The following is a 144,179-nucleotide window of genomic DNA, read 5'->3' on the forward strand; positions in this document are numbered from 1 at the left end:
TGCAGTGGATAGACCATGGGCTGCAGTTGTGAGTTCGCGTGCGCTACAAGAGAGATACACAAAGGTAGCGACAAAGCTGTCCCGGGTAGCCTACACAGGGGCAAGTGGGGCGGGGGGAGGGGGGTGACCCTGCCATACTTGGACATCTGTGGGTCTCTGTGTGAGTGAGTCTATGGGTCTCTGTGTGAGTGAATCTATGGATGTCTGTGTGAGTGAATCTACGGGTCTCTATGCGAGTGAGTCTATGGGTCTCTGCGTGAGTGAGTCTATGGGTCTCTGTGTGAGTGAGTCTATGTGTCTCTGTGTGAGTGAGTCTATGGGTCTCTGTGTGAGTGAGTCTATGGGTGTCTGTGTGAGTGAGTTTATGGGTCTCTGTGTGAGTGAGTCTATGGGTGTCTGTGTGAGTGAGTCTATGGGTCTCTGTGTGAGTGAGTTTATGGGTCTCTGTGTGAGTGAGTCTATGGGTCTCTGTGTGAGTGAGTCTATGGGTCTCTGTGTGAGTGAGTCTATGAGTCTCTGTGTGGGTGAATCTATGGGTCTCTGTGTGGGTGAATCTATGGGTCTCTGTGGAGTCTCTGGGTCTGTGTGAGTGAGTCGATAGTTCTCTGTGTGAGTGAGTCTATGGGTCTCTATGTGAGTCAGTCTATGTGTCTCTGTGTGAGTGAGTCTATGTGTCTCTGTGTGAGTGAGTCTATGTGTCTCTGTGTGAGTGAGTTTATGGGTCTCTGTGTGTGAGTCTATGGGTGTCTGTGTGAGTGAGTCTATGGGTCTCTGTGTGAGTGAGTCTATGGGTTTCTGTGTGAGTTGGTCTATGAGTCTCTGTGTGAGTGAGTCTATGAGTCTCTGTGTGAGTGAGTCTATGTGTCTCTGTGTGAGTGAGTCTATGGGTCTCTGTGTGAGTGAGTCTATGGGTCTCTGTGTGAGTGAGTCTATGAGTCTCTGTGTGGGTGAATCTATGGGTCTCTGTGGAGTCTCTGGGTCTGTGTGAGTGAGTCGATAGTTCTCTGTGTGAGTGAGTCTATGGGTCTCTGTGTGAGTGAGTCTATGAGTCTCTGTGTGAGTGAGTCTATGTGTCTCTGTGCGAGTGAGTCTATGGGTCTCTGTGTGAGTGAGTCTATGGGTCTCTATGTGAGTCAGTCTATGGATCTCTGTGTGAGTGAGTTTATTAATCTCTGTGGAATGAGTCTATGGGTCTCTGTGTAATGAGTCTATGAGTCTCTGTGTGAGTGAGTCTATGTGTCTCTGTGTGAGTGAGTCTATGGGTCTCTGTGTGAGTGAGTCTATGGGTCTCTGTGTGAGTGAGTCTATGAGTCTCTGTGTGGGTGAATCTATGGGTCTCTGTGGAGTCTCTGGGTCTGTGTGAGTGAGTCGATAGTTCTCTGTGTGAGTGAGTCTATGGGTCTCTGTGTGAGTGAGTCTATGAGTCTCTGTGTGAGTGAGTCTATGTGTCTCTGTGTGAGTGAGTCTATGGGTCTCTGTGTGAGTGAGTCTATGGGTCTCTATGTGAGTCAGTCTATGGATCTCTGTGTGAGTGAGTTTATTAATCTCTGTGGAATGAGTCTATGGGTCTCCATGTAAGTGAGTCTGTGGGTCTCGGTGTGAGTGAGTCTATGGGGGTGTGTGAGTGAGTGTATGGGTCTGTGTGAGTGAGTCTATGGGTTTCTGTGTGAGTGACTCGATGGGTCTGTGTGAGTGAGTCTATGGGCCTCTGTGGAGTGAGTCTGTGGGTCTCTATGTGAGTGAGTCTATGGGTCTGTGTGAGTGAGTCTCTGGGTCTGTGTGGTTGAGTCTATTGGTATCGGTATAAGTAAGTCTATGGGTCTCTGTGTCAGTGAGTCTATGATTCTCTGTGTGAGTGGGTCTCTGGTTCTGTGTGAGTGAGTCTATGGGTCTCTGTGTGAGTCTGTGGGTCTCTGTGTGAGTGAGTCTATGGGTCTCTGTGTGAGTGAGTCTATGGGTCTCTGTGTGAGTGAGTCTATGGGTCTCTGTGTGAGTGAGTCTATGTGTCTCTGTGTGAGTGAGTCTATGGGTCTCTGTGTGAGTGAGTCTATTGGTCTCTGTGTGAGTGAGTCTGTGGATCTCTGTGGAGTGAGTCTATGGGTCTCTGTGTGAGTAACTATGTGGGAATCTGTGTGAGTGAGTCTACGGGTCTGTATGAGTGAGTCTATGGGTATGTGTGTGAGTGAGTCTGTGGGTCTCTGTGTGAGGGAGTCTATGGGGGTGTGTGAGTGAGTCTATGGGTCTGTGTGAGTGAGTCTATGGGTTTCTGTGTGAGTGAGTCTATGGGGGTGTGTGAGTGAGTCTATGGGTCTCGGTGTGAGTGAGTCTATGGGTCTCTGTGTGAGTGAGTATATGGGTCTCGGTGTGAGTGAGTGTATGGGTATCTGTGTGAGTGAGTATATGGGTCTCTGTGTGAGTGAGTCTATGGCTCTCTGTGTGAGTCTATGGGTCTCTGTGTGAGTGAGTCTATGGGTTTCTGTGTGAGTGAGTATATGGGTCTCTGTGTGAGTGAGTCTATGGCTCTCTGTGTGAGTGAGTCTATGGTTCTCTGTGTGAGTGAGTCTATGGGTCTCTGTGTGAGTGAGTCTATGGGTCTCGGTGTGAGTGAGTATATGGGTCTCAGTGTGAGTGAGTATATGGGTCTCGGTGTGAGTGAGTATATGGGTCTCTGTGTGAGTGAGTATATGGGTCTCTGTGTGAGTGAGTCTATGGGTCTCTTTGTGAGTGAGTCGATGGGTCTCTGTGTGAGTGAGTCTGTGGGTCTCTTTGTGAGTGAGTCGATGGGTCTCTGTGTGAGTGAGTCGATGGGTCTCTGTGTGAGTGAGTATATGGGTCTCTGTGTGGTGAGTCTATGGGTCTCTGTGTGAGTGAGTCTATGGCTCTCTGCGTGAGTCTATGGGTCTCTGTGTGAGTGAGTCTATGGGTCTCTGTGTGAGTGAGTCTATGGGTCTCTGTGTGAGTGAGTCTATGGCTCTCTGTGTGAGTGAGTCTATGGTTCTCTGTGTGAGTGAGTCTATGGGTCTCTGTGTGAGTGAGTCTATGGGTCTCGGTGTGAGTGAGTATATGGGTCTCTGTGTTTGAGTATATGGGTCTCGGTGTGAGTAAGTATATGGGTCTTCTGTGTGAGTGAGTATATGGGTCTCTGTGTGAGTGAGTCTATGGGTCTCTTTGTGAGTGAGTTGATGGGTCTCTGTGTGAGTGAGTCTGTGGGTCTCTTTTTAAGTGAGTATATGGGTCTCTGTGTGGTGAGTCTATGGGTCTCTGTGTGAGTGAGTCGATGGGTCTCTGTGTGAGTGAGTCGATGGGTCTCGGTGTGAGTGAGTCTATGGGTCTCTGTGTGGTGAGTATATGGGTCTCTGTGTGAGTGAGTCTATGGGTCTCTTTGTGAGTGAGTATATGGGTCTCGGTGTGAGTGAGTGTATGGGTATCTGTGTGAGTGAGTATATGGGTCTCTGTGTGAGTGAGTCTATGGCTCTCTGCGTGAGTCTATGGGTCTCTGTGTGAGTGAGTCTATGGGTTTCTGTGTGAGTGAGTATATGGGTCTCTGTGTGAGTGAGTCTATGGCTCTCTGTGTGAGTGAGTCTATGGTTCTCTGTGTGAGTGAGTCTATGGGTCTCGGTGTGAGTGAGTATATGGGTCTCGGTGTGAGTGGGTATATGGGTCTCTGTGTGAGTGAGTATATGGGTCTCTGTGTGAGTGAGTCTATGGGTCTCTTTGTGAGTGAGTCGATGGGTCTCTGTGTGAGTGAGTCGATGGGTCTCTGTGTGAGTGAGTATATGGGTGTCTGTGTGGTGAGTCTATGGGTCTCTGTGTGAGTGAGTCTATGGCTCTCTGCGTGAGTCTATGGGTCTCTGTGTGAGTGAGTCTATGGGTCTCTGTGTGAGTGAGTATATGGGTCTCTGTGTGAGTGAGTCTATGGCTCTCTGTGTGAGTGAGTTTATGGTTCTCTGTGTGAGTGAGTCTATGGGTCTCTGTGTGAGTGAGTCTATGGGTCTCGGTGTGAGTGAGTCTATGGGTCTCTTTGTGAGTGAGTTGAAGGGTTTCTGTGTGAGTGAGTCTGTGGGTCTCTTTGTGAGTGAGTCGATGGGTCTCTGTGTGAGTGAGTCTGTGGGTCTCTTTGTAAGTGAGTATATGGGTCTCTGTGTGGTGAGTCTATGGGTCTCTGTGTGAGTGAGTCTATGGGTCTCTTTGTGAGTGAGTCGATGGGTCTCGGTGTGAGTGACTCTATGGGTCTCTGTGTGAGTGAGTCTATGGGTCTCTGTGTGAGTGAGTATATGGGTCTCTGTGTGAGTGAGTATATGGGTCTCTGTGTGATTGAGTATATGGGTCTCGGTGTGAGTAAGTATATGGGTCTCTGTGTGAGTGAGTATATGGGTCTCGGTGTGAGTGAGTCTATGGGTCTCTTTGTGAGTGAGTCGATGGGTCTCTGTGTGAGTGAGTCTATGGGTCTCTGTGTGAGTGAGTCTATGGCTCTCTGTGTGAATGAGTCTATGGGTCTCTGTGTGGTGAGTCTATGGGTCTCTGTGTGATGAGTCTATGGGTCTCTGTGTGATGAGTCTATGGGTCTCTGTGTGAGTGAGTCTATGGGGCGCGTCAGTTGAAACAAGAGACGTATGTGTGTGTACACGGGACGTGTGTGTGTGTACACGGGACGTGTGTGTGTGTGTGTGCCTGTCCGTGTGGGAGTGAGTACCGGATGTGCGAGTGTGGTGCTCGTAGGAAGCTGTGGGCGCCGCTGATAGGGCCCGCTGGAGTCGACACCGAGCTGCAACCCCAACCGCACTCACGTACACGTGTACACACACACGCGCGTGTGTGTGTGTACATGTGTGTGTGTACACGTGTGTGTGTGTGTACACGTGTACACACACACGCGCGTGTGTGTGTGTGTGTACATGTGTGTGTGTGTGTACACGCGCGCGTGTGTGTGTGTACATGTGTGTGTGTGTGTACACGCGCGTGTGTGTGTACACGTGTGTGTGTGTGTACACGCGAGTGTGTGTGTGTACATGTGTGTGTGTACACGTGTGTGTGTGTGTGTACATGTGTGTGTGTACACGTGTGTGTGTGTGTGTGTACATGTGTGTGTGTGTGTACACGCGCGTGTGTGTGTACACGTGTGTGTGTGTGTACACGCGAGTGTGTGTGTGTACATGTGTGTGTGTACACGTGTGTGTGTGTACATGTGTGTGTGTACACGCGCGTGTGTGTGTGTGTACATGTGTGTGTGTGTGTACACGCGCGTGTGTGTACACGTGTGTGTGTTTGTGTGTACACGCGCGCGTGTGTGCGTACACACGCGGGTTATACTTCGTGCTTTCGGAGTCCCTGACCCTCTGCTCACGATCATTAAGGACCTTCATGATGGTGAGCGGGCCCGGGTAAAACTACGTGGCCGGGAGTCGGAGCCATCCCCTGTTCACATTGGGGTGCGACAGGGATGCCCTCTGGCTCCCACATTATTTAACAAATTTTCGACCACGTAGTCCGTGAAGCCTTTGATGGCTGTACCAGAGGAATTTCCATCTGGTACAGATACAACGGGAGGCTGATCGATGCCCAGATGCGGTCAAGGGATGGCTCCCTATCGGTCAACTACGTTATGTATGCCGATGATCTGGTGATTGCTGCTCACACAGAGGAGGAGTTGGAGGCGCTGCTGCTGAAACTGGATCGTGCCACTAAGAGGTGGGGCCTTACCATCAGCCTCACCAAAACTAAGCACCTGCCTGGGTATTTTGTACCATCGGGCACCCCCACAACTCCCAATCGGTGATGGGGCAGTTGTGGAGAGAGTGGAGAGTTTCCCATACCTGGGCAGTGTGCTCATGACCGGCTCCGGTTTGACAGCAGCACTCAGAATCAGTCGAGCGGCATTATATTTTCATCGGTTGCGTAACGCTGTGTGGAAGCTACCTGGTCTGTCGCTCCGCACGAAGCTTCAAGTCTTCTCGGCCACGGTCATTCCCTCCCTTCTCTACGCTTGCGAAACGTGGACCCCCCTAATGGAGCATCTTCGCCGATTGGAAACATTTAGGCTGGCCTGCCTACGATCAATCCTGGGTTTAACCAGGCTGGATTGTGTGAGGAGCTCACAAATCCTTGAAAGATCTGGGCAAAGTCCCATCGGTGAGCCCTCCGACAGGCAAAGCTGCGTTGTCTGGGCTATGTAGTCCGCATGCCCAAACCACCTTTGTTCGGCCGGATCGAGGGGGCTAAGCGGGCGCGGCACGGGCTAGAGAAGAGATGGAGTGATGTGGTACAGGAGGAGTGGAGCTGAGTGGACTTGCCGATGACTGGTACCAGCGGTGTCAAGATCGGCCTCTGTGGAGGAGGCTCGTGAAGGACGCTACTGGGCAGTTGGAGGCAGTCGCCCTCCAGCAACAACGGAGGGTGGAAGAGCGACGCTCACAACAACGAGCGGAGCGCCGGGTGGCCCCGTGGCACCTGCTGGGTCTGTCCCGTGACCTCCTGCCAGCGGGCGTTCGACACTTCACGTGATCGCCTCAAGGTGCACATAGCCTGGCACAGGCGCCGTGGTGACATCACCGCCACTTAGTGGCGAATGGCGGTTGTTGTGTGTGTGCGCGTGTGTGTAGCAGGTGCTCGATTCCAGCACTTGTCCCAACAGTCTCTGAAGGCTATTTTAAACGGGACCTTTGTGTGCAACAGAGTAGGGGCACTGTGTGTGCAAGAGAGAACCTCATACAATTGAGGAACACACGCAACACACAAATACAAAGATCCCCCGTGTAGCCTTAATCAACTGTTGGGGCAAGTGCTGTTAGTAGCGAGTATCAGCACCTATGAAGGCTACCGGCACTGTGGCACACGAGGGAGTGGGTGGCCAGCACCACGCCCGGCCGCCTTTGTCTCCCTAGTGACGATGTTTACTACACACCGCTACTCCAGGTACTAATTTGAGGCTGAGTCGACCTAGGCGAGGCGCATGTCCGGTTCAGATAATCGTCACCGGTGTTGGCCTTGAGCAGGAATCGAACCCGGTCGTCAGGTTCGTAGCGCAGCCCGCTAACCGCTGCGCCACCGCTCCCCACTCACACGCACACACAAAGACAAAGATCCCCTGTATAGCCTCAACAGATTGTTGGAGCAAGTGCTGTTAGCGAGCACCTGTTACACCCACACACGCGTGTACACACACGTGTACAAACACGCACAGACACACACACGCGTGTACGCACACACGCGTGTACGCACACACACACGCGTTTACAAACACGCACAGACACACACACACACGCGTACACACATGCATTTATGCTCACACACGTGTGCGCACACACACACGTGTGCACGCACATGCGCGAACACGTGCACACGAATTACACAACGTGAATGTTGCCGACACAGCACAAATGCGTGACCAATTTCCTTGTCGAAAGGGGATGTATGTGTGTCTCTGTGTGTACGTAGTGTGTGAGTGTGTCTGCCTCGAAGTAGTCCGTGTGTGTCTTTGTCTTTTGTGTCTGGGTATGTGCACGTGGGTCTGTGCGTGTACGTGTGTGTGTCTGTCTTTAAGTGTCTGTGTGTGTCTTTGTCCTTCGTGAATGGGTCTGTGTACGCGCGTGTGTGTGTACGTGTGTCTGGTGGTGAGTGTGGGTGTCTGTGCGTGTGTCTGTAGTTATGGGAGTGGTAGTGTCGCGATTAGCGCTACGCTGCGCTACGAACCTGGCTACCCGGGCTCGATTCTCGCTCACGGCCATTACCAGTGACGATTATCTGAACCGGTCCTAGACCTTCCTTAGGTCGGCTCAGCCTCAAATGAGTACCTAGTGCGGTGTGTAAACATCGCCACTGGGGAGACAAAGGTGGCCGGGCGTGATGCTGGCCACCTACCCCCTCGTGTGCCGTGCCGGCCTTCATAGGTGCTCGCTAACAGCACTTGCCCCTACAGTCTGTTAAGATATACAGGGGATCTTTGTCTGTCTGTGTGTAGGTGTACGTGTTTGTGTTTGTGCAAATACAGGGTGATTACATTTTTTAAAACACTTATATAGGACTATCGCTTTAAATGGGAAAAGAACGGATAATACACTCTAACATGATAACAAATGTAGGTTAATAGCTTCAAAAAGTCAAAGAGTCTCCACTTGTTTGCCATCGTTGTCAACACACGCCTGGAATCTTTTCCAGGTGGTCTCCAGAGCCCGGAGGCACATTTCTTGTGGGATTGGTGCAAATTCTCAGAAGTGTTAACATTGTTTTGCAGCACCCTGTAACAGTACCCTGTGAGCGGGTGTAGTACCAGCCCTAGCGGGGCTTGGTGAGCGCTGGGATAGCGCGGGCACCACGCACAGCGTGTAGTGCGAGGCTTCCACACGGGGGAGTAGGAGAGTGTCAGCCCAGTGGCAGGGTTGCCCAGGGCCATGGCACTCTGGTTGACCACGTAGACACGTGATCCGGAGTGTCCACAGAGAGGCCCCCAGGCGGGGGGACTAGGGGGTGATCACGTGTCCGGGGAGAGCTCCTCGAGAGGGACCGAGGGCTAGAAGGCTCCAGAAGGTGGGCGGGGCCGAGGGCGGAGCAGCCCCGACCCGTGGGGGGATATAAGGTGGGTCCCTGAGAGGGACCGGGGTCGCTGCACTCTCCAAGCTGAAGCTCCACGTCTACAAGCTGGAAGCTCTACAGGCATCAACACGTGGCCGGGACCCGAGTGAGGGTCTGACCCTTCGTAGCTGTAACTCCTACGTATAGAGTAGTTAGCTGGGTGGTCACCGCCCTAGGCTGTGTCTGGTGAAGGGGCAGTTGCCCCTTTGTGTTAACGGGTTGATGTTACAATAAACGTGTTGCCTCTAAAGAACAACGTCTGTGACTCAGTTGGACTCACTACACATATGTAGGGGTGTTAGAGAGAGAGCCGTTATGCATGGCAGCCTATGGCAAACAAACACAGTGGGCGGGGCTACGTAAGTGCACGGGGAGGTGTCCTCTACTACGTCCGAGCCAGGCACCCTGGGGGGGGCTGGTTCGAACGTTATGATCCCCCGGGGCCCCACCCCTCAGCGAGGGGTTGGGTATAAAAGGGGATGTATCAAAGGGCTCGGCAGTTATGTTAAAAGCTACCAGAGAAGACTGAAGACGTCTTAGATAGAGCCCTGGACTCCCCTGGTTCGCTGTCCTTATCAGGGCCGAACAGGACAGAGCCAGCTGCGTGGTCCCGAAAGCCAGAGCCGGTGCTCTTGTAAGAGCTGGTCTGGGACTCCGGGTACCGGGCCCGACTTACCAGTGTCGGGCCAGATAGCCTCCCCTAGCCCATTAGTGGAGGACTAAGAGGCAGGCTAGGAGTAGCTAGGACGTGTATCCTCAGCTAGTCAGGTGAGGGGGCCGATACCCCCTCCAGTGCTGTATGCCACGAACGTGCTGTGTCAAATAAACCCGTGTGCCTCCAACTCCGGTGTCCAAGAGTCGTGAGCGCTACTACACATGTATGGATCTCTATACAAGTGTAGTGATGCCAACACACGTTGTAATTATCATGGGAGCCTTTCTTTCAGACACAGCACTGTCTATGCCCAGACTTGTTCTTGTGGCTTGGACTCCGTCTCCTCTAGAACGTCCCATCCCCTTGTGCTCTACCCCTTTATACCCTCGCGAGCTGCCCTCTGGAAGCGTCACTCGCCCCACTGCTCTCAGGCAATCCTCTCTCTCGCCCCTCAACGGTTGTCAACCGTCGCCTCAACCCCTCAACCTGCTCCCCGCCTTTTCTGGTTCCAAAATCTCTCCTCAAATCTCTTTGAACCTTTCCTCCCGACCAATCACTAGGGAGGCCTCTCTCCACCAATAGGAGGCCTTGTCCTACTTCCTAGTAGTCTGCTTGACTGTACGTTTGTTTCGGGTGAGTGGTCTATAATTACGGTCATTACATCACTCCTGCCTCCCTTTAAAAATACGAGCCGTCCCGGCTAATACCAGGGAGGAATGACCGACCTAACAAACCACAGGGAGCCAATAATAATTAATGTATAACACGCGCAAATTTGCGGACTGTAACGGCCGCAACTCAGAGGCGGAGCCAAGCTCAGAGTCACTCGAAAGCGCGTGGTTGTAGAGGTGAGTTTTAAGTGTCTCTTGAAGAAGACAAATGAGGTGATGCTGCGAATGTGCAGTGGGATTGCGTTCCAGACTGTTGGGGTGGCCACCGAGAAGTGGCGCATACACGTGACCGTCCTGGATCTTGGTATCAAGAGAAGGTCGTGAGTCGCACTTCGAAGGCATCTGCCGTGTGCTGTGCTGCAAGTCATCAATAATGAAGAGAGCTATGGGGGGCAGGCAGATGATGTGAAGGCATGGTGGCAGAGGCAGGCGATCTTGTATGTGACCCTGCTGGCAATGGGTAGCCAGTGAAGGGCACGGAGAGAGGCAAGTGAGTCGGAACGGGGATGAGTGCGGCCAATGACGACGCGTGCCAGGTCGTTTTGTAGTCTTTGAAGTTTTTTAGGTTGCCAGAGGAGTCGCAATAGTTGAGGCGAGACCCAACTATGCAACGTGCCAATGTGTTGGCAGTTTCAGTGGTGATGAGAGGACTGATGATATGATTGGTTTGACGGTCGAAAGGATAAAGTTGAATCTAGGATGACACCAAGGTAGCTGAAGTGATCGGTGAACCTGATGCTGTGGCCAAAGATGTGTCTGTGTGTTGGGAGCGCGGAAGAGTTGAGACGTTGCCTGGTACCTACCATGATGGACACTGACTTTGACAGATTAAGGGCTAGGTTGTGTGTGGAGAACCACTGTTGCAGTGCGGTGGTGCATTCCGATAGCATCTCAAATCCAGATGCATTGGTAGAATTGATGGCGGTGAACAGAATAGTGTCGTCCGCATATGAGTGGTGCTTGACACTGAAGCTTGCGATGAGACGGTCGATCGGGGAAGTCTCGGCTGTGAATAGCAAGGGGACCGAGGACGGAGCCCTGGGGGACGCCACATAACGCTTAACGAGATGTGTACGAGCCCACCCTGACTGAGGATTGCTGATCAGAAAGGTACGACAGTATCCATTTGAGTGCTGAGCCACATATACCGAAGTCGGATTTCAGGAGGGAAGTAAGGAGCAAGTGGTTGACGATGTCAAAGGCCGATGAAATGTCCAGACTTACAAGAGCAATGATGGAGCTGGAGTCAATAATCATTAAAAATCATCGAGCACTCTGGCGAGTGCTGTTTCTGTGGAGTAGTTTTGACTGTGAGCTGACTGGAAGGAGCAGTAGTTTGGGGAGGAGGTGATGTGGGATTTTAGCTGGGCGAGGACGAGTCTTTCGAGGAGTTTAGAGAGGCTTGAGAGATTAGTGATGAGCCAAGGGGAATTTCACACACCAGGACGCGGTGACACCATTTCCAAAAAAATTCCCGTGTCTAACCATGTGGAAATAAACAATATATGTGTAGGGGTGTCAGGGGAAGGATTCCCACCAATAGGTGGGTTAGTGGGAGGGGTGATCGAGGAGATATAAGGAGAGAACGGGCGGGAAGAGGGGGCCTTTGGCGGGAACGAGTTTGGGACGGCTGGGGACAGGTGAGGATGGGAGAAAAGGATTAAAAGGCGAAACCCCTGCCACCTTGTGTCGGCTCTCCTTTACATCTGGTGGCAGCGGTGGGATTTACAATGGCTACAAAGAAGAATCCCCGCGGAAAAGAGCCAAGAGAAGAGGAAGCAGGGGCCGGGGATCCTTCCCATCCCGGGCAACAAGGGGGCCTGCTACCAGAAGCAGCAGCAGGGGGCCTGGATCGCCTGGAGGACCCCATGGAGGACCGCATGGCCCGCGTGGAGAGGGCACTCCAGGAGCTACTGCAGAGGCTCCCTATGGGGGGCCCGCCAGCACCGGGACCCCCACCCCCACGCGTACTATGGGAGGAGAGGCCACGGGACCCGGAGGCCGACCAGCCGGCCGGGCAGGAGCCGCAACCAACCTCGTCACGCCAGCCGCTGCCGCTCCCGCCAAAACCCCCAGGGCTAAACACCCAACATGGAGAGCAGGTGGCAGGACGGCCGCGTCGGCTGGGGCCCGTAATCAAGTTCGTGGCCGAGGAAGAAGATTGGGAGGGGTTTGTCCGCCGATTCGAGGCTGCCTTCCACGCTCTCGAGTGGACAGACGAAGAGGCACTACGAGCGCTGCCATCCGTTCTGGGCGAAGAGGCACTCTCCTCTTACACCTCCCTTCCCTCGCACAGCAAGACCACGCTACAGGCGGCCTACGAGACTTTGGGGGAGATCTATTGCCCGGCGGAAGGAGCCTTTAAATGGTTCCAGGATCGCCAGCGAGGGGCTAGAGAATCGCCTTTAGCCTACAGGGGTGCGCTGCTCGTGTTGGCGAGGAGGGCTTTCCCTCGCCTGGCTGAAGAAGCGCTCGAGGACCTCGTCGCCGAGCACCTCATCGCCTACGCTTGCCGCGCTGGCGTTGTAATGCCCGTGGTGACGCCGGGGGAGCGCACCTCGCTGTGGGCTGCCCGGACCATCCAAGCCCACGAGCAGGTCATGGGCCGGGAGCCACCCGTGGGCCGGGGGGGAACAGCCGAGCCATTGCCGTGGCGCTACTGGGTCCAGCGACACCAACCGCCGAACCTGCACCGTCGCCACAGGCTGCCTGTGGGGCAGCTGGGAACGGACCCCCGACGTCTGAGACGGAGCCATCGCTGCGGGAGGTGTACGCGGCGATCCGGGGACTGGCGGAGCAGAGGGACCAGGGGCGCGACCAGCCGCCGCGTCGCTGGCAGCCGCCTCTACAACATCGCGCCGAGCCCCCCCAACGGAACACCCCGTGGGTCTGCCACCGTTGTGGTCGAGAGGGGCATGTGGCGAGGGGGTGCCGCACGGAGCCGGAGGCCGCCAACGTCACCTGGAACCCGCCGGAGCCGAACGCCGACAGGATCCAGGCGAGTGACGCCGTCCCGCCCGGCCTCTCGGTCGGGCCGAGCAATTACAATTTCGACGCCGCGAACTTACTGGGAGTCTCCTCGGGGTGGGCGCCGTCGGTGTCGTTCCCTGGTCCCCACTGTCCGGGTCGGGGGAAGGGGATCGCGCCGGGGATAGCGCCGGGGCCGGTGATCGCGTCGCGACCAGAAGTGGCGTCGCGACCAGAGGTGGCGTCGCGAACGGACGTGACGTTGCGTCCGGAGGTGACGTCGCGGCCGAGGGTGGTGTCGCGGATCGCGCCGGGAATTGCGCCGGGGCCAGGGACCGCGTCGGGGATTGCGTCGAGGCCGGGGACCGCGTCGGGGATCGCGCCGAGGCTGGGGACCGCGCTCTATCCTGGGCACTAAAAAGGTCCGAACATCTCCGTATCATCCCCAGACCGATGGGATGGTAGAGCGGCTTAACCGCACCATAGCGGCCATGCTGTCCCAAGTGGTGGACGAAAACCATTCCGACTGGGACCTCCACATTCCATCGGTCTTAGCGGCGTACAGGGTGGCCCCGCACGCGGCGACGGGGTTCTCGCCGTTTTTCCTGATGTACGGACGGGATCCCGTTCCGCCTATTGAGGTGCAGCTGATGGACATTCCCGCAAGAGCTGACGCATGGCCGAAGGCACTAAAGACCTCCCTCATTTATTTGAGAGAGGCCCGCCAAGCAGCCGAGGCCGCATCGGCCACGAGCCAAGAGAGTAATGTACAGATACAGGAGAGGACAGTGACAGCCAAGCCCTTTAAAGTCGGGGACCAGGCATGGCTACACTGTCCTCAGGTGCCAGTTGGCCTCTCACCAAAGCTGCACCGACCCTGGAAAGGGCCGGTCAAGGTCATTAAAGCACTCCGACCGCAGTGCGTCCAGGTCCAACTGGGTAAGCGACGATGGTTTGTACACCCCACCCGCCTTAAGCCATACATCTCTCCACTGTCATCTTCACCAACATCACCACCAACATCACTGCCAACATCATCATCATCCCTACCCAGGCCAAGGTCGCCGACCACCACACGCCGACCGGCAGGGGGTTCGGTGCCCTGTGTTCCCTTGTCACCTACAGCACCCCATGTGAGGCCTGACGGAGCGGCGGCACGAGCGGGGGCCGGAGAGACAGCGGCGCCAGGCAAGGCGACACCGGCATCACCGAACCAGGGACCGCGACGAGAGGGCCTTCGAAGGAGGGGGCCGCCACGGTCATCTGCTGCCTGTGGATGTCCGGGCTGTTACGGGACGCTGGCTGGAGACCTGGGCAGGCCGTGCAATTGATATTGTTGTGTTATATTGCATTGTATGGTTGTGGGGGGGTTAAGGGCTGTCGTCATTGTATTTTTTCTCCGGGGGGGGGGGGGGGGGGGTGATGTAGGGGTGTCAGGGGAAGGATTCCCACCAATAGGTGGGTTAGTGGGAGGGGTAATCGAGGAGATATAAGGAGAGAACGGGCGGGAAGACGGGGCCTTTGGTGGGAACGAGATTGGGACGGCTGGGGACAGGTGTGGATGGGAGAAAAGGATTAAAAGGCGAAACCCCTGCAACCTTGTGTCGGCTCTCCTTTACATATGAAACGAACGATGTGTGGTGTGAATGATTTTGCGGCGCAGATTTTGCACCTCCCACAATTAGCAACAACAACAGGAGGATTGTGGAAACAGTGAGGTGCAATAGTCTACTGCTTCGTCCAGGACAGTATCAGCACCATCATGCACATCATGCGTGGGTCCTCATTGCCGGACGGCATTCTCTGCAGGGTCCTGCGATGAGGCGTCCTGAATCACATTCGGTTCTGTGGGTGGCACAGGGTCATGTACGGGTGATCTGGGTGCAGCTGGTGGCTGCAGCTGCTTGTCGGACACCCCAGACTCCGGTAGAACAGGACATGGAGTTGAGTTCCATGGGTAATTCTAGATTTGAAGCTTTCGTGACTGCAAGGACTCATACTCTTAGGTTTTTTCGGTAAAGTCACGTAGGTAAAAAATAAAAATAAATAAAAATAATAGTAGAAATAAAATAATAAATCACGACGTTTCGGAGGCAACACAAGTCTCCGTCATCAGGTGGGACCGTCACAGCCAAATTTACTGTATCAAGTGAGGAAAAATCCAAGAGACAAGCTCTTAAATATAAGTTAAGGGGGAGGGGGGGGGGGCTTATTTGAATGTGGTAGCCAGGGAATGGGACGGTGGGGGGGGGGGGGCTAAAAGGGAACAATTGGTTCACCTCAACTCGGGGTTGCGGCTGGTGTTAGCTGACAAATCCAAATACAAAATAGCAGTACTGTTAAACGCTGGGGATGTCAACACTCGGTAAAGTAGACTAGTACCTGTCAAATAAGATGGTACAAATATGTGTAGTTATTTTTTACATGGTTAATAACATCTTTCCAATGATTACTCCGTTTTTACCCATCATCACGTTTGAAGTTATGTCTGTGTTTGTATATCTGCATGGCTTCGTGTACAAACCTTTGATGGTAGCCAGAAGGTTTGCAGAGCACCTTGGTCTCGGAAAAGACAATATCATGAGAGCCCACAGCGTTGTAGAAATGATCAGCAACGGCGGAAGACTCAATTTTTCCGTGTTTCAGATCTGACTTGTGCTCGCGGACACGATCGGAGACATGATGGGAAACGAAACGTGTGCAGTCTAATATACCCGTTTCTATGTTAAGGGTCTAGGAGCTTGTGTAGCCGAACCCCAAATATAAATTCTGTACTGTACTCAACACTGCCCATCGATTCAACATTGCCCAATGTTAAAAGCTCCAATAGACTTCAATGTTAAAGGCTCTCATAGACTTCAATGTAAAGGCTCCCATAGACGTTTATGTTAAAAGCTCCCATATAATTCAATTTTAAAGGCTCCAATAAATGTAATGACCCACCCCCAGTGGACATATGTCAAAAAGAGCTGGACCGCGAGGTGGCAACACTGAGGCACAGCAGCGGTATCGCGTCGTGACCACATGGTGGCGTTGCAGCTGTGGTAATTTAGCTGGCGTCCATGTTGGTGAGGTTATTTAGCTGGCGTCCATGTTGGTGAGGTTATTTAGCGAGTGTCCATGTTGGTGAGGTTATTTAGCTGGCGTCCATGTTGGTGAGGTTATTTAGTGAGTTTCCATGTTGGTGACATTAATTAGTGAGTGTCCATGTTGTTGAGGTTATTTAGTGGGCGTTCATGTTGGTGAGGTTATTTAGTGAGTGTCCATGTTGGTGAAGTTATTTAGTCAGTATCCATGTTGGTGAGGTCATTTAGTGAGTGTCCATGTTGGTGAAGTTATTTAGTCAGTACCCATGTTGGTGAGGTCATTTAGTGGGCGTTCATGTTGGTGAGGTTATTTAGTGAGTATCCATGTTGGTGAGGTCATTTAGTGGGCGTTCATGTTGGTGAAGTTATTTAGTCAGTGTTCATGTTGGTGAGGTCATTAGTGAGTGTCCATGTTGGTGAGGTCATTAGTGAGTGTCCATGTTGGTGAGGTCATTAGTGTCCATGTTGGTAAGGTTATTTAGTGAGTGTCCATGTTGGTGAGGTCATTAGTGAGTGTCCATGTTGGTGAGGTCATTAGTGAGTGTCCATGTTGGTGAGGTCATTTAGTGAGTGTTCATGTTGGTGAGGTTATTTAGCTGGCATCCATGTTGGTGAGGTTATTTAGCGAGTGTCCATGTTGGTGAGGTTAGTGAGTGTCCATATTGGTAAGGTTATTTAGTGAGTGTCTATGTTGGTGAGGTCATTAGTGAGTGTCCATGTTGGTGAGGTCATTAGTGAGTGTCCATGTTGGTGAGGTTATTTAGTCAGTGTCCATGTTGGTCAGGTTATTTAGTGAGCGTTCATGTTGGTGAGGTTATTTAGTGAGTGTCCATGTTGGTGACGTTATTTAGTGAGTGGTCATGTTGGTCAGGTTATTTAGTGAGTGTTCATCTTGATGAGGTTATTTAGTGAGTGTCCATGTTGGTGAGGTTATTTAGCTGGCGTTCATGTTGGTTAGGTTATTTAGCTGGCGTCCATGTTGGTGAGGTTATTTAGTGAGTGTCTATGTTGGTCACATTATTTAGTCAGTGTCCATGTTGGTCAGGTTATTTAGCGGGCGTCCATGTTGGTGAGGTTATTTAGTGAGTGTCTATGTTGGTCACATTATTTAGTCAGTGTCCATGTTGGTCAGGTTATTTAGCGGGCGTCCATGTTGGTGAGGTTATTTATCGGGAGTCGCGAGATCGCGACTCAAGTTTACTGCTGAGAGGGGTGGAATGTGACGCAAGGCGCCTCTCCACCCTCTCAGTCTGTGCTGTCGGTAGTCTCAGAGCTTGACGCAGGTCTGCGGGAGGTCGAGAGAAGTGCGCACAGGAGAAGTGGCCGGACGCTACGTGGAAGCCAGACCTCGTCTGGAAAAAAGCCATCTGCTGCTGCGCTGCAGGGGACATATTCCAGGTCTGCACGATTCTGCTGAGCCCGGAGTCGCCGATAAGTGATTGTCGGGAGTGTAGTAATTAGTAGTCTTACATAGGAGGGAATCACGTGGTCAGATATTGTGCAGACAGAGAAAGAAACAAAGACACAGGAGCTGTTGTTTACATATTGTGATAAATATGAAAAAATATAATATATTGAAACAATGTGAAAATGTATGTCACAATAGTAGCGCAAGTAGGCGGTATTAGATGACCTAGACGCTCGGACGCTCTCATCAATAACAATATTCACTCATCGTGACACTACAGGTGCAGTCCTTGTCGCCACAAGCGACTCAACGCCAACGACAAGGAAACAAAAAAACCCAAGAGAAACCTTCCAACAACACTTGAGTCTGCCTTTAGCAGAAGCTCAACACGATTGCCAGTCACGTGGGCAAGTCCCGGAGCCTGCCAGCGCAGAACTGGTTTGTGCGGTTCTGCGTGCTGTTTATATATTAATAATGTTTAGCTTATCCAATTACTCCCCACGACCCTTGAGAGCCAAGATTTTCTCTCACGTTTAGCCCCATTATTTTCCTCCTGTCATTCTTAGTTGACCTTAGGTCTGGCTCCCACGGGCCTCCTGGTGCCAGGTCCCACGACTTGGGTGGACACAGATGTCTTGGTTGCCCTTGGTGTGGCCTTTTGACTCATAAGAGCTGACCCCCCGGGTGTGGTGTGTGTGTGAGTCCGTGGCCCCGTGTTTATTGTGAACACGTTCCTTCGGAGTGGGCAGGTAGGAACTTGGTTGGACAGCGCATTCGTGCACGACAGACAGACAAATAATCCCTGGTGGGCAGTGTGGAACCTGTTGTTCCTACCTGTATGTATAAAATATAACTTGACTTTAGGTAGCCAGGCAGACAGCCCCCTTAACTATCGCCCCCCCCCCTCCCTTAGGCCCCTCCCCTGACGCCCTTTCCCTTAGGCCCCTCCCCTGACCACCCCCATATCCTCAGGCCCCTCCCCTGACCCCCCTTCCCTTAGGCCCCTCCCCTGAGCACCCCCCCCCCCCATATCCTTAGGACCCTCCCCTGACCCCCCCTCCCTCAGGCCCCTCCGCTGATCCCCCCCCCTCAGGCCCCTCCCCTGAACCCCCCCCCCCCTCAGGCCCCTCTCCTGACTCCCCCCTTCCTTAGGCCCCTCCCCTTACCCTCTTCCCTTAGGCACCTCCCCTCTCCGTACCCGGCAGTAGGTCTCCACCAATCAAAGAGCTGTTTGTATTATATATTTATTTATGCACGACAGACAGACAGACAGTCAGACAGACAGACAGCTAAATAATCCCTGGTGGGCAGTGTGGAACATTGTTCCTCCCTGTAAATAGCTTTCCCTTGTGCTGGCTTTCACAAGGGAGTTTTCGCTGGGAACACGGGATGTTTAACATTTAACTTGTAGGTCATGGCCAAAAAGGACCATTGCGTATCGCAGTATAATCAACTAATCTATCCTGTTAAGGGGGAATATTTCAACACAAGGCAATACACAACCCAAAAGGTACTCTGACATCCACAGCAATCCGTCAATGTCTGTGTGTGTGATTGAATGACACGTCCGTCCCGGCGACGCTGCTCTGCGTTTTCTTGGATGACTCTGTCGGCCTCCCCCATCTTGTTGATCTTCATTGTGGTCGTTCCTGAGCAGAGGGGAAGAGAGTGCGGGAGCAGTATTTTCCAGAGGAGGATGCCTTTGTCCCTGGCTTTCGTCACGACACCCCTGGACCCGGCCTTTCTGCACCTGAATGACCCCTTGTGTCGGTGGTTCCTTATATGGTTTTAAACGGACCACCCATCACCGGCATCCCATCTGAATACGTACACTTTGCGGGCAGAGAACTTGGACAATGTCTATAAGACCCTGCCAGGGACGGTGCAGCTTAGCTGACGTGCCCATCCGGACCTGGGGACAGTGTAACCAGGCTCGATCTCCCTGCTCGAACGCACAAGTGTTTCTGTCTTTTCTTGCATGCGTTTGTTCGCTGATTGTGATCTGCCAGACTCAGCTATTGTGGCTTCGCGAGCTTCTCGCAGCCTTTATAGTGGCAGCCTGAGGGAGGCCGGCCATGAAACCGATTTAGCTGGGAGAGCCAGCAATTGTTCTTCAATAGGCGGCTCTGGGTCTCTTCCGTACATCAAAAAGGGCCAGAGCGCGTGTGATACATGTGGTGCTCTACGGTGTGCCACTAGGACTCCTAGTCTGTCTGATCATCCGTGACAACATGGCACAACATTGTGGACAGCATGCAGTTAAGCTTTTCCACTTGTCTGTCACACTGAGGGTGGTACGACGAAGTTCGAATTTTCTTAGTGCCCATGATGTCACAGATATCGCACAACAGTTTAGCAGAAAAACATTGACGCTGGTCTGTGAGCAGTTTCTCAAGGGGGCCTTTGTCCAATACATACCCGTGGAGAACGGCCTCTGCTATAGTCACAGCCGTCTGGTCTGGTAGTGGCCATGCGACCGGCAACAAGTGCAATACTCCGTCCCAACCAGCAAATATTTATTTCCCCTTCATGTTTTTGGGAATGGACCCAGAATATCCAATGCCACCAGCTCGTTCACCCTTGATACTGCGATCGACTGCAGTGGATGCTGTATGGGTTGGGAAGGAGTTTTCCTTTTAGCACAATCTTGACAATGATTTACCCACTCTCGCACATCCTGTGACATATAATATCGAGATTGTAGCATGACCAATGTTTTACGGTGGCCCAAGTGCATAAGTTGTTCTGCGTGCACTTCAAATCATAACTTTTGTCCTAGGGGGGTCTGTCCCACAAGGCAACGACGCTGCATCCTAGCATCCCACCTCATCAAAATCCCTTGCTATTTTACAAGTGGCGCCCATGCTTGTCCATTTTGTTGTTGTTGCAGATTCAGCTGCTTGTGCAGCAAATAATTCCAATGAGTCATCATTTTTTTGTAGTCAGATCCATTCGGTCCTCATCAGACTGAGATCATGATCTATGGGTGGTACATAATTTAATATTTTGCCGCATATATTGACGTCGCCTGTCCTGGTTTCTACCGAGCCGCTCCCGTTGTATATCCGTATGAGTCTTTGCAAGGTAACCTTGATAACGCGTCGGTATTACAATGATGGTTACTTTTTTTGTGTGTGACATCATAAGAGTATTCCTGGAGTTTTTCAATCCACCTCGCCATCTGTCCCGAAGGTTGAGTTATTCTTAGCGATAATTGCAATGCAGCATGATCGGTCCGCATGGTAAACCGGCGGCCACATTGATAGGGCTGCAAAACAACGTGACAAAATGTACCACTGCCAGGAGTTCTCTACGAGTTACACAGTAGCGTTGTTCTGCGGTGGAAAGCACTTGACTCCCGTACGCAATAACCACTTTCATCTTCTTGGTTCTTTCGGTAAAGTCACGTAGAAAGGAAATAATAAAATAATAAAAAGAAAACATAATAAAATATTATTATGTCTTTACCGAAATGTTATTATGTCTTTACCGAAAGAACCAAGAAGATGAATCCCTGCAGTCACGAAAGCTTTAAATCGAAATTTAACCACTTTCATGTTTCCTTGTATTTGTCACAACACAACACTTATGCCGACATAACTGGCATCGGTATCTAGAATGAACGGTCGTGAAAAATCCCGATATGCAAGTGGGGGAGCATCAGTCAACCTCGAGCGAAGCGCTTGATATGCCGATTCTTATTCTTCCTTCTCTTTCCCCCCACCGGAATCGCACCCCGTTTGGTGTGAGGGCGTGCAAGAGGTTTCGCAACAGTAGCTAATCGGGGTACAAATCTGTGATAGTACGAAACAAATCCTAGGAATCGTCGCACTTCCTGTACTTAAGTGGGTGTCGGCCAATTATTTACAGTAGACGTTTTCTCAGGGTCTGTTGCTACACCCTTCCCGCTAACCACATGTCCCAAATATTTAACAGAATTCTGTACAAAATTACATTTTGATGGTTTAAGTTTTAGTTTAGAGGCACACACCTTTAAGAAAACTTGTCATAACCTTGCCAGGTGTTCCTCAAACGACCTACTAAATACAAGGACGTCGTCTAAATAGATATTTCCCATTGTAGGCCTGATATTACAAACTCCATGAGGCGTTGGAAGGTTGCCGGCGCAGTGAGCAATCTCATTGGTAGGCGATTCAATTGAAACAATCCCTGAGTTGTCCTAAAAGCAGCCTTTAATTTAGATTCATCATCCATGGGGAGCTGCCAAAATATTGATGACAGATCCAACGTAAAATGTATATTTCACTCCCGCTAATGCGTCCAGTGAGTCATCAATACACGGCAGGGGATACGCATCAACTATCGTAACTTTATTTAGTTGCCAAAAAACCACGGAAAACCTCATGGAGCCATCTGGCTTTTGAACTAGTACTACTGGTGCTGCCCAGGGGCTAGTTGATGGATAAATTATCTATGCTCTTAACATCTTGTCTGTAGCTCGACGGATCTGCTCCTTTTCTGCTGGTCCTACTCTATGTGAGTTTTGTATCACGGGTTGAGCACTACCATTTTCAATGTGATGCTGCATCAAGTCAGTGCACCCTAGATTATACGGGTCCTGACTGAAAATATTGTAAATTTTTGGAAGGAGACTTTTAAGTTTTTTTTTACTTTTGGTCAACTCAGGGTTCTGCTGAACGATTTTCTCCACCCAGGGGCCCCATACCCCATCATTCACTTCTTGTATCCCCACAACTACTCCATCCTCCTGTATTTGACCTGCTGAGGATATCTGGGCTATTACGATCCCTTCTTGCAGTGCAATCGCCCACTCATAAGGGGCACACAACGGTTGGTTCTGTCTTAAAATGGTGTCCGCTACCGCAAATCAATGCCCTCTAATCGTTGGTCCCAGTGGTGACACTATAATTGGCGCATCTGCCCGTGAGGTTATTAATGGTGAAATTGTCATCGATTCACCAACCAGGGCGTGTACTCTAGTGGCCTTCCCTGTTTCTTTGTCAGGCCATAAAAATACATGCTTTTTCCCCGATGGCGTTTCTATACAGTCCTGGTCTATTCGTATTTTAAAGGGCACCCAACTTAAATAATTTGTTCCCAATAAGCATGGTACTGCTCGAGACGAAGACACCAATACAGGGCCCGATATACACATTTCTCCTATGCGGATTTCTGTCTTTACTTTACCGACAATTACCAAACAACTGGCGTTTGCCACAACAAATTTATGATAAACCGGTACTAGGCCACGTTCGGCCAAAGGTAGCATATCGAACACGAGTGAAGAAATGATGGTGACTGATGCTCCCGTGTCCACCAACACCCTAACGGGATTTCCCCCTATCGCTCCTGTTAGAACTGATGTCCCCGTGGCCGCTGCTGCAACCCGTCTCACAATTTTTGTTCCATTTTAAATTCAGATGTTGGACAAATATGCCCTGCAGTGTTGCCGTGATTGAGTGGTGTGCAGGTGATAATGGTGATGATGGGTTTGATAATGTGTGTGTATGGTCTGGCCGGGTGTTCGCGGTGTCACGACTAGCCCGGTTCTTTCTTGTGATGTCCTGCGATGTTCCCTGGAGCTGACTCGATTGTCTCAGGTCGACTTCACCCTGGCATGCTCTTGCGATGTGGCCCAGCCTCCCGCAGCGGAAGCAGTTGATCTCTGCTTGATCCCGGGTCCCTCCACTGGTCTGCCATGGTCTCTGCTGTTGTTGATCACGCCTTGGGTTGTTGAATTGCTGGATGGCTGCTGCCATCTCCTTCAAGGTCACCTGAAGATCAATACCAATGCTGCGCCTGGTGGCACCCGTGTCGCCGCCTGAAATGTCACTATCTCGGCCTCGCTGTGCGCTGCGTTGCACCGCTAGTCGAGTAGACAACCATGTGTTCAATAAACCCTCGAAGCCAGGATGACCGTCCAACTCCGATCGTCATTTATTGATTTAACAGGTAAAACTGGTGAGAAAACACAGATACAGCATCTGTTATAATTCGGAAACACCCACACAATGAACACCACAGCATCAGAACATTGTCTCAGATAACAATAGATCCTGGAAGGACCAGGCCCCCACATTACCCCTTAACAACTAGACAAAGGCACAAGCTGATGCGTTGCATACAGACACAGTGTATTCATCCCACTGCACCCCAAATGTACAGCATTACACTTAACACTAAACTGTGGATGAGATACTTCGTCATCACTCTCAGGATCGCAACATAGGCACAAGTCTGACTCGACCTACTAAATCACAAGTAACATCCACAATAAGGAAAGTCACAGGCTTCGTTACTAACTAGGCCTCGTATTTACTACAAAAACTTAACGGCACCATAAAGGCATTTACATTGCTATAACGGCCATTCCAACATTACAACAGCATTTCCAATATTAGAGGAATATAAACAACTTACAGATAATGCTTCTTAAGCTCCCACAATGGATAAGTGCGGCTGTGGTCTCACTGAGATGCGATGCGTGCCGCCATCTTGACTTATCTGAGTAATGGCTGAAGCCCGCGTGGTACAGTGGAAATCTAACATCGTCACTTCCTGGTCACGTGACCAACATTAGCATCAAAAAACAGGAACTTCCGGTTAACGTACGCTCCCCATCTGCCGTGAGGCAAGACAGTCACTCTTGCTTCTTCGTGTGCTGGGAGGGACTTCACGAATGACATCGAAGTCTGGTCGCTCTCCGGCACAATTGGTAGCACAAGGCCGCTCCCTTGGATGAGGCCTCACATCCGCTCCGCCCCCAGTGTGTCCCGGGCCGCCTCGCCCATCCGCAAGAACTCCACAATTGCGAGTGCCATCAGAGCCGACTGGCACACCAGCTGCTGTCCCATTCTGCTGTGCTGCAATAGGAGACGTCGGCTGCATTCCCGGAGCTTTAGCTCGCCACGTGGTGGGTAGAGGTGGCGGCTCCGTCTCCTGGCTGACACTGTTGACTCGATGCCCCACTGCAAGTTGCTGCTGCTCTGGCTCATCGACATCGGCTCCTTGGACTGCAGGGATCAGCAGCTGCTCAGGTCGCGTAGCATCGGCTCTTTCCCCGTCTCTTTCCTCGACGAATACATCAGCAACAAATCAATTGTGGAAGTAAAGCAGTCCAGTTTCTCAGCTATATGTTTCCAGCTCTCCTGTCTCTGGTTCCCCAGTCCATGGCGGGGCCTCCACCTCTTTCAGGAATGTAGCTTCCAGCGGGGTCCAGCTCCCGCTGGATTCCGGGTCTCAGGGACCCGGGGCGCTTTGGGACGCCTCTTCCTCCAAGGAAATTCCTCTCCAGGTCTTCTTTCGGTACGCCTCCAGCCCCACCATCGGTGATGCCGTGAATCTCTGCTGCAGCCTCGTCCCCAGGTTCAATAGCTTTGATTGCCGGTCATCTTCCTCTCCCTCCAAGTCTCCGATGTGTGCAACCACCCACGGTGGCCGTCTGACCTCATCTTGTGCCCGGAGACATTTCGTCAGCCACAAGGAGGTACGACTCTACTCCTCGACCACTGCAGAACGATCCCCAGTTCCCACACCAGTGTCAGCAGGCGCTCTGTCACCAGTGAATCCAGTGACAGGCGATCTAGCTGTGGGAAGGCCGCCTGGGCTAGTGTGAGTAGCTTGCTGCGGTAGGCTAATGGAGACTCACCCTCCCGTCGTTGCCGGCTCTAAAGCTTGTGGTTGGCGCTGAAAGGAGGATCATAGATCTTCGCCATCTCCCGGTATGCAGCTGGTGGTCTTCTTCTCCTCCTCAAGTATGCATCATTGACCTGTAACGTGTCGTCATTGATTATGGTGGGAAGCACTTTGAGGGCTTCCTCCTCGGACCAATTCAACATCTTTTACGACGCCTCGAATCTTCGTACGAAAGCCCCCCAGTCCCCGCCGGCTGCTGTGAACCCATGGACTGAATCCATTTGCTTCATTATTCGGCTGGCTCCCCCGTGGTCCCCTGGTTCTCTTGAGCCTGGAGACCGACTCTGTCTGGTACTGCCTTGCTCGCTTCTCCGCCTATCCCCGCTTGGGCTCGGCATGCTGCTGGGGGTCCACCTCTGCCGGTCCAGAGCCCGTGGCGGAGAAATAGTCCACCACTGGCAGTCTCGAAGCAGGTGGCCCCTCCCCTTCCCCCAGTCCCACGCCGTCCCGGGTCTCTCCTGCCGCTGCGGTGGGTTGAAGGGACAGCGATCCATCTGCTCCCCATTGGATCTAGGTTGTAACTTGTTGCAGTAGCATGGAGACTGCGTTGGTCAGTGGGTCCACGCAGTCCTCCAATGGTTCCCATCTCCCGGCCATCTGTGGATCTGGAGGATTGAGGTTTCTTTTTCCCCGCCAACGGTTGGCAATGCAATTCCGGCTCAGCACCCTCGTGGCTTGGGCCAACTGGCCCCAGCCTCCACTTGTCGGGCCATCTCCAGTCTGTGCAGTCCCAGGGCAATTGAAATGGATGTGGACTCCTCCTCGATCTCATCCATAGTTCCAGTGAGTATTTTCTTGCGAACCAGGCGAGACATCGCTTAGCCAATCCCACCGCTGCTACCACTGGAATAAGACTGGCCCTTTTCTTTATCTACAAGGTAAGGTCTTTATTTCACGGCACGGGTCCACACTTTTGTTCTCGCTCTCTTCCACACGGCCCTGAACTCGGCCTCCCGCTCGCTCTTTTAACCTCTCCCTGGCTCTGCCCCTCAATGCACTCCGTCTCCACCAATCATCACCTTTCATCCTCAACTGGCTGAACCATCCCACCTGATGCTCACCCAACCCTCCAGCTCTTTCCCTCTTAAACGTTCTGGCTAATCCTTTTGCTCCCCGTGCCCTAAACAATCAGCGTATGGAGTGTTTGCTCCAGCTTTCTTGATTATCTGTCTTAGGGATCATGTGGGTCAATCACTGCAAATGTATTCGCCGTCTGTGAATGACTTTCCACGTTTACCTCGTGGGCTACTACAAAGCCAGCGGTAGTTGTTGTGCTCGGGAACTTCACCCATATAGCGAAACTGTTCTCACCCTGTTTAACATGGAGACTGTCATGACCAATATTATCCATAATAGAGGTTTTTATCGGTTATATCACATTCACCCCCTCTATTTAAGACCGAAACAGCAGGATTTCTCCACAATTCTGGCTGTCGCCTAATGAGGCTAGTTGTGATTACCGGCCAAACGTCGTACTCTATTTGTAAATGTTGTGAGTTTACTCTCCAACACACAGGCGTGCTGAACTAGTCACTAATTAGCACATTCATTCAGACGCTGTCTTTCCGACAGACCTGTTCTTCACCTGAGGATGGCTGCTTGCGTTGTGGCCGAAACCTCGTGAGAATTGTATTTTATTGTTTTATTTTTATTATTTTATTATTTCCCTTCTACGTGACTTTACCGAAAGAACCAAGACGATAGCACGTTTTGTTTACATGACAAACCTTACTAATTGGCTGTGTCGAGTGGTGGCGGGTTTAACGACACATTTATATTTACGCGATCTAACCAAAAAAACCGCTATGGATGCCTGTCTAGGTTTGATTTCTTATTGTTGGTAAATGTCTTTCTGCAAGTGAGACACACTGGCTGTCCGGCCACATTTGAAACAAATGCATACAACTCCATCCATTTACTTAAGAATGAACGATTTTCATCTCTAATCTTTCTCTCTCTTTGGACGCCATTTCAATCCATTTAATACTTTTCAAAATATATTTTCAACATATTCAACGAACGTTAAGCTAATGTATAATGGCGGTGCTGTTGTTTGTTTTTGACTAGCTTACAGTTACAGCAGTTTCCTGCTGTGTACAAATCTGAAAAACGGGACTGGCGGAGCAGCCTGGGGAGGAGGGAAAAAATTAACCCGTAAAAACAAAGTTTTTCACTATAAATCCTTTATATGCGTGGCGGCTAGAGTCCTCTCGTCCTCTGGCTTGAGATGGCTGCCACCTATGGGTCAGATGATTGCCTGCCACCATTAAGCAATTGGTAATTGAATATAATTTTTTTTCCTAAAAAGTGTAAAGTTATGGAATTTTTTTTTCACGAAAATAATTGTCACGCACAACGAGTCTGTGTGCAAAATGTCAGCTCGATTGGATCACGGGAAGTGGGTTACAAAACGACCGAAAGATTTGCACGGTCGTAAGCGCGCAAGCAAGCACGCAAGTGAACTTAATATAAAGGATTTTAAAAAGGTAGATCGTGCTGAATTGTAATTGGAGACCGTTAACTACAATTTAATGTTTTCATGCTTTTTTTGAATTGCACAATATCTAACAAAAAAACTGAGAATTAAATGTATGCTTGCAATAAAATGAGATCGCTGTTGGAAGCCGCATGTTAGGATGTTAGGTGTTGAAGAGCCGCATGCAGCTTCGGAGCCGCATGTTGCCGACCCTTGGTCTATGGGCGGCGTTTATTCTGAGCAGTATTAGTCTATGAGAAGTGTTGAGTTTATGGACAGTGTTGAGTCTATTGGCAGTGTTGAGTCTATGGGCAGTGTTGAGTCTATGGGCAGTGTTGAATATATGGACAGTATTTTTTCCCTTCTACGTGACTTTACCGAAAGAACCAGGAATATATGGGCAGTGTTAAGTATACGGGCAGTGTGAGTTAATTCCATTTTGTATGCTATATATGTTCCCTGTGCACAGTTGCACTTTATTTTGCTTCGTCGGTATTAGCCGCTGTGGCCATGACAGGTATTTTTTTCCCATTCTTGTTGTAACTCCTGTGCTGAACCTGTTCTGTTATAATGTGCACTAATGCCTACTTTATTGAGGGCGATATTACAGATAAAATAAAGATTGATTTGTTGAGAGTCCCTCGGCGTACAGTTGGAGGATCCTTGTCCCAGAGCCTATCTAGCGTGTCGTTTGGCCTTGAAGAGGGTCGTAGGCGTTCATTGTGTTGTTGTTCTGGACACAGGGAGTTCGATGGTCACGTTCATTAGCCGGGTTGATGGGATTCGTTGTGATTTCTCACTTAACAGAGTGGGCCGCGTGAAGGCTGCCACCTCCCACCGAGCAGTGAGGACACCGAATGGTTCCTGAGCTCGACCTCCAGGTGACCCGGCCACCACCTATGAGATGCAGGTGAACGAGGCACTCGGGTTCTGCCATCGCAATCGCGTTACACGAGCACACGCAGCGCGATGCGTTACACACGCAGTGTGCATGGGGCACGTGACACGGGTGGGCGACGTTAGAACGGGAAATTAAAAAAAGAAGTGGTAAAGAGTTGCAAGCTGCATCCCGCACCCTGCGTCTCCACTGGGCCCACAAAGAGACGCGATCTCTCTGGGACACAGTCAGGCGGGGTCCTGGAGACTCTTGTCCAGGAACCAGGCAAATTAATTGAATGCCTGTGTCTTGTTGTATATATTGTCCTGCAAAAATAATACAAATAAAAACAATTACATTAAAATTGAAAAATGTGGAAGTTTCATGGAAAAAATTGCTAATTTATATAATTACGCAACTTTATGCACTTATCCTGATTAAGCTCGGCTTCGTTGTCTAGGGTAGTATTCACAATCGTGATAATACAATGATTCTCGCTTTAACTTTTACTGGTTATGTTTTAGTGTATTTATGTCTGGTCCCAAAATTCAGATCTCACCGCAGGATACAGTTCTTATAATGAAAATTATTTTGCATGAACTTAGGAAGAACCACTCTTCTGTGTTAAACAACTTTAATCTCTAAAAACACTCTAATATGCGAACACTTGTGCTCGGAATTATCAATACAGTACTCCGGGAGATGTCCTACTCATTGATCCGTACAGATAACCCTCAATGGTTACGTTTGTTAAAACTGAGCAACAGAACAATCGGCTATTTACTCAGAGTGGCGCGTCCATAGACGGCGATAGGAAAAATCCTTAAAAAAATAATGACAATATTCATACGAACAGTGATAAAGAAACATGTACCCAAGGCAAAAATAAACATCAATGAATTCGCGGGCAAAATTCCGTGATCAAAAGAAAAATCTCAACACAATAGTATAATTGTGAGTGTGTAGATTCGTAACATAGATGTTTATAAATGTTTAGTGTGTCATCAATGAATTCATTGGTAAGGCTATGCAATTAACGAAAACGAATGACTAAAATACTTCTAAACTACCGCATTCATGCAACTCAATGGACGGAATTTTTTTTCTTCACGATAAGCTAGTAGATAACGCACCATCTTGGGATGGCCACCCTTTTAGAAAACACGAAAATAACTGTTGGAGCAATCTTATTAGTCCCGATATGTGTGTTATGTGTGTGAGTGTGTTGTCTTCTTGCTAAACTCTTTGAGGCGTTCCTCGTACCTATATACCTCGGTTCCCAGCCAGGGCGATGGGTCGGGGTGTGGGCGTGTCATACACACGGCGCTCCCGTCTACACCGACACTCCGTCTCTTGGCTGCGCCGACAGGTTCTGTCCACTGCTGGGTGGTTGTTGAGTCGGCACGATGCTTACGCCATCGCCGGTGCTCGTGAATGTTGCCGGATGATGATGATGATGGGTCCGGCTCCGTCTGCGTCGATGTGCGCGATGATCCCGTCGTCAGCTCGTCCGCTGATGCCGCTCGTCACCCCCCTTGAGACGGTTGATCCTTGTAGACTGTGAGACGGCTTGGAGAGACGGCGCCAGTCGCCCTCCCCACCTTTTGCAAGAGAGTCCTCTCTCAGCTGTCTGTACGACTCGTGCTGCTAGAGGACACGCTGTAGGTCAAGGTGCATCGTTCCGTGTCAGTCGTGGAGCCTCCGCGGGGCCAGTCGTTGTGTGGGGCTCGACGTCTACCCGACGTCCAGCCCACCGCCCTCGCTGGGCACGTGGGGCGCAACGTGCGCGTTGTTTGTCTGCACACGAGCGGCTACGCGAGTTCTGTTACCGTGGCTGGTGCAGGTAAGTCAATATAATGCATTTATCTATTATCTTAAAAAAATGATATATATTGTTTTATTTTTTTGTACCACTGTGTAGACAATGCCACTAAATAATGTGCTCAATCTTGTGGACTCAACGTTTGGACTCGAGGAGTCTCCTCCTACGAGATGGGGACTCGGCCGATTTTGCCCCGATTGCTCATGGGAAGACGCTCATGGTGACACAAGGGCTCCATCTTGGCACCCGCATCGATCTCACGACCGAGATCTCTTGAGACTTTCGGCGATATGGATGACAAACTAAGAGTATAACGCCTCTCTAAGTCGGACCAATTGTGGAGGAAGCCATTCCCGTCATTGGGGATGTCGGACAATCTACAAATAAATAACACGGATTTATGAAATGTCATTGAGGTCCATGGTCTCATGGTTTGTGCCAGGGTTTTACAAATTGGTGCATTTTTATGGACAGCAATGCAAGACAGTAGCAGCCACTAGAGGCCTTACTCTGTGACTCTGTTACTCAGTGAGGCCAAGGCCGGGGACCTCATGTGGAGGAGTCTATTAAGGAGACCCGTTTGACCTTTCGTGGTTCACAGGATCACAGCGTGACCTGATCCCTCCTGGTGACCTGGGCACGTCGCCTGCCCAGGGTCGAAAGAAACCCTCGCAGCTGCAAGTAGTGACGCCACACGCGTTACTCTTCTGCTGAGAGGAGGGATTTTCAAGAGGACTGCGCTCATCACTGTATTTATGCACACACTGCATGCGGCTTGCGGTACGGGGGGGGGGGGGGGGGTGACACCAGAGCAATCGCTGCTGGGAAGCATGGAAAGAAGAAGTGGTGGAGAATCTTGAAGCAGAAGCAAAATGAGACAGCCTCGCCCAATTGTCCAATTGTTCCATTGCCCAATTGCCCAATTGCCCCACTGCCGACGCCTTCTGTTACCCCTTCAACCCGCATCTCGCCGTGGGTGCAGTGAGAGCTCTGGTCTCTCCGGTACACGGCCAGACGGGACCCTGGAAGACACGGGATCACCTCATCCAGAAGGACGACTTCTAGACCCACACCGCCTGCTCTAGAGCCATCTCTTCCAAAACAACGTCCTCCAGAACCTGCCCCTTCCACAAGACCCCCTCTTCCAGAACCACCACCGCCAACTCCAATACCATTCTCTCCGCCACCTACCAGGCAAGTTGAGTAGGCTATGTATGGTGAACCTGTAAAAATGTAACGAACATATTTAAAATAAGCTGATGAATGAACCGAGGAATATTTTGTAAGATTTGTGACGGTTAATGTGTAGCCAGCCTGTGTAGTGAGCCTGTCTTTGTAGTGAGCCTGTCTGTGTATTTAGTATATCTATCTTGTGAGCATGTCTGTGGGGTCAGCATTCCTTAGTCGTGAGCGAGCCTTTCTGTGTAGTGAGCCAGTCAGTGTAGTGAACCTGTCGGTGTAGTGAGCAAGTCTGTTTAGTGAGTATGTCTGTGTAGTTATTTATATATTGTATTTTGAAAAAAATGGAAAGAAAACAATAATAAACATGTCAATTAAGAAATTATGCTAATTTCTATAAAAAAATATGCAAATTAGGTTCGCTTAATAGTTCGTATTATGATCAATAGGTGTGTGTGTAGTTACGTGTATTATTATTATTGGCTCGGCTTCGTTGTCTAGGGGTATAATACCAATCGTGATAATAAAATGATTCCCACTTTAACTTTTACTGATTACATGTTTAAGTGTGTTTATGTCCAGTCTCAGGATTCAGATCTCTCCACAGGATACAGTTCTTATAATTAAGATTATTATGTATGAATGTATACTCTTGTGTGTTAAGCAACTTTAATATCTAAAACACTCTAATATGCGAACACAATTATGATCAGAATTGCCACCACAGTACTTCTGTAGATGTCTTAATCATCGGGCCGTACAATTAACCCTCAATGGTTACGTTGTTAACACATTCCTGCGGAGGGAGCTGGTAGGAACGTTGGGTTGCTCGGTCAATGGCCAGGGTCAACGGCGGCGTGGTGTATTCCGTAAATATGCCCGACTGTGCGGGCAAGCACAAGCCGGCATGAGTAGGTTAAACGTTGAGGTTTATAATGACACCACGGGGTGACCAGCCCCTCCCCACCCAGCCCCACCCCACCCAGCCCCACCCTCCCCACCCAGCCCCTCCCCACCCTCCCCTCTCCACCCAGCCCCACCCTCCCCATCCAGCCCCTCCCCACCCTCCCCTCCCCACCCAGCCCCTCCCTCCCCACCCAGCCCCTCCCCACCCTCCCCTCTCCACCCAGCCCCACCCCTCCCATTTTTGGATGCACGACGGACGGACACAATAATCCCCTGTGGGCTGGTGGAACCAGGAGGTTCCTACCAGTAAAACTGAGCAATAGAACAATGGGCTAACTCCTCAGAGTAGCGCGACAAAACACGACGATAGGAAAAGTCCTTAAAATTATAATATTCATACGGAACCGCGCTAAAGAAACATGCCCAATGGCAAAAGTAGACATCAATGAATTCATTGGTAATATTCTGAGACTAAAGAAATGTCCCCAAACAATAGTGTACTTGTGAGTGTGTAGGTTTGGTTAACAGATACTTATCAATTGGCTAATGGGACATCAATGAATTCATTGTTAAGATTATGCGACCCTGGTGCGGCCGGGTACGGGTATGCCGTGAGTCACTGGTGAGTCACCGTTTGTCACTCATTTCCCAACGTCTTGTCTCTTCTCACAATTCAAGTTCCTAGAATCAACCCACCCGCGCCTGCAACATGGCTTCATCCCAGAGGTCGCAATCGGGTACCCGTACCCTACCCGATACCCGGCCGGGTACGGGTAGCCGGGTATCGGGTAGGGTACCCGTTTGCGACCCTGGTGCGGCCGGGTACGGGTAAGGAATCAAACCCCGTTTGCGACCTCTGCCACCTCCTCTTCCTGCTAACTGCGGCTCTGACGAGTCGGTGGCTTCCGCGGTGCAGAGTTCCGTGTAGCGACAATACCTCAGGTCCCCAGCAGGGGCGCTGGGTCGGCGTCTGCGCGAGTTGAACACACGGCGCTCTCGACTGCGCCGTCAGTCTCTCTCCACCGCTGGGGTGGTTGCTGAGGGGCCGTCCATAAATGACGTCACGCACCTAGGGGAGGGGGGGGGGTCAGACATTTGTGACGATGTGTGACGAGGGGGGGGGGGTTTGAGAAATGTGACGTCACATCTAAATGCGCAACATTAAATAAATATAGACAACACGTTCTACTTAATTAAATTGACTTTTTAATAAATGTTTTCTCCTACAACATCAGAGTGCAGCGCCACATTAAATACGCACTACAAGTATACTAGTTTAAAGCGATTTGAAGCATATTACATTTTTTGTGGGGAGGGGGGACAGAGCTTTGTGACGTCATATTTGAGGGGGGGGGGGGGTCTGACTTTTTGTGACGACGGGGGGAGGGGGGGGGGGTCAAAAATCGTCCAAAATCGCGTGACGTCGTTTATGGACGGCCCCTGAGTGGGCGGCACGCTGCTCACGCTGGCGGCGGAGCCCGTGCCGGCGGGGATGATCAAAGTTCAAAGTTCATGTATTAGGTATAGCCCTGTGAGCCATTCGGCTCTTGAATCGGGTGCAACCGCAACAAACAAAAAACATGAACAAGAAAACATCTTAAAGTGACTAAGTGCAAACAGAACATCCAAGAAAAGACAGCAAAATATTGCAGAAAAATCACCGTACACCAACGCTGTGTGCAAATATCCCAGTGGGATGTAAGTCAAACAATAACAACCACAAGACAACTTAAATTAAGGCCATCAGTCTAACTCTATACTACAACAAACAAACATGGCCAAACCAAAAAACTTTTGAAAATCACCAAAATAAAGCCATAAAAGCAATGAAACAGTGGTCATAGGAACTGACCGAATTTTCACAATAAACGACGTGAACAACATGTACTACCAAACTCTGCAGCCATAGCTGGCTGCATGAGTCACTCGACAACAGTAGGAGCATCAGTCGGAGTATCAACATTTTTCAATACACCTTTAAGATCAGCACACTAAATCAAAACACAAATCATACTTTGCATACTTATGATGGGTCCGGCTCCGTCTGCGTCGATGTGCGCGATGGTCCCGTCGCCAGAGAGCGCTCGCAGCTCGTCCGCTGGGCTGCAGCGCGTCACCCCCTTGGCACCAGGCACTGTCGATCCTTGAGCTCGACCTTTGCTGGAGTGGGCTCGGGGCTTCCGAGTCGGCGCGCTCGTGGTTAGTCGTTAGCTGCTGGTCCTGTGAGTAGCAGCTGCTTTGCGTGACCACCCTTGGTGCCTCCAACCCATTGTCCAGGAGGGCTCCTGCTGCGAGCTGCTCGTCGCTGCTCCTCACTCTCCACAACTCATAACATGGAGTCGCTCACCTCTTAGTTTCTCGCAACTCTTGGCTAATCGCAGTATTATATGAAAATGTATTGGCACACCTCTTAGCTTCTCACAACTCCTAGCTTAGTGCAATACAATTTATCGCAGTCCATTACTCTGCAAGCGACTCAACACATAAGGATGCATGTAGAATACAATTTCCAGCGATACTCAGTCTGTAATTGCTCTGACAGACCCAGTATCACAGTGACCATACACCGGAGCTTGCCGTTGCAAGACTAATTTGGGTGGTTCAGCTTCTTTGTTATATCCTAAATGTTTCGCCTCCGTCTTCTCACAAAGGACCGGAATGCCTTTGATTTCGCTCCTCGGCCTGTGATTGGTCGGTTTCCTCTCGCGACGGAACAACTGTCCCTGTGATTGTGACCGTTTGTCCGGTGTACGTGTGTGTCCGGTGTACGTGTGTGTCTGTCTGTTCTAATTTATTGAAGTAATTTCCCAAGTCACATCAAGGGCCTGTTATCTCCCCTTCCTCAAGCAGGCATCTAATGGCCTGTGGACACAGATGCTCTCAATTGCCCCTAGTACTTTCCGCAGTCATTAAGGCCTTTTGTTGTCTCGAGGGAGGAGTTCACAGGTATGTGTCACTGCATTTTTTTACGTAAAAAAATAGGTAATATCACTCTTAATATACGTTTTTGGAAAAGGCATATATACAACAGTGAGACTCTCAGTGTAGTGAGCCTGTCTCTGTAGTGAGCCTGTCTCTGTAGTGAGCCTGTCTCTGTAGTGAGCCTGTCTGTGTAGTGAGCCTGTCTGTGTAGTGAGCCTGTCTGTGTTGCAGGCATGATGGGAGTGTTCCAGACCAGCCTCCTCCTGTGTCTTCTCAGTGGAAGCCTCCATCTGAACGGTGACTCCTCACTAATCTCTTTTGCTCACACACTCCCCCATCTCTCAATATACCTCTCTTCACATCTTCTCAAACCTCTTCCTCTACTCCTCTTTCTCTCCATCTGTTCCCCATCTCCGCTCTCACCATGACGTGGCAGACTCCTCTGCCTCCAGTGCATGAGGAGTTGTCCTGGGTGTCCCCTAAGCCCCAGTGCTCTTCTCTCAACACGGAGCCACCTCATGAGGGCATCTCTCACTCGCTCGGAGGCATTCCACCGCTACTCGTGTGTACGTGGGACGTGTGTCCACTCGTCACGAGGACTCTGTGTGCACGTGATCACGCACCTCCTATTAGCACAGTTGCCTACTTACTACGCGACAGATGTTCAACACACATCACTGTGATGCGACTTCATGTCTCGTGTGCGCCTTGTGTCTTGTGCTCTCAGAGGCTGCAGACAACGCTTGGGGAGTAAACTATGGGCTGATGGAGGTGACTGCAACAGAGGGAGCAGAGGTGGAACTCCCCTGCACTTTCTGGTTCCCCTCAGGACAAGGACCCGTTGTACGACAATGGTGGCTGAGAGATGGAAAAAAAGCCACAGCAGATAACATCGTCTACAGCTACACGCCAACACAGGTGGCTGTGAGCTACATAGAGCGGACCTCCTTGAGCTGCGCTCTCAAGATCAAGAATGTCGCAGTCTCAGATGCCACCACCTACTACTTCAGATTTGAGTTGGAGACCGAGGGATACACTGGGACACCAGGAGTTCAGCTTCGTGTGAAATGTACGACTACAGCTGCAGGATAAAATATATTAAGCTCACATGAGCTCTCTTGTTTAAATCCTTTTTTTATTTTATTCATGAACATTTCGTGACTTGCTTACCGTTTCTCTATTTTATACTCCTATAATTTGCCATTGTTTGCCATTGTAAGTTGGTGACCTGCCCCTAATTGACATTTGTCTAAAAGATCTTCATAGCTCATCGGATTCCTCCACTCTAAATAGTGAATCTGATTCTGATATTCAGGGGAAGGAGTAATCAGTGGGATGTATTCGGCGCTTCAATGGCGCGACATTTCCAAGTGCCCCACGTAGTTTCCTGAATGCGACTGTGGTCGCTGATGCCGGAATCCACGGCCACTGGGTCCTGCAGGGGCAGACGCGGTACAGGAGAAGTTCACCGCCATGTGTACGGTCACTGTGTGCGTCTCTCACAGGCGGTGCTGGGTTGACTGCTGACTTTGCGAGCTACAGGCCCTCGGTGGCGGTGCGGGAGGGAGACCGGGTGCTTCTGCCCTGCGCCTTCTGCTTCTCGTGGAGTCGCAGTGACCACGGCGTGAAGGGCTTCTGGCTCATTAACGATGCCTTTGACGAGACAAAGACAGAGAACATCGTCTACAGCTCAGTGAGCAACACCAGCCCCATAGATGGGTACAGGGGGAGAGTGGCGCTGGTGGGGAATCTGAGGTCGGGGAGCTGCTCCCTGGAGATCAGAGACGTGAGGATGGGAGACTCGAAGACATATTTCTTCCGCGCTATCATCGATCTAACTAAGTTCAGTGACGGTGCAGGCATTGCAATAACAGGTACAGAACCTTTCATGACTCTTTTTCTAACACTAAACAACTTAAGAGGCATTACACCGTCAATGGTCAACAAATGAAAACTCGTGTTTATGTCTAGAGGCGAATGTGGGCGATGCGAGATCCGTCCGCAGTTGAACATTGTTCTGCCACTCGGAAAGTTCGCGTTGTGTGAGCTCCACAGTCTGTACCCTGCCCCTCGCCTCCTCTCTCACCTCCAGGAGATTGGGTCAGAATGTCTAAGCCCACGGAATTAAAAAGTTAATCACCAAATTGTAGGTCAAAGTGAACTTGTATTGAACCCTGTGTTTTAAAAGCAGATGGCGGGTATACATTGTTCTTTACAAACCCTCTTTACACTCATTAACCCCAATGAGCCGTCAAGGTACAGAGGTAAACCTCTCATCTGGAAACACTGAGACGAGTGAACATTTTCAAAGTGCATCCAAAAGGGCCTCTTCCACGTGGCCGACTGCAGCCCCGCCCACCACGCCCCACGTGGTGCAGACCACGTGGGGCTGAACACGGCCGCGTGCTGAGCCCTGCCTCCAGTCACTGTCGATCCCCACCGCCCTGCCAGACCAGACGCCTTCACCACCACGAGCTCAGGGTTCGTGGATGTGCCGCTGCGTCTTGGGCAGAGCGCGAGGCTGAGCTCACAGGGCTGGCCCTACCGATACGTGGGGCCGTGGGGCCCCAGTGCTGAGCTCTCTGTGCACACTCGCTGCCAGGAGGTGGCAGTACTGCTATGGAATCCTGAATCTATCTGTGCGGAGCTATGAGTGTTTGACCCACGTACGTACGATTCTCTCTCACTTGCCAAAATATCATTCGTGGAGTTAGCCAAACATCTCAATGTGAGGGTCCAATTATAAAAGTATTGTGACTCAGGGAGGCTTTCCTAGCTAAATAGAGGATAGTATTATTACTGGCCCGTCCCTGTGAGTCCAGTGTGAGCAATCATCATATAGAGCTGTGACTTTTGATTAATTTATACTTCATCATAACCATCATAGTAGTTATGATGGGGTATTATAACCATGATACCGTACCTCCGATTAGTACGGTTGGCTACGTATGGTGCAAAGGAAGTTCAACATACATGGTTATTGTTGTAACATCTTTTTGTTTCAGTCTTTAACAGGTCATTCACTCCCAAGACTGAGGGAAGCAAGAGACTGATCAAGAAAGTGGGGACACGAGCCACTCTGAACTGCAGAACCACGAGCTCCCAGCAAGCAGTCAACTTTCAGTGGTGGAAGTACAGATCAGACGGTCAGTACGAGAGGTTGTCCGAGAGCAGCAGGCATCTGATCTTGGAAGCTGTGGCTGTAAAAGACGTGGGCTGGTACGAATGTGATGCGTGGAGCTCAACAACAAACAGCGAAGATTCATGGACGGAGCTGCAGGTTTTCTGTAAGTGATCACTCCCCAGCGTAGTGACACGTGACATTGAAGTTACTCTGTCCACAAACTACGAACGCTGTCACCAACTAACACACAGGGGGTATCCAATTACCCTGAGCTAGAGTTGGGTTGAAGGTTCCCTGTGATTCATGGAATTCGTGCAGAATTGAGCGGTGAGGCCACTGCTCAGAGGAAGCCGGGGAGAGGCGCCCTGGTGCAGAGCACCGAGTGGTTACTGTGTGTGTTGTGTGATTACTGTGTGTTGTGTGATTACTGTGTGTGTTGTGTGATTACTGTGTGTTGTGTGATTACTGTGTGATGTGTGATTACTGTGTGTTGTGTGATTACTGTGTGTGTTGTGTGATTACTGTGTGTTGTGTGATTACTGTGTGTGTTGTGTGATTACTGTGTGTTGTGTGATTACTGTGTGATGTGTGATTACGGTGTGTTGTGTGATTACTGTGTGTGATGTGATTACTGTGTGTGTTGTGTGATTACTGTGTGTGATGTGTGATTACTGTGTGTGATGTGTGGTTACTGTGTGTGATGTGTGATTACTGTGTGTGATGTGTGATTACTGTGTGATGTGTGATTACTGTGTGTGTTGTGTGATTACTGTGTGATGTGTGATTACTGTGTGTGATGTGTGATTACTGTGTGTGTTGTGTGATTACTGTGTGATGTGTGATTACTGTGTGTGATGTGTGATTATTGTGTGTTGTGTGATTACTGTGTGTGCTGTGTGATTACTGTGTGTGATGTGTGATTACTGTGTGTGTGGTGTGATTACTGTGTGTGATGTGTGATTACTGTGTGTGATGTGTGATTACTGTGTGTGATGTGTGATTACTGTGTGTGATGTGTGATTACTGTGTGTGATGTGTGATTACTGTGTGTGATGTGTGATTACTGTGTGTTGTGTGATTACTGTGTGTGACGTGTGATTACTGTGTGTGATGTGTGATTACTGTGTGTGCTGTGTGATTACTGTGTGTGATGTGTGATTAATGTGTGTGTCGTGTGATTACTGTGTGTGATCTGTGATTACTGTGTGTGATGTGTGATTACTGTGTGTGATGTGTGATTACTGTGTGTGATGTGTGATTACTGTGTGTTGTGTGGTTACTGTGTGTGTTGTGTGATTACTGTGTGTTGTGTGATTACTGTGTGTGTTGTGTGATTACTGTGTGTTGTGTGATTACTGTGTGATGTGTGATTACTGTGTGTTGTGTGATTACTGTGTGTGTTGTGTGATTACTGTGTGTTGTGTGATTACTGTGTGTGTTGTGTGATTACTGTGTGTTGTGTGATTACTGTGTGATGTGTGATTACGGTGTGTTGTGTGATTACTGTGTGTGATGTGATTACTGTGTGTGTTGTGTGATTACTGTGTGTGATGTGTGATTACTGTGTGTGATGTGTGGTTACTGTGTGTGATGTGTGATTACTGTGTGTGATGTGTGATTACTGTGTGATGTGTGATTACTGTGTGTGTTGTGTGATTACTGTGTGATGTGTGATTACTGTGTGTGATGTGTGATTACTGTGTGTGTTGTGTGATTACTGTGTGATGTGTGATTACTGTGTGTGATGTGTGATTATTGTGTGTTGTGTGATTACTGTGTGTGCTGTGTGATTACTGTGTGTGATGTGTGATTACTGTGTGTGTGGTGTGATTACTGTGTGTGATGTGTGATTACTGTGTGTGATGTGTGATTACTGTGTGTGATGTGTGATTACTGTGTGTGATGTGTGATTACTGTGTGTGATGTGTGATTACTGTGTGTGATGTGTGATTACTGTGTGTTGTGTGATTACTGTGTGTGACGTGTGATTACTGTGTGTGATGTGTGATTACTGTGTGTGCTGTGTGATTACTGTGTGTGATGTGTGATTACTGTGTGTGTCGTGTGATTACTGTGTGTGATCTGTGATTACTGTGTGTGATGTGTGATTACTGTGTGTGATGTGTGATTACTGTGTGTGATGTGTGATTACTGTGTGTGATGTGTGATTACTGTGTGTGTTGTGTGATTACTGTGTGTGATGAGTGATTACTGTGTGTGATGTGTGATTACTGTGTGTGCTGTGTGATTACTGTGTGTGTTGTGTGCTTACTGTGTGTGTTGTGTGATTACTGTGTGTTGTGTGATTACTGTGTGTGTTGTGTGATTACTGTGTGTTGTGTGATTACTGTGTGATGTGTGATTACTGTGTGTTGTGTGATTACTGTGTGTGTTGTGTGATTACTGTGTGTTGTGTGATTACTGTGTGTGTTGTGTGATTACTGTGTGTTGTGTGATTACTGTGTGATGTGTGATTACGGTGTGTTGTGTGATTACTGTGTGTGATGTGATTACTGTGTGTGTTGTGTGATTACTGTGTGTGATGTGTGATTACTGTGTGTGATGTGTGGTTACTGTGTGTGATGTGTGATTACTGTGTGTGATGTGTGATTACTGTGTGATGTGTGATTACTGTGTGTGTTGTGTGATTACTGTGTGATGTGTGATTACTGTGTGTGATGTGTGATTACTGTGTGTGTTGTGTGATTACTGTGTGATGTGTGATTACTGTGTGTGATGTGTGATTATTGTGTGTTGTGTGATTACTGTGTGTGCTGTGTGATTACTGTGTGTGATGTGTGATTACTGTGTGTGTGGTGTGATTACTGTGTGTGATGTGTGATTACTGTGTGTGATGTGTGATTACTGTGTGTGATGTGTGATTACTGTGTGTGAGTGTGTGATTACTGTGTGTGATGTGTGATTACTGTGTGTGATGTGTGATTACTGTGGTGTTGTGTGATTACTGTGTGTGACGTGTGATACTGTGTGTGATGTGTGATTACTGTGTGTGCTGTGTGATTACTGTGTGTGATGTGTGATTAATGTGTGTGTCGTGTGATTACTGTGTGTGATCTGTGATTACTGTGTGTGATGTGTGATTACTGTGTGTGATGTGTGATTACTGTGTGTGATGTGTGATTACTGTGTGTTGTGTGGTTACTGTGGTGTTGTGTGATTACTGTGTGTTGTGTGATTACTGTGTGTGTTGTGTGATTACTGTGTGTGTGATTACTGTGTGATTGTGTGATACTGTGTGTTGTGTGATTACTGTGTGTGTTGTGTGATACTGTGTGTTGTGTGATTACTGTGTGTGTTGTGTGATTACTGTGTGTTGTGTGATTACTGTGTGATGTGTGATTACGGTGTGTTGTGTGATTACTGTGTGTGATGTGATTACTGTGTGTGTTGTGTGATTACTGTGTGTTGTGTGATTACTGTGTGTGATGTGTGGTTACTGTGTGTGATGTGTGATTACTGTGTGTGATGTGTGATTACTGTGTGATGTGTGATTACTGTGTGTGTTGTGTGATTACTGTGTGATGTGTGATTACTGTGTGTGATGTGTGATTACTGTGTGTGTTGTGTGATTACTGTGTGATGTGTGATTACTGTGTGTGATGTGTGATTATTGTGTGTTGTGTGATTACTGTGTGTGCTGTGTGATTACTGTGTGTGATGTGTGATTACTGTGTGTGTGGTGTGATTACTGTGTGTGATGTGTGATTACTGTGTGTGATGTGTGATTACTGTGTGGATGTGTGATTACTGTGTGTGATGTGTGATTACTGTGTGTGATGTGTGATTACTGTGTGTTGTGTGATTACTGTGTGTGACGTGTGATTACTGTGTGTGATGTGTGATTACTGTGTGTGCTGTGTGATTACTGTGTGTGATGTGTGATTACTGTGTGTGTCGTGTGATTACTGTGTGTGATCTGTGATTACTGTGTGTGATGTGTGATTACTGTGTGTGATGTGTGATTACTGTGTGTGATGTGTGATTACTGTGTGTGATGTGTGATTACTGTGTGTGTTGTGTGATTACTGTGTGTGATGAGTGATTACTGTGTGTGATGTGTGATTACTGTGTGTGCTGTGTGATTACTGTGTGTGTTGTGTGCTTACTGTGTGTGTTGTGTGATTACTGTGTGTGTTGTGTGATTACTGTGTGTGATGTGTGATTACTGTGTGTGCTGTGTGATTACTGTGTGTGATGTGTGATTACTGTGTGTGATGTGTGATTACTGTGTGTTGTGTGATTACTGTGTGTGATGTGTGATTACTGTGTGTGATGTGTGATTACTGTGTGTGATTGTGTGATTACTGTGTGTGATGTGTGATTACTGTTGTGTGCTGTGTGATTACTGTGTGTGATGTGTGATTACCTGTGTGTGATGTGTGATTTACTGTGTTGTGTGTGATTACTGTGTGTGGTGATACTGTGTGATGTGGTTACTGTGTGTGATGTGTGATTACTGTGTGTGACTGTGTGATTACTGTGTGATGTGTGATTACTGTGTGTGTTGTGTGATTACTGGTGTGATGTGGATTACTGTGTGTGATGTGTGATTACTGGTGTGTGTTGTGTGATACTGTGTGATGTGTGATTACTGTGTGTGATGTGTGATTATTGTGTGTTGTGTGAGTACTGTGTGTGCTGTGTGATTACTGTGTGTGATGTGTGATTACTGTGTGTGTGGTGTGATTACTGTGTGTGATGTGTGATTACTGTGTGTGATGTGTGATTACTGTGTGTGATGTGTGATTACTGTGTGATGTTGTGTGATGTGGTACTGTGTGTGATTGTGTGATTACTGTGTGTGATGTGTGATTACTGTGTGTGATGTGTGATTACTGTGTGTTGTGTGATTACTGTGGTGACTTGTGATTACTGTGTGTGATGTGTGATTACTGTGTGTGCTGTGTGATTACTGTGTGTGATGTGTGATTACCTGTGTGTGTCGTGTGATTACTGTGTGTGATCTGTGATTACTGTGTGTGATGTGTGATTACTGTGTGTGATGTGTGATTACTGTGTGTGATGTGTGATTACTGTGTGTGATGTGTGATTACTGTGTTTGTTGTGTGATTACTGGTGTGATGAGTGAGTACTGTGTGTGATGTGTGATTACTGTGTGTGCTGTGTGATACTGTGTGTGTTGTGGCTTACGTGTGTGTTGTGTGATTACTGTGTGTGTTGTGTGATTACTGTGTGTGATGTGTGATTACTGTGTGTGCTGTGTGATTACTGTGTGTGATGTGTGATTACTGTGTGTGATGTGTGATTACTGTGTGTTGTGTGATTACTGTGTGTGATGTGTGATTACTGTGTGTGATGTGTGATTACTGTGTGTGTTGTGTGATTACTGTGTGTGATGTGTGATTACTGTGTGTGCTGTGTGATTACTGTGTGTGATGTGTGATTACTGTGTGTGATGTGTGATTACTGTGTGTTGTGTGATTACTGTGTGTGATGTGTGATTACTGTGTGTGTTGTGTGATTACTGTGTGTGATGTGTGATTACTGTGTGTGTTGTGTGATTACTGTGTGTGTTGTGTGATTACTGTGTGTGATGTGTGATTACTGTGTGTGATGTGTGATTACTGTGTGTGTTGTGTGATTACTGTGTGTGATGTGTGATTACTGTGTGTGATGTGTGATTACTGTGTGTGATGTGTGATTACTGTGTGTGATGTGTGATTACTGTGTGTGATGTGTGATTACTGTGTGTGTTGTGTGATTACTGTGTGTGATGTGTGATTACTGTGTGTGATTACTGTGTGTGATGTGTGATTACTGTGTGTGTTGTGTGATTACTGTGTGTGATGTGTGATTACTGTGTGTGTTGTGTGATTACTGTGTGTGTTGTGTGATTTCTGTGTGTGTTGTGTGATTACTGTGTGTGATGTGTGATTACTGTGTGTGTGGTGTGATTACTGTGCGTGATGTGTGATTACTGTGTGTAATGTGTGATTACTGTGTGTGTTGTGTGATTACTGTGTGTGATGTGTGATTACTGTGTGTGTGGTGTGATTACTGTGTGTGATGAGTGATTACTGTGTGTTGTGTGATTACTGTGTGTGATGTGTGATTACTGTGTGTGATGTGTGATTACTGTGTGTGATGTGTGATTACTGTGTGTGATGTGTGATTACTGTGTGTTGTGTGATTACTGTGTGTGATGTGTGATTACTGTGTGTGATGTGTGATTACTGTGTGTGCTGTGTGATTACTGTGTGTGCTGTGTGATTACTGTGTGTGTTGTGTGATTACTGTGTGTGATGTGTGATTACTGTGTGTGATGTGTGATTACTGTGTGTGATGTGTGATTACTGTGTGTTGTGTGATTACTGTGTGTGATGTGTGATTACTGTGTGTGCTGTGTGATTACTGTGTGTGATGTGTGATTACTGTGTGTTGTGTGATTACTGTGTGTGATGTGTGATTACTGTGTGTGTTGTGTGATTACTGTGTGTGTTGTGTGATTATTGTGTGTGATGTGTGATTACTGTGTGTGTGGTGTGATTACTGTGTGTGATGTGTGATTACTGTGTGTGCTGTGTGATTACTGTGTGTGTTGTGTGATTACTGTGTGTGATGTGTGATTAAATTGTGTGATGTGTGATTACTGTGTGTGATGTGTGATTACTGTGTGTTGTGTGATTACTGTGTGTGATGTGTGATTACTGTGTGTGCTGTGTGATTACTGTGTGTTGTGTGATTACTGTGTGTAATGTGTGATTACTGTGTGTGTTGTGTGATTACTGTGTGTGTTGTGTGATTACTGTGTGTGATGTGTGATTACTGTGTGTGTGGTGTGATTACTGTGTGTGATGTGTGATTACTGTGTGTGTGGTGTGATTACTGTGTGTGATGAGTGATTACTGTGTGTGATGTGTGATTACTGTGTGTGCTGTGTGATTACTGTGTGTGTTGTGTGCTTACTGTGTGTGTTGTGTGATTACTGTGTGTGTTGTGTGATTACTGTGTGTGATGTGTGATTACTGTGTGTGCTGTGTGATTACTGTGTGTGATGTGTGATTACTGTGTGTGATGTGTGATTACCGTGTGTTGTGTGATTACTGTGTGTGATGTGTGATTACCGTGTGTGATGTGTGATTACTGTGTGTGTTGTGTGATTACTGTGTGTGATGTGTGATTACTGTGTGTGCTGTGTGATTACTGTGTGTGATGTGTGATTACTGTGTGTGATGTGTGATTACTGTGTGTTGTGTGATTACTGTGTGTGATGTGTGATTACTGTGTGTGTTGTGTGATTACTGTGTGTGATGTGTGATTACTATGTGTGTTGTGTGATTACTGTGTGTGTTGTGTGATTACTGTGTGTGATGTGTGATTACTGTGTGTGATGTGTGATTACTGTGTGTGTTGTGTGATTACTGTGTGTGATGTGTGATTACTGTGTGTGATGTGTGATTACTGTGTGTGATGTGTGATTACTGTGTGTGATGTGTGATTACTGTGTGTGTTGTGTGATTACTGTGTGTGATGTGTGATTACTGTGTGTGATGTGTGATTACTGTGTGTGATGTGTGATTACTGTGTGTGCTGTGTGATTACTGTGTGTTGTGTGATTACTGTGTGTGTTGTGTGATTACTGTGTGTGTTGTGTGATTACTGTGTGTGTTGTGTGATTACTGTGTGATGTGTGATTACTGTGTGTGATGAGTGATTACTGTGTGATGTGTGATTACTGTGTGTGATGTGTGATTACTGTGTGTGGTGTGTGATTACTGTGTGTGTTGTGTGATTACTGTGTGTGTTGTGTGATTACTGTGTGTGTTGTGTGATTACTGTGTGTGATGAGTGATTACTGTGTGATGTGTGATTACTGTGTGTGATGTGTGATTACTGTGTGTGTGGTGTGATTACTGTGTGTGATGTGTGATTACTGTGTGTGTGGTGTGATTACTGTGTGTGATGAGTGATTACTGTGTGTGATGTGTGATTACTGTGTGTGCTGTGTGATTACTGTGTGTGTTGTGTGCTTACTGTGTGTGTTGTGTGATTACTGTGTGTGTTGTGTGATTACTGTGTGTGATGTGTGATTACTGTGTGTGCTGTGTGATTACTGTGTGTGATGTGTGATTACTGTGTGTTGTGTGATTACTGTGTGTGATGTGTGATTACTGTGTGTGATGTGTGATTACTGTGTGTGTTGTGTGATTACTGTGTGTGATGTGTGATTACTGTGTGTGCTGTGTGATTACTGTGTGTGATGTGTGATTACTGTGTGTGATGTGTGATTACTGTGTGTTGTGTGATTACTGTGTGTGATGTGTGATTACTGTGCGTGATGTGTGATTACTGTGTGTGTTGTGTGATTACTGTGTGTGATGTGTGATTACTGTGTGTGATGTGTGATTACTGTGGTGTTGTGATTACTGTGTGTGATGTGTGATTACTGTGTGTGATGTGTGATTACTGTGTGTGATGTGTGATTACTGTGTGTGATGTGTGATTACTGTGTGTGTTGTGTGATTACTGTGTGTGATGTGTGATTACTGTGTGTGATGTGTGATTACTGTGAGTGATGTGTGATTACTGTGTGTGTTGTGTGATTACTGTGTGTGTTGTGTGATTACTGTGTGTGATGTGTGATTATTGTGTGTTTTGTGTGATTACTGTGTGTGATGTGTGATTACTGTGAGTGATGTGTGATTACTGTGTGTGATGTGTGATTACTGTGTGTGATGTGTGATTACTGTGTGTGTTGTGTGATTACTGTGTGTGTTGTGTGATTACTGTGTGTTGTGTCATTACTGTGTGTGATGTGTGCTTACTGTGTGTGATGTGTGATTATTGTGTGTGATGTGTGATTACTGTGTGTGATGTGTGATTACTGTGGTGCTGTGTGATTACTGTGTGTGCTGTGTGATTACTGTGTGTGATGTGTGATTACTGTGCGTGATGTGTGATTACTGTGTGTGATGTGTGATTACTGTGTGTGCTGTGTGATTACTGTGTGTGCTGTGTGATTACTGTGTGTGATGTGTGATTACTGTGCGTGATGTGTGATTACTGTGTGTGATGTGTGATTACTGTGTGTGATGTGTGATTACTGTGTGTGATGTGTGATTACTGTGTGTGATGTGTGATTACTGTGTGTGTTGTGTGATTACTGTGTGTGATGTGTGATTACTGTGTGTGATGTGTGATTATTGTGTGTTTTGTGTGATTACTGTGTGTGATGTGTGATTACTGTGAGTGATGTGTGATTACTGTGTGTGATGTGTGATTACTGTGTGTGTTGTGTGATTACTGTGTGTGTTGTGTGATTACTGTGTGTTGTGTCATTACTGTGTGTGATGTGTGCTTACTGTGTGTGATGTGTGATTACTGTGTGTGATGTGTGATTACTGTGTGTGATGTGTGATTACTGTGTGTGCTGTGTGATTACTGTGTGTGCTGTGTGATTACTGTGTGTGATGTGTGATTACTGTGCGTGATGTGTGATTACTGTGTGTGGTGTGATTACTGTGTGTGATGTGTGATTACCGTGTTTGTTGTGTGATTACTGTGTGTGTGGTGTGATTACTGTGTGTGATGTGTGATTACTGTGTGTGTGGTGTGATTACTGTGTGTGATGAGTGATTACTGTGTGTGATGTGTGATTACTGTGTGATGTGTGATTACTGTGTGTGATGTGTGATTACTGTGTGTGTTGTGTGATTACTGTGTGTGATGTGTGGTTACTGTGTGTGATGTGTGAGTACTCTCTGTGCTGTGTGATTACTGTGTGTGTTGTGTGATTACTGTGTGTGTTGTGTGATTACTGTGTGATGTGTGATTACTGTGTGTGATGTGTGATTACTGTGTGATGTGTGATTACTGTGTGTGATGTGTGATTACTGTGTGTGTTGTGTGATTACTGTGTGTGATGTGTGATTCTGTGTGTGATGTGTGATTACTGTGTGTGTTGTGTGATTACTGTGTGTGTTGTGTGATTACTGTGTGTGTTGTGTGATTACTGTGTGTGTTGTGTGATTACTGTGTGTGATGTGTGATTACTGTGTGATGTGTGATTACTGTGTGATGTGTGATTACTGTGTGTGATGTGTGATTACTGTGTGTGTTGTGTGATTACTGTGTGTGATGTGTGATTCTGTGTGTGATGTGTGATTACTGTGTGTGTTGTGTGATTACTGTGTGTGTTGTGTGATTACTGTGTGTGATGTGTGATTACTGTGTGATGTGTGATTACTGTGTGTGTTGTGTGATTACTGTGTGTGATGTGTGATTACTGTGTGTGATGTGTGATTACTCTCTGTGCTGTGTGATTACTGTGTGTAATGTGTGAATACTGTGTGTGATGAGTGATTACTGTGTGTGATGTGTGATTACTGTGTGTGCTGTGTGATTACTGTGTGTGTTGTGTGATTACTGTGTGTGTTGTGTGATTACTTTGTGCGCTGTGTGATTACTGTGTGTGCTGTGATGTGAGGTTCGGTTGTTTACCCAGTTTGTACACCAGTAACAAAATAACAGGCATGTATCTTCTTGGTTCTTTCGGTAAAGTCACGTAGAAGGGAAGTAATAAAATAATAAAAATAAAACATAATAAAACAATTCTCACGACGTTTCGGCCACAACGCAAGCAGCCGTCCTCAGGTGAAAACCAGGTCCGTCGAGGCGACAGAGTCTGAATGAAACAGCACACGGGCTTAGAGCATATATATAAGCTGGGCGCATTGACAAAGGAATTTGCATATCAACAGGAATTTAGCATATTTATGGGAAATGCAGGAATGTAATTAGTACTGCATATGCATGTGCATTATGCAGGATTAACAGCATCAAAGGGAGCTGCAGTTACTGCTGCTGCAGCAGTTGCTGCTGCTGCAGTTGCTGCTGCTGCTGCAGTTGCTGCTGCTGCTGCAGTTGCTGCTGCTGCTGCACTTGCTGCTGCTGCTGCACTTGCTGCTGCTGCTGCACTTGCTGCTGCTGCTGCTGCACTTGCTGCTGCTGCTGCACTTGCTGCTGCTGCTGCAGTTGCTGCCTTATCCATTTTAATATAACACTATGTATTATTCTACCCACCCTAATGTGTATCATACTGCTATATGTTTACTGTACAATTACGACACCATACATTACTCTGCACACTGCACCATGCCAGTGAGTGGAACGCGGTCTGAAAGTCACCGTTACCGTGAACACAATCAGTTAAGATCCGAAATGGTTTATTACGTCCTTCCAATGATTGCTAAGCCAGAATCCATCTTCTCGGTTGAAATTGTCTCTGTGTTTGTATATGTGGATCGCCTCATGAACGAATCTCTCATGATAGCCAGATGGCTTGCAGAGAACCTCTGTCTTGGAGAAGTCAATGTCATGTGAGCCCACTGAATTGTAACAGTGATCTGCCACGGCTGAGGTGTTTGTCCTACCGTGTTTCAGGTCTGCCTTATGTTCACGGATGCGGTCCGAGACATGTCGTTTGGTTTCTCCAATGTAACTGCTACCACAGAGGCAACTTAGTTTGTAGACGCCAGGGTACTGTATGTCTGGAACCACATCTTTTACAGATGGGACCAGATCACGGATTTTATGTACTGTGTTGAATCGGACCTGGATCTTGTGTTTAATCAGGATTTTGGAGATCTTTTTTGTGACCCCAGCAATGTAGGGTAAGGTGATGGTCTTGAAAGGCTCCTCAACAGGATCCTTCTTGATGGTTGGAGTGATGGCTTTGCGGATTGTGTAGTCGGAGTATCCATTAGCCTTAAGAGCTTGGCGTACGTGTTTGAGTTCACTGGAAATGTGTTCATGGTCGGAGATGCATTGGGCTCTATGATATAGAGTCTTGATGAGGGAATTCTTCTGGGATGGATGGTGGTGGGAATCCGGTTTTAGATAAGCATCCGTGTGGGTGGCTTTCCTGTAGACAGAGTGGCTCATTGAACCATCAGGTCTCCTTTTGATTAGGACATCCAAAAAGGGTAGCTTGCCATCATTTTCGACTTCCATGGTGAATCTGATGGCTGGGTGTATGGAATTGATGTGGTCGAGAAATTGGTCTAGAGCAGGTCGGCCATGTGGCCAGATGACAAAAGTGTCGTCTACGTACCTCTTCCATAAGGTCGGGCGTAGAGTGGCAGTCTGGATGGCGTCCGTCTCAAATTTCTCCATGAAGATGTTGGCTACAACCGGAGATAGGGGGGAGCCCATTGGGGTGCCCTCAATTTGCTTGTAGAAGGTTCCATTCCAGGTGAAGTATGTATTGGTTAAGCAGTGTCTCACCAGGGGGGGTACCCCAGCATTCAGTCCTTGATGAACCAAGTCTTCAATGATTGCGATGGTGTCAGGCACAGGCACCTTGGTGAACAAGGAAACCACATCAAAACTGACAAGCAGGTCGTCTGGGGACAGGGCAATCCCCTTGATTGTCGATACCAGGTCAGTAGAGTTTAGTACTGCAGAGGTGGTTTTTCCAGTGAAAGGCCGTAGGATTTCGGACAAAAAACGAGCCAGTTTGTAAGTGGGGGAGTTGATAGTAGAGACAATGGGACGAAGAGGTGTATCTTCTTTATGTATCTTTGGCAAGCCGTACAATCTTGGTGGCCTGGCTGCAGAAGGTTTCAACGAGAACTGTTTGGTCTGATCAATTAATGCGGTTGAAGCAGAAATGATGTTGTTGGTTTTGGAGACGAGGCTGTTGGTAGGGTCTCTTTTTATTTTTGTATAGCTGCCATCGTTGAGTAGTTCTTGAATTTTGTTGTTGTATTCTATTTTGTCCATGATGACAGTGGCATTGCCTTTGTCGGCTGAGAGGATGACAATGTCATCCCTCTTTTTTAATTGAGCTAATTCAAAACGCTCATCTTTGCTAATGTTGCTAGCTGGCATCTTAGCAACATTAGCAAAGATGAGCGTTTTGAATTAGCTCAATTAAAAAAGAGGGATGACATTGTCATCCTCTCAGCCGACAAAGGCAATGCCACTGTCATCATGGACAAAATAGAATACAACAACAAAATTCAAGAACTACTCAACGATGGCAGCTATACAAAAATAAAAAGAGACCCTACCAACAGCCTCGTCTCCAAAACCAACAACATCATTTCTGCTTCAACCGCATTAATTGATCAGACCAAACAGTTCTCGTTGAAACCTTCTGCAGCCAGGCCACCAAGATTGTACGGCTTGCCAAAGATACATAAAGAAGATACACCTCTTCGTCCCATTGTCTCTACTATCAACTCCCCCACTTACAAACTGGCTCGTTTTTTGTCCGAAATCCTACGGCCTTTCACTGGAAAAACCACCTCTGCAGTACTAAACTCTACTGACCTGGTATCGACAATCAAGGGGATTGCCCTGTCCCCAGACGACCTGCTTGTCAGTTTTGATGTGGTTTCCTTGTTCACCAAGGTGCCTGTGCCTGACACCATCGCAATCATTGAAGACTTGGTTCATCAAGGACTGAATGCTGGGGTACCCCCCCTGGTGAGACACTGCTTAACCAATACATACTTCACCTGGAATGGAACCTTCTACAAGCAAATTGAGGGCACCCCAATGGGCTCCCCCCTATCTCCGGTTGTAGCCAACATCTTCATGGAGAAATTTGAGACGGACGCCATCCAGACTGCCACTCTACGCCCGACCTTATGGAAGAGGTACGTAGACGACACTTTTGTCATCTGGCCACATGGCCGACCTGCTCTAGACCAATTTCTCGACCACATCAATTCCATACACCCAGCCATCAGATTCACCATGGAAGTCGAAAATGATGGCAAGCTACCCTTTTTGGATGTCCTAATCAAAAGGAGACCTGATGGTTCAATGAGCCACTCTGTCTACAGGAAAGCCACCCACACGGATGCTTATCTAAAACCGGATTTCCACCACCATCCATCCCAGAAGAATTCCCTCATCAAGACTCTATATCATAGAGCCCAATGCATCTCCGACCATGAACACATTTCCAGTGAACTCAAACACGTACGCCAAGCTCTTAAGGCTAATGGTTACTCCGACTACACAATCCGCAAAGACATCACTCCAACCATCAAGAAGGATCCTGTTGAGGAGCCTTTCAAGACCATCACCTTACCCTACATTGCTGGGGTCACAAAAAGATCTCCAAAATCCTGATTAAACACAAGATCCAGGTCCGATTCAACACAGTACATAAAATCCGTGATCTGGTCCCGTCCGTAAAAGATGTGGTTCCAGACATACAGTACCCTGGCGTCTACAAACTAAGTTTCCTCTGTGGTAGCAGTTACATTGGAGAAACCAAACGACATGTCTCGGACCGCATCCGTGAACATAAGGCAGACCTGAAACACGGTAGGACAAACACCTCAGCCGTGGCAGATCACTGTTACAATTCAGTGTGCTCACATGACATTGACTTCTCCAAGACAGAGGTTCTCTGCAAGCCATCTGGCTATCATGAGAGATTCGTTCATGAGGCGATCCACATATACAAACACAGAGACAATTTCAACCGAGAAGATGGATTCTGGCTTAGCAATCATTGGAAGGACGTAATAAACCATTTCGGATCTTAACTGATTGTGTTCACGTTAACGGTGACTTTCAGACCGCGTTCCACTCACTGGCATGGTGCAGTGTGCAGAGTAATGTATGGTGTCGTAATTGTACAGTAAACATATAGCAGTATGATACACATTAGGGTGGGTAGAATAATACATAGTGTTATATTAAAATGGATAAGGCAGCAACTGCAGCAGCAGCAGCAAGTGCAGCAGCAGCAAGTGCAGCAGCAGCAGCAAGTGCAGCAGCAGCAGCAAGTGCAGCAGCAGCAGCAACTGCAGCAGCAGCAGCAACTGCAGCAGCAGCAGAAACTGCAGCAGCAGAAACTGCTGCAGCAGCAGTAACTGCAGCTCCCTTTGATGCTGTTAATCCTGCATAATGCACATGCATATGCAGTACTAATTACATTCCTGCATTTCCCATAAATATGCTAAATTCCTGTTGATATGCAAATTCCTTTGTCAATGCGCCCAGCTTATATATATGCTCTAAGCCCGTGTGCTGTTTCATTCAGACTCTGTCGCCTCGACGGACCTGGTTTTCACCTGAGGACGGCTGCTTGCGTTGTGGCCGAAACGTCGTGAGAATTGTTTTATTATGTTTTATTTTTATTATTTTATTACTTCCCTTCTACGTGACTTTACCGAAAGAACCAAGAAGATGAATCCCTGCAGTCACGAAAGCTTTAAATCGAAATTTAACAGGCATATATATTTATTTAAATTCCAGTATTTTTGTAATCTTTAGGATAATGTATTTTTTTATTGGTAGTGGAGAGATCCTTGCTCCAAGTATGTACAATTGCCTCCGTGCATATTGGGTGATGTTCTGGACTGTCAATAACACTCTACCTGCCCATGTCAACTCATGTCAGTAACCTATGCCCCTCGTGTTCAGCCTTTCTACGGGCCCAGTCAGTGCTCCGTGCCACCGTGCTGGCCACCCTGGGCTGCAGCGTGGACACCGTGGTCCCCATGGACTCTGTCACCATCCGCTGGGTCTTGGACGACGTCGTCAAGTGGACAAACTCAAGTGGACAAACTCAGTTTAACACGTGGACAAACTCAACCTCCCGGAGTCAATCTCCAGACGGGACGTTTACCGTGACGAACCGGCTCAGCTTCACCCCATCAGCCGAGGACAATGGAAGGAAATGTCGCTGTGAGGCTTCGGGAGGCGACCTGGCCTCAACGATGGTCCAAAAATTCATCCTGGACGTGAAGTGTGAGTGTCCAGCAGTGGTTATTGCCCTTGTGTTTAGATCGGTGTACAGACTGTAACCACTGTGTCGTGCTATGGGTGGCACAGTAATTGCTGGCTTTGTGTGAGGCCCTCCAGTGAGTGTAAGCCACTTAATTACTTTACGTGAGATAACAGGCGATCATCGCTGCTTCCTGTGAAATAAACTGAATGGTGGTCTTTAGTTTGCACACAGGGCCAGGTGACATGAGATGCAAAGCTCCTCAGTGCCAGCACAGGACAACCCTGCTGGGCAGACGGTAAATGCTGTGAGTCTGGCAGATAGAGCCTTGACAGATGACCCTGTCTGTAAGGTTACCAACCCCCACTCACTGAGCCCTGTGTGGCTGCACAAGGGAGTAGTGAGAGGCTCCCTCTCCTCTCCCATCCACTTGTCAAGACGTCTTCTGCTTAGGGCTCAGGGTGCTTGTCTTGCCTTTGTTGCTATGAACGCATCTCACGCTTTGTTGACAGACGCCCCGGTGAACACAACGGCATCTGTTCATTCTGCTCCTCGTCTCCCGAGGGTGGAGTCTGGTGACGACGTCACCTTGAAGTGCCTCGCCCACGGTAACCCGAATTTTACGTCGTTCAGCTGGAGCAGGGAGCCACCAAGCGGCCGCCAGCTCCTCCATAATCACACAGATGGCGCCTGGCTTCTGAAGAACGTCACGGCGGAGGACTCGGGGCGCTACGTCTGCGTGGCGTCTAATAGCGAGGGCCCCGGGACTCCCGCTCACCTCGACCTGGACGTGCAGTGTGAGTCACAGCAGCAGAACCTCGCCACGCACGCAACTCTCACCCAGCAGCATGATCCTGTGTCAGTGCGCGATGAACGAACGAGTGAATGAGTGACTGGCGGATCCTTCTCTGTTGACAGATGCACCGGTGGTGGTGAACGTGTCTCAAGATGAGACGTGTGGGGGTGGAGGTGACCTGTGCCTCCGATGTGAGGTGAAGGCAAATCCTCGTGCCAACATCACCTGGAGGCACGTGGGGAGCGATGCATCTCAATGGATCAAGACCCAGGATGGGGATGGAACCATGACCCGGAGCTCCGTGGTCATGAAGCGATCACAGGAGCTGAATGTGACCTGTGTGGCGACAAACGAAGTCGGCGAGACTGAGGCCATGTTTCACATTCAAGGTGCTCAAACCGGAATTCACTCATTCTATTTCATTCATTGCTTCACTTATTCATTTATTTACTTGCTCAGCGTTTTACTCATTCAGGGTTTCAGCCATTCAGGTTTTCTTCTCATTCACGTGCGTTGTGAGGTTATTGCTTACAAAACGAGAGCAGCAATAATAATGACGGACAATGTGTGGTTTGTGTCAGGGCCGGTGTCTGCATCCTGGGCCCTGCACGTGGCGACCGGTGTGGGGGTCGCCCTCCTCCTGCTGCTGCTTCTCTCCGCGCTCTGCTGGCGAGGAGGAGGTGGTGTTGTGCAACACCCAGCTGCGCGCGCCTTTCTGCGAACGATAACTGAGAACTTCCTCGGCGTGAAGTGGGATGGGGGCAGCTCTCTAATGCAGGCGTCACACACAGACAGTGGGGATTGGACATGAGCGGTGTGACGCACACAGTGGGGAGTGAACACGAGCTGTGTGACGCAGGCAGTGGGGAGTGGACATGCGCGGTGTGACGCACACAGTGGGGAGTGGACACGAGCGGGGGGAGTGGACACGAGCGGTGTGACGCACACAGTGGGGAGTGAACACGAGCTGTGTGACGCACACAGTGGGGAGTGGACACGAGCGGTGTGACGCACACAGTTGGGAGTGGACACGAGCGGTGTGACGCACACAGTGGGGAGTGGACACGAGCGGTGTGACGCACACAGTGGGGAGTGGACACGAGCGGTGTGACGCACACAGTGGGGAGTGGACACGAGCGGTGTGACGCACACAGTTGGGAGTGGACACGAGCGGTGTGACGCAGGCAGTGGGGAGTGGACACGAGCTGTGTGACGCACACAGTGGGGAGTGGACACGAGCGGTGTGACGCACACAGTGGGGAGTGGACACGAGCGGTGTGACGCAGGCAGTGGGGAGTGGACACGAGCGGTGTGACGCACACAGTTGGGAGTGGACACGAGCTGTGTGACGCACACAGTTGGGAGTGGACACGAGCGGTGTGACGCACACAGTGGGGAGTGGACACGAGCTGTGTGACGCACACAGTGGGGAGTGGACACGAGCTGTGTGACGCACACAGTGGGGAGTGGACACGAGCGGTGTGACGCACACAGTTGGGAGTGGACACGAGCGGTGTGACGCAGGCAGTGGGGAGTGGACACGAGCGGTGTGACGCACACAGTGGGGAGTGGACACGAGCGGTGTGACGCAGGCAGTGGGGAGTGGACACGAGCGGTGTGACGCACACAGTTGGGAGTGGACACGAGCGGTGTGACGCAGGCAGTGGGGAGTGGACACGCGCGGTGTGACGCACACAGTGGGGAGTGGACACGAGCGGTGTGACGCACACAGTGGGGAGTGGACACGAGCTGTGTGACGCACACAGTGGGGAGTGGACACGAGCGGTGTGACGCACACAGTTGGGAGTGGACACGAGCGGTGTGACGCACACAGTGGGGAGTGGACACGAGCTGTGTGACGCACACAGTGGGGAGTGGACACGAGCGGTGTGACGCACACAGTTGGGAGTGGACACGAGCGGTGTGACGCAGGCAGTGGGGAGTGGACACGAGCGGTGTGACGCACACAGTGGGGAGTGGACACGAGCTGTGTGACGCACACAGTGGGGAGTGGACACGAGCGGTGTGACGCACACAGTGGGGAGTGGACACGAGCGGTGTGACGCAGGCAGTGGGGAGTGGACACGAGCGGTGTAACGCAGGCAGTGGGGAGTGGACACGAGCGGTGTGACGCACACAGTTGGGAGTGGACACGAGCGGTGTGACGCAGGCAGTGGGGAGTGGACACGAGCGGTGTGACGCACACAGTGGGGAGTGGACACGAGCGGTGTGACGCACACAGTGGGGAGTGGACACGAGCTGTGTGACGCACACAGTTGGGAGTGGACACGAGCTGTGTGACGCACACAGTGGGGAGTGGACACGAGCGGTGTGACGCAGGCAGTGGGGAGTGGACACGAGCTGTGTGACGCACACAGTGGGGAGTGGACACGAGCGGTGTGACGCAGGCAGTGGGGAGTGGACACGAGCGGTGTGATGCAGACAGTGGGGAGCGTGTGACAATCATGGTGTAAACCGCTGTAGGATTAAAATTTCTCTGCTCCATGACCCCAGTGGCTGCCTGCAGGCCTCTTCAGGATCCCAGCCTTAAGCCTCAGGTCATGAGGCCCTTTTGCTGGCCAGTGAGGGGGGCCAGGGGGCAGGGTGGGGCATGCTCACGATGCTGCAAAGGCTAATGGTGACCTTTGACCTATGTGTTTTGACCCTTGCAGTTCCGGCATGGGGACATTGTAGAACACTTTCGCAGCATGCCACTCGTTGGCACGGTGATGGCCGTTAGAGTCATCCCCAGTGATATAGGACCAATTAGATCTCTGTTCAATAACAATGTTCAACACGTGTACGTGGGTTACTGTGTCAATGTGTTTAGCCACGATGGCTCTGTGAGGCCTGGGTGTGAGAGTCTCCCTCGCTAGATTAGAGCATTTCTGATGTCACTCACGCTGACATGTCCCACCCCAGTGCTGGCCGCCATGATGAAACGTCGCAAGGCGGAGCCAGCTGCTCTCTTTCAACTCGGAGACCACATGGGGCCTGATGGAGGAGCAATGGAGGCTCACGAGAGGGTGGCACAGCCCAGCGCGGATGGATCGGCAGGAGATGGAGCCCTGTCCATGGCAGTCTCCCAGTTGCCACTCTACTGCAATCTGCGGAGGGAGCTGGACCCGGTACAGAAACAATGAGCAGATTTATTTTCATAAAAAAGGCAGGAGGGCATTCACCTTCAAAGTAGGGGGTTGAGCCTGATCAGGATTACAGGTGTTTGAGGGAAGGGAGTTGTACTCTGAGGATTTGGACATAGTCACAATATAAGTGTTGAATAAGATGACGATGTGAATGTTGATTCCATGTTTCGTGCTCTGCATCCCGGTGACAGGGCCCCTGCTCTCAGCCACACCCCCGTATACATCTCCCTGGTGACTCAGCGGGGCCCTCAGTCCCAAATGCCAACACTGACTGCCTGTACAGCGTCGTGGGCATGGCCGCCCAGGCTGGTGAGGGGCCTCACGGCACACTGTGAGCACGTTTACCCGGTTCCCAACACCACACTCCACACACGCTCTACCCACCATCCACAGCACACACACCACGCATACTCCCAGTGCCGGCTGTCAGGATTAGGGCCTAAAGGCTGCAGGCTATGGCTGTGCATCTGACGTGCGTGGTGATTCTCTCAACAGAGGAACCTCAGCCCGGGGCCCTGTACAGCGAAGTGAACCGCAAGCGAGCCACGCCAGGGCCCACAAGCGAGGAGGCCACCCTCTACAGCACGGTGCGCCCGACGGTGAGCCCTGCTCCAGCCCTCGGCTCCCACTGGGTCCCTGATACCGGTCATGTCTGGTACCCGCTCGTCCAATGCCCGCTCCTCCAATCCAGTCCGTGTCTCTGACAAGATCCTAACCCTCGTGTATCCTGAAATGAACTCATCCTTAAACTTGACAAATGTAGTGTGAATTGAAATCTGTAAAGTTGTATTGCTTTCCACGACTCCGTGTGTGCTGTTGGACACCACAGCCATGTTCCCGTGCGAGCACTGCATGTGCCTGCGCTGTGTGGTGAGCAGGGCGCTGGTGGCCACCGCGGTCCATCCGCTAGCGCCAGCGGTGCTACAGTTGGAGAGGGAGGGGGGGCGGCGACCGCTGGCGGCGTTGAAGATGCGGATGAGCAGACGGATACGCTGGTGTACGCCAGCCTGGATTTTGGCGCAACCTCGGGTCTCCCTTGAGGGAATCGAAAATCAAAAGCTGCTTCTGCGGCATTGTCATGCTGCACAAGTCATGGAGATGGCATGACTCTGGCGGAGCCAATGACTGGAGTTAACCCACACCTCATGTGCTCACCTTGAAATATAATGGGATAACTTTATTGAGCATGTCTGGTTAAATTCTAGAATACGTACTGCCCTTATCACAGCCATCTGCTCGTGGGTTTCAACAGCAAATAAATTTGCTGTGCTCTTTATCACGAAGTAAAATGCCCACCAGAGGGATCTAGTATCAGAATCTTAATTTATCCTGGAGAAATCCGATGAGCTATGAAGCCCTTTTTCAAAAGTTATCCAGTAGCCTACAGGATTGTGTTGGTGGCGTGCGCATAGCTCAGTTAGGGCCACTACTGATTGGCTCGTGTGGGCTGTGAGGCTGGGCAGCCGGATCAGAGATCCCAGACTGCTAACCAACTTGGATGAGAATACGTTTATTGTTTATTTACTTGTCAGACAGTTATCTTAAATTTAGAAGAAATTAAATCGTATATTTTGAGTGTGGCATCATTTTGTGAAAACAAAAGTCATACAAAGAGTGGGTTTGTTGCTCTTGTGCGTGCGGCCAGGGGACTCACACCTACACTTTTCCGACTGTCGGGGATAATGTGGAACCAATGATTTATTGTGTAAAACGCATTGGGCGATGGAGGTCCTCAGCATGGGCCTGGGTGGCTCTTTGGGGGTTTATTTAGCCACGGGTTAACGAGTTGAAAGGGGAAGTGTATTGGCTTCTTTTGATAGGATTTGCTGCCTGTTTATTGGACAACTGTTCCATTCACGAATAGGATCGACTGTACTGTAAAATGCAGTTTTTAGTTGAAAAAAAATATTAAAGTTTTATAGATATTAGGTAAAGGGTTAAATGTAAAAAGACTGTTTTATTTGCTTGGGGAATGAGGCACTTTGGTGGCTCTAGCAACATCAAACAGCGGCTCCGAAGCTTCAGCAACAGTAGATGCAGAAATGGGTGCAGTTGCATGAGTGTGGCATCAGGTTCTGGATGTTCACCAATTCAGACGATTGATCACGTGTCAAAAAGTGTCCAGTTGTGTGCTTTCGTGTCATTTCGGTGGAAGTATCCCAAATCAAAAGTATTGTATCAATGTTTTTTACGAGAATAAACTGATTTTGCAACAATGACACAACGATTGTGAGCACCACACCCGTGCATCCCAGCGGTTGTGAGGCTGTGGAGCGGCGCTCAGTTCCCCGGCCTTCGCACCACATTGCAGTTGTTTTTGTTGAACCCCGCGTCCTTCGTGAGAGCCACGTCCATGCTGGGATGATCCGGGCTCCCCGTTGACCTGGACGCGGTGACGTGGGGCGTCCCTAGTGGAGCCTCCGCGGATCCGGTAGTTATCAGCAGCTCGTTGTGTAAAGGAAGTGAACTTTGTTCTTGAGCTCTGCACACGCACGCGTTTCGTGTTTGCTTCCAAGAGGCTCCGCGAATTCTGTTATCGTACGTGGGGCAAGAAACTCAACACGTCCATCAATAATGCTGATTCGAAGGGAAACTGTATGTATTATCTATTTAATGCTTTTAAGATTTTGTATAGATTGTATTTGCTCTCTTGCACCACTGTCAAGGCAGTGTCATTAAATATTGTGCTTAACATTGTGCACTAAACTTGTGGACTCGAGTCTTCTCCTCGGAGAGGGGGACTTGGCCGATCGCGACCGAATCGCGCTTGGGAAGATGCTCATGGCGACATCTCGGGCACCCGCGCTGATCTCACGACCGAGATGTGGATGGCAAACTCAGTGTAACGCCTCTCCAAGCCGTTCCAATTGTGGGGGGAGCCTTTCCCGTTATTGGGAATGTCTGACAATCTGCAAATAAATAACACGAATTTATGAAATGGGACCTCATGGTTTGTGCCAGGGTTTCACAAATTCCCCACATCAGGTGCATTTTTTGGACAACATTCCAAGGCAGTAGCAGCCACGAGAGGCCCTCCAGTGTGACTATTACACACAGGAGGGCCAAGCCCGGGGGGCTCTTGTGTAAGAGCCCATTGAGGAGATCCGTTTGACCCTTTCTGGTTCACAGGATCATGGCGTGACCTAATCACCATCTCATGAAATAAAAGTTTATGCTTTGATTTCATGCAAGATGGCACCACGCGAGCTGGCTGCCGTCCGAGTTGCTCCAGCATTGTGTATCCTCCTTTCCATCAAGCTTAGTTATCCAGGACCCCATCTCTCTTCTTCCTGCTCTTCCCCAGTATTTATTTACCCGTTTCGTTTTAATCTTCTTCTGTTTATCACTTTTTATTACTTTCTCGGCCGCACGGAGCTGTTGCCTCGCTGTCCGAGCTTGGAGTCTGTCACAGCCCGGGCTTAAAGTCCGTTCTGGCCATGATCATCCTGGCTGCTCGGGCGCTTTTCCCTGGCGTCTTTTGTCGGTGTGCAGCCAGTGCACTGCAGCATCCACTGCTGCCACGGTGTGGTCGGTGTTCTTCCGCAAATCGGGCTCGGGCTGACCGTCCACGGACCCGGGCTTCCACTACCTGGGCCAGTGGCGTCCCCTACTGTCGCATCGCCGTCACTACACGCGCCCCCATGTTGACGTGGCAGCTCTGTCCATGTTGCGGCCTTCCTCCTCATCAGGGATTGCGCCTGCTATCGCCGCCGCTGTTGCCTCATGGCTGCCTCTGGGGCCAACTACGCGGGTTGAATTGTGCAAGCATCCAACCTGCTGTGCGTGAGCTGTTCGCGAGGAGGACTTCAAGTGCCGACGCTGCAGTTGGAACTGGAGCTGTCGGCGCTGTGTCACCTGCCCCTGAGGCCGTGGCTCACACTCCGGTCGACGGGGCAGTGTATCCCCCTGGTGCGGCTCAACTTTAGAACCCCGGGCATCTGGCGCAGGCACCACTCACTGGGCACCTCGCTCAGGTGCTGCTCCCTGGGCCATCTGCATGCCGCCATTACCAGCGTCGTTTCCTTGTCCATCTCTTCAGCTTTGGTTTCGGCGTCATCCACCTGTTTCCTCATGACCCACGCCTCAAGGTCATACCTGCTATCCTTCCGCCATGCTGCATCTGTCCATGGTCTCCACCTGCACCGATCTATACTCTCCACTCTGACCTGCGTCTATTTAATGGCCTCCACCGGCGTCGTGAGGCACCGTGGTTGCAGGCGACGCACCAACATTTGACCGATCATACAGAGTCAACCACCAATGCTTCGTCCACTCAGACTAACGCCTGAGTTACCAGCCATCCTCCTGGGTCTCCTCAACACTCGCTCCATCACTAACAAGTCTGCCCTCGTTCATGACACCATCTTGGATCATAGCCTAGACCTCATCACTGAGACCTGATCCAGGCCTGATGATCCTCCTGCGGCTACATCGGAAGTCGCCCCACATGGCTACAATGTTCTCCATGTTAACCCTACAACTGGACATCATGGTGGAGGCTTGGCAGTCATTTACGCTACATAGCTCAGCATTAAACCACTTCATTACCATCCGTTCCTTCCACCTTTGAGATGCGTGTCTCTTATCACCCAGTCTTCCACCTTCAACCTCATCCTTATTAACGGCATGCTCTCGTGAGGGCAGTATTTCCAACTTCCTGTTTGACCTATCAGGCCTTTGTTACGCCCTTAATATTTCATCCCAGGGGTTCGTGCTTACCGGTGATTTCAAATGCCTTAACACAAACCAATCAACCATTGACAGTCACATTGCCAACACTCTCATTTCTCATAATTTGGAAGTTGTCAATCAGGACCCAAACCGTGTCTCTTCCACGGGCAGCAATTGCATACTTGACCTCATCATCAAGCTGGTTTCTGATAATCGTATTGCTTCTGTAATGCAGGTAGCATGTGTTTTATGAGTTGGCAGTACAGTGGTGTAGAGGAGTCACTCTGTGATTTGAGAAAGGGGATGGTGTAAGTGACAAGCCTACAGGCTGAGAACAGTTATAGACTGGGTTGGGGACTCCCTATAAAAGGCAGCTCAGTTGGGGAAGGAGGGTGAGGCATAAAACAGCAACTCGACAGCCCTCCACCAGCAGAAGCAGCACCAGCAGAAGCAGCAGAAGCAGCTCCAGCAGTGCCAGTAGCGCCAGCAGTGCCAGTAGCGTCAGCAGCGCCAGCAGCGCCAGCGAGAGGGAACCAGTAGGAGAGGTCTATCTCTCAGCTGTGAGTACAGAGTGTACACATTCACTAAATGTATACTTTGCTTAAAACATGTCGTGAAAACCTGCACACAAAGACTTAAAAATGGGGTTACCCTGTATCTGTCTCACGTGGTTCGCAGCGGTCCCGGATGGGATGGGGTACAAAGGCTAGTTATATCAAATTACACCCACCTTGTCTCCTCTCATCTGATCTACCTCTCCAGTAGCACGCTTAACCTTATCTTCACTTCCACTTGCTCAGCTTCCCATGTTCTAGTTGACCCACATCCTCTGTCCAATCACCTATTACTGACTGTGACACTCACAATTTCATCCAACCTTTCATCCCTCCCCCCCACGCCTCTGCCGAAATATACGCTCCATCGATCACTCTGCACTTAATTCCCTGGTTTCCATGAACCTACCATTTCTATCTGATTTCTCCTATCTCTACCCAGACCAAGCATCATCCATCCTACATTCCGCACTATCCTACTGATTAGACGCCTTTCACCCCTCTGAATCATCCCCCTAGGTATTGGGTAACACCTGGTCTAAAGATTCAACATCACCTCGCATCCGAAGCCGAGCAAACCTGAAATACCCTGCCCACTATTGATTCCTACTCACCTTACATTTTCTTATTTTCCGGCTTCGTTTCCACACTGGAGGCTGCTCGCCAATTACATTTTCTATCCCGCATTATTCCCTTTCCGTGCACCCTGCTCTGCTATTTTCGACCTTAAACACTCTACTACATCCTTCGTCATTCTCAACTGTTATGTATTCTTCTGCCCCTTCCCATTAGTTTTACCCAAATATTTGTTGGAGAATATTTCTCGAATGTGTCCTACCCTCCTCAATACCTCCCTTCCTGCCACCATCATATCTACCTGCCCCTCTCTTCCCTCCTCAAATTTTTCCTCTACTTTAAATACCTTTTATCCCTGCGTCCCTCTTGGAGCTGTCAAACATCATCTCCTCAGCTCATCCGGCCCTTTATCAACTACCACCTTCCTCGCTTCCATCTGCCATCCCTACTATTCACCTGTTCCTCCTCGCTCTTTTCAACTCTTCCCTCTCATCTGGTATCATTCCTAACTTTTAAAAACCCGCCATTATTCTACCATTCTGAAAAAAACCTTTAATAGTCCCTTCCATCCGTGCACACTATCGCCATATTTCCTAGCTTTCCTACTTCTCTAATCTCAATGAACGTCTAATTCACACCTTACCCACATCCTATATCTCTTCTTATGCTCGCTATCCCCTCCACCAATCTTGTTTCCACCCTCTCCATTCCACCGATACTACTCTCCTCCATGTGCATAACCACTTGGCTAACTCACACCACTCGGGCCTTTCATCTGTCCTAATTTCGCTAGATCTGTCTGTGGCTTTTGACACCCTTGATAACTCCATCCTCTTATCCACTCTGTCGAACCTCGGTATCTCTGGCATCCCACTTAAATTGCTCTGCTCTTAACCTCACTTCTCATTCATCCACTTTCTATTTTAACCATGGTTCTTCCTCCACCCTCCCTTGTCATGGTCGGGATCTCCCAGGGTTTTTTACTTGGTCCTCTGTGGGGGCTGACGCCCACCTCCCCGCTCCCCGTGAGCTGGTGGGGCGCGACGTCCACCCCCTCCACTCCCCCATCCTCCTCGGCCGCTTCTCACCGGGCCACCGCCGATCGGGTGATCGCCCCCCCCCCGCGCCCTCTCTGAGGGACATCGCTCACTGGCTGGCTCACCACCGCCCTGGGATTAACACGCATGCGCCCCTATGGGCGCTCTTCACTCCTCAACACGTCCGCACTCGCGGCGTTCCACCTGCCCACGCTGATTGCGCAATATACGTGTGTGTGTCCGCGCTCTCCCTGCGGGCTGGAGGCTAAGCCGTCGTGTCAACACGGTGAACGGCCACGGGTGGTTACTGAATAACCCGCTGGCAGTCACAGAGGCTCTGCAGCTGTTCGGATATTACTGGTAGGAACGAAGTGAACCAGCCTACAATAGATTATATCGTCCGTCCGTCCGTCCGATGTCCGATTAGGTGTAGCAACATCGCCCCCTACTGCAAACACTTGGCAGGACCCTACAAAAACCTTTAGAGTCAGTGAGGCTTTCCTGGCTAAACAAGTGTAACATTCCCTTATAATTCCCTGAGATAGCTTTTAATTAAAACATTTAAATTAAAAATTTATTCATAATTCCCTGAGATAGCTTTTAATTAAAACATTTTAATAAAAAATTAACTCACAGCGGCCTAAAGCCTAAAGCTAGGCCTAAAGCCTAGAACTAGGCCTCAAACTCTCCCTTTGTACCGTACCCCCGCGTGTGTGAAAGGGAGTTAATGTTTAACAATGTTACATTCCCTGATGTTTTTAAATATAAACATTTAAATTTAAAGCTTTTACATAAATAATTAAAACATTTAAATTAAAAATTAACTCACAGCGGCCTAAAGCCTACAGCTAGGCATAAAGCCTAGAACTAGGCCTCAAACTCTCCCTTCGTATCGTCCGATTAGGTGTAGCAACATCGCCCCCTACTGCAAACACTTGGCAGGACCCTACAAAAACCTTTAGACTCAGTGAGGCTTTCCTGGCTAAACAAGTGTAATAATACATTATGTTTATATTCTTTGGTTATTCGTTCCTACCAGCCCACCCTGCAGGGACCTGTTAATTAATTAATCTGCGCTCGCGTGATACCCACCCACTTATTTTCTCTGCGCGATACACGTTAAAACTGCGGTTCTCGCGCGTACACACACCGCAGTCCGCCAATCGCTGTTCCACCAATCTTCACACACACACACACAACGCGTCAACCATCAATCTGTACTAAGGTTTTATTCCCGGCGCGAATAGTGAACCCCTGTTTATGGCCCCCAGCGAACACCCTATGGGTCACGCCTTGCCTCTTATTTCCCACCCTTCGCGATGTGCGACTATTCTCCTGGCTAGGTCTAACGGGAGAACTGGGCTGAATCGGCCAACTGAACGATCACTCACCTCGCAGACAAACTCACGGCGTCAAACGGACACGGTGGGAGTTGGGGAGGACGCTGGACAGTGAAGATTCTGCCTGGCCGACGGTTCGCAGCTACACCCGGCAGACATCATGCGGACGCTGAGGGCAGCTGGGATTCACGACGGTCACACGAGAACTCTGATCTAAATTTGCTCCCTCCCTCCCCTCTTATTCTCTCAGAGCCCGTTAATCCCCGGGTGACATGATGTCATCCTGTGCGGCCAACCCGGCCGCTTTACCTGCCGGGTTTTGAACGCTCTGGCCGTTGCGGGGGCATCACGTCATCCTCCCCCCCCCCCCTGTTCCCCCCCATTCCATTGTCTCCGTATCTGCGTTCCTCATTTCTGATTCACCGATAATTTGTCTCTCTCTTAAATCCTCCTCCTAGGGTACCTAGGGAGTTTCCCACCATCCATTGTTTGCAAAGCCCCTAGAGTGTTTGCCTTCGAGGCCCCACCTCCCGTGTTGTGTATGCTTTATCGCGGCCAGCCTGTAAAGCTCTATGCACCCTTACGACTTTTAAAGTTGATTTTAGGGGGGCCGCCATGTAATCCGGCCTGGGGGGGGGGAGGGTCGGCCAATCTCCTGGCAACGGGAAACCGGAGGACATCCTTGCTAGGGGCTCTTCGGATGAAAACCCTTGGTGCCAGGCACCCCCCCATCGAGACCCTACGTGCGTGTGTGTGTTTAGTGGGGGTGTGCGTGTGTGTGTTTAGTGGGGGTGTGGGTGTGTGTGATTAGTGGGGGTGTGCGTGTGTGTGTTTAGTGGGCGTGTGCGTGTGTGTGTTTAGTGGCGGTGTACGTGTGTGTGTTTAGTTGGGGTGTGTGTTTAGTGGAGGTGTGCATGTGTGTGTTTAGTGGGGGTGTGCGTGCGTTCGTGTAGAGGGGTGTGAGGGGATGGCAGGGATGGCAGCGCTGGCGGAGTTGCTCCATTGCTGTGGCACCACACCTCTCCAATGCTCCCTCGTGACGTCCCCCCTCGAGCCCATCCTTTCTTCTTTCAATCTCTCGTATCACCTATTTGCCGGCGACACTCAATTTTTTTTTCTTTTTCGGCTTTTACCCCTGACCTTTCCGACCACATCTCATCCTGCCTAATGGTCATCCAAGCATGGCTGACACGACATTTTATTTCCCTTAACCCTTCTAAAACCACTGTGCTCTCTATTCCCGCCTCCCGCTCTCCTCCTCCTAACCCCTCCACATCTTTCCATCTGCTCAGTCTAATTTAGATTGCTTCCGTCCAAATTATTGGCGTTGCCTTGATTCCTCATTCCCTTCACTTCCCACATCGCCAACACTACTTGCACATGCCGCTTCCATCTTTTAAATAGCCCCCTCATCACCATCACCGTTGCCAAACTTCTTGTGCACCCCCTCGACTTCACTCATCTGGATTACTGCAACTCGCTCCTAGTCGGTCTCCCTGCCTCTGCCCTTGCCCCTCTGCAACAAATGTAAAACTCAGCTGCACGCACCGCCGTCTTTAACCTCCCCTTCACCGCTCATTGCTCGCTTTTCCTTCAACAACTTCACTCATTTCCTATCTATCACCACTACTCACCTTCAGTTTTCAAAGCTTTGGATGGACTGACCCCCCCCCCCCTGTCACACCCGCTCAAGTCACAAGCTGCCTATCTTTTTGCTGTCTCTCCTGCACCCTGCGCCCAATCTCACTTTCGTTCCTTCTCACTGCTTGCCTCTTCACAGTGAGGGAAAAAAGTATTTGATCCCCTGCTGATTTTGTACGTTTGCCCACTGACAAAGAACAGATCAGTCGATAATTTTAATGGTAGGTTTATTTGAACAGTGAGAGACAGAATAACAACAAAATAATCCAGAAAAACGCATGTCAAAAATGTTATAAATTGATTGCCATTAGTACTACTTGTGAAATGCGTAGGAGGTGGGCGGGGGGTTTTCAAAGTCATATTATGCCCGTGCATTATGCAGGATTAGCAGCATCAAAGGGAGGGGATAGGGGTAGCATTAATAAAGGGAAGGAATGTTAATAGTATGTAGCTGCAGTAGCTTATTGGAGAGTATATTTAGTATGCTGATGATACTATGTAGTTTATACTTTAGTTTTTTACGTGGTTGTTTAGTTACTGCAGCTACATACTATTAACATTCCTTCCCTTTATTAATGCTACCCCTATCCCCTCCCTTTGATGCTGCTAATCCTGCATAATGCACGGGCATAATATGACTTTGAAAACCCCCCGCCCACCTAATTTCACAAGTAGTACTAATCACATACCTGCATTTCCCATAAATATGCTAAATTCCTCTTGATATGCAAATTCTTTTGTCAAGGCGCCCTTCCCCCCTTCCAACCCAGCTTAAATAGACGCTCCAAGCGTGGTGGTGTTCCATTTAGACGCTGTCTCCCCGACAGACCTGGTTTTCACCTGAGGACGGCTGATTGCGTTGTGGCCGAAACGTCGTGAGAATTATTTTATTATGTTTTATTTTTATTATTTTATTACTTCCCTTTTACGTGACTTTACCGAAAGAACCAAGAAAATGGTTTAGTTGTATTTGCTTGTTTTTCGTTTAACTTCCTATCATTTGCACGCATATCGAGTTTGTGTATTGTTTGTTATTGTAACGTTCTTACTCGCCCCTACTGTACATCTGTGAAATAGCTAATCGGATTCCTCCAATATACATAAATATTCTGATTCTCCCCATACACCCCCTTTTATGCTCACCCCCCCCCCCCCCAGCTCCAGCCCTTCTACCCCTCGTGTTTACATTGTTAATAAACCGGGAATACTTGTCTATCTCCCCACCACCACCCACCGTCGCTTGGGGTTCACGACTGCACCCCATCGCTCGCTAAAATTTACATCCTCATTTGATTGCTTACCGTGCACGCATTGATTCTGCTGGATCTCCTCTCTGTTTCAAAAAACTAATTTGACCTAAGGTCTTCGCTCATTTACCAGCTTCACATTCCCTATTGCTGTACAAATACTGGAGGAAGGGCCTTTGCTATTGATGCCCCCAGGGTCTGGAATGCTATTGCCAATAAACTGCAACTTGAATAACTACCTATGAGATCTTTACTCAAAACTGCTCTAGAGGAGTTATACACCCCTAGCTGCCACTGCAATTTAGTGGCCTAAAATACAATGTTTCGCTCCGGATGATCGTTACAAAGTATGCAAAGTATGATCTGTGTTTTGATTTATTGCGCTGATCTTAAACGTGCATTGAAAAATGTTGATACTCCGACTGATGCTCCTACTGTTGTGGAGTGACTCATGCAGCCAGCTATGGCTGCAGAGTTTGGTAGTACATGTTGTTCACGTCGTTTATTGTGAAAATTCGGTCACAGTTCCACACCACTGTTTCATTGCTTTTATGGATTTATTTTGGTGATTTTCGAAAAGTTTTTTGGTTTGGCCATGTTTGTTTGTTGTAGTACAGAGTTAGACTGATGGCCTTAATCTAAGTTGTCTTGTGGTTGTTGTAGTTTGACTTGCATCCCATTGGGATATTTGCACAGGGTTGGTGTACGGTGATTTTTTTCTGCAATATTTTGCCGTCTTTTCTTGGATTTTCTGTTTGCACATAGTCACTTTAAGATGTTTTCTTGCTCATGTTTTTGTTTTGTGTTTGTTGCGGTTGCACCCGATTCAAGAGCCGAATGGCTCACAGGGCTATACCTAATAAATGAACTTTGAACTTCACGGACTGCACTTGCACGCCTGCGGGAACGTACAGACCGTGAGCATTCAAGCGACGAAACAGACATCGCACAGGGTGCAGCAAAACGCCGTGCATCACTACGGTTGGGGACGAGTCTCTCGTGGGGTAACTGTTGACCTGCCCACAGAGTCGTACTTATGTTATAGACCTCAGGAGGGATGATAGGCTGAGTCAACCCCAAACCAGTATGTGACCTCGTAACCTTCTGATTGCGAGGAGCTCGCGCTCTCTGTGAGCCACTCCACTGCTGACCAAAGGGACTCCACTAGAGGGAGCCGTCTCGGGTATTTGGTTAACTCTCTAAGACTGAGCGGACGTGTTGCTAGAGGTGGGCTCACCCGCACTTTATCCCACCACACGCAACCTGCCGATCGACCAACTGCGATTGACCCATTTAGACGACTGCCAGGTGGAGGTGATTGGGGCGAGTTCAACAAAGTTTGCTCATTGCTTTGCTGTGCCGGAAGATAGAGAAGGAACGAGCGACATCTGGATTGAGAGTCCAGCGTGCAAACCCTGGCACCCAGAGCATCTCGTGAGCCAGCTGACAGACCATGGCCAATGTGCCATCGAGTGGACGAAAAGTGATCCCAACAAAGTAAAATAAATTTTGTTATAAATATTAATATTTATTTGAGAAGTTGGCACGGACAGGGAGGGCATTCGCATGGAAGTGGCAACTCCACCCATGGATGGGTCAGGGGCCGTCCATAAATGACGTCACGCACCTAGGGGGGGGGGGGGTCAGACATTTGTGACGATGTGTGACGAGGGGGGGGGGGGGGTTGAGAAATGTGACGTCCCGTAAAAATGCGCAACTTTAAATAAATATAGACTACACGTTCTACTTAATTAAGTATACTTTTTAATAAATGTTTTCTCCTAGAACATCAGAGTGCAGCGCCACATTAAATATGCACTACAATAGTTTAAAGCGATTTAAGCATGTTTTTTGGGGGGGGGCAGAGCTTTGTGGCATCATATTTGAGGGGGGTCTGACTTTTTGTGACGCCGTGTGATGAAGGTGGGGGGTCAAAAATGTTCCAAAATCGCGTGACGTCATTTATGGACGGCCCCTCATCACATGAGGACAGCACCGAGACAATCTCCTGGGGTTGTTCGTCAACACAGGGTGGTTCATTGCTCGCTAAACAAGGTTTGGGTTATTTTGCACGTTTCCAGTTGAATAATTTAAATTAAAAAATAACAATGAAAATGTCCATCTCAAGTGTAGATTTGAATGCAAACCGGGATAGGCTGTGACGTGGCAGGGCGTCTGCCCTGCTTTGACGGATTTTATTAATTGGAGCAGCAGTTGCACCACTAGCGAACTGTGGCACATTAGGAATGGATCACTCTTTTAATTATATCCTTGTGCAGCACGGGAGTAAAGTGTGGTTCTGTGAAAGTCCTGATGTGCTGTGCAGTGCATCAATGCATGTGTGTACAGCAGCATGTGATGACTGAGTCGGCCCTGTAGGTGGCTGGCAGGGTTATTGAATGACCGCGCGGATACACCAGCCACATGGTTCATGGCGACTCGGAATAATTGCTGTGTGTGACACGTGCTGGTGCATTTTACAGGTAAAGGATCCAAAGGTTGTTTTTGATCGTTATATACATGTTCCAGATGTGTTCTAGACTTGTTCTAGACTTTAAGCTTGGCTTTGAATTGTTCGTTTGTGATATATGCAATTAGAGGCGTTTTAGCATTGTGCATGGTAAAGGGATGACGCACTGTAATTACTTACTGTCATTGTAATTCTCTAAGTCTAATACTGTTTAGTCTATAACCATGCCCATGTACCCAGAGTATGACTACTTGCAGTGCTATTGAGAATAGAACACATGTAATGTAGTAAGCTGTACGTATACTGTACACATACAGTACATATAATGGGTGTAAGATACCGATATAAGTGGATGGTATAGATAGACATACAGCTTAGGATTAAAGGAATATTTGAATAGTGATGTGCAAATGTGATTGTCAAAGACAAATATTGTTTATCAGTAGTAGAATTAGGTTTAAGAGAAAACTGTGATTGAATAACCGCACTTGAATACACCAGCCACATGGTTAATGGCGACTCGGAATAATTGCTGTGTGTGACACGTGCTGGTGCATTTTACAGAGTGACGGTGCTGTTCTTCACAAGATTGCTATTAACCACAATAAATGTGCCTGCCCTCGATTGGGAGCACCTGCCCACGTCCTTCATTTCGAGTGTGCAACAGAACCACTATGGAAAGTTCTCCATACATCGTCATCAGCACTGTTTTATACAAATATTTCTAACAGCATCTTCCAACCATTATTGTGCTTTAGTTTTTTTGCTGGCAAAGCTAATATTAATAATGTTTTAGTAATACTGAGCTTGCTAACAGATTGTGGTCATTGGACATAGCTTGACAATATTCTCAGCCTGATTAGAGCCCCCGCATTAATATTCCAGTTGTAAGGATCGCCTGCAGCACTTACAATATTAAAATTATCTTCCATTTATGTTTCCCCTTCAATCTTTTTTGTTGTTTTTCTTTGTAAATGGCTTTTGTGTAAGCAAAGATCTAACATACTGAGTTGCGGGATTTATGTTATGTCAGTAACTATTAACAATCTGTAGATTGAGACTGTATGTGTGTATTTTTAGCCTGTATGGCTGTGGGAAGTGAGCCTGTCTAGTGAGCCTGTAGCGTGAGCCTGTTTGTGAGGCTGATGTGTGAAGTGAATCTGTGCAGTAAGCCGGTCTGTGTCTAGTGAGTCTGTATATCGTGAGCGTGTGCAGTGAGGCTGATGTGTGAAGTGAATCTGTGCAGTAAGCCGGTCTGTGTCTAGTGAGTCTGTATATCGTGAGCGTGTGCAGTGAGGCTGATGTGTGAAGCGAATCTGTGCAGTAAGCCGGTCTGTGTCTAGTGAGTGTGTCTGCATATCGTGAGCGTGTGCAGTGAGTGGCGACGTGGGGCGTCCGTAGTGGAGCCTCCACGAGACCGGTGTTTGTCAGCAGCTCGAGTGGCGTGTGCTGTCTGCCTTGTCGACAGGAATTCAACTTCCTTCTTGAGCTCGGCACACGCGCCGGTTTTTTTTCCTGCATCGTAGCAGTTACACGAGGTCTGTTGCCGTAGATTGGACAGGGCACGCAATACCTTCATCAATAACGCTGCATTGAAGGGGAACTATGTAACTATTTTCGTTGGTTACTTCGGTAAATATACTCTTAAGTTTTTTCGGTAAAGTCACGTAGGTAAAAATAAATTATACAAATAATATAAATAATAATATAAATAAAATAATAAATCACGACGTTTCGGAGGCAACACAAGTCTCCATCATCAGGTGGGACCGTCACAGCTAAATTTGCTGTATCAAGTGAGGCAAAAATCCAAGAGACAAGCTCTTAAATACAAGTTAAGGGGGAGGGGGGGAGGGGCTTATCTGAATGTGGTAGCCAGGGAATGGAACGTGTTGGGGGAGGGGCTAAAAGAGAACAATCTTTCGGTGAAGTCACGTAGGTAGAAAAATAAAATAAGATAAAAAATCACAAATCACGACGTTTCGATCGCAACACAAGCGGTCGTCCTCAGGCTGGAAAAAAATCATTCAGCAGTGGAACTGCTGAACCAGAAGAACACAGTGAGAGAGCTGTTACAACAAGAGGCTATATATGTTGGCTTGTTGTAGCAAGAGGTTATATATGTTGGCTTGTTGTAACAGCTCTCTCGCTGTGTTCTTTCTGGTTCAGCAGTTCCACTGCTGGATGATTTTTTACGCATGAGGACGATCGCTTATGTTGCGATCGACCGCTTGTGTTGCGATCGATACTTCGCGATATATTTTAATTTATTGTTCTACCTACGTGACTTTACCGAAAGAACCAAAGAGTATGGATTCCTGCAGTCACGAAAGCTTCAAATCATTATGTATCTATGACATATTCATTAATTAAAATATTTCATATTCATATATTTTACTGATCTTTTGCGCCACTGTTAAGGCACGGAGGGTGACATCAGAACAGCCGCTGCAGAAACTGTAAAGAAAAAGTGGCCTAGAATTGTGAAGCCAAAGCAAACCGCAGCAGCCTCGCCCCACTGCCCACGCCTTCGGTTACCCCTTCAACCCGCATCTCGCCGTGGGTGCAGTGAGAGCTCTGGTCTCTCCGGTACACGGCCAGACGGGGCCCTGGAGGACACGGGACCACCTCATCCAGAAGGACGACTTCTAGACCCACACCGCCTGCTCTAGAACCATCTCTTCTAAAATAACCTCCTCCAGAACCTGCACCTTCCACAAGACCCACCACCTCCAACTCCAATACCAGTCCCTCCATCAGCTCTCAGGCAAGTCGACTCGACTATGTATGGTTAACATGTAAGAGTGTAGAGAAAAATGTACCAAGTATGATTGTGAATGTACCAAGGAAGATTGTTTACGATTTGTGAGGCTTTGCGAGTGACCATTCCGTGTCGTGAGCCTTTGTGTGTAGTGAGCGTGTTTGTTTCGTAATCCGGGTTGTGTAGTGAGCCTGTCAGGGTAGTGAGCTTATCAGTGTAGTATGTCGGTCTTTGCATTTAGCAAGTCTGTGTAGTGAGCCTGTGTGTGTAGCGAGCGTGTATGTATCGTGAGCCTGACTGTGTAGTGAGCATGTCTGTGTAGTCATTCTGTTTGCGTAGTATGCCTGTCAGTGTAGTGAGCCAGTCAGTGTAGTGAGTCTGTCCGTGTTGCAGGCATGATGGGAGTGTTACGGACAAGACTCTTCCTGTGTCTTCTCGCTGGAAGCCTCCATCTGAACGGTGACTCCTCACTGATCTCTTTTTCTCACACACTCCGCCATCTCTCCAGACACCTCTCTTCACATCTTCTCACGTCTTTTCCTCTGTTGCACTCATTCTCTCCATCTGTGCTCTCGCCATGACGCGATAAACTCCTCTATCTCCAGTACATGAGGAGTTGTCCTGGGTGACCCCTAAGCTCCAATCTTTTTCTCTAAACGCAAAGCCAAGTAATGAGGGCATCTCTCTCACTCGGAGGCATTTCATCGCTACTCATGTCCATGTGGGACGTGTCTCCGCTTGTCACGATTACTTTGTTCAACATACATACGTCACTGTGATGCGACTTCATGTGTCATGTGCCCCTTGTGCTCTCAGAGGCTGAAGGCAATGATTGGGGAGTAAACTATGGGCAGTTGGTGGTGACTGCAACAGAGGGAGCAGAGGTGGAAGTCCCTTGCGTGTTCTCGTTCCCCTCGGGACGAGGACCCGTTGTACGACAATGGTGGACGAGAGATGGCACTGCAGCCACAGCAGATAACATCGTCTACAGCTCCACGCCAACAGAGGTGGCTGTGAGCTACAGAGGGCGGACCTCCTTGAGCAGATATCTCAGCAGCGGTAGCTGCGCTATTATGATCAAGAATGTCGCAGTCTCAGATGCCACCATCTACTACTTCAAATTTGAGTTGAAGACCCAGGGCTACACTGGGACACCTGGAGTTCAGCTTCGTGTAAAATGTAGGACTGCACCTGGATGATAAAATGATATTAAGATCATATGTGCTATTTTTCTACTTGCGTGGTAATGGATTTATTAGAATATGAAATCGACCATCTTTCATCTTATCAGAATATTAAGTTACATATTTTATGTATTTATATTTAATGACCTGCTTACCTTTTCTCTACTTTTTACTCTGATCGTTTTGTTATATTTTTTGCTGAGAAAATTGGTGCCTTGCCCTTACTGGACATTTCCACTCTAAATACAGATTCTGACATTCCGGGGAAGGATTCAGCCATGTGTACGATCTGTGCGTCTCTCACAGGCGGTGGTGGGTTGACTGGCCCCTTGGTGAGCTACGGGCTCGCGGTGAGGGTGCGGGAGGGAGACCGGGCGCTACTGCCCTGCGCTTTCTGCTTCCCGTGGAGCCGCATTATCTACAAAGTGCAGGGCTCCTGGCTCATTAACGATGCCTATGGCGAGACAAAGACAGAGAACATCGTCTACAGCTCAGTGAGCAAGACTAGCCCCATAGAGGAGTACAGGGGGAGAGTGGCGCTGGTGGGAAGTCTGAGCTCGGGGAGCTGCTCCCTGGAGATCAGAGACGCGTGGAAGGGAGACTCGAGGACATATTTTTTCCACGCCAACAGCGATGGAACTAAGTTCAGTGGCGATGCAGGAATTACAATTACAGGTATGGAACCTTTCATGGCTATTTTCTTAACAGTAAATAACTTAAGAGGCACCATTGGAACCTCATTTGCCAGTAATACATATGATAATTGGTTTTTTACCCTTCTATCTGGCAACAAAACTGACACCTTTTTTACAAGGAGTCATGTTTGCATAGACCACAATACTTTTGGCGTCATCTGGTCCAACCCATGTGAGACTAGGCTCTAAGGAAAGCTGTCTCGGGTGTGGACCAATCAACATCAAGGACAGTGCACATTATCAGAGTTGTGTTTTTTGTTTGCATTATGACTGCAGGTATTGTGGTCTATGCAAACATGACTCCTTGTAAAAAAGGTGTCAGTTTTGTTGCCAGATAGAAGGGTAAAAAAACAAGTATCAACTTAAGAGGCATTACACTGGAAATGTTAAACAACTGCAAACTCGTGTTTATATTTAGAGGCGAATGGATGTGATACGAGAATCCACGGCAATGTAACGTTCTGCCAAAACGAGACGCGCGTTGTGTGAGCTCCACAGCCTGTACCGTTGCATTCCCCTCTTCTATTCTATATTTGAAGTTTTCGTGACTGCAATAATCCATACTCTTTGGTTCTTTCGGTAAAGTCACGTAGGTAGAAAATAATATATCACGTCGTTTCGATCGCAACACAAGCGACCGTCATCAGGCGAAACAATCACAGCATGAAACTGCTGAACCAAAGAGTATGGATTCCTGCAGTCACGAAAGCTTCAAATCAAGATTTTAAATGCGTTTTTAAACCTGCCACCACCCGACACAGCCAATTAGTAAGGTTTGTCAAGTAAACAAAACAATCCAATTCGTTACTAGTACAGCACACCGGTGTGTTGGAGAGTAAACCATATATGGAAGCATGGCAGCGCAGTGCCTGGCCTTCTGGGCACACTGGCTACCAGGAGGCCAGGAGATGGTGGTACTGCTATGGATTGCTGAATCTATCAGTGCAGAGCTATGGGTGTTTCACCCACGTATGCATTTTTCCTCTCACTTCCCAAAATATAATTCATGGATGTGGACAAATATTTAAATGTGAGGTTGCAATTCATTGAGGCTTTCCAAGCTAAATAAAGGATGTTATTATTACTGTCCCATCATATGATTCCAGTGTGAGTATTCAATAGGGAGATCTGTGACTTGCAATACATGTATACCCCATCATAACCATGATGGTTATGACGATGATACCGTACCTCCAATTAGCGTCGTTGGCTTTGTACGCTGGAAAGGAAGTTTAGCATACATGTTTTTTGTTGTAACAACTTTTTGTTCAGTCTATAACAGGTCATTAATTCCTGATACTGAGGGAAGCAAGAGACGGAGGGAGAAAGTGGGGACACGAGCTACTCTGAACTGCAGAACCACAAGCTCCCAGCAAGCAAACAACTTTAAGTGGTGGAAATACAGATCAGATGGTCAGTACGAGAGGTTGTCTGAGACGAGAAGTCACCTGACCTTGGAAGCTGTGGCTGTAAAACACGTGGGCTGGTATGAATGTGAAGCGTGGAGCTCAACAACAAACAGCGAATATTCATGGACGGAGCTGCACGTTTTCTGTAAGTAATCACCCCCTAACTTGGTGACACGTGACATTAAAGATACTCTTATCGACAAACTACGAACTGTGCCACCAACTAACGGAGGGCATGCAATTAGCCTGACTAGAGTTGGGATGAATGTTCCCTGTTGTTCATGGTATTTGTGCAGAACTCAGCAGTGAAGCCACTGCTCAGAGCAAGCCGGGGAGAGGCTCCCTGGTGCAGAGCACCGAGCGGTGCACCTCATTTCGTGTGGCACACAAACGCGCCACTGACGTTGTGTTCATGGTGCGTGTCAGCTGCTTCGGGACAGCGAATTGACTTGCAGGCACCATCGATAATTACCTGCTATCATTCTAACACTTGCTAGTTGATCTAATATTAGATTTTTTAATGGATAGTGCAGCGCCTTATGTAGGCGCAGCTTTCTTGTACCAAAAATAAGCTACGCCTTAACTTGTGGGAGCAATAAGTCTGACACGTGTTTGAGGTGTCTTAAATCAAACGGTTTCTATATTTCTTAGTTGCACAAAAACGAGCGATTTCTAAAGGTATATCTTCGCCTGTTCACGTACTGCATCACGTTGTTGCACGGTCAAAGACTGTGTCCACTCGCTCCCCGCCCGGCTCTTCTCGTAACTTCCCGTTTATAATCTAGATTTGAAGTTTTCGTTTATACTCTAAAACCGGAAATGACGTCATGTGTTCAACTAACGGAGCGTCTAACCTAGGCCTCGGCAAGGTAAGGTAAAAGTGTAAAAACAACGAGCCTACCTTTACCCTACCTTAAACCTTACCACAATACAATCACTCTACCCTACCCTTTTACCCTTTAGCAGGTAAGGTAAAAGGTAAAAAGCAACGAGCATACCTTTACCCTACCCTTTACCCTTACCTGTACCCTTTTACCCGGTACAAAGGGTAAATTACCTTACCTTGCCGAGGCCTAGTCTAACCACAGGGGGGTTTCTAAACAGTTGAAATATTCCAGATCAAATATAACCAGTCTGTCCAACAAATGTATGTCAGATGTACATCCAATGTATACACAGAAATAATACATTCACTTTCTGTCTCATGGCTCTCACACCTTGCTCTCGGTGTGTACCACTGCCTCTGTGCGTTGTGGGTGATGCCCTAAACTGCCGACCTGAACCCACCTTAACGTCACCGTGCCCCCTGCCCCAGCCATTCCCACGCGTGTGGCGCTCACCCCGGCCCCGCTGGAGTTGCGCGCCACCGAGCCGGCCACCCTGGACTGCAGCGTGGACGCCGTGTTCCCCATGGACTCCGTCACCGTCCGCTGGATCCTTGTCGATGTCGTAAAGTGGACAAACTCAACCTCCCAGAGTCGATCTCCAGACGGGACATTTACCGTGACGAGCCGGCTCAGCTTCACCCCGTCTGCCGAGGACCATGGAAAGAGATATCGCTGTGAAGTCTCGGGAGGCGACCTGGCCTCAACGATGGTCCAAGAATTCATCTTGGTCGTCAAGTGTGAGTGTCCAGCAGTGGTTGTTGCCCGCGTGTCTAGATTGGTGTAGAAATTGTGCCACTGTGTGGTGCTGTAGTGACAATGTTACGAGCAGCACAGAGATTACTTGCTGTGTAATGTCCTCCAGTGACTGGAGGTCACTTAATTAATTGAGGTCAGATGATACATGTGATCACAGCTGCTTTGTATGAAGGAAATTTAATAGGGGGCTTTGATCTACAGGTGATAATTGTATTTTGTTATGTTTTATTATTATTATTATTTTATTATTTCCCTTCTACGTGATTTTACCGAAAGAACCAATAATTTGATGCCACTAATTTGCCCTTCAATTGTATTGGTCAGCGTCGATGTTTCCGATCCGTGTTGTGATGGTGGTTGATGTGCAATGCTTGAAAACCGTCTTCGTTGGGCACATTCGTATGTTGTTGTTTTTAAATCAAATTGAGTTTTGTCTCATCAATCCATCTTGCCGTTGTCTATTAATGGTGTTGTTTTCAAGGGGGGCACTGCCTGCTCGTGGCAGATTATACATGTGATCACAGCTGCTTTCTATGAAGGAAACTTAATAGGGGGCTTTGACCTACAGTTGACTCCCCCTGCAAGGTCACCAAGACCCACTCGCTGAGCCCTGTGTGGCTGCACAAGAAAGTGGGTTGAAGGTCCCTCTCCGCTCCCATCCAGCGGTCGGGACGTCCTCTGCTCAGGGTTCAGGGTTATTGTCTGGGCTCTCCTAGAGTCACAATCATTGTCACAATGACTGTCGGATTCTCCTCTGTTGACAGATGCACCGGTGGTGGTGAATTTGTCTCAGGACGAGAAGTGTGGGGGTGGAGGCAACCTGTGCATCTTCTGTGAGGTGGAGGCTAATCCTCGTGCCACCATCACCTGGAGGACTATGGAGAGTGATGCGTCAGAATTGATCCAGACCCAGGATGGAAATGGAACCGTGACCTTGAGCTCCTTAGTCATGAAGCGATCACAGGAACAGAATGTGACCTGTGTGGCGGCAAACGAGGTTGGCGAGACCGAGGCCATGTTTCACATTAAAGGTGCTCATTCCGGAATTCACTCACTCAGGGTTTTGCTTCTTCCTCGTTTAACTCACGGAGGGTTTCACTCACTCACGATTGCCCTCATTCATGACTTTACTCAATCTACCTCCGTGCTGTGTGCAGGTTAACCTCGGGGAATAAGTGAACGGCGTATTTAACAGAAATTGCTAAGGTTAATTTGCTGCCAAAATATGTGCGTTTTTGCACAATTAGGTTTTCATAAGTTTTTTAAATTTTATTTCAGAAGAGCCAAACTGTGCAGTTTAAATATTAACCTAGCAGTCATTAGGGGCCTAATTCCCTTCTTGTGGCAAGGACAAATCGAGCAGCACAACACTGATAATTTTGTAGCTCTTTACAAAACACGTGGCGACAAAAGCACGTGACTTGTGGCGAGGCACGTGGTGAGGGGCTGGCACAGGAAGCCACCGGCTCCACGCCGCCCAGACCGTGACGGGGAGAGCCACGTGCAGCCGTGAGGGCTGCGGCTGCACGGGAGAGGCACCGCGCTGCACGCGCCCCTCTCCCCTGGCCAGCCACAGGGAGCTGCTGCTTCACCACCGCACTCGCTGCCCGCCTGGAGCCTCGAATGCACGCGGGTGGCCTTCCATGTGGGCTCGTCTTGTGGCCACGAGTGGCACCACGGTAACGAGGAGGGCTGCTTTCTGCAGGCGGCGCGGGCTCTGGCTGCTGGTGCGTCCTCTCCCTCCTGGCGCCGGTGGTCGCCTGGACGGCCGTAGGGCTTTGTCTGCTGCTGCTGTGGCGAGGGGCGGGCGAGGTAACGGTGCAGCTGCCTCCATCGTGTCTGAGTGTGGCGACTGCCGCCCCTCTCCCCAGCTCCAACCTCTCTGTAACCTTCCGCTGCTACCTGTTTGTGGTGTGTTCAGGGAACAGCTCGAGATGGATATTGGGTCCTGACAGGGTGGTTCTAGCAGCAGGTTGTACGCGCCAGGGAGTTGAGCCGATGGGTTTTCCGGTTTGGTTCAGGCAAAGCGCGAAAACCAATTGAACCGGTTACAGTTCACTTGGCTCAAAACGGTCTCGAATGTGCAATGTTGATGTAGCGACCCAGACCACGACCAAGGGCCTTGAGCTCAGGGCTGGTTTTATTGTCCCGTAACCTCCGCCGCTCCAGAGCACTTCCAAGTCCCATAACCGGGAACAGGTCGCATGAGTGACAACTGAAGCAATGCCCGCTTCACAGCCCTCTTCAACAGTAGCTATATCCAACACACAATTACACTGAACACAGCGCCAGCTTGCACAGCACGCTTCAAGAGTCGGTGTATTCAGACAGTCGGTTTCAAATAGCACCGCACGGTCCTGCACAGTGCTGGGTGGAGTTTGCGTCTCTCCCCTCTCCCCGTGGTCGCGTGGATCTTTTCTCTCCGGCTCCTCCGATTTTTTTTCCTCCAAATTAAAAACGTGCACTGAGATTAATTTGATTATTTTGCTGCTGTAAATTTCCACATGATGAGCCACTTTGTTGAGCTCGCATTTGTCGCCAGGAGGCTTCTGAAAAATAAGTGAATACCTCAGTGGGCTTTGACTGGTAAGATAAAAAATAGTTGAGTTTAACTTGTTTGTTTTCAAGTGATTTGTTTACCTTTCCTATACAATGCACTCCTGTCGTGTTTGTGTTTTGTTTGTTGTTGTAACGTTCTTACCCGTCCCTACTGGGCATTGCTGAACAACAGATTTCTAGCTCACCGGATTGTCCTCCAGTATAAATACATATTAATTTTGGAGCTTTCGTGACTGCAGGAATTATTCTTTGGTTCTTTCGGTAAAGTCACGTATAAAGATAAAATAATAAATGAAATAATAGCAAACTACGACGTTTCGATTGCAACACAAGCAATCATCATCAGGTATAAAAGAAATAGCAACAAAAATCTAACCAGAAAACTATAGACAGACATATAAGATTTTTGTTGCTATTTCTTTTATACCTGATGATGATTGCTTGTGTTGCAATCGAAACGTCGTAGTTTGCTATTATTTCATTTATTATTTTTTCTTTATACGTGACTTTACCGAAATAACCAAAGAATAAATACATATTTTGATTCTCCTCGTACACCCCCTTTGATTCTCAGCACACCAACCCCCCCCTCCCCAGCTGAAGGCCTCCTCCTGTTGCCATTGTTTAGAAACCGTAAATACTTGTCTATCTCCCCACCACCACCACCCCCCATCTATCACTGCCGCTTGGGTTCACGACTTATACCCCCATGGGTCGCTAACATTTACATCTTCATTTGATTGCTGGCCGTGCACGCGTTGATTCACGGACTGCACTTCCACGCCTGCGGGGACGCGCAGAGCGCGACATTCAGACGAAGCAACAGGCATCGCGCAGGGCGCAGCAAACGCGGCACATCACCACGGTTGGGGACGAGTCTCTCGTGGTACAAGCCCTGTTGACTTACCCACAAAGTGGAACTTATTTTATAAACCTCAGGAGGGATGATTGGCTGAGTAAACCCCCAACCAGGATGTGAACTCGTCACTTTCCGACCGCGAGAAGATCGCGCTCCCGCTGAGCCACCCGCGTTGAAAGGTGAAGGAGCAGCCCTGGCACTGCGTGCTCACGCCACTGCTGGCGGAAGGGACTCCATTCGAGGGAGCCGTCTCGGGTATTTGGTTTACTCTCTAACACTGAGCGGACGTGTTGCTAGAGGTGGGCTCACCCACACTTTACCCCACCACACGCAACCTGCCGATCGACTAACTGTGATCTTCCTATTTACACAACCGCCAGATGGAGGTGATTGCGGCGAGTTCAATAAAGTTTGCCAATCACGTTGCCTTGCTGGGAGATGTAAAACGAACGAGCGACCTTTGGATTGCAAGTCCAGCGTGCAAACCCTGGCACCCAGAACATCTCCCTGAGCCAGCTGAGGGAGCGTAGGCCAATGTGCCATCGAGTGTACGAAAGTGAAACTGGCCAATAAAAACATGACTGTAAATATTACATGAAAAATTATTTACCATTTAAACCTTTTTAAACTGATATATTAATTTAGTTTTAGGAGTTTCATTCAAGTGAAGATAGTTTAATTTAGCATATGTTTTTTTATTTTGGTTCATGAAAAGTGTTTGATACCAGTTTCCCGTTCCGGTTCAAATTAAAAACTCACCTCATTGGGAGCCCCTCTGCCTGAAGGTCGTGATCAAGCCGAGCCCTGACACGGGCGGTCACTGTGCTGAGCATTGTCCATGTGCCCCCCAGACCATTTCTGATTTAAATGTCACCACTGTACCGGTTGATGTATCTACATTAATCTATCAATGACTGTAAGTGCGACACTGTTAAGTTTCTCTTCAGTATAGGACAGTACCCGAAGGTGCGTTTCGTATCGTGGCGATGTGTCTGCCTCTGTGCAGGGTGGCGCTGGCGCCCATGACAAGGCTCGGCCCGTCCATGGCACGGACACGGAGGGCATTCGCATGGAAGTGGCAACTCCAGCCACGGACCTCCGTTCATCACCAGATTAGGACAGCAAGGCGTCGAGATAATCTCCTGGGGCTGTTAGTTAACACAGGGTGGTTCATTGGTAGCTAAAACAAGTCTTGCATTGACACATTAACAGTTGGATAATTTGAATTAAATTCGAATAAAAAATATAACAAATAGAAATGTAAGTCTCAAGTGTAGATATCAATAAACCCGGATTAGACTAGGGCCTGGGGGTTTTTTCTGCCCTGCTTTGACAGAGTTTAGGGATCTTTATTGGAGCATGCAGTTGCACCACAAGCGAACCACTGCAGAAGGTCCTCTAGACATCGTCATTAGCACTGTTTTATACAAACGTTTCCAGCAGCGTTTTTCAACCATGATTGTGCTTTTGTTTTGGTTTATTGAAAAGATGAATATTAATCATGTTTACTATAACCGAGCTTGCTAACAAATTGTGATAATTGTGCATAACTTGACAATATATTTGTAGCAGCCAGAAAGCCGAATGTTACAGTATCTCGTCGGACAGTGATTGGTCTGTCCAATGTAAGCAACCCTCTTGTCTCGTTGCCCACACCGGGCCTCTTGTTGAGTAGGGGCGCAATTTGAGGGGGGTGGAGTGTGGCAGTCAGAGAGGGGATAGCTTTGGGGGCAGGGCGTCTCCTGCTTGGGGAGGGGTTCAGATTGATAGGGGGGGGTGGAGCTTGGATAAACGGAAACCAGTGACAGAGATGAAGGGGGAGGAGGAGTGAGAGACGTGAGGGGGCGGCATTTTGCGGGTTCCGTTCCACGTCTTGATCGACGCGTCTGTTGCGCTGCGCTGCAGACTTGAGATCACTCGGACCACGGTGAAACTCCTCCTCGTTCACGGCAAGAGAGTCGGCCGTGTCGTTGTGTCATCCCAGCAACCCTCGTCTCGGAGCCAGGAGTCTTGGTGACAAGAACTTGCTGGCCTGTGAGCGTGATCGACTGGGGTTCTGCTGTTGACTGCTGGGCTGTTCGCCAGTGTGTCATCCCAGTAACCCTCGTCTCGGAGCCAGGAGTCTTGTTGACAACAACTTGCTAGCCTTTGAGCGTGATCGACTGGGGTTCTGCTGTTGACTGCTGGGCTGTTCGCCAGTGTGTCATCCCTGCAACCCTCGTCTCGGAGCCAGGAGTCTTGGTGACAAGAACTTGCTGGTCTGTGAGCGTGATCGACTGGGGTTCTGCTGTTGACTGCTGGGCTGTTCGCCAGTGTGTCATCCCAGCAACCCTCGTCTCGGAGCCAGGAGGACCACCCGCCGCTGCCGTGAGAGTTGCCCTCCGCGAGTGCTGGGGACTGCGGGACACTCGCGGGGAAGAGGGGAGGTGACTGCCGGAGGGCCGTGAGATTGTCCCTGGAACGTTTTGTTTAATCTGTTCCAGAACTGGGGGACACTTCACAGGTACCCTCGACGGTTGCTCCGCAGGTGTCTCCCGTCAGCGTTTGTGTTTGAGCAGATCCGTGAAAGCGGTATCGTCAGATTGTTGTTTGTATTGTTTGTTGTTGCTGCTGAGGGTGATTTGGGTTGCTATCATGGCTGGTGATATTTTCACTCCAACGGAGAAGTAGCAAACTTGTTGTTGTTAAACTCCATGATTTTGTAGATTACTGGCCGTGATCCTTGTTATACTCCGCACACGGTCATCGGGGGCGTTGCGTGAAACAGGGGCCCCACCATAAACTAAACCACAGCGGTGCGAGTACTGAGAGATCGGGATTCGGCTATAGACCGAGACCTCCAAAGCTCATGTCGCAAATGAACGCACCATTACAATATTCGGCCTGATTAGCGCTCGTGCATTCATATTAAAGTTGTAAGGACCTCTCACAGCACTGACAATATTCTAATTTTATTCCACCGATGTACATGTTTTCTCTTTACAGCTTTTTTTGTTATAATCCCAATGTTTTCCTTTGGACATGGATTTTGCGTAAGCGGAGATCTAACATGCTGAGTGGCAGAATTTAGGTTAAGCAAAAAACTACAAATATGATGCAACTCTGTTGACGCAAACATGGATATGCGCGCTTTATTGTATTCTGCTGAAAAATAAATCAAATGTGACGGTCAAGTCCCTGTGCAGATTAAATACATTTCTAGTTGTAAAAGCAACAGCCAGGCCTCGCCTTGTGTGACCGAGCAGTCTCAGCGTGACCTCGGCCTCCGGGTGACCCGGCCCCCTACGAGATGCGGGTGAACGAGGCACTCGTGGCTGCGGGCTCTGCCGTCGCAAGCGCGTTCCTGCTCCTAGACACAGAGAGGGGGAACGTCACCACGAGCATCACGACGCGTTACACACGCAGTGTGCATGGAGCACGTGGCACGGTGGGCGACGTCAAAACGCAAAGTTCAGAAGGGAGAAGTGGTAAAGAGTTGCAAAGCTGCATCCTCACTCACGCTGTGCACGCGGTCCCTCCCGAACCCCGCGTCTCCACTGGGTCCACGAAGAGCTGCGATCTCTCCGGGACACTGCCAGGCGGGGTCCTGGAGACTCCTCTCCTGCAATCAGACAAGTTGGTTCGAGTGCCTGTGTCTGTTGAGGCTGTGTCTTGTGAATCTGACTTTGTCTAGTGAAGCTGTATAGTGAGCCTGTTTGTGTGTATTGAGCCTGGCTGTTAACGATGAGTCTGTCTAGTGAGCCTGTAGTGTGAGCCTGTTTGTGAGGCTGATGTGTGAAGTGAGTCTGTGCAGTAAGCCGGTCTGTGTCTAGTGAGTCTGTATATCGTGAGCCTGTGCAGTGAAGTGGCGACGTGGGGCGTCCATAGTGGAGCCTCCGCGGTTTCGGTGTTTGTCAGCAGCTCGAGTGGCTCGTCCTGTCTGCGTTGTGGACAGGAATTCAACGCGCCCGTTGTTTTTCCTCCTGCATCATAGCAGGTACACGAGTTATGTTGCCGTACATTGCACAGAACACAGAACACGTTTACCAATAACGCTACATTGAAGGGGAATAATGTATCTATTATATTTATTATGAAAAAAAATTTATTGTAATTTTATTCATCTTTTGCACCACTGTTAAGGCACGGTGGGTGACATCAGAACAGTCACTGCAAGAAACAGTGGAAAGAAAAAGTGGTCTAGAATCGGGAAGCCGAAGCAAACCGCAGCAGACTCGCCATACTTCCACACTGCCCACGCCTTCTGCAAACCCCACACCCCGCGTCTCCCAGCAGGTGCAGGGAGAGAGCTCTGGTCTCTCCAGATTCCTCTCTTCACATGTTCTCACGTCTCTCGCTCTGGTGCCCTCATTTCCTCAATCTCTTCTCAATCTCTGCTCCCTCCATGCCGTGGTAGACTCCTCTATCTCCAGTGCACGAGGAGTTGTCATGGGTGACCCCTAAGCTCAAATCTTGCTCTTTCAACGCAAAGCCAACTAATGCGGGCATCTCTCACTCGCTCGGAGGCATTTCATCGCTCCTCATTTCCACGTGGGACATGTCTCCATTTGTCACTTGTACTTTGTTCAACACACATCACTGTGATGCGACTTCACGTCTCATATGCCCCTTGTGTCTTGTGCTCTCAGAGGCTTCATATTCTTAGGTTTTTTCGGTAAAGTCACGTAGGTAAAACATCAAAATTAATGAAAATAAAATAAAACAAAAATCACGACGTTTCGGAGGCAACACAAGTCTCCGTCATCAGGTGGGACCGTCACAGCCGAATTAGCTGCATCAAGTGAGGCAATGATTCAAGATGTAATCCCTTATAAGCAAGTTGAAGGGGGGAGGAGAGGGGGGGGCTCATCAGAATGTGGTAGCCAATGAATGGAAACGTATCGGGAGGGAGGGGGGCGGGGCTCAAAGACAGCACGGAGTGCTCAACACTCCGAAACGTCGTGATTTTTGTTTTATTTTATTTTCATTAATTTTGATGTTTTACCTACGTGACTTTACCGAAAAAACCTAAGAATATGAATCCTTGCAGTCACGAAAGCTTCAAATCTAGAACTCTCAGAGGGTGCAGGCAAAGTTTGGGGAGTAAACTATGGGCAGTTGGTGGTGACCGCAAGAGAGGGAGCAGAGGTGGAACTCCATTGCGCGTTCTCGTTCTGCTCGGGACAAGGACCCGTTGCACGATTAAGGTGGATGAGAGATGGCACTGCAGCCACAGCAGATAACATCGTCTACAGCCTCACGCCAACAGAGGTGGCTGAGAGCTACAGAGGGCGGACCTCCTTGAGCAGAGATCTCAGCAGCGGTAGCTGCACTCTCAATATCAAGAATTACGCAGTCTCAGATGCCACCACCTACTACTTCAGATTTGAGTTGAAGACCCAGGCATCCACTGGGACAATAGAAGCTCTGCATCATGTAAAATGTACGACTACAGCTGCAGGATAAAATAATATTAAGGTCACATGGGCTCTCATGTTACTCGCATAATAATTTACATGAATTTCTTAGACTATGGATTCGACCCGCTTTCATATTTTAGGAATATTCACTTAAATGCTTTATGCATTTTATTTTATTTATATTTTGTAATTTGCTTTATTTTTCTCTATCTTGTACTCCTATCGTTAATTTGTATTGTTTGCCGTTGTAAATTGGTGACCTGCCCCTCCTGGACATTTTTCTATAGCTCATGAGATGCCTCCACTCTAAATAGTGAATCTGATTCTGATATTCAGGGGAAGGAGTAATCAGTGGGATGTATTCGGCGCTTCAATGGCGCGACATCTCCAAGTGCCCCACGTAGTTTCCTGAATGCGACTGTGGTCGCTGATGCCGGAATCCACGGCCACTGGGTCCTGCAGGGGCAGACGCGGTACAGGCAGAAGTTCACCGCCATGTGTACGGTAACTGTGTGCGTCTCTCACAGGCGGTGCTGGGCTGACTGCTGCTGACTTTGTGAGCTACAGGCCCTCGGTGGCGGTGAGGGAGGGAGACCGCGCGCTGCTGCCCTGCACCTTCTGCTTCCCGTGTAGCCGCAGTGACCACATCGTGCAGGACTCCTGCCTCATTAACAATGCCTTTGACAAGAACAAATGCCAAGAACATCGTCTACAGCTCAGTGTGGGATTTTAGCCCCAAGAACGAGTACAGGGGAGAGTGGCGCTGGTAGGGAGTCTGAGCTCGGGGAGCTGCTCTCTGGAGATCAGAGATGCGAGGAAGGGAGACTCGAGGACATATTTCTTATGCGCCAACAGCGATGGAACTACGTTCAGGGGCACAGAAGGAAGTATAGTTAGAGGTATGGACCCAATTGAGACGCGGGTTTCGGGAGAGACGGCGTGCACAGCGTGAGGGAGGATGCAGCTTTGCAACTCTTTACCACTTCTCCCTTCCGAACTTTCCCGTTTCAACGTCGCCCACCCGTGTCACGTGCCCCATGCGCACTGCGTCCGCAACGCGTCGCGCAACGCGTGTTAACGTTCCCCTCTCTGTGTCTAGGGGCAGTAACGCGCTGGCGATGGCAGAACCCGCAGCCACGAATTCCTCATTCACCCGCATCTCATAGAAGGCCGAGGACACGCAGCGAACCCGTTGAGGCGTTCCGTGTCCACACTGCTCGGTCACACCATGCGAGGGAGTCCTTGCTGTTGCCTTTACAACTTGAAATATATTTAATTTGCACTGGGCCGTTACTGTTAAATTGTATTTATTTTTCATCAGAATAATACAATAAAGCGCGCACGTCCATGTTTGCGTCAACAGAGTTCATCATGTTTGTAGTTATTCGCATAACATGAATTCCACAACTCAGTATGTTACAACTTCGCTTCTGTTGAATTCACGTCCAAAGGAAAAACATTGGGATTATTACAAAAAAACAGTAAAGCGAAAATATGTTAATCAATGGAAGGAAATTTGAATATTGTCAGTGCTGCAAGTGGTCCTTACAACTCTAATATTAATGTGGGAGCACTAATCAGGCTCAATATATTGTCAAGTCAAGCACAATTATCACAATTTCTTAGCAAGCTCGGTTACAGTAAAAACATTAATATTAGGCTTTTCGATTTAAAGCTTTCATGACTGCAGGGATTCATCTTCTTGGTTCTTTCAGTAAAGCCACGTAGAAGGGAAATAATAAAATAAATATTATGTTTTATTTTTATTATTTTATTACTTCCCTTCCACGTGATATCTGCCTGCTTATATGTCTGTCTATTGTTTTCTGGTTAGATTTTTGTTGCTATTTCATTTATACCTGATGATGATTGCTTGTGTTGCAATCGAAACGTCGTATGCTATTATTTAATTTATTATTTTATCTTTATACGTGACTTTACCGAAAGAACCAAAGAGTAATTCCTGCAGTCACGAAAGCTCCAAAATTAAGATTTTACCAAAAGAACCAAGAAGATTAGGATTTTCAACAACAAAAAACGAAAGCACAATCATGGTTGAGAGATGCTGCTGGAAATATTTGTATAATACAGTGCCGATGACGATGTCTAGAGGACCTTCTGCAGTGGCTCGCTTGTGGTGCAACTGCTGCTCCAATAAAGATCCCTGAACTCTGGCAAAGCAGGGCAGAAAAAACCCCCCAGGCCCCAGTCTAATCCGGGTTTATTGAAATCTACACTTGAGACTTACATTTCTATTTGTAATATTTTTTCCTCCGAATTAAATTCAAATTATCCAACTGTTAATGTGTCAATGCAAGACTTGTTTTAGCTACCAATGAACCACCCTGTGTTAACTAACAGCCCCAGGAGATTATCTCGACGCCTTGCTGTCCTAATCTGGTGATGAACGGAGGTCCGTGGCTGGAGTTGCCACTTCCATGCGAATGCCCTCCGTGTCCGTGCCATGGACGGGCCGAGCCTTGTCATGGGCGCCAGCGCCACCCTGCACAGAGGCAGACACATCGCCACGATACGAAACGCACCTTCGGGTACTGTCCTATACTGAAGAGAAACTTAACAGTGTCGCACTTACAGTCATTGATAGATTAATGTAGATACATCAACCGGTACAGAGGTGACATTTAAATCAGAATTGGTCTTGGGGGCTCAGGGACAATGCTCAGCACAGTGACCGCACGTGTCAGGGCTCGGCTTGGTCACGGCCTTCAGGCAGAGGGGCTCCCAACAAGGGGAGTTTTTAATTTGAACCGAAAACCGAAACAGGAAACCGGTATTAACCACTTTTCATGAGCCGAAATAAAAAATGATGAAAATTTTACTATCTGCACTGGAAGGAAACCCCAAAACAGGATTAAGTTAGCAGTTTAAAAAGGTTTACATGATAAATAAAAATGTAATATAGTGTTTCTTGGCCGGTTTCACTTTTCGTGCACTCGATGGCACATTGACTATGCTCCCTCAGCTGGCTCAGGGAGATGCTCAATGTGCCAGGGTTTGCACGCTGGACTTGCAATCCAGAGGTCGCTCGTTGCTTCTCCATCTCCCAGCAAAGCAACGCGATTGGCAAACTTTATTGAACTCGCCGCAATCACCTCCATCTGGCGGTGGTGTAAATGGGAAGATCGCAGTTGGTCGATCGGCAGGTTGCGTGTGGTGGGGTAAAGTGCGGGTGAGCCCACCTCTAGCAACACGTCCGCTCAGTCTTAGAGAGTTAACCAAATACCCGAGACGGCTCCCTCGAATGGAGTCCCTTCCGCCAGCAGTGGCGTGAGCACGCAGTGCCAGGGCTGCTCCTTCACCTTTCAACGCGGGTGGCTCAGCGGGAGCGCGATCTTCTCGCGGTCGGAAAGTGACGAGTTCACATCCTGGTTGGGGTTTACTCAGCCCATCATCCCTCCTGAGGTTTATAAAATAAGTTCCACTTTGTGGGTAAGTCAACAGGGCTTGTACCACGAGAGACTCGTCCCCAACCGACAGGAGTGCATTGTATAGTAAAGGTAAACAAATCACTTGAAAACAAACAAGTTAAACTAAACTATTGTTTATCTTACCAGACAAAGCCCACTGAGGTATTCACTTATTTTTCAGAAGCCTCCTGGCCACAAATGAGAGCTCAACAAAGTGGCTCATCATGTGGAAATTTACAGCAGCAAAATAATCAAATTAATCTCAATGCACGTCTCTAATGTGGAGGAAAAAAACCGGAGGAGCCGGAGAGAAAAGATCCACGCGACCACGGGGAGAGACGCAAACTCCAGCCAGCACTGTGCAGGACCGTGCGGTGTTAATTGAAACCGACTGTCTGAATACATCGACCCTTGAAGCGTGCTGTGCAAGCTGGCGCTGCGCTCAGTGTAATTGTGTGTTGGATATACCTACTGTTGAAGAGGGCTGTGAAGCGGGCATTGCTTCAGTTGTCGCTCATGCGATCTGTTCCCGGTTATGGGACTTGGAAGTGCTCTGGAGCGGCGGAGGTTACGGGACAATAAAACCAGCCATGAGCTCCAGCCCCTTTGTCGTGGTCTGGGTCGCTACATCAACATTGCACATTGCCGAGAAGTTGTCATTTGTAATTTTATCTGAATTTACGTAGCTAATTTTGAGCAAAAGTTCAAATGTGAACGTGGTTACCCTGCTTCTCGCAACCTTTCCAGACCGTTTTGAACCAAGTGAACTGTAACCGGTTCAATTGGTTTTCGTGCTTTGCCTGAACCAAACCGGAAAACCCATCGGTTCAATTCCCTGGCGCGTACAACCTGCTGCTAGAACCACCCTGTCAGGACCCAATATCCATCTCGAGCTGTTCCCTGAACACACCACAAACAGGTAGCAGCGGAAGGTTACAGAGAGGTTGGAGTTGGGGAGAGGGGCGGCAGTCGCCACACTCAGACACGATGGAGGCAGCTGCACCGTTACCTCGCCCGCCCCTCGCCACAGCAGCAGCAGACAAAGCCCTACGGCCGTCCAGGCGACCACCGGCGCCAGGAGGGAGAGGACGCACCAGCAGCCAGAGCCCGCGCCGCCTGCAGAAAGCAGCCCTCCTCGTTACCGTGGTGCCACTCGTGGCCACAAGACGACCCCACGTGGAAGGCCACCCGCGTGCATTCGAGGCTCCAGGCGGGCAGCGAGTGCGGTGGTGAAGCAGCAGCTCCCTGTGGCTGGCCAGGGGAGAGGGGCGCGTGCAGCGCGGTGCCTCTCCCGTGCAGCCGCAGCCCTCACGGCTGCACGTGGCTCTCCCCGTCACGGTCTGGGCGGCGTGGAGCCGGTGGCTTCCTCTGCCAGCCCCTCACCACGTGCCTCGCCACAAGTCACGTGCTTTTGTCGCCACGTGTTTTGTAAAGAGCTACAACATTATTAGTGTTGTGCTGCTCGGTTTGTCCTTGCCACAAGAATGGAATTAGGCCCCTAATGCCTGCTAGGTTAATATTTAAACTACACAGTTTGGCTCTTCTGAAATAAAATGTAAAAAAAAATTATGAAAACCTAAAATTGTGCAAAACCCATTATATTTTGGCAGTAAATTGACCTTAGCAATCACTGTTAAATATGCCGTGTACTTATTCCCCGAGGTTAACCTGCACACAGCACGGAGGTAGATTGAGTAAAGTCATGAATGAGGGCAATCGTGAGTGAGTGAAACCCTCAGTGAGTTAAACGAGGAAGAAGCAAAACTCTGAGTGAGTGAATTCCGGAATGAGCACCTTTAATGTGAAACACGGCCTCGGTCTCGCCAACCTTGTTTGCCGCCAGACAGGTCACATTCTGTTCCTGTGATCGCTTCATGACTAAGGAGCTCCGAGTCAGGGTTCCATCCCCACGCTGGGTCTGGATCAATTCTGACGCATCACTCTCCATAGTCATCCAGGTGATGGTGGCATGAGGATTCGCCTTCACCTCACAGAGGATGCAGAGGTCACCCCCACACGTCTCGTCCTGAGACAGGTTCACCACCACCGGTGCATCTGTCAACAGAGGAGAATCCGACAGTCATTGTCTTGACAACTGGATGGGAGTGGAGAGGGAGGCTCTCATTACTCCATTGTGCAGCCACACAGGGCTCAGTGAGTGGGGCTTGGTGACCTTACAGACGGAGTCATCTGTCAAGGCTCTATCTGACAGACTCACAGCATTTACTGTCTGCCCAGCAGGGTTGTCCTGTGCTGGCACTGAGGAGTTCTGCATCTCATGTCACCTGGCCCTGTGTGCAGACTAAAGATCACTGTTCAGTTTATTTCACATGCAGCAGCTATGATCACCTGTTATCTCTCCTCGAGTAATTAAATGGCTCACAGTTACTGGAGGGCATCACACAAAGCCAGCAATTACTGTGCCACCATAGCACGACACAGTGGCACAGTCTGTACACTGATCTAAACACAAGGGCAATAACCACTGCTGGACACTCACACTTCACGTCCAGGATGAATTCTTGGACCATCGTTGAGGCCAGGTCGCCTCCCGAGGCTTCACAGCGACATTTCCTTCCATCGTCCTCGGCTGTCGGGGTGAAGCTGAGCCGGCTCGTCACGGTGAACGTCCCGTCTGGAGATTGACTCCGGGAGGTTGAGTTTGTCCACTTGACGACGTCGTCCAAGACCCAGCGGACGGTGACAGAGTCCATGGGGACCATGGCGTCCACGCTGCAGCCCAGGGTGGCCGGCACGGTGGCACGGAGCTCTGACTGGGCCCGTAGAAAGGCTGAACACCAGGGGCATGGGTTACTGACATGAGTTGACATGGGCAGGTAGAGTGATATTAACAGTCCAGAACATCATCCACAATGCACAGAGGCTGTGAATGAAAATACAATATCCCAAATATTACTAAAATATTGGCATTTAAATATATATGTGACTGTTATATTTGTAGTGACTGGGAATGTCACTGTGTGGTGCCGGGCTTGCGAGGCCACGGTGGATAATATGTTGTCATTATGTGCAATCCGGTTACTGGGCGTAGTACCAGCCCTAGCGGGGCTTGGGTGAGCGCTGGTTAGCGCGGAAGCACCATGTACAGTGTTGCGGTGTGCGCTCCCGGTGAGAAAGCGAGAGGGAGTGTCAACCAGCCAGGGTTACGTTGGGGCATGATACGCTAGTTGGCCTGCCGACACATAACCGGATGATATTGAAGGGGGGCCACCGGTGGAGGGGGTCTGGTGGATGGTCACGTGGTATAGAAGAGCTCTCGGGAGCCTTCGGGAAAGGGCCAGAGAGATCTAGAAGGTGGGCGGGGCGAGTGGCGGAGCCAGCCCCAGCCGGGGCCGATATAACAGGGCCCTGTGAGGGGCTCGAGGTTTTTGCCTGTTGGTGAGAGAAAATCCACGTCGGGTTGAAGAAGCCTCTAGCCACGTGGTCCGGGACCCAGCTTGTGGTCCGGACCGGAAGAGCGGGCCCGTCGTAGTTCTGCCGTAGCGTGGCTAGAATGTAGTTCACCACCCGAGTGTAGGTTACATTATGTTATGTCGTTGTTAATAAAAAGTGTTGCTCCCAAGACAACGTCTGCGACTCAGTTGGACTCACTACATATTGTTACTGAAGTACAAACTGGGTGAACACAACAACCGAACCTCACATCACCGCACACACAGGAACCGCACAGCATCAACAATAATCTTTCAGCAAAAACAGTAATCACACATCACACACAGTAATCACACATCACACACAGTAATCACACACAGTAATCACACAACACGCAGTAACCGCACATCACACACAGTAATCACACAACACACACAGTTATGACACATCACACACAGTAATCACACATCACACACAGTAATCACACATCACACACAGTAATCACACATCACACACAGTAATCACACAACACACACAGTAATCACACACAGTAATAACACAACACGCAGTAACCGCACATCACACACAATAATCACACATCACACACAGTAATCACACATCACACACAGTAATCACACATCACACACAGTAATCACACAGCACACACAGTAATCACACATCACACACAGTAATCACACAACACACACAGTAATCACACAACACACACAGTAATCACACAACACACACAGTAATCACACATCACACACAGTAATCAAACATCACACACAATAATCACACATCACACACAGTAATCACACATCACACACAGTAATCACACAACACACACAGTAATCACACAACACACACAGTAATCACACATCACACACAGTAATCACACATCACACACAGTAATCACACATCACACACAGTAATCACACAACACACACAGTAATCACACATCACACACAGTAATCACACATCACACACAGTAATCACACATCACACACAGTAATCACACATCACACACAGTAATCACACATCAACACAGTAATCACACAACACACACAGTAATCACACAACACACACAGTAATCACACAACACACACAGTAATCACACATCACACACAGTAAGCACACAGTACACACAGTAAGCACACAACACACACAGTAATCACACATCACACACAGTAATCATACACAGTAATCACACAACACACACAGTAATCACACATCACACACAGTAATCACACATCACACACAGTAATCACACAGCACAGACAGTACTCACTCAGCAAATACAGTAATCACACAGCACACACAGAAATCACACATCACACACAGTAATCACACAACACACACAGTAATCACACATCACACACAGTAATCACACACAGTAAGCACACAACACACACAGTAATCACACAACACACACAGTAATCACACACCACACACAGTAATCACACAGCACAGACAGTACTCACTCAGCAAATACAGTAATCACACAGCACACACAGAAATTACACATCACACACAGTAATCACACAACACACACAGTAATCACGCATCACACACAGTAATCACACATCACACACAGTAATCACACACAGTAATCACACACAGTAATCACACAACACACACAGTAATCACACATCACACACAGTAATCACACATCACACAGTAATCACACAGCACACACAGTAATCACACAACACACACAGTAATCACACAACACACACATTAATCACACAACACACACAGTATTCACACAACACACACATTAATCACACAACACACACAGTATTCACACAACACACACAGTAATCACACAACACACACAGTAATCACACATCACACACAGTAATCACACAACACACACAGTAATCACACAACACACACATTAATTACACAACACACACAGTATTCACACAACACACACAGTAATCACACAACACACACAGTAATCACACATCACACACCGTAATCACACAACACACACAGTAATCACACATCACACAGTAATCACACAACACACACAGTAATCACACAACACACACAGTAATCACACATCACACACAGTAATCACACATCACACACAGTAATCACACAACACACACAGTAATCACACACACACAGTAATCACACAGTAATCACACACAGTAATCACACAACACACACAGTAATCACACATCACACACAGTAATCACACATCACCACAGTAATCACACATCACACACAGTAATCACACAGCACACACAGTAATCACACAACACACACAGTAATCACACAACACACACATTAATCACACAACACACACAGTATCACACACACACACATAATCACACAACACACAGTATTCACACACACACACATTAATCACACACACACAGTATTCACACAACACACACAGTAATCACACAACACACCAGTAATCACACATCACACACAGTAATCACACAACACACACAGTAATCACACAACACACATTAATCACACACACCACAGTATTCACACAACACACAGTAATCACACAACACACACAGTAATCACACATCACACAGTAATCACACACACACACAGTAATCACACAACACACACATAATCACACAACACACACAGTATCACACAACCACACAGTAATCACAACACACACAGTAATCACACATCACACACAGTAATCACACAACACACACATTAATCACACATCACACAGTAATCACACAACACACACAGTAATCACACAACACACACAGTAATCACACACAGTAATCACACATCACACACAGTAATCACACAACACGCACAATAATCACACAACACACACAGTAATCACACAACACACACAGTTATCACACAACACACAGTAATCACACAACACACACAGTAATCACACAACACACACAGTAATCACACAACACACACAGTAATCACACAACACACACATTAATCACACAACACAAACAGTATTCACACAACACACACAGTAATCACACAACACACACAGTAATCACACATCACACACAGTAATCACACAACACACACAGTAATCACACATCACACACAGTAATCACACAACACACACAGTAATCACACATCACACAGTAATCACACAACACAAACAGTATTCACACAACACACACATTAATCACACAACACAAACAGTATTCACACAACACACACAGTAATCACACAACACACACAGTATTCACACAACACACACAGTAATCACACAACACACACAGTAATCACACATCACACACAGTAATCACACATCACACACAGTAATCACACAACACGCACAATAATCACACAACACACACAGTAATCACACAACACACACAGTAATCACACAACACACACAGTAATCACACAACACACACAATAATCACACAACACACACAGTAATCACACAACACACACAGTAATCACACAACACACACAGTAATCACACAACACACACAGTAATCACACAACACACACAGTAATCACACAACACACACAATAATCACACATCACACACAGTAATCACACAACACACACAGTAATCACACAACACACACAGTAATCACACATCACACAGTAATCACACACACACAGTAATCACACAACACACAGTAATCACACAACACACAGTAATCACACAACACACAGTAATCACACATCACACAGTAATCACACAACACACAGTAATCACACAACACACAGTAATCACACAATACACACAGTAATCACACAACACACACAGTAATCACACAACACACACAGTAATCACACAACACACAGTAATCACACAACACACAGTAATCACACATCACACAGTAATCACACACACACACAGTAATCACACAACACACAGTAATCACACAACACACACAGTAATCACACAACACACACAGTAATCACACAACACACAGTAATCACACAACACACAGTAATCACACAACACACAGTAATCACACAACACACACAGTAATCACACAACACACAGTAATCACACAACACACAGTAATCACACAACACACACAGTAATCACACAATACACACAGTAATCACACAACACACAGTAATCACACAACACACACAGTAATCACACAACACACACAGTAATCACACAACACACACAGTAATCACACAACACACAGTAATCACACACACAGTAATCACACAACACACAGTAATCACACATCACACAGTGATCACACAACACACACAGTAATCACACATCACACACAGTAATCACACAACACACACAGTAATCACACAACACACACAGTAATCACACATCACACACAGTAATCACACAACACACAGTAATCACACAACACACAGTAATCACACATCACACAGTAATCACACATCACACACAGTAATCACACAACACACACAGTAATCACACAACACACAGTAATCACACAACACACAGTAATCACACATCACACACAGTGATCACACAACACACACAGTAATCACACAACACACATATTAATCACACAACACACACAGTAATCACACAACACACACAGTAATCACACAACACACAAGGTAATCACACAACACACACAGTAATCACACAACACACACAGTAATCACACATCACACAGTAATCACACAACACACACAGTAATCACACAACACACACAGTAATCACACAACACACACAGTAACCACTCGGTGCTCTGCACCAGGGAGCCTCTCCTCGGCTTCCTCTGAGCAGTGGCCTCACCGCTCAGTTCTGCACGAATTCCATGAATCACAGGGAACCTTCAACCCCAACTCTAGGTCAGGGTAATTGGATACCCCCTGTGTGTTAGTTGGTGAAAGAGTTCGTAGATTGTAGACCGAGTGAATTCAATGTCATGTGTCACTACGCTGGGGAGTGATCACTTACAGAAAACCTGCCGCTCCGTCCATGAATATTGGCTGTTTGTGTTGGAGCTCGTCACTTCACATCCGTACCAGCCCACGTCTTTTACAGCCACAGCTTCCAAGGTCATCTGACTTCTCCTCTCGGGCAAACTCTCGTACTGACCATCTGATCTGTACTTCCACCACATAAATTTGACTGCTTGCTGGGAGCTCGTACTACTGCAGTTCAGAGTGGCTCGTGTCCCCACTTTCTTGATCAGTCTCTCGCTTCCCTCAGTCTTGGGCGTGAATGACTTGTTAAAAACTGAAACAAAAATATTTTACAACAATAACCATGTATGTTGAACTTCCTTTGCACCATACGTAGCCAACCGTGCTAATCGGAGGTACGGAATCATGGTTATAATACCCCATCATAACTACTATGATGGTTATGATGGGGTATATTATGTATCACAAGTCACAGCTCTCCCTGATGAATGCTCACACTGGACTCACAGGGACGGGCCAGTAATAATACTATCCTCTATTTAGCTAGGAAAGCCTCCCTGAGTCACAAGACTTTTACATTGGACCCTCACATTGAGATGTTTGGCCAACTCCATGAATGATATTTTGGCAAGTGAGAGGGAATCGTGCGTACGTGGGTGAAACACTCATAGCTCCGCACAGATAGACTCAGGATTCCATAGCAGTACTGCCATCTCCTGGTCTGCTGGCAGCCAGTGTGCACAGAGAGCTTAGCACTGCGGCCCCACGGCCCCACGTATCGGTAGGGCCAGCCCTGTGAGCTCAGCCTCGCGCTCTGCCCAGACGCAGCAGCACATCCACGAACCCTGAGCTCGTGGTGGTTACGGGGTCTGGTCTGGCAGGGCGGTGGGGATCGACAGTGACTGGAGGCAGGGCTCAGCACGCGGCCGTGTTCAGCACCACGTGGTCTGCACCACGTGGGGCGTGGTGGGCGGGGCTGCAGTCGGCCACGTGGAAGAGGTCCTTTTGGATGCACTTTGAAAATGTTCACTCGTCTCAGTGTTTCCAGATGAGAGGGTTTACCTCTGTACCTTGACGTCTCGTTGGGGTTAATGAGTGTAAAGAGGGTTTGTAAAGAACACTTTCGTTGTGAATCTGTTTCCTTGACTTCTAATAATCGACTATAACCGCCATTTGAACAGCAAGGATGCCTTGTTTGCTGGACTTGGTACCTGGGAAATGCAATGAATACCCGACATTTGCTTTTAAAACACAGGGTTCAATACAAGTTCACTTTGACCTACAATTTGGTGATTAACTTTTTAATTCCGTGGGCTTAGACATACTGACCCAGTCTCCTAGAGGTGAGAGAGGAGGCGAGGCGCAGGGTACAGACTGTGGAGCTCACACAACGCGAACTTTCCCAGTGGCAGAACAATGTTCAACTGCGGGCGGATCTCGCATCGCCCACATTCGCCTCTAGACATAAACACGAGTTTTCATTTGTTTACCATTTACGGTGTAATGCCTCTTAAGTTGTTTAGTGTTAGAAAAAGAGTCATGAAAGGTTCCGTACCTGTTATTGTGATGCCTGCATCGTCACCGAACTTAGTTCCATCGATGATAGCGCGGAAGAAAAATGTCCTTGAGTCTCCCATCCTCGCGTCTCTGATCTCCAGGGAGCAGCTCCCCGAGCTCAGACTCCCCACCAGCGCCACTCTCTCCCTGTACCCCTCTATGGGGCTGGTGTTGCTCACTGAGCTGTAGACGATGTTATCTGTCTTTGTCTCGTCAAAGACATCGTTAATGAGCCAGAAGCCCTTCACGCCGTGGTCACTGCGACTCCACGAGAAGCAGAAGGCGCAGGGCAGAAGCACCCGGTCTCCCTCCCGCACCGCCACCGAGGGCCTGTAGCTCGCAAAGTCAGCAGTCAACCCAGCACCGCCTGTGAGAGACGCACACAGTGACCGTACACATGGCGGTGAACTTCTCCTGTACCGCGTCTGCCCCTGCAGGACCCAGTGGCCGTGGATTCCGGCATCAGCGACCACAGTCGCATTCAGGAAACTACGTGGGGCACTTGGAAATGTCGCGCCATTGAAGCGCCGAATACATCCCACTGATTACTCCTTCCCCTGAATATCAGAATCAGATTCACTATTTAGAGTGGAGGCATCCGATGAGCTATGAAGCTCTTTTAGACAAGTGTCAATTAGGGGCAGGTCACCAACTTACAATGGCAAACAATGGAAAATTATAGGAGTATAAAATAGAGAAACGGTAAGCAAGTCACGAAATGTAAATAAATACAAATACAAAAAGTATTTAAACAAGAGAGCTCATGTGAGCTTAATATTATTTTATCCTGCAGCTGTAGTCGTACATTTCACACGAAGCTGAACTCCTGGTGTCCCAGTGTACGCATCGGTCTTCAACTCAAATTTGAAGTAGTAGGTGGTGGCATCTGAGACTGCGACATTCTTGATATTGAGAGTGCAGCTACCGCTGCTGAGATCTCCGCTCAAGGAGGTCCGCCTTCTGTAGCTCACAGCCACCTGTGTTGGCGTGAGGCTGTAGACGATGTTATCTGCTGTGGCTTCTTTGCCATCTCTCATCCACCTGACTCGTACAACGGGTCCTTGTCCTGAGGGGAACCAGAAAGTGCAGGGGAGTTCCACCTCTGCTCCCTCTGTTGCAGTCACCACCATCAGCCCATAGTTTACTCCCCAGGCATCGCCTGCAGCCTCTGAGAGCACAAGACACAAGGCGCACACGAGACATGAAGTCGCATCACAGTGATGTGTGTTGAACATCTGTCGCGTAGTAAGTAGGCAACTGTGCTAATAGGTGGTGCGTGATCACGTGCACACAGACAGAGTCCTCGTGACAAGTGGAGACACGTCCCACGTGCACACGAGTAGCAGTGAAATGCCTCCGAGCGAGTGAGAGATGCCCCCATGAGGTGGCTCCGTGTTGAGAGAAGAGCACTGGGGCTTAGGGGACACCCAGGACAACTCCTCATGCACTGGAGGCAGAGGAGTCTGCCACGTCATGGTGAGAGCGGAGATGGGGAACAGATGGAGAGAAAGAGGAGTAGAGGGAGAGGTTTGAGAAGAAGTGAAGAGAGGTATATTGAGAGATGGGGGAGTGTGTGAGCAAAAGATATTAGTGAGGAGTCACCGTTCAGACGGAGGCTTCCACTGAGAAGGCACAGGAGGAGGCTGGTCTGGAACACTCCCATCATGCCTGCAACACAGACAGGCTCACTACACAGACAGGCTCACTACACAGACAGGCTCACTACACAGACAGGCACACTACACAGACAGGCACACTACATAGACTGGCTCACTACACAGACAGGCTCACTACACAGACAGGCTCACTACACAGACTGGCTCACTACACAGACAGGCTCACTAGAGAGACAGGCTCACTACACAGACAGGCACACTACACAGACAGGCTCACTACAGAGACAGGCTCACTACACAGACAGGCTCACTACAGAGACAGGCTCACTACACAGACAGGCTCACTACACAGACAGGCTCACTACACAGACTGGCTCACTACACAGACAGGCTCACTACAGAGACAGGCACACTACATAGACTGGCTCACTATACAGACAGGCTCACTACACAGACAGGCTCACTACACAGACTGGCTCACTACACAGACAGGCTCACTACAGAGACAGGCTCACTACACAGACAGGCTCACTACAGAGACAGGCTCACTACACAGACAGGCTCACTACACAGACAGGCTCACTACACAGACAGGCTCACTACATAGACTGGCTCACTACATAGACTGGCTCACTACACAGACAGGCTCACTACAGAGACAGGCTCACTACATAGACTGGCTCACTACACATATAGGCTCACTACACAGACAGGCTCACTACACAGACAGGCTCACTACATAGACTGGCTCACTACACAGACAGGCTCACTACAGAGACAGACTCACTACATAGACAGGCTCACTACACTGAGAGTCTCCCTGTTGTATATATGCCTTTTCCAAAAACATATATTCAGAGTGCTATTGCCTATTTTTTACTTTAAAAAATGCAGTTACACATACCTGTGAACTCCTCCCTCGAGACAACAAAAGGCCTTAATGACTGCGGAAAGTACTAAAACAGTAAAACTGTAATAACGACACTTAGGGGCAATTGAGAGCATCTGTGTCCACAGGCCATTAGATGACTGCTTGAGGAAGGGAGAGAAGCCGGGCATTGATGTGACTTGGGAAATTACTTCCATAAATTAGAACAGACAGACACACACACGTACACCAACAACAACCGCCATTCGCCACTAAGTGGCGGTGACGTCACCACGATGCTTGTGCCAGGCCAAGTGCACCTTGAGGCCACGTGAAGTGTCGAAAGCCCGCTGGCAGGAGGTCACGGGGCAGACCCAGGTGCCACTGGTCGACTGACCGAGATGACCGAGATGACTGGCTGATGCACCACCTGTGCCCCCTACTGTGCCAACTTGCTGTGCTTTAGCCACCCGGCGCTCCGCTCGTTGTTGTGAGCGTCGCTCCTCCGCCCTCCGTTGTTGTTGGAGGGCGACTGCCTCCAACTGCCCAGTAGCGTCCTTCACGAGCCTCCTCCACTGAGGCCGATCTTGACACCGCTGGTACCAGTCATCGGCAAGTCCACTCAGCTCCACGTCCTCCTGTACCACATCACTCCATCTCTTCTCCAGCCCGTGCCGCGCCCGTCTAGCCCCCTCGATCCGGCCGAACAAAAGCTGTTTAGGCATGCGGTGGCTGGGCATGCGGGCTACATGACCCAGCCAACGCAGCCTTGCCTGCCGGAGGGGCTCACTGATGGGACTTTGCCCAGATCTTTCAAGGATTTGTGAGCTCCTCACACAATCCAGCCTGGTTAAACCCAGGATGGATCGTAGGCAGGCCAGCCTAAATGTTTCCAACCGGCGAAGATGCTCCACCAGGGGGGTCCACGTCTCGCAAGCGTAGAGAAGGGAGGGAATGACCGTGGCCGAGAAGACCTGAAGCTTCGTGCGGAGCGACAGACCAGGTAGCTTCCACACAGCGTTACGCAACCGATGAAAAGATATTGCCGCTCGACTGATTCGGAGTGAGACCTCTGCTGATAGACTGGAGCCGGTCATAAGCACACTGCCCAGGTATGGGAAACTCTCCACTCTCTCCACAACTGCCCCATCACCAATTGGGAGTTGTGGGGGTGGAGTGTCCGATGGTACAAAATACCCAGGCAGGTGCTTGGTTTTGGTGGGGCTGATGGTAAGGCCCCACCTCTTAGTGGCACGCTCCAGTCTCAGCAGCAGCGCCTCCAACTCCTCTTCTGAATGAGCAGCTATTACCAAATCATCGGCATACATAACGTGGTTGACCAATAGGGAGCCATCCCTTGATCGCACCCGGGCGTCGATCAGCCTCCCATTATATCTGTACCAAACGGAAATTCCCCCGGTACAGCTATTGAAGGCTTCACGAACTACGCGGTCAAAATAGATGTTAAATAATGTGGGAGCCAGAGGACATCCCTGTCGCACCCCAAGGTGTACAGGGAAAGGCTCCGACTCCCGGCCACGTAGTTTTACCCGGGCCCGCTCACCATCATGAAGGTCCTTAATGATCGTGAGCAGAGGGTCAGGGACTCCGAAAGCACGAAGAACAACCCAGAGTCCAGTCCTACTGATGGTATCATAGGCCTTGACCAGGTCAATAAAGCAGAGATGTAGGTCTTTTTGGAATTCCCTACACCTCTGCTGTAGCAGACGGACAGAAAATATGGCATCTGTGCAGGACCGCCCTTTCCTGAAACCGCATTGGGGCTCCGCAAGCCCCTCCTCAGCGTGCCTAGCAAGGCGATGTTGAATAATCCTTGCCAGGACCTTACCCGGCACACTGAGGAGTGAGATGCCCCTGTAGTTGTTACAGTCTGTGCGGTCCCCCTTCTTAAAGAGGGGGACCACCAGGGCATCCTTCCAGTCCTGCGGAACCCGTCCAGTGGTCCAGACTGTTGTTATGATGTCATATAGGGCAGTCTGTGCACAAACGCCACCCTCCCTCAGCATTTCGCTTGGGAGATCATCTCTGCCCGGTGCCTTCCCTGGTCTCAGACTCCGGATCGCCCTCAGTACTTCCTCAACAGCTGGAACCTCAGCCAGCCACTCACAGGGGGTGACCTCTTCCAATATTTGAGGCACCGCAGCCTCAGCAGGGTTATCCCCACTTTGTGCCATGATGTTTTCCTGGCTGAGAGAATTTCCCTCCCCCAGGACCTCACAGAAATGCTCAGCAAATCTGCAAACCTGTTCCTGGGGGTCGGAGATTGGATCACCGTTTTTTCCTCTAATGATGGTAATAGGTGTGGCGCTGCAGGTTACTTTTTTGATGGAGTTAAATAGTGATTTGTGATCACGGGCCACTGAGGCAGACTCCATCTCCTCAGCAACCCGCGACCACCACCCATCCTTACAACGCCTTACGGCTCTCCGAACTTCCGAGCGAAGGCTGCGGTAAACCTCCTCATTCTCTGACGTGGGATGCTGTAGGCGATGAGAGTGGGCCTGTCGCTTTTTCTCAATTAACCTGAACACCTCCTCTGTCAGCCAGGGTTTCTGGGGAGGTCTGGACCGCGTACCCAAAGCAGCCATTGCAGCTGCATGAGTCACAGTCCTAAACCTCGCCCATTTACCCTCGACATCAGGTGGAGTACACCGGACACACGGTCACAATCAAAGGGACAGTTGTTCCGTCGCAAGAGGAAACCGACCAATCACAGGCCGAGGAGCGAAATCAAAGGCATTCCGGTCCTTTGTGAGAAGACGAGACGGAGGCGAAACATTTAGGATATAACAAAGAAGCCGAACCACCCAATTCAGTCTTGCAACAGCAAGCTCCGGAGTATGGTCACTGTGATACTGGGTCTGTCAGAGCAATGACAGACTGAGTATCGCTGGAAATTGTATTCTACATGCATCCTTATGTGTTGAGTTGCTTGCAGAGTCAAGGACTGCGATAAATTGTATTGAACTAAGCTATCAGAGTTGTGAGAAGCTAAGAGGTGAGCGAATACATTTTCATATAATACTGCGATTAGCCAAGAGTTGCGAGAAACTAAGAGGTGTTCGACGCCATGTTATGAGTTGTGGAGAGTGAGGAGCAGACGAGTAGCTCACAGCAGGAGCCCTCCTGGACAATGGGGGAGGCACCAAGGGTGGTCACGCAAAGCCAGCTGCTACTCACAGGACCAGCAGCGCAGCGGCTAACGACTAACCACGAGCGCGCTGACTCGGAAGCCCCGAGCCCACTCCAGCAAAGGTCGAGCTCAAGGATCGACAGTGCCTGGTGCCAAGGGGGGTGACGCGCTGCAGCCCAGCGGACGAGCTGCGAGCGCTCCCTGGCGACGGGACCATCGCGCACATCGACGCAGACGAAGTCCGAACCCATCATCATAACCCATCATCCTGCAGCCGGCACGGGCACCGCCGCCATCGTGAGCAGCGTGCCGCCCACTCAGGGGCCGCCCATTAATTATTTTTGACCCATCCCCCCCCGTCGTCACAAAAAGTCAGACCCCCCCCCCCTCAAATATGACGTCACAAAGCTCTGCCCCCCCCACAAAAAATTAAATATGCTTCAACTCGCTTTAAACTGGTATAATTGTAGTTCGTATTTAATGTGGCGCTGCACTCTGATGTTGTAGGAGAAAACATTTATTAAAAAGTCAATTTAATTAAGTAGAACGTGTTGTCTATATTTATTTAAAGTAGCGCATTTTGATGTGACGTCACATTTCTCAACCCCCCCCCCCCCCTCGTCACACATCGTCACAAATGTCTGACCCCCCCCCCCCCCCCCTAGGTGCGGGACGTTATTTATGGACGGCCCCTCAGCAACCACCCCAGCGGTGGAGAGAGACTGACGGCGCAGCCGAGAGCGCCGTGTGTTCGACTCGCGCAGACGCCGACCCAGCGCCCCTGCTGGGGACCTGAGGTATTGTCGCTACACGGAACTCTGCACCGCGGAAGCCACCGACTCGTCAGAGCCGCAGTTAGCAGGAAGAGGAGGTGGCAGAGGTCGCAAACGTGTTTTGATTCCTTACCCGTACCCGGCCGCACCAGGGTCGCAAACGGGTACCCTACCCGATACCCGGCTACCCGTACCCGGCCGGGTATCGACCTCTGGGATGAAGCCATGTTGCAGGCGTGGGTAGGTTGATTCTAGGAACTTGAATTGTGAGAAGAGACAAGACGTTGGGAAATGACTTCAAATGAGTGACAAACGGTGACTCACCAGTGACTCACGGTCTACCCGTACCCGTACCCGGCCGCATCAGGGTCGCAAACGGCTACCCGTACCCGGCCTGGTACGGGTAGCCGGGTATCGGATAGGGTACGGGTAGCGGGTACCCGGTTGCGACCTCTGGTAGGTGGACAACTCAAACCATACTGCCCGCTATAATTATTGGACAACGTTGTGACTGTCCTCCTACACACACACAACGCACATATCGGCACGAATTAGATTGTTACAAAAAGTTTTTTTGTGTTTTGAAAAGGATTGCCATCCCAAGGTGTTCTGTCCCTTGAGTTGCATGAATAGGTCGTTTAGAAGTATTTTAGCCATTCCTTTTCTTTAATTGCATAATCTTAACAATTAATTCATTGATGTCCCATTAGCCAATTGATAAGTATCTGTTAACCAAACCTACACATTCACAAGTACACTATTGTTTTGGGACATTTCTTTAATTGCAGAATCTTACCAATGAATTAATTGATGCCTACTTTTGCCATTGGGAATGTTTATTTAGCGCGGTTCCATATGAATATTGTAATTTTAAGGACCTTATCCTATTGTCGTGTATTGTCGTGCCACTCTGAGGAGTTAGCCGATTGTTCTGTTGCTCAGTTTTAACAACGTAACCATTGAGGGTTAATTGTATGGCTCGATGAGTAGGACAGCTACAGAAGTACTGTGGTGGCAATTCCGATCATAAGTGTGTTCGCATATTAGAGTGTTTTTAGATATTAAAGTTGCTTAACACAGAAGAGTCTGAGTGGTTTCTTCCTAAGTTAATGCATAATAATCTTCATGCATAATAAGAACTGTATCCTGCGGCGAGATCTGAATCCTGAGACCGGACATAATTACACTAAAACATATAATCAGTAAAAGTTAAAGCGATAATTATTGTAGTACCACGATTGGTAATGCAACCCGAGACAACGAAGCCGAGCCAATAATAATAATAATACACGTAACTACACACACACCTATTGATCATAATACAAACTATTAATCGAGTCTAATTTGCATATTTGCATACATTTCATGATTTTATAAATTTGAATAATTTCATATGTTATCATTCATCTTTTTTTTTCAAAATACAATATATACAACATCACTACACACACATGCTCACTACACTGACTGGCTCACTACACAGGTATGCTCACAACAAATACTGGCTCACTACACAGACATGCTCACGACACAAAAAGGCTCACTACACAGAAAGGCTCGCTCACGACTAAGGAATGCTGACCCCACAGACATGCTCACAAGATAGACATACTCAATACACAGACAGGTTCACTACACAGACAGGCTCACTACACAGGCTTGCTATACATAAAACTTCACACATCTTACAAAATCTTCCTCGGTACATTCATCAGCTTATTTTAAACATGTTCGTTACATTCTTACAGGTTACTACTCAACTTGCCTGGTAGGTGGCGGAGGGAATGGTATTGGAGTTGGAGGTGGTGGCTCTGGAAGAGGCGGTCTTGTGGAAGGGGCAGGTTCTGGAGGACGTTGTTTTGGAAGAGATGGTTCTAGAGCAGGTGGTGTGGGTCTAGAAGTCGTCCTTCTGGATGAGGTGGTCCCGTGTCTTCCAGGGTCCCGTCTGGCCGTGTACCGGAGAGACCAGAGCTCTCACTGCACCCACGGCGAGATGCGGGTTGAAGGGGTAACAGAAGGCGTCGGCAGTGGGGCAGTGGGGCAATGGGGTCAGGCAGTCTCGTTTTGCTTCACGATTCTCCACCACTTCTTCTTTCCACTTTTCCCCCCGTGCCGCAAGCCGCATGCAGTGTGTGCATAAACACAGCAATGAGCACAGTCCTCTTGAAATACCATCCTCTCAGCAGAAGAGTAACGCGTGTGGCGTCACTACTTGCAGCTGCCAGGGTTTCTTTCGACCCTGGGCAGGCGACGTGCCCAGGTCACCAGGAGGGATCAGGTCACGCTGTGATCCTGTGAACCACGAAAGGTCAAACGGGTCTCCTTAACAGACTCCTCCACAAGAGGTCCCCGGCCTTGGCCTCACTGAGTAACAGAGTCACACAGTAAGGCCTCTAGTGGCTGATACTGTCTTGCAATGCTGTCAAAATAAATGCACCAATTTGTAAAACCCTGGCACAAACCATGAGACCATGGACCTCAATCACATTTCATAAATACGTGTTATTTATTTGCAGATTGACCGACATCCCCCATTTAGGGAAAGCCTCTCCAGTGTTGCCGCTTGTTCGAATTGGAGAGATCAAGTACTAGGAAAGCACTTGCAAATGGCAACATCACCCCTCGCACTTTCCTGTTTTTTGCCAGCCAGCCCAGGCCTCCAGGCATACTGAAGCTGGATTTTCTATATTTCTTGGGACGTCGAATTGAATCCAGGCCCGCTTTTCCCTTGTGGCGGCAGCGGCAAGAACGTCAATGCAAATTATATCCTATGCAACGGTCGTAAAGCTTGGTACCACAAACGCTGCACTAATTTAGCCCGCATCCGCAGTTCAAATTCCGGCTGGTTCTGCAAATATTGTACATCATCCACTCCAACAACTCCACCTTGCACAACTACACTAGCACCACCACCTCATCCATCGCAACCACCGTTTCAACCACAACAAAAGTCTACAACAAAAACGACCTAGAAATCCTTCAACTAAACATCAACGGCATCAGCAACAAATATCTTGAACTAAGCACCTTTCTACAACAAAACGCCATTAATATAGCCGCCATCCATGAAACAAAATTTAAATCCACTTCTCAACCGCCCAACTTTCAAAATTTAACTTTTCTCCGTCGAGACCGACCAACAGCTGGTGTCGGTTTAGCTTTTTTCATCTATAACAGCATTGAATTTGAAGAAATTTAAATCCCAATGCCTCCTTCTGATATCACCATTGAAGTGGTGCATTGAAAAATTATAATACTCCGATTGATGCTCCTGCTGTTGTGGAGTGACTCATGCAGCCAGCTATGGCTGCAGGGTTTTGGTAGTACATGTTGTTTATGCCATTTATTGTGAAAATTCCGTCACAGTTCCTATGATTGCTTTTTCATTGCTTTCATAGCTTTATTTTGGTGATTTCGAAAAGTGTATTGGTTTAGCCATGTTTGTTTGTTGTAGTACAGAGTTAGACTGATGGCCTTAATCTAAGTTGTCTTGTGGTTGTTGTTGTTTGACTTGCATCCCACTGGGATTTTTGCACACAGCGTTGGTGTACGGTGTTTTTTCTGCAATATTTTGTTGTCTTTTCTTGGATTTTCTGTTTGCACTTAGTCACATATTCACTTTAAGATGTTTTTTGTTCATGTTTTTGTTTTTTGTTTGTTGCGGTTGCACCCGATTCAAGAGCCGAATGGCTCACAGGGCTATACCTAATAAATTAACTTGAACTTGAAGTCTTAAGCGTCCGTATCAAATCCAATCTCGGCCCATTCACTGTAATCAACGTTTACATCCCACCTACCAGTTCTTGCCCTCGCAACTATCAGTTCAATATAAATCAACTTTTACCAAACAACGACTCAATTGTAATTGGAGATTTCAACGCCCGCAACAAACTTTGGCACTCTTCCCTTTGTTGTATGTGTCGGGTTATGAAATTTTGATAAAAATAATAAAAATTAATAATTTTCCGAAAAATGCGCAAATCGCATTAATTATGATAGCGTGTGTATTGATATGCATAAATCATGGTAATGCGTGTAATTATATGCATAAATTATGATAATGTGTGTGATTATATGCATCAATTATGATAATCACGGAGATAATCGTAGTAATTTATGCGGATGCTTGCGGTTGTGTTACTGTGTGCAGTTATGATAATTAGGCTTGGTTTCGTTTATCCAGGGTTATATCAATCAGGATAACACGATTATCATCGATTAAACATTTCTGATTATCTTAGTGTGTTTGTTATTTTTAGGTCTCCAGGTTCAGATCTCATCACAGGATACAGTTGTCAAGAATAAGACAGTTTTGCATGGACTTGGAAAGAAGCACTCGAACAGTTGGTGTGAAGCAATTTTAATTCTAAACAAGCACGTGACACTCTAGTATGCGAAAGCGAGTATACGTCAATAAATTCATGGGCAATCTTATGCAATTAACGAAATTGAATGACTAAACATACTTCTTCATTGGCGAAATTATGCAGTTAACGAAAATGAATGACCAAAACATTTCTTATTCATGTAACTCGACGGCAGCAACTGCTTTGCACGATCAGTTGATATTGAACGCACCACCTCGAAATGGCAACCCTTTTTGAAACGCAAAGACAGTTTTTCTTTTAAAGTCTTATTCGTGTGCGTGCTGTGTGTGCGTTGTCCCCTCGTAATATTAATTGTGTCGTTAGCTTGTGTGGTGTGGGAGGATACGAACAGCGGCCAGAAGTTTTCTCTGGGTTGGGCGTGGCCGCCGCTCTGCTCCTGCTGCTCCCTCGCTCGGCGTGTCGCTCGGCTTTTGCTCTCTCTCTCTCTCTCCACTGCTGGATTGAGCGGCGTTGGCACGATGTTCCTTGAAGAAACTTGCTTGCTTGGCGCTTGATGGTTCCGGGGGCTTGGTGCTGCTCGTGCGCTCTCTCTTTCTACTGCTAGATGACGAGTTGGCACGATGCTGTCCTTGAAGATGCTCGGTCGCTCGTGTCGCTCGGTGTCGCTCGGTGTCGCTCGGTGGCGCACGGTGGCACCCGGTGGCGCACGGTGGCGCAGGGTGGCGCACGGTGGCGCAAGGTGGCGCACGGTGGCGCAAGGTGGCGCACGGTGGCGCAGGGTGGCGCACGGTGTCGCTCGGTGGCGCACGGTGGCGCCCGGTGGCGCACGGTGGCGCAGGGTGGCGCACGGTGGCGCAAGGTGGCGCACGGTGGCGCAGGGTGGCGCACGGTGGCGCAGGGTGGCGCACGGTGGCGCAAGGTGGCGCACGGTGGCGCCCGGTGGCGCACGGTGGCGCAAGGTGGCGCACGGTGGCGCAAGGTGGCGCACGGTGGCGCAGGGTGGCGCACGGTGTCGCTCGGTGGCGCAAGGTGGCGCACGGTGGCGCACGGTGGCGCACGCGCTTTCTTGGTGGCAGCCCCCGGCTTCTCCACTGCTCGATTGATTGTTGAGTCGGCACGATGCTCGCCGTCGCTCTGGACGTCTTGTGTGTTCACACTGGTCGTTGGTCGGTGTGCCCTCAGGCACACGGCGCATTCGATGGCGCTGTCCTCTCCCTCGCAGCCGTTTGACCAGGCTTCCTCCACTGCTTCGCGCTCTCTGCTTTGCTCGCTTGGTCGACGCTTGGCGATCTCCGCCCTTTTACAGGTTGATTGCTTGTCGTCACTCGTCACTCTCTCTCTCTGCTCCGTGCTTCCCCTTGTTCGTGCGGCTGCCAGCTTTACTCGCACTTAACTTCGTTCTGCGAGAAGCGACACCTGCTATCAGCATCGGTGTTTCGTTTCCTCACGACGCTCCGCCTGCCGGAGCACGACTGAAACCCAGCCCCGACCCAGGTTGAACTCAGACTTCTGCGACTCGAACGACCCCTCCTCGTTCCATCTCTCCTCGAGGCACGATTTGCCCCAGCTCTCTTGCGAGCCCCGTCGCAACGCTGCGTCGCAAGCCAAGTTGCGAGACTAGACGCGACTCGAACAGACTGCTCTCAGACTGTCACTTTAACGATGTCTCGTCGTTCCATCTCTCCTCGAGGCACGACTGCCACAGCTCCCTTGCGTGCCCCGTCGCAACGCTGAGCTCGACGCCGAGTTGCGAGACTGAGCACGACTCAACCCAGACTGCTCTCAGACTGTCACTTTAACGATGTCTCGTCGTTCCATCTCTCCTCGAGGCACGATCTGCCCCAACTCTCTTGCGAGCCCCGTCGCAACGCTGCGTCGCACGCCGAGTTGCGAGACTGAGCACGACTCAACCCAGACTCGTTCGCTGTGTGTGTGCCTAACTTAAAATGTGACTCCCTTCTCTCTGCATTCCTTGCGAGCGGGCAACAAAAAAACACAAACATAGCGAGAAGAAGCAGACACCGGCGCGATCCCTCCTCGCGACCTTTTCCTAACCCTCCAAGCATTCCTGGGCCATCTGTTTGTGCTGCGGGGAGACAAAGACGGCCGTGCTTAACTCCAACGTGGGCGCCCTCTCCCCTCTCCGCGTCTCTTGCGAGGGAAAATAAACAAAAAAAACCAGATGTTCTCGAATGTCAGCACAAACCCCCCCCTTTGTGACCTTTTTGCTCCCTTCTTGCTTACCCTGGGTGGGTCATTCTGAGGTCAGACCCCGCTCGAAGACAAAGGTGGTCGAGGAGATGTTTGCAATACATTTATGTGGTCCTGTGTGTTACATTTATTCTTGAATTATATTTTATGAGTTCCTTCGGTCTTAGTATCGTGGTTATCATTCGTCTATGTTTAATGAATATTCGTAATGCTCCTCGTCACATTATTAGTTTGGGCTTCGCCAAGTTTAGTTCTCCAGAGATTGGTGTTTTATTCTGAGTTAATTTTTTTTATGTCCTGAGGTTAAGTGCACATGCACTTAAGCTTTCTGGAATTCGTACTCTTTAGTTTTTCGGAAGGTTGTGTAGATAGGAAACATATACTTCTAAATAATATGTATGCGGTGAATATAAGGGAATTACTAATAATAATATTATTGTTTGTTGGTTAATTATCTATGTTAAGTTTCTACTTTTCGGTAAGGAAAACGTTAAGAAAACGCGAGTTTCAACCGTTATTTACTCTGCACCTTATCTGTACATCTCCAGATGTCTTGGGAGGTTTAGTCCATACATCTTTTTGTCCGTCTGGATGTCTATGACCTCTTCGTGACCGAATTCCTATCATTTCAACCGCCCTCCATGTCTCATGGACTCCCGGTGTGCCCGTGAGGAGAAGTGAGCCGTCCTCATTATAAAAAAAATATATATATAGATATAATAAAAACCAAATTTTTTTTTTCTTAATTATTCTTAATATTAATAACGGAAAACAGGGCATAGATCCAACACCTTTCAGATGCACATGGCAACCTCATTGCAGATATCTTGAACGGCTCCCCCGATGGGGTACTCAATGAAAAGATGCAAATCAGAGTTCCGTCATCTGGCCCTTCATCCTTACCAGATATCTCAATAGCGTCAGGAAACCTCCTTTCATCATTTGACTGGCAAGTCTTTACGGCCCTTGGATCCGACCACCTACCAATTGTGTTGACCCTCAATGCTGCCAAGCCTTCACAAACTCCTAAAAACCGCTTGTATTACAACTTTAAAAAAGCCAACTGGCCACTTTTTACTTCAGAATCAGAAGCATTATTCGTCGACAACATCAACCATATCCACACATCTGCACATAACTCTGAAAAGATTTTCAGAAACATCATCGCAACGACCACAAAGCACACCATCCCGGCGGGTTGCTACAAGCAACACCTTCCCTGCCTCCCTAAAGAAGCCTCAACGCTAATAAACCTACGAAATACTCTGAGGACTAAAAATCCTACATCACCACAAATCACGGCCTTCTATATTGAAATCACAAAGCTAATCAATCAAGCCAAAACAGAACGCTGGCACGAGTTTGTTGAATCTTTTGACCATCGCCAAAACTCATCAACACTTTGGAAGACCATTAAAGCTTCGACGGTCTCTCCAAACAAATCCGTGATAAACAACAATAACATTGCCAAACACTTCAACAAACGTTTCTCATCAGTCGTTAATAAATCCGATCGTCAAAAAATCCGTAAAATCAAGGAACTACCTCTAAACGGCGCCCCCCAATTGACCCTTGAAGAGGTGAAACTAGCTATCAAAAAAGCCAAAAAAATTCCGCAATTGGCCCATGGGGCATAACTATGCCCCATCTCAAACACCTCGGCCCCCTTGGCATCAAGTTTCTCGCCTCCACCATCAACGCCTCATTACAGTGCAACCTCATTCCGGCCATTTGGAAATCATCGACAATGATACCATTTCCAAAACCCGGCAAAGACCTAAATCAAGCAATGTCCTACAGGCCGATTTCCCTACTTTGCCCATCAATCAAGATTTTAGATGCCCTCATCTTTCTAATCATCACTACCCTTATGGTGCACCTAGCCTGGCACAGAAGTCCCGTGACCTCCTCCTCCCTCATGGTGCACCTAGCCTGGCACAGAAGTCCCTTGACCTCCTCCCCCCTCATGGTGCATCTAGCCTGGCACAGGAGTCCCGTGACCTCCTCCCCCCTCATGGTGCACCTAGCCTGGCAGAGAAGTACCCTGACCTCCTCCCCCCTTATGGTGCACCTTGCCTGGCACAACAATCAAACCATGGCATTGCCTGCATCTGCCCCGTGACCTCCTCTTGCACCTAGCCTGGCACAGCAGTCAACCAATGACACTACCTTGGTCTGTCCAGTGACTTCTTCCTGTACCTAGCCTGGCACAGCATTCAACTCATGGCACCTGCTCAGCCTGTCCCATGACTTCCTCCTGCAACTAGCCTGGAACACCAGTCAACCCATGGCACCTGCTCGGTCTATGCCATAACTTCCTGAGTCTGCGCCTAGCCTGGCATAGCAGTCAACCCATGGCACTACCTGGGTCTGTCCCGTGACCTCCTCCTGCACCGAGCCTGGCACAGCAGTCAACCCATGGCACTACTTGGGTCTGTCCCGTGACCTCCTGCTGCACCCAGCCTGGCACAGCAGTCAACCCATGGCACCTGCTGGGTCTATCCCGTGACCTCCTCCTCCTCCTCCTGCACCTAGCCTGGCACAGCAGTCAATCCATGGCACCTGCTGGGTCTGTCCCGTGACTTCCTCCTCCTGCACCTAGCCTGGCACAGCAGTCAACCCATGGCACCTGCTGGGTCTGTCCCGTGACTTCCTCTTGCGGATTTTTGTCCCGCCATGGGATGGATGTAGGCTGAGCTTACAGTGCAAACGTAATTCAGTAACCATTAAGTCCTCGCTTAACGCGGTTTTTGCTTAACGTGGTACTTTTGAGGTACGCATCTACCACATTAAACGAGGGATTACTGTAAATGTATATCGACTGTGTAGGCTTGTAAATCCCATACTGTTGAGACTCCAAGAAGTGTGGCATGACCCGTGGTGAGCGGGCTACCTGGAAGGGTCCCATTGTGTGGTTGGGCATTTGGATTGGAGCTCTGTCTCAGGCTACTCTTAGGTTTTTTCGGTAAAGTCACGTAGGTAAAAAATAAAATTAATTAAAGCAATAATAGAAATAAAATAATAAATCACGACGTTTCAGAAGCAACACAAGTCTCCGTCCTCAGGTGGGACCGTCACAGCTAAATTTACTGTATCAAGTGAGGAAAAATCCAAGAGACAAGCTCTTAAATACAAGTTGAGGGGGAGGGGGGAGGGGCTTATCTGAATGTGAATGGAATGGGGGGGGGGGGCGAAAAGAGAACAATTGGTGCACCTCAACTTGGGGTTGCGGCCGATGTTGGCTGACAATTCCAAAATACAAATAGCAGTACTGTTAAACGCTGGGGATGTCAACACTCGGTAAAGTAGAATAGTACCTGTCAAATAAGATGGTACAAATATGTGTCTCAGCCTTATAAAGAACGAGCAGATACAGTGTTACAATATTGCTTCATTTAATTAATAAAATATATACAGGGAAGCCCAAAAAGTCAGGATACAGAGGGTTAGCATAGATATTTGAACAAATAAAATATGGTTATTTAATTTATTTTAACAAATGCTAAATCTGACTTCTATTAACAGTAACGCATGTGTAGTAAATTATTGGAGACCACTTGTAGAGGCAACGCGTTTATTCAATAACGCTTAACAGCAACAGTTCCAGCCTTCACTCAGGCAACAGTTTTAGCCTTCACTCAGGCAACAGTTTTAGCCTTCACTCAGACAACAGCCTTTTTCTAATTGCCACCTGGGGATGTACAGCCTCCGGACGAGCGTGCCCTAACACCGGGCTAGAGCTCTCAGGTCCTCCGGCTACGAGTGACCTAGGGGAGGCTATGCTGACCCGACCCAGCCAAGGCACGGGTCCCGACCACTGGCTTCCTGGGACCCGGCCCTTACAAAGACCTCAGGCCGGGGGTCCCTAGGGTCTCACCACTGGCCCACAGCGTCCCGGCCCTTACAAGGACAGTGGGGCTAGGGGTCCCAGGGTCCTAGGCTAGCTGGTCTTCTGGCTTCTGTTTTGGACTGGCCCCGAATCCGTTGAGAGGTCCGGTTTTTATACACTTCCCAGGTGTGTCAGCCTCTGGCCCCGCCTCTCTTCCAGAAGGTTCCAGGAGGGGGGTCCCGGGGGATCCTAGGACACCCCGCAGCCCCCTCCTGCTGTTGGGCTGGGGAACGTAGCGACCCCCCTGCCGGTACGAGGTACTGCCCCTGATGGGTCCTGTCTGCTTTTGCAGAAAAGTGCAGCCCATCTACAGCGCTACACATGCATGAATTATCTTTTGAAAGGAATTCGGGAATTTGTTTACATTACAGGTGTAAAGGTATAATATTTGAACATGCGTCAATAATACTCTTTGGTTCTTTCGATAAAGTCACGTAGGTGTAAATAAAATAAAATAAATCACGATGTTTAGATCGCCACACAAGCAACCTTCATCAACCGCTGACAGCGGACAACTGCTGAGAGATATTAATAATGATGAATAATGATAATCGATAGAAGATTCACTGTGCGCGGTATAACTTTATTTTGCTTAGTCGGGATTTGGGGCTGATATCATGATGGGTCTTTTTCTATTCCTGTACTGTTTGTTCTGTTGTAATGTGCTTTAATGCTTACTTTGTTGAGGGCAATATTTGTGCTTAAAATAAATATTGATTGGTTGAGTATTAATTTAAAAAACAAATGAAAATGTTTAATGCCTGTGTTAAAATAAATTAGATCACCCTATGTGTCCTGACTTTTGGTCCACATTGTATTAAACATTTCCGCTGTACCACTACTATCAAAAGGCATCAACAAGACAATCGGCCAACTAGGCCTTCACAGACCGGTATCATCTACATGTTAACATTCACTCTGAATCATGAGTATGAAAAGAAGCAAATTACAATGCAAAAAAAATAGAACGAAGTAAAAAAAATCTAAACTTCTAATTAACAATGTATGCAATTACTTAGTAACAGCCCCAAACCGCAATCACTTTATTACTTTCTGACAACGTCGCATGTGGTCATGTAGATCGACTTTGGGCCAGCATGGAAAAGTTGACCAAACACCCCGTAAAGGGGCTCCATGGATCTGCCTGTACAGGAGGCCCATCTGCTGGCAGTGGCAAGAGCGAGCAATTGCAGAAGCATGCAATGCAATACAAGTATCTATTTGTGGCTTTGACCATCAACGCACTCTGCTCAAAAAGCAGATTTTAATGAATACTTAATGTCAGTAAATGCAACTTGGTGATTAACGCGAGTGTGACTGCTTGCTGCTGGTAACGCTTCACCCTCAGAAAACTCGAGTAAACTCTCACATCGCTCAAGTCTAATTGAAAAATAATTTCAAACAACATCAAGCACAGAGTACATATTGTATTTGCTTATCTGGTGTCGATGAAACATATAAGTAAGCTTACACCACAGAATAAATGTATATATATAATCAATGTATATGCAATGTATTTGTAATCATAGCGATGTAGCTCATGGGTCGGTATCAACGTAGGTGGCAATCTATTTGGATGTTTTTCAAGTCCCTAAATATCTGTATCTTACATACGTCAAAACGATCATCCATACTGACACATTTTAAATAGTGATTCAACTTACATATGTCAATATGGACATGCATTTAGAAAAACGAGTCAACCAGTTGGTCATCTTTATTAAATACATTAATCCGAACATGCATGAATACAGATATAGTGTCTCAAACCTGAACATATTGAAGCCTGTGCACGCCGGTCAACGTGAGATCTGAAAGTTGGTTACTGCACTCTTTTAACATGTTTGTGTTACTTCTTTCGCACCTTATGTAGCCAACCGTGCTGATCGGAGGTGCGGGAGAAAAATAGCAAACAGTTATAGATAAAATAGATTTTTTATTTTGATTTAAAAGTGCTTGGCTCCAGTTGCTTCCTACTATTATGTTTCGAGGGGGGGGGGGATGCAATGTCTTATAACAAATGCTAAATGTGGTCTATTTCGGTGCAGGTTTAGTGACACATCTGGAATTTTATGAAAGTATTATAACGATATTTGATGACATTTCAGTTTACACTCTTTAATGTTGCCATGTTCAGTTGGTATCGATTAAGTATGGTACATGGACTACAAGCATGCAGTGGTGAATGTATATTTGAATCATACTTGCATATGTTCGAAATATGATTATAAGAGACATATATAGCAGTAAGAACGATATTCGAGGGAGGACGGTCCACATTTTTTCAGCCTTTCAATAGCCTCTGACACTGTATTATTGAGTGAGTCCAGATCCTCTGGGGAATCCCGACAACGTGCACATTGTCATGCAGACACTCTGACACGTGAAAGAGTGAGACGGGAGTACTTAACTTACAGCAAATCAGAGTTAGGGTGAGGGCCATAGCAAGCCGGATAGGCGGGCCATTTCCAAGAACTGAGACCGCCTATTAACTAATAATAATTCATCATGGATAATGCACATTCTATCCAAAGATCTCAGTGCGCCACGGTGTATGTAAAGTAAAAATGGACAGAATCCAGGGTGAATACGCAAGTGCTGGTGGGCAAAGGGCCTAGTTTTTGAAAGATTCGTTTTCAGAGAGTTTAAAGCTGCTGAACTCGAGATATTCATGCTTTGGCGTTTGCTTTGTTCTTGTACTGTTCACCTTGTAATGTTATTTAGTCTCTAACACCTGGTGTAGGCCAATCAGTTTCAAGGACAATACGTGAAAACAAATATGTTTGCACGTTTCAGCATACGTCTGTGTGGTTCATGCAGAGTTGATGATGCCATGAAATACCTGTCGAGTGGTTCAACATTTTAATACCTCCCGAATTTTTTCGAGGAAGGGAAACGCCTTTGTTATGTTTTAGGATTTGAATCTGCTCACAAATTCCGACCATCTGATATTCGATGGCAGAGCATTCCACAACCTTGTCGTCATGTACGTGTAGTGACATAGAATCGGTCACTTGGCAGCATAGCGCTGGCTGCTGGCAGGGAAGGGGATCTGCAGCTTGCAGCAGCCCTGACCGACAGCAGGGCACGTTATAGACCAGAGAGGGATGTAGGGGAAAGGTTATGGAAGGGACACGTCGAGAACCCGCTAGTAGGTTCCAGAAGGGGGGCGTGGCCGGGGCGGAGCCAGGCCACGCTGACAGTATCACAGGGGCCCCAGGAAGGAATCTCGGGGCTGTCGTTTGGAATTAGATCCCCGTTGTTGCTGTTGAAGATCGTCGCCATCGTCGCTGTCGTCTTGTTGCCTTCGTCGCTGTCATCTTCACCGGTAGTTGGCTGTCTTGGTTCAGCGCCGTCAGTGTCAAATGGCTGATGTTGTGAATAGGCTAGCAACTCACTTAGAGTTGTGTATAAACAAGAGAGAGAAACGTGTGTACCAGCGTAGGGTGTGTATTGTGCAAAGGGTGCTCGAATTAATAAAATAACTGCCTCCAAGAACTTACATCTCCAAATCAGTCACTACACACGCAAAAACCCTAGCGCCTTAGGCATATAGTCGAGGATTCGGAACACTCAGCATAGAGGAGATGTGCAAATCTTAGGGTCTCGATGGAACGTGTCACCGACAAAGGTCTCGTAAATAAGGGGCAAGGTCGTATAGGTCAACAACAAAACCTTAAAGTCGACCTGATATCTGACCGGTAGCTGTTGCAAGGCTGGCCATATTTGTTTAAGGGCTCTGGTAGCCTTGCAGATGGCCTATACGGCCATAATAATGGGAAAAAAGCAAAACATCACGAATTTCATGTTTTTATTATTTCCTTGTCGTAAGGCAGAATAACATATTATATTATTAAGTGTGCGATTTTGCAGACATACTACTGATTGGAGTAATGTATTGTATTCCATACTATGGATAGGTATGTGTATTGTAACTGTAGTAAGTTCGAGGAGACGAGGTCGGAGTTGAGGCACACTCAGTTTATTAACTCAGTGACAGGCACAATAGTTGAAGGGGTAACGGCCCCTTCACCCGTACTATGGGAAACCACCCTAGTACTAAGCCCTCTGTCCTGTTCCCCAGTCCTCTTGTAGTGGGCTACGGGAGGCTGACTGATCTGGCCCTGGCAAGCACAGATCTCGGCACCAGCTAAGCCGGCCTTGCCCTGACAAGGGCAGAGGTCCGGAAGCTCTTGGGCCGCGCCGCTGGCTTACCCAGCTCGGCCCTGACAAGGGCAGCGAGACAGGGGAGTCCCAGGGCCTAATCTCCGAGTCTTCGATCTTCACTGGTCAGCTTCGTGTCGAACCCCCCGAGCTCTCTGGCTCCCTGCCTTTTATAGGGATCCCCTCAGAGGGGCGGGGGCGTGGGGGATAACGGATGCGGACGTCGGTGTGACCACCCGTGTGTGTGAGTGCAGACACCCCTGTGTTTCTCGTCCGCCGTTTCTCCCGTAATAACCCCTACATCACCCCCCCCCCTGTACAGCTCGCAGCCGTCCTGGCTGCAACAATCCCTCAACCCCCAAGAATAAAGATTAACCCCAGTCAACACGCGTGTGCCTCGTAACCGTAACAATAACAAGAACAAGTGTAACAACAACAACAACCGACGGTCCCCTATACGTACCCACTTCCCCAAAATGCAACATATATACAGAACGTGGTTCCCCATCCCCATGCACACAACAGGAAAAAATACAGGTGAGTGAGCCCACCAGCAGCGGAACGCGCGCGGAAAGCACTTTACAATAACCGGCGCGTCCTGGTGCGTGTCCGTGCAGCGGGCCCGTCACAAAGGCCCGACCCGGTAGGGTCGGCGGCAGGTGGTGAATGTACAGGTGCGCGGCGCACCGGCATCCTGGACAAGCCAGCGTCGACCTCCTTGGAGGAGGCTGGCGGCAGAGAGGGCATCAGTCCTCGGGCCCCTGAAGATGGAACAGTTAGCAGCGGATCAGAGGCAGACGGCGACCCCGCCCTCCCAGAGTCAGTGGACCCCCCACATGTTCGGCCATAGTCATGAGAGGAAGCATGTGGAGCAAGGAACGGCTTCAACCGTGAAGGATGGACAAACCACCGACGTTTCCCCCAACAACTTAGACGAGGTGGCCAATGGCACCTGGGGGCAGTGCAGCCACGCTCTGTCACCCGGGTGCCATTCGTGCGTGTGTGACCGGCGCGATCGCAACTTTTCATTTTGCTTCTGGCGCGAGGCAGAGTTTTGCATGGCCGCCTCCCGTGCCTCAGCCAACCGGAGGACGTTAAACTTAACATGGTCCACCAACTTAGATTTAGCGTGCGGCGCGGTACACGTCAGCTGAGTCGCGACAGGCGGGTCAACTTCGCGGCCATACATTAAAAAAAACGGCGAGAATCCGGTCGCCGCGTGAGGAGCCATTCTGTATGCTGCTAGGACTCCAGGGATCTGAAGGTCCCAGTCGGTTTGGGACTCAGATACCTGGTGGGATAGCATGTACGTAAGAGTCCTATGCAGGCGTTCTACCATCCCATCCATTTGTGGGTGGTAAGGCGAAGTACGAATTTTCTTCGTACCCAGAAGCTCACACACCTCGTGTAAAAGGGCACTAGTGAAATTCTTCCCCTGATCGGTTAACAACCGTTCCGGAGCGCCCTTGTCAAGGACATAGCCGTGAACAAAAGCCTCTGCAACGGCCGCTGCTGACTGGTTGGCGAGGGGCCAAGCCATAGGCCATCGCGTGAAATACTCGACGCCAACCAGCAGGGACTTATTACCCCTCGGCGTGGAGGGAAACGGCCCCAAAATATCGAGGGCGACAAGCTCATTAACCCGGGTGACCGAAATAGACTGGAGCGGTGGGCAGGTTCCCCTCGCCGGCGGTTTCCGTTGAGCACACTGGGTACAAGATTGCAAGAGATCGTCCACATCCCTTGCCATGCCCGGCCAAAAGAAATTAAGCTGGAGCATGGCAAGGGTTTTGAGGGTGCCCAGGTGCAGGAGCCGCTCGTGAGCGGCCCATACAGCCCTACCCCTCAATGCGGAAGGCACCACCAGCCTGTGGCGGCGGATCGTACCATCCCAATGCATGAGGAGGCCCTGGCACAACCCCCATGAGTCAACGCCCGACTTTCCCTGAGCGGATCCTTCCGCGCGACGCCGTAGCGCCAGGAGGGAAGCATCCTCCATTTGGAGGCGCCCCTACTCCGCACATGACAAGCCCAATAGGGAATCCGTCCCTCCCACCGCAAGAGGGTCAACGTCCGAAGGGGCTCAACGGCGGCCGCTAGGACCGGATCGTGGCCGTCGTTTACCGATTTGCAACGCCCCGAGCCCAAGAAACAGGTGCAATCAGAAGCGACCGGCAGGCATGACAGGGCATCGACATTGGTGTGGCGAATCCCCTTACGGTAAGTTGTTTCGAAATCGAAATCCTGAATGATCTCCAGCCATCGGGACAACTGCCCCGATGGCTGGTGAATACGCAGGGCATACTGCAACGCCGCATGATCTGTACGGACGGTGAAACGCCGGCCGTACAGATATGGCCGGTACTGTTGGATAAAGAAAACAATAGCCAACAGTTCGCGGCGGGTGACGCAGTTTCGCTGCTCGGCCGGAGACAATACTCTACTACCATAAGCCACAACGCGCTCCACGCCACCCACAATTTGTGACAGCACGCCTCCAATCCCGGTGTTGCTCGCGTCCGTGTCGAGCACGAAGGGTATAGAAAAATCGGGGTAGCTTAACGGCGGGGCCCCCACCAGGGCGTCCCAAAGAGATGAAATTTGACCCCTTTGGCCGTTAAGGCATGTAATGGCTTAGCGATGGAAGCGAACTCCGCGACAAACCGGCGGTAATATGAAGCAAATCCGATGAAGCTTCTAACCTCCCCCACCGAGGTGGGAGTTGGCCAGGAGCTGACACAACGAGTTTTGGCGGGATCAGTTGAGATGCCTGACTGGCCGATGATGTGACCCAAATATTTTACAGATTCGCGCAGCAAATGGCACTTTTGTGGCTTGAATTTCAAATTAGCTGCGCGCATTTTGAGAAAGACGGCCCGAAGCCTATCAAGATGTTCCTCGAACGTCTTACTGAATACGATAACGTCGTCCAGGTAAATCAAACACACCTCCCATTGCAAGCCAGCGAGAACCAATTCCATCAGGCGCTGGAACGTCGCGGGAGCGGAGTGGAGCCCCATGGGTAACCGATTGAATTGGAAGAGGCCGTGCGGCGTTCTGAAAGCTGTTTTGGGCTTAGATTCGTCGTCCAAGGGAAGTTGCCAAAATCCTGAGAGTAAATCCAAAGTGGAGAAGAATCGCGATCCCGCGAGGGCATCCAGCAATTCGTCCATTCGAGGAAGCGGGTAAGCATCGGCCACCCAGATCTTATTTAACCGCCGGAAATCAACGCAGAAGCTTAGGGACCCGTCGTGCTTTTTAACCAACACTATGGGTGCACCCCAAGGGCTGATCGATGGAGAAATGATGTCAGAAGTCAACATGTCATCTACAGCCGATTTGACATGATCCTTTTTGGCAGGACTTAACCAAAAAGGATTTTGTCGGATAGGAGCGTTGTCACCGGTGTCAATATGGTGGTGCAGCAAATTGGTACATCCGATATCGTATTAATGTTTACTAAAGACGTCGGAAAATTCCTGCAAAAGGGTGCGCAATTTAGCACATTGTGAGTCGGACAGGTCAGGTGACTGAGCACACAGCGCCTCGAGCCAACCCTCGTCAATGTCTGAGGGCAGCCGCGACTGAGAATCGGTGGCCACCTGGCCAATGATTGGCATCTCCGCAGGTACCGGAACTGCATGTGCGAACACGGTTCCCTGCGAAACCACCGCCGTCCGTGTTCCGACATTTAGGACCGCGATAAACGGGTCCACATCCCCTTTAACAATAGTCTTGGCCGTCACCAAATCTGGCCCATTCACCCCGGCCCTAGACAAGCCCAGCATAATGCCCTGGTCTGAGACCCCTTTAGCGAATGGTCGACGCAACCGCAGGGGCACCAGCATCTGTGCCCCCGGGGGTACGCGCACCGTTCGAGCAACGAGCGCCTGTACCGTTGCACAGGCAGTATGCAAGGCAGGAATGGAAGGCAGGAACGTTATACGTCGGCCCGATGGAAGCTCGATGCATCGCTGGTCAATCAAAATTTTGATGGGAAATTTGGCCAAAAAGTCTGTCCCCAACAGGCACGGAATTGCCAGCGAGGAGGAGACGAACACCGGGCCAGATAGTTTAATGTCCCCGATAGAAATTTGCGCTCGAATTTGGCCGAAAATACCTAACGATCCCCCGTTCACAGCGTAAAACGGTATGTCGACAGGGAGCAACGGGCGACTCTGAACGGGCAGGATATTATAAATCAAATCCGAAATGATAGTCGCCGAAGCTCCCGTATCGACCAGTACCCGTACCTCCACCCCGTCAATATGCCCCGTGACAACGGACGACCCCGCCGACGCAGCTACAACCCGGTGAGCCAACTCGGACCATTGGCCCGGTTGGAGCGCCCTCCCCGACAAGCCGCGACCCGACGCACCAGCACCCAAACCCCGAGACTCGTGTGTCGGACCATGTGAGAGGGAAGTGGGTGTGCGTGCAGGCTGAACATGTGGGGTGCCACGACTTGCCCGAGGATGTTGCGAAGGCTTGTGAAGAGGACCGTCCGCAGCCCCAGGTCTCGCTCCGCGCTGTCGAGGAGCCCGGCATCCCGACGCCACGTGGCCCCGGAGGCCACAATTGTAGCACGCGACGAGCGCTCCCGAAGACTTGGGCTGCTCTCGGTGGCTCGGTACGTCCCGAGCCGGTCGCTTGCCAGATCGCCATCCCGCAGAACGGTCGGCAGCGAAGGCCCCCTCAGATTCGGAAGTGGTCGCCGCCACGGTGTGTCTCGCAGCTGCCTTGTTAGCCTTCCTCCGCTGGGAAATGAGATTGGCATGAATGTGCATTGCAGCCCGCAATGACGACATGTCCGCATCATCCTGTGCTAGGATGACGAAGTCCAAATCGTCGGCCAGCAGCAAAATTTTCTCGGCCACCATCGCATCGATCCCCTCTTCGTCCATACGCGGGAAGGCCTCCTTCGCCAATGACAGCAGGGCCGTGCGATACGCAAGTGGTGACTCCTTGTCGCCCTTCTGTCGCTCGTAGAAGAGTTGGCGACAATCGGAAGGCGGCCCATAAACCGTGGCCAGCAGCTGCAGCGCCGACTGAAGCGTGGAGCGTGCCGACTTGGGTGCAGCGGTGAGGGTGCCCAGGGCGTCGCCATCCAGCATCGCCGGGAGAGCACACAGCGCCTCATTGTCCGTCCACCCAGCCATTTCTTGGTGGGCAAGGAACCGGCACTGGAACCCACCCCAATCGCCGCCGCTTGCTACGAACACCTGCAGGGCCGGCAGGCGTTGTTGAAATGTCGGCTCCGTCCCCGATCCTATCGCAGCACTCGTACCGTGTCCATGGACAGTATGAGCAATGGCGGCCCCTACTGGAGGTCGCGCCGTCAGTGACGCGCTGGTTTCAGCTTGGTCGGTGCTGGCGTCCGTTGGTGGTGACGTGGCAACCCCTGATAGGCAGCCACTGCGACCCGCCCCCGCCGATGACGTGGCGCCCGCTGGTTGGGCCCCGCCACCCGCGTGACGACCTGGGGCCCCTCCCTCGGCCCCTACTGTCCCCGTGGCGGGAATTTCAAGCCTCCTGCCCATCGCAAAGGCGGGAGTTTCTGGCGGGCGTTGTGGATCTTCCCGCCGCGTCGCTCCTCCCGGCCCAAGGCGAGTTATCTGCTCCAGCATGGCGGCCGCTGCATATAGGAGCTCCGCCAGCCGCGAGTGGGCTAACGCCAACTCGTCAGCCGACGTCCCGAGCCTCTCCGACGATCCCGCAGGTGTTGGAGCCGGCAGCGGTTGTGCAGGTACGTCGGCGGCGACGTCTTGCACCGCCTCTCCCTCGTCGTCATCCTCTCCTGGGTCTTGGGCACGAGCCGTCCGTCTCGTATCCATGCTTGGACCACTTCTGATGCCAGATGTAGTAAGTTCGAGGAGACGAGGTCGGAGTTGAGGCACACTCAGTTTATTAACTCAGTGACAGGCACAATGGTTGAAGGGGTAACGGCCCCTTCACCCGTACTATGGGAAACCACCCTAGTACTAAGCCCTCTGTCCTGTTCCCCAGTCCTCCTCTAGTGGGCTACGGGAGGCTGACTGATCTGGCCCTGGCAAGCACAGATCTCGGCACCAGCTAAGCCGGCCTTGCCCTGACAAGGGCAGAGGTCCGGAAGCTCTTGGGCCGCGCCACTGGCTTACCCAGCTCGGCCCTGACAAGGGCAGCGAGACAGGGGAGTCCCAGGGCCTAATCTCCGAGTCTTCGATCTTCACTGGTCAGCTTCGTGTCGAACTCCCCCGAGCTCTCTGGCCCCCGCCTTTTATAGGGATCCCCTCAGAGGTGCGGGGGCATGGGGGATAACGGATGCGGACGTCGGTGTGACCACCCGTGTGTGTGAGTGCAGACACCCCTGTGTTTCTCGTCCGCCGATTCTCCCGTAATAACCCCTACATAACTATAGTCTGCACATGTTACGTTTCTTGAACCCTAAAATGTGATGTCACACCTGTGGTGGAAACTTCGAACTGGCTTGTTATATGTTTATTAAAACGTGTCTAAAGTATCTGATTGCTTCACTCACTCGCCTCCTCCCATACACGAGGTCGGGGGTTTGATTCCAGGCTCAGGACTTCTGTTTGTGTGGAGTTCGCATGTTTCTCCCTGTAGTTACCACATTTGGCTTTCTCCGGGACCTCCGGGACCTCCGGTTTCTCCTGCTGCTTTAAATTCCGACTGAGCCAGCAGGAGTGATAAGGGTCCATGTCAATACAATTTTTTCCCACAATCACCTACACTGACCTGCGGATTTTGAGTGCTATCAATGGTAGCCAGGATGCCACTGTTAAAGAGCTAAGTAGCTCAGTAGGCATTACATGGTTAAGCCTGCTTTTCCAATGGCGTCTCAATGAGGTTGACAACTCTGACATCAGAACCTATTCCCGGGACATTGCTTAATTATTAATATTTTTATTGAAATATCCTAACATTAAAATATTCTGTATTGCGTTTCAAAGTCACCGAAAGATCGATACCAATTCAAATCGGAAGTCTAACAGCCAATCGAGGTTCGGGTTGGCAACCTTAGTTTCACTCTTTCCTATCACAGCACGGCTTCCTCCACCACCGCTCTAACACCGCTCCACCACCGTTCTACCACCGCTTCTTCACAGCTCATCCACAGCTCCACCACTACTCCACCACCACTCGACGACCGCTCCACAGAGATCGTGGCACATCTGATAGTCCAGTCCCTTCCCACAGCTCGGAAGGGCCACGTGCTCCCTCTTCCTGGATGGGGTACCGCATCCACTCGGAGGCTTTGGGACGGCGATGATCAATACCCCAAACCTGCGCCTACGTCTTCCCCAGCCCCTCCCACACTGGCATGTGGTTGAACAATCAACAGGGTTAATTATGATTACTCGTATCATTTAGTTTTTTTTAATAGCCGTATATAAGAAAATGGGATTGTTGTATATGTAGTGGTGATACGCGCTGGTATTAAGGATCGGGGGGTAGCGCGTGGTGATTGGCTGTGTGTTGGTGACGCGCGCTGACGGTGAGGGATCGTTGGTCAGCGCGGGGTCATGGGTTATGTGATGGTGATTGGCTGTGTGTTGGTGACGCGCGCTGACAGTGATGGATCGTGTGGCAGCACGTGGGGATTGGTTATGTGCGCTGGCACAAGGAGAGATCGTGTGGCAGCGCGTGATGATTGGTCGGCTAGGGTGGGTGCTCGCATCGCGGTCCGCATAGGCTCCGTCTCCTTGGAGCGGAGGGCTATATAAGGCGGTGCGCGCGGGCGCTCGGGGAGAAGTTGGTGACCAGTGAAGACGGAAGACGGAGGAGGAAGAAATAGGGCCCTGAGTCACCTAGTCCCGCTGTCCTTGTAAGGACCGGGGCCCTGTGTGGCTCAGAGGCGGGACCTTGGGACCCGGGGGCCGGACGTCCGTGTGAGGGCCGGGCCGTGGGACCCAGTGGTCGTGATCCGTACCCAAGCTAGGGTGGGTCTAGAGGTTCCCCCGGATGCTACGGGGCTGGAATGCCCGTGTGTGTGTAGCCGGGTGGAACGTGTAGCGTGAGCAGTAGTTACCACCCGTGTCAGGTGGAACGTGTAGCGTGAGTGGTAGTGACAACACGTGTTACTGTGACAACCCAAGTGTGAATAAAGTGTGCTACCCGTCAAGTGGTTTCCCGCCGTAGTTTACTATACTTCATATATATTAAATCTTGAAAAATTATAAAAACACATTTTTTGTTAATGAAAATAAAAAATAAGTAATTTTCAGAATGTATTCTAATGTATGTAATTATGAAAATCATGCATTTATGCTAATTAGGTGCTGCTTTGTTGTCTAGGGTTGTATTATCAATTGGGATTCTCGCTTTAACTTTTACTTATTATGTTTTAGTGTTTATGTCAGGTCTCAAAATTCAGATCTTACCGCAGGAAACAGTTCTTATAATTAAGATTATTTTGCATGAACTTAGGAAGGCACCACTCAGACTCTTCTGTGTTAAGCAACTTTAATATATCAAAAAATCATCACACTCTAATATGCTAACGCTTATGCTAGGAATGTAAATACAGTACTCCTGGAGATGTCTTCATTGATCCGTACATTTAACCCTCAATGGTTACGTTTGTTAAACTGGGTAACAGAACAATTGGCTAATTCCTCAGAGTAAAGTGAGCATATAAGGCGATAGGAAAAAGTCCTTAAAAGTTAATGAGACAATATTCATAGGACAATAATGAAGAAACATGTTCCTAATGCAAAAGCAGACCTCAATGAAGTCATTTGTAAGATTTTGCAATTAACAAAATGTCCTGGAAGAATGGTGTGCGGCAAGTGTGTCTGCTTGTCAAGCAAATGCTTATCAATTGGCTAAGGCTTCAATAAATTCGCGGGCAAGATTTTGTGATTAAATAATTTTTGAACACAGAAGTATCCCTTTGAGTGTGTAGATTCGTAACGGAGATGTTTATAAATGTTTAGTTTCATCAATTAATTATTTTGGTACAATTAGGCAATTAACAAAAAGAATGCCTAAAATACTTCTAAACGACCGTATCTACGTAACTCAATGGGCAGCAATGCTTTTCACGATCAGCTAATAGTTAACACACCAGCTTAGGATGGCCACCCTTTTTGGAAGACAAAGAAAACTTTGAAGTCATCTTATTAGTCCCGATATGTGTGTTATGTGTGTGTGGGTGTTTGGTTACCTTGCTCAACTCTTTGAGTTAAGCAGACGCCGCTCTACTGAAAGAACCAAAGAGTAATAATAAAAAATATATGAGGCGATAAAGGATAAAATAAAATAAGTAATAATAAAAGCCACTCAGGTAAATTGCAGTCTGGTTCTTAATCTGAGAGTGTACTGGCAGTCTATAATGTCGATTTATTCTTGTCGCTACGATTCGAACTTTGACCGTTGTTAAAAACAAAACTCCAGTTGCAATAATGTCCGTTTGCCCTGTGGCTCTCGCCGTCCGTGGATAATCGACTGGGGTGGTGTGAAGTCTGTATCAGCGAGTTTCGATGTGAGACCAGGCTGTTTTTCCAGATGCCAGTGGGTCTGGAGGATTTGTTTGGGAAACTGTCCAGAACGTGCGTGGAGACCGTGTCTTATGGTCCTTTGCCCCGTGGAGATTCCCAGATTGTCACTAACCTCCCTTTGCCCCGGGGTTTTATTACATTTTCTGGCTTATCTCCAGCTGCCTTCTTGTGTGGCTTGTGAGAGGCAGTGGGGTGAGGTGTGAGTAAGATTTGTATCACTTTTTTTTGCTACACCCCGTTTGATTATTAAAAACAAATTGGCAGAATTATTCTTAATATACATTTTTGAAAAAAGGCCTATACTGTATATTTAAACTCAACACGAACCCGTCTGCTAGTCGACATAATTTTACGGATGGCAAAATCGCAACTACATTAACCATAATAACGTAACGTTTCCAGAGCAATTGAATGAGTGCATGAAGGAGGAACAAGGGTACACATTAGTGTGCGATATCCCAGCTACACATGATGCACACTACATTGGTACCATCAGCAGTTATCAGCGCAGCACTGTTCAACCCAGCTAGACAGTTAATTACTACAATTTTCAGATATATATTTTAAGTCAAACAACTGGCAATGTTTCCATGGGTGGAACGGAGCTGAACATCGTTTATGGTGGCTTTGCTCAATATCCGTTCACTAACTAGCAAGGCCGTACCACTCAATGTCTGTTCATTGGACAGCAAAGGCCTTACTTCACAATGTCGGGTCACTAGCTAGCAAAGTCTTACTACTCCATATCTGTTCATTGGACAGCAAGGTCTGATTACTCAATGTCCGCCCAAAAGTAAGCAAGGTCTTCCTACTCAATACCCATTCACAGGATGGCAAAGCCTTACTACTCAATGTCCATTCACTAGCTAGCAAGGCCTTACTATTAACATCTCACCATGGTGGTGATGCATTACTACTAGATCTTAAATAACTCACAAGGTATACAGAAAGTTATGGGTTCGATCTTTACCCTTACGCCCATATATTTAGTGTTTCCGTATCTCTCTTGCGATCGTCGTGTGGATTTTTCGACACTGTCCTCTGTTTTTTTTCTTCCACATTTAGAAACATGCTTTAGAGAATTTGGCTGCGATACATTTCCATGTAATTAACCACTTAATTGAACTATCATTTGTGGCCTGGCTGCTTCTGAATAAGAGTTAAATTGTTCAGTGGACCTTACCTCTTTATAGTTTATTCATAATGTTATGCCAATCACTCGACAGCAATGCCTTAACACGGAATATCCGTCCACTAATCAGCAAGGCCTTACTAATCAATTAATTGTTGCTCGACCACAGGTTGTGAGCTGCTCTGTCTGACTGAATCATCACATAATAGGAAGACTGCTTCCTGCTGAACCAAGTAGTCGGATCTTGTTATGCAAGAGTTGAAAAGGCGCGTTTTCTGGTTGAGGTGGCTACTTTTCTATAATCCATCGTCTTGATTTAAACTTAACCCCTTCACATGATTCGGCCCTTAAATCAAGGTGCATAGCGATTCATCAGTATTTTAATGTATACCCCCCCGCCCCCCGAAATAAAATTCCATATTTTACATTTTACAGAGCATTTCCAATTTATTTTAATTTTCATATCCTACTTACAATCGAATTCAATTCATATGTGATTTTCATATTCATGTTGGCTCTACGAACTGTATCGTTGTGAAGGAATGTAGCCCTTTTAGATTTTGTTGGTTTTTCCCAACATGTAAATCTTTATGAGACCCTTAATCTAATTATAAAGTCTAGCTTGCCTATATGCCATTCTTTTTAAACTTGATTCGCCATCTTCCTCGACCGGAATCAAACTCTCCATCAAATACAGGAACTTCAAATATTGATATTCAAACTAACTTTCTCAGTCAATTTCCTTATCCTCAAACTTTCACTTTCTTTCCGTGGAGGACAACACATTCTAACCATCTGAACTCTTCGGTATAATTTAAAACATGTCTCATCTCCGAAAAGCGGCGATCTCCCTGGTGTTACTGACGATCTGCACTCCATTAAAAACGTGGACGAAAGCTTAAGCGTAGATGGAGGGATATAGGTTTGGAGATTCATTTTGCGATCTTATAATATTCTTATTCTATCATTGTAATGAGAGGGGGAACTGCTCTTGAGACGTGACATTTTTACGGCTAATGTAGTTATGATTGGCCTTCTACTGTCACATTATCTCGATTAACAGATGGACTGGTGGTGAGTCAAAGCCAATTGCCTTATCTAGTTTTCTAATACAGGTCAAAACTGAAAAAAAACGATATTCGTGATCAATACTTATGGCTGTGAGGGCTTGAAACTTAGGGGTTAAATATCCCCTCCTTGACTAATATGAGGGGGGGGCGCGTTTTTCCAGTTCATCATATAGTGCTACCAAATCTGCACACTTTGCATAATTCTTGCCAATCGTGTCAATGTAGCACCAATTGTACGAATATTTATGCTTCCCGCAATATGAATTTGGTGCACAGCAGTAATCCCAGTTGTTTTTACTGTCTGTGTAACACCAGAAATATGACTGACCGTGGTAGCCACAGGGGAAATTATATCGGCATGGGATACCCCGTACAGTCACTATTGAAGAGGAAGGAGAGTAGCGAATACAAGTATCTCCTGATCGGCATATGCGCTTCCGCTTTTCGGGAAGTCCTCGTTGAGCTGGTGGAAAAGATTCATGGATCGCTGAAAGAGATGACGCATATGTTTCGATATTTTTTAATCTGATTATTTGTATAATGTCATCCCTGACTTTAACATTACCATCACATTTACCAGCAAAGAGCTCAAGGTTGTTGTCGGAATAATACCTCTTCAACTTGTTTTCAAGATCTTCAATTGTTAATAGTTGGATTTCAAATTCGGGTAAATTATCCCCAAAGTATCCAAAACTAAACTTTTTATCTTTGTCAAGGTGGTCACAGCAAACTGCAGTCCATACATATAATGCAACAGAGATTCTGTCAAAGGTTCTGGGTTCATCATCAAGCCAGTCATCTGGTGATATAGGGATTTTGAGCATGGAAGGAACAACACCAGTAATTAAATAAGCCTTCGATGGTGAGGGACACATGTTTTGTAAGATGTCTTTAGTATGTTTCTCGTAGTTGTACCATTTTATTCTGTTAAAGCATGCGTCCATTGGGACGGCATTTGTCAAGGTGAACGTGGCCGTCCTGCCTTCATTGCAATGATACAAGTTCGGGTTGAGATGTCCGCGGTCGAAGGCCGTGTTTTTGTAGTCACCATCCACCGCCTGCTTATCCTCGACACCTTCGTAGCTGTTTGGAAGTGCCATGTTCGCATCGTAAGATTTATTGATCAACTGAAATGAGAAATTCACAACAACACATGTCTATGTTAGTCGCTAAAATATTTATTTTTTGTTATTTATATTAATATATTTACCTTACCACTGCTGAATTAAGGCCATAATTTATTGCTCCAAACACGTGAAGGAGGCCGCAGTTTAGCTATCAAATATAGGAGTGTGCGACACAGTGTTTTGCCCCATTTACTCGGAGGCATCAGCCATCCCAGTTCCTTTTGGCGACCTCACACGCCAGTTACCTTCTCATGCCCAAGCCTCAGCAATAGCCATCCATCTGCAAGAGCCGTGTGGTACACGTGGTGGTCACCCCTGGGTGGGTGAGTAGGTGAGTGACTGAGTGGGTGAGTGCGAGAATGGGTGAGTAAAAAAGGTGTCAGTTTTGTTGCCAGATAGAAGGGTAAAAAAAAATTATCATATTTTTACTGGCAAATGAGGTTCCCATGGTGAATGGGTGAGTGGTTGGGTGAGTTAATAAGTAGGCAGGTGAGCGGGTGAGTATGTGGGTAAGCTAGTGAGTGAATGGGTGTGGGTGGAGAGGTGAATGTCTTTGTGTGAGATTCATCATTCATCTGCTGTAGCCATGCAGCACACGTATTGGTGTCCTCCTCGGACTCCTCCACCCGTGTTACACAGAGAACCTGGTAGGCATGGTCCACCACTGGGAACCGTGCCACGTGCCCAATAAAGCTCCCTCATCAGTCCAGGTCGTCAGTCCCATCTCAGATTCCATGAATTAATTTTGGTTTGGCAAGAACTCATCAAATATTTTAGCACAATTCTGTTTGATTAATTCAGACTTGATATTTTGCAATACGTATTATTTGGTTTTGGAAATCTAAACACCTGTATTATTGCTAAAACGGGCCTTTTAATTGTTTACTTCATCTTGATACTGCCAAAAAGGGTCCAATAAATAGAGCACAGACCACCAAAAACGTCAGAGAACACCGTGTCCTCCCACACGTTGCTGTTCTGCTCAAAGCTGCCAATGGACACGCTCACCAATCAAGCTGTTCTGTAAACTATTCACCATCACCTCGAGTCAGCCACTGCAAGCAACAGACCTAAAGAGGCCTTTCGCTGTTGCTGAAGTGGAAGTGGTCCGCAGGGTCACAAAATCCAACAAGGTAATGGGATATACGATGTATGTTTGCTGAACTTTTTTTAGCACTGTACGTAGCCAACCGTGCTAATCGGAGGTGTGGGATGGCCTGTGTCCTGAGTTTCTAAAAAAAGTTGGGACTACATGGAGAACAATGGCTTGAAAAGTATTCACCATCACGCACAGGACTGGCAATTTCCCAGAAGCATGGAAGCCAAATCCAACGTCATCGCCATCTTGACAAAATCCCTCTTGCCTTCCACCTCCAGGCTGATATAAAGTGTACTGCTTGACAGACTTTCCCCCATTATCAACTCTCAACTGCCTCCAAAACGAGTCAAGGGATGCCAAACCGGTCGTAATTGCTGCTAATTCCTTCACCACCCTCAGAGAAGCTAGTTTCAAGCGTCGACAGCAACCTGGCACAACAAGGATTGACCTCTCAGCTGCTGAAGCTGGCCAACACCATCAGATGCCATGCTACTGTGAACTTAATCGACGCGATGCTCAGCAACCATTCTTTCAGGGTGAACACCTTGCTGTTAGCAAAGCCACATGAGAATGATTAACAATGGTCTCTTTCAAGGCTCAGTACTAGCACCGTCACTATTTAACATCTATACATAAGTGACCTGCCAATCACATCATCTGGCAAGTGCATATATACGAATGACCTAGCCCCGACATTGATATCTAGCTCTTAACCATATTGCTCATGTATATTCGAACAAGAAGATCCTTAGCACTCAATCAAACATCTGTTATGTCCAAGGTGGGTAGTTTAATAATCCGTTTTATAATCATGGCCCTTATTCTCGTCTCAGCAAAAGTTGAGTTCGGTTTGTTAATATTCTTGCAAGGTGAAGGAGTTACCATAGCATTTGAAATCAGGCGCAGGAATAGTAAGATATGTTTAAAGTAGTGAAGATTTTGATGTAGAGTGTGGTGGGTTATATAAGCAAAGTATGGTAACTTTGAAAGGAAGAGATGAGAAGGTAAAATGCTTTGAAATGTGCTGTTATAGTACGGAGAAAGAAAGTTGATGTGTAAGAAGGAGAAATGAAGAGTGGTTGAGAGAATTTGGAAATAAGCTGAAATTATTTCAGGAATTGATAAGAAGAATGTAGGGTATGTGTTGGGAGGTTTGGTAGGGGAATTAATGAAGGTGATTTTGCAGGGGAATAATATGGAGGGGAAGAGGGCAAAGTAGGAAACAACGGCTTGGATGGTGGGAAAATGTGAGGGGATGGATGCGTGTTACAATGAAGATGTGGAGGATAGAAAAAGGTTGAAGACATCAACCCTCAGTTAGAAGGATGATTCTATTAAGAGGGAAGTGACACTCGTGTATCCAGTGTAACAGTAGGCTACTTATCACGTAAGATACTTCCTCGTGAGATTGTTATGATTGAGTATAATGTTTATTTACAACATAACATGTGTATGACCAAAGATTATGAGGAACCAGAACGAAACGCTGGTAGTGTTTGAATCATCGTTTGATGCCTGTTTGACGCGTTTTTACTTTCTCTTTATTCTCCCGTATTGGAACGAAACACGAGCACTCGGTTGTATTCTCATCTATGAACTATTTCTGAATGCAAATGCATGTTACCTGTGGCTCAATGAACCAAGCGCTAGGTCTTTTCGGAGCTGTGCCGCATTTTTGATCGTTGAAGACGTATGCAGAGTAGATCGGGCTCCGTTTTTCATGGTCGTAGAGGGTAGCAAATCGGTTGACGTCCTTGTAGATCTGGCAGATCTTATCGCATGAGTTGCAGTCTCGCATTTGTGGCTGAGTGCTCTTGTAAAAAAAGCTGCCACACCAGTTGTTGTCAAAATCGGCGACAACTTTTGCTCCGGCAAGTGACAGCAGCGGAGCCAAACGTGTGAGCAGATGCAGGAGTGCCGCCATTTATCTTCAAGCGTCGGTGTTCCTGTATAAATAGGTAACATACAAAAACATGATTCATATTTTAATCTGACCCCTTGACTACACACTGCTACATGAAATTTTCTCAATAGGCTTGTAGCTTACTCTTTTGTTCTTTTTCAAAAAGCACGTAGGTAGAAAAATACAATAAATATAATAAATCACGACGTTTCGATCGCAAACACAAGCGATCGTCCTCAATCGAAACAAAAATTCAGCAGTAGAACTGCTGAACAACATAGCGAGAGAGCTGCTACAACAAGGGGTTATATATGTTTGAGGGGTGGTGTAACCCAAGGGCAAGCAAGCGGGGTCTGAGCTAGAACGGAGTCCCATCCCTACACGCAAGCATATCAGTTGTGTTAATGGGGGAGATTATGGAGCGAGATTAGAATGTCAAAGTACATGAGCTTCCGTTGCCGCATAGGAGCACCGCTGCAGCACATGCGCACAGCAGTGTATTGTGCGCTTCCAGATGCACTTCTGCGACTAACTGGAACATTCTCCCTTCGGATATCAGGAAACAACTGGAGCTGTGTACTTTTAAATCTAGAATGAAAACTAATTTCTTTAGAACTGCTATATGTGTTTAGTTTGTTGTCCTACCCCCACACCTCCGATTAGCACGGTTGGCTACATACGGTGCGAAATAAGTTCAACATACATACGTACATGGGAGTTTCCTCATCATACTTCGCCATGCTGGTCCTACTAGTCCAAATTCAAAGTATAGCCACTAGACATACAATGCCTTAAACGGTGCTGAGAGGGGGCGCCATGATGGCGAAGTGTTAACTACCTCGCCTGGTAGGTTCGATTCCAACTCTGTAACGCCTCTATATTTTAGGCTTGCATGTTTCTCTCCACGTGGTAGCATCAAATTTATCCGGGTCCTCTGGTCCCCCCCACACATTTGTAATCAACATGCGTTTAGAGTATTTGTCTGTAATAAATTTCCATGTGATAAGCCACTTTGTTGAGCTATAATTTGCGTTAGCCAGGTCGCTTCTAAAAAAATATACATAGCTCAGTGCGCCTTACCTGGTAAAATAATTTTGTTTGTGTAAGTAGTTTAGTTTGAATGGCCTCATACCGCTTAACATTGAATAGATTAAACACCTGTACACATCGCTGATCTACATCTGCTCCACGTGCCGAGAAAATTCGACCCTGCGGTGATGGAGCCTTTTGCATGGGCTGCACCAAGACTATGGAATGCCCTGTCCACTCGTGGTTAGACAGGCGAATTAAATCCCCCTCTGTTTAGGTCGTCTCTACAAGCTCAGCTATTTTGCCTGGCCTACACTTCCCATGTATGTCCAGGGGACTCAGGACTACATTGTAGTATTGTGTTTATATTTTCTCACTTTGTGCATGGCGAACTGAGATCCCTGGATGATTTTTATCTTATAAATGTAAATTTTTATCATTAGATTTACTAATGTCAATATAATCTGTGATTTGGAAGAGGACACCGTTGCCAAGGAAAGGGTAACGATTTTTACATTAAAGCCAAATGTAGCGGCTCAACTTCGGAGCATGATGTCGGTTACACATGGGTACATCTAGATCTTAGCATTTGAATGTGAAGCAGACTGCACATGTTTAATCCACAATGCAAAAGCTTTGTTCACAATGCAACTTGCTGTAACAAACACGACTATTTGGCAATGTCATTGGACGAAATTAATATTATTTTTTAAATGATTATGAATATGCAATTAAGGCATAATTTTACAGTGAATGATGATTCATTCTAGATTTGAAGTTTTATGACAAACACCACATTATCCGCAAAGCTGTTTCTCCAACCATGGAGAAACAACTCCCTGAGACGCCGATCAAAACCATCACGTTACCATACATAGCAGGCGTTACCAAAAGATTTCCAAAATCTTAAACAAACACGAGATCCAGGTCCATATCAGTACAGTACACAAAATTCGTGATCTAATCCCATCTGTGAAGGATGTCATTCCTGACATGCAATATCCTGGAGTCTACAAACTAAGTTGCACCTTTGGTGATTGTTTCATTGGTGAAACGAAACGACATGTCTCGGACCGTGTTCGCGAGCACAAGGCAGATCTAAAACACGGCAGGACTAATACCTCCACCGTGGCTGACAATTGCTATAACGCTGTGGGTTCTCATGATATTGTTTTCTCTGAGACCAAGGTGCTTTGCAAGCTGTCTGGCTACCATCAAAGATGTATTCATGAAGCAATCCAGATATATAAACATAGATAACTTCAACCGAGAAGATGGATACAAATTGAGCAATCATTGGAAATATGTTATTAACCAAGTAAAATGTAACGGTTCATTGTTGTTCCATCTTATTACCGGGTTACTAGTCTATTTCACCGAGTTAATTACATCCTCAACGTTCAGCAGTGCAGCTATTTTGTTTTGAGCTCCAGCATCTGTCTTGACGGCAATCGTGTCGCCGTGTTGCTCTCCTCTCCGCACCTGACACCGCGCCAGGTTACTTACAGCCCCCCCCCTGCCCAGTCTCATGTTCCCAGTCATTATCGCACACGCAACGCTCCCCCTCTCCTCATTTCCCCCCCTCACCGCCCTCTCTGACTTATAACAGGACCCTGCGGGGTGGGCTGGTAGGAACGAATAACCAAAGAATAATAATGTATTATTACACTTGTTTAGCCAGGAAAGGCCCACTGAGTCTAAAGGTTTTTGTAGGGTCCTGGCAAGTGTTTGCAGTAGGGGGCGATGTTCCTACAGCGAATCGTACGATACGAAGGGAGAGGTTGAGGCCTAATTCTAGGCTTTAGACCTAGCTGTAGGCTTGAGGCCGCCGTGAGTTAATTTTAAACTTAAATGTTTGTATTATTTATGTAAAAGCTTTAAATTTTAATGTTTCTATTTAAAAGCATCAGGGAATGTAACATTGTTAAACATTAATTCCCTTGCACACACGCGGGGGTACGATACGAAGGGAGAGTGATAGGCGTAGTTCGAGGCTTCAGGCCTAGCTGTAGGCGTTATGCCGCTGTGAGTTAATTTGTAATTGAAATGGTTTACTTATTTATGTAAAAGCTTTAAATGTAAATGTTTCTATTTAAAAACATGAGGGAATGTAACATTGTAAAACATTAACTCCCTTTCACACACGCGGGGGTACGATACGAAGGGATAAGTTGAGGCCTAGTTTTAGGCTTTAGGCCTAGCTGTAGGCTTTAGGCCGCCGTGAGTTAATTTTAAAAGTAAATGTTTTTATTATTTATGTAAAAGCTTTAAATTTAAATGTTTCTATTTAAAAGCATCAGGGAATGTAACATTGTTAAACATTAACTCGCTTGCACACATGCGGGGGTACGATACGAAGGGAGAGTGATAGGCGTAGTTCGAGGCTTTAGGCCTAGCTGTAGGCTTTATGGCGCTGTGAGTAAAATTTTATTTTAATTTAATTAAAATTTTTATTTTTATTTAATTAAAAGCAATCTCAGGGAATGATAAGGGAATGTCAGTAGGGGGCGATGTTGCTACACCTAATCGTACATCGGACGGACGGACGGACGGACGATATAATCTGTTGTGGTCTGGTCCTCTTCGTTCCTACCAGTATAAACCCTCTTAACTCCGGCATCTCTTCCACTTCAGTAACAAATTAATTCTTGCTGTGGTTGTCACACCTGATGACATATGCCTGTGTTGCAATCGAAACGTCGTGATTTATTTCTATTTGTTTTATTTTTATTTTATTTTTTCACCTACGTGACTTTATCGAAAGAACCAAAGAGTAATGATGATTCGAATAAGTGCCAATTATTCACATAAATGGTATTACAGTGCACGTATGCACGAAGTTGTATATAGAGTGCAAGTGCAACTGTCCTCCTATGAAAGACATTACACTGTATCTGTATGTATGTGGCACTTCGGGGGTGCGGGATATAATTGTAGTCCCATAGTATTGATACACAAGGGTATATATGTATGTAAAGCTGTAAAAGTATAACTTGCTAATAATTAAATAATATCCCGTGATGTGAGCAATTCACAACTCTACTTTATTCTTATTTTATATATCCAGTGCATTACATAATGAATCGTTTCCTTCTGCTTTCAATTCTATTTACAGTACGGTTATTCTTTTATGAGGGAAAACGTTTCGCAGAACGCGTCCATTATGACAAGAAACGCGCACTCTTAGAACACGGAATGCGCACGTTATAACGTAGTACATGCCCATTCGAAAGCGGTTATTGAGTACTCGATGACGAACTAATTTATTGAGCTGCATGGTTGAATAGTACGATACAGTACGCGTGAGGAAACATTACAATAATTCATATTCTTAGGTTTTTTCGGTGAAGTCACGTAGGTAAAAAATAAAAATAAAAATTAATAAACGTAAAATAAAAAATCACGACGTTTCGGAGGCAACACTAGCTTCCGTCTTCAGGTGGAACCGTCACAGCCACGACAGCTGTATCAAGTAACTGAGAGATTACAAGAGATACCACTCCGTATATATAATGGTTGAGGGGGGAAGGGCCAGGAACGGCACACTTTTTATTAATATGGTAAGGTGAGGCTTAAGACTAAGAATAGACTGCATAACAAAAGACTGAGCCTTTGTTATGGAGAGGTGCGGTTTGTGACTAACGCCTAGCCTACATAACAAAAGTGTGAAAAAAAGAAAAACTAAACATGGTAAAACAAAACTGGCTGTCTATCAGTAACCTGTAATAGTTGTCTGTCAAATAAGATGGTCCAAATAAGTGTAGTTAAATCTTTTTTTGCATGGTTAATCACATCTTTCTAATGATTACTCAGTTTGTAACCATCATCACGGTTGAAATTATGTCTGTGTTTGTATATTTGTATGGCTTCGTGTACAAACCTTTGATGGAAGCCAGGAGCACCTTTGTCTCGAAAAAGACAATTTCATGAGAGCCCACAGTCTATTCTTAGCTGTCGTGGCTGTGACGGTTCCACCTGAAGACGGAAGCTTGTGTTGCCTCCGAAACGTCGTGATTTTTTTTATTTTATTTTACTTTTATTAATTTTAATTTTAATTTTTTACCTACGTGACTTTACCGACAAAACCTAAGAATATGAATCATTGCAGTCACGAAAGCTTAAAATCTAGAAACATTACAAGAAATGATACAGTTTTCCGCGACATAGCCTCATCTCAGCTATTTTTTCAGGATAGCTACAACGTGTGTTTACAGTGCAAACATGGTTCAGTCACCAGTAAGTCCTCGCTCCACACGGCTTTCACTTAACGCCAAACCTTTCAGGTACACATTTATCACGTTAAACGAGAGATTTATCTACTTTAAAATGACGAACAATTGGTACCTTATACTCTTTGGTTTTTTCGGTAATGTCACGTAGGTAAAACAATCAATACAATCAAATAAATGAAAACAACTGAATTAAATCACGAATTTTCGGAGGCAACACGAGCTTCCTTCACCTGATCACGACGTTTCGGAGGCAACACAAGCATCCTTCACCTGATGAAGGAAGCATTTCTGCACAGAACATACACCTTTAGACCATTACTAATATCCGCTAACTTAAGGTTACTGGGGGCATATTTCTTTCACTTGAGCAAAGGTAGGAGAGAGCGTGAGGTGAGAGGGCAGAAGTAAGAGAGTGCGTGGAGGGGAATGGGGTGAAACGAGAGGGGAGAGGTAGAAGAATGTGTTGAGGGGAGTACAGCGAGATGAGTGGGGAGCGGTAGGAAATGTGAGGAGGGGAGTAACGTGAGATGAGATAGGAGAGGTAGGGCAGTTTGTGTAGTTGAGTAGAATGAGATGAGAAGGTAGAGGTAGAAGATTGTGTGGATGGGAGTAGAGTGAGATGAGAGGGGAGAGGTAGAAAAATATGTGGAGGGGAGTAGAGTGAGATGAGGGGGGAGGTAGGGGAGTTTGTGGAGGGGCGTAGAATGAGATGAGCAGGTAGAGGTAGAAGATTGTGTGGATGGGAGTACAGTGAGATGAGTGGGGAGAGGTGGGAGGATGTGTGGAGGGGA

General features: G+C 48.3%; 4 protein-coding genes and 1 long non-coding RNA gene across 5 annotated transcripts in view; 2 read left to right on the forward strand and 3 right to left on the reverse strand.

The window, feature by feature from the left end:
* The first annotated feature begins 35,431 nt into the window (after window positions 1–35,431).
* On the forward strand, window positions 35,432–60,229 carry LOC133360896 (B-cell receptor CD22-like). Its single transcript, XM_061579766.1, has 12 exons — window positions 35,432–35,511; window positions 35,942–36,283; window positions 36,720–37,088; window positions 38,220–38,501; window positions 53,771–54,097; window positions 54,587–54,871; window positions 54,993–55,259; window positions 55,452–55,550; window positions 57,793–57,998; window positions 58,208–58,325; window positions 58,512–58,615; window positions 58,895–60,229. The coding sequence occupies exons 1-12, from the start codon at window positions 35,448–35,450 to the stop codon at window positions 59,054–59,056; spliced, it is 2,625 nt and encodes an 874-aa protein (XP_061435750.1). The 5' UTR covers window positions 35,432–35,447; the 3' UTR covers window positions 59,057–60,229.
* A 15,157-nt stretch (window positions 60,230–75,386) lies between these two features.
* LOC133361015 (uncharacterized) lies at window positions 75,387–80,081 on the forward strand. The gene is made up of 5 exons (XM_061579900.1): window positions 75,387–75,492; window positions 75,804–76,172; window positions 77,465–77,746; window positions 78,917–79,223; window positions 80,009–80,081. Exons 1-5 carry the CDS (start codon window positions 75,387–75,389, stop codon window positions 80,079–80,081), a joined length of 1,137 nt encoding a protein of 378 aa, XP_061435884.1.
* Window positions 80,082–89,370: 9,289 nt separating this feature from the next.
* On the reverse strand, window positions 89,371–93,331 carry LOC133360960 (uncharacterized). Its single transcript, XR_009757324.1, has 3 exons — window positions 93,284–93,331; window positions 92,499–92,605; window positions 89,371–90,564 (listed from the first exon to the last, which is right to left on the reverse strand). It is a non-coding gene; the product is annotated as an uncharacterized LOC133360960 (long non-coding RNA).
* Window positions 90,454–100,811, reverse strand: LOC133361016 (myelin-associated glycoprotein-like). Its single transcript, XM_061579901.1, has 6 exons — window positions 100,799–100,811; window positions 99,768–100,049; window positions 93,990–94,280; window positions 93,284–93,544; window positions 92,400–92,605; window positions 90,454–90,564 (listed from the first exon to the last, which is right to left on the reverse strand). The coding sequence occupies exons 2-6, from the start codon at window positions 99,931–99,933 to the stop codon at window positions 90,454–90,456; spliced, it is 1,035 nt and encodes a 344-aa protein (XP_061435885.1). The 5' UTR covers window positions 99,934–100,049; window positions 100,799–100,811.
* Window positions 100,812–130,744: 29,933 nt separating this feature from the next.
* The window catches only part of LOC133360906 (endonuclease domain-containing 1 protein-like), a 13,780-nt gene continuing 345 nt past the window's right edge, over window positions 130,745–144,179 (reverse strand). The window contains exons 2-3 of the mRNA XM_061579787.1: window positions 137,849–138,170; window positions 130,745–135,125 (exon numbers count right to left, since the gene is read on the reverse strand). Coding sequence (XP_061435771.1) covers window positions 134,130–135,125; window positions 137,849–138,148 — 1,296 coding nt within the window. The 5' untranslated portion in view covers window positions 138,149–138,170 and the 3' untranslated portion in view covers window positions 130,745–134,129. The remainder of the gene's footprint in view (window positions 135,126–137,848; window positions 138,171–144,179) is intronic.

The sequence above is a fragment of the Lethenteron reissneri genome, chromosome 70 (assembly GCF_015708825.2).
Source record: "Lethenteron reissneri isolate LAM-NWPU_2019-01 chromosome 70, ASM1570882v1, whole genome shotgun sequence".
Classification (NCBI taxonomy): domain Eukaryota; kingdom Metazoa; phylum Chordata; class Hyperoartia; order Petromyzontiformes; family Petromyzontidae; genus Lethenteron; species Lethenteron reissneri.

Bases quoted from the DNA above. Each gene is read 5' to 3' on its own strand.
- LOC133360896 (XM_061579766.1), top strand. From the start codon at position 35,448: ATGATGGGAGTGTTCCAGACCAGCCTCCTCCTGTGTCTTCTCAGTGGA. The intron at 38,502-53,770 runs GTAAGTGATCAC...CCTCGTGTTCAG, and splicing joins GACGGAGCTGCAGGTTTTCT to CCTTTCTACGGGCCCAGTCA. The intron at 58,616-58,894 runs GTGAGCCCTGCT...TGTGGTGAGCAG, and splicing joins ACAGCACGGTGCGCCCGACG to GGCGCTGGTGGCCACCGCGG.
- LOC133361015 (XM_061579900.1), top strand. From the start codon at position 75,387: ATGATCAAGAATGTCGCAGTCTCAGATGCCACCATCTACTACTTCAAA. The intron at 76,173-77,464 runs GTATGGAACCTT...CTTTTTGTTCAG, and splicing joins TGCAGGAATTACAATTACAG to TCTATAACAGGTCATTAATT. The intron at 79,224-80,008 runs GTGTGAGTGTCC...CTCTGTTGACAG, and splicing joins GAATTCATCTTGGTCGTCAA to ATGCACCGGTGGTGGTGAAT.
- LOC133361016 (XM_061579901.1), bottom strand. From the start codon at position 99,933: ATGTGGTGGAAGTACAGATCAGATGGTCAGTACGAGAGTTTGCCCGAG. The intron at 94,281-99,767 runs GTAAGTGATCAC...CCTGGTGTTCAG, and splicing joins GACGGAGCGGCAGGTTTTCT to CCTTTCTACGGGCCCAGTCA. The intron at 90,565-92,399 runs GTGTGTTCAGGG...GCCTCTGTGCAG, and splicing joins TCCGCTGCTACCTGTTTGTG to GGTGGCGCTGGCGCCCATGA.